The sequence below is a fragment of the Gastrolobium bilobum genome, unplaced genomic scaffold (genome assembly GCF_033153095.1).
Source record: "Gastrolobium bilobum isolate Gb01-03AN ecotype WA unplaced genomic scaffold, APGP_CSIRO_Gbil_v1 utg29299, whole genome shotgun sequence".
Classification (NCBI taxonomy): Eukaryota; Viridiplantae; Streptophyta; class Magnoliopsida; order Fabales; family Fabaceae; genus Gastrolobium; species Gastrolobium bilobum.
This window is the reverse complement of record NW_026897764.1, coordinates 194,078-329,905: the sequence shown is the minus strand read 5'-3', so window position 1 is coordinate 329,905 and position 135,828 is coordinate 194,078. Positions and strand designations below refer to the sequence as shown.

The 135,828-nt window shown below is 34.2% G+C and overlaps 8 protein-coding genes across 9 annotated transcripts; 2 read left to right on the top strand and 6 right to left on the bottom strand.

Moving 5' to 3' along the window:
- Positions 1-9,464: 9,464 nt before the first annotated feature.
- Positions 9,465-14,930, top strand: LOC133310010 (O-fucosyltransferase 27-like). Its single transcript, XM_061510898.1, has 10 exons — positions 9,465-9,699; positions 10,166-10,250; positions 11,114-11,184; positions 11,264-11,352; positions 11,457-11,700; positions 12,075-12,187; positions 12,296-12,386; positions 12,478-12,606; positions 12,802-13,352; positions 13,932-14,930. Exons 1-10 carry the CDS (start codon positions 9,508-9,510, stop codon positions 14,401-14,403), a joined length of 2,037 nt encoding a protein of 678 aa, XP_061366882.1. The 5' UTR covers positions 9,465-9,507; the 3' UTR covers positions 14,404-14,930.
- Positions 14,931-16,978: 2,048 nt separating this feature from the next.
- LOC133310003 (uncharacterized) lies at positions 16,979-19,023 on the bottom strand. The gene is made up of 2 exons (XM_061510884.1): positions 18,436-19,023; positions 16,979-17,407 (listed from the first exon to the last, which is right to left on the bottom strand). The coding sequence occupies exons 1-2, from the start codon at positions 19,021-19,023 to the stop codon at positions 16,979-16,981; spliced, it is 1,017 nt and encodes a 338-aa protein (XP_061366868.1).
- Positions 19,024-32,502: 13,479 nt separating this feature from the next.
- Positions 32,503-35,490, bottom strand: LOC133310008 (rhamnogalacturonan I rhamnosyltransferase 1-like). The gene is made up of 8 exons (XM_061510896.1): positions 35,178-35,490; positions 34,897-34,964; positions 34,726-34,814; positions 34,437-34,602; positions 34,057-34,346; positions 33,762-33,966; positions 33,526-33,683; positions 32,503-33,137 (listed from the first exon to the last, which is right to left on the bottom strand). Exons 1-8 carry the CDS (start codon positions 35,437-35,439, stop codon positions 32,891-32,893), a joined length of 1,485 nt encoding a protein of 494 aa, XP_061366880.1. The 5' UTR covers positions 35,440-35,490; the 3' UTR covers positions 32,503-32,890.
- Positions 35,491-47,299: 11,809 nt separating this feature from the next.
- Positions 47,300-48,499, bottom strand: LOC133310002 (uncharacterized). Its single transcript, XM_061510883.1, has 2 exons — positions 47,763-48,499; positions 47,300-47,678 (listed from the first exon to the last, which is right to left on the bottom strand). The coding sequence occupies exons 1-2, from the start codon at positions 48,497-48,499 to the stop codon at positions 47,300-47,302; spliced, it is 1,116 nt and encodes a 371-aa protein (XP_061366867.1).
- Positions 48,500-55,067: 6,568 nt separating this feature from the next.
- On the bottom strand, positions 55,068-56,487 carry LOC133310014 (proline-rich receptor-like protein kinase PERK2). The gene is made up of 2 exons (XM_061510903.1): positions 56,243-56,487; positions 55,068-56,141 (listed from the first exon to the last, which is right to left on the bottom strand). The coding sequence occupies exons 1-2, from the start codon at positions 56,400-56,402 to the stop codon at positions 55,132-55,134; spliced, it is 1,170 nt and encodes a 389-aa protein (XP_061366887.1). The 5' UTR covers positions 56,403-56,487; the 3' UTR covers positions 55,068-55,131.
- An 8,475-nt stretch (positions 56,488-64,962) lies between these two features.
- On the bottom strand, positions 64,963-66,576 carry LOC133310001 (plant-specific TFIIB-related protein PTF2-like). Its single transcript, XM_061510882.1, has one exon. It carries the CDS (start codon positions 66,574-66,576, stop codon positions 64,963-64,965), a length of 1,614 nt encoding a protein of 537 aa, XP_061366866.1.
- Positions 66,577-71,793: 5,217 nt separating this feature from the next.
- Positions 71,794-84,680, top strand: LOC133309998 (E3 ubiquitin-protein ligase At3g02290-like). 2 transcript variants are annotated; one of them, XM_061510878.1, is made up of 5 exons: positions 71,794-71,945; positions 72,750-73,120; positions 74,400-74,826; positions 75,394-75,503; positions 84,423-84,680. In XM_061510878.1, the coding sequence occupies exons 2-5, from the start codon at positions 73,001-73,003 to the stop codon at positions 84,453-84,455; spliced, it is 690 nt and encodes a 229-aa protein (XP_061366862.1). In that variant the 5' UTR covers positions 71,794-71,945; positions 72,750-73,000; the 3' UTR covers positions 84,456-84,680. The 2 variants fall into 2 exon arrangements, with proteins under 2 accessions (XP_061366862.1, XP_061366861.1); XM_061510877.1 differs by lacking the exon at positions 84,423-84,680 and adding an exon at positions 79,648-79,849.
- A 25,188-nt stretch (positions 84,681-109,868) lies between these two features.
- On the bottom strand, positions 109,869-119,669 carry LOC133309997 (truncated transcription factor CAULIFLOWER A-like). Its single transcript, XM_061510876.1, has 9 exons — positions 119,573-119,669; positions 119,247-119,440; positions 116,458-116,533; positions 114,289-114,353; positions 113,293-113,392; positions 113,109-113,150; positions 112,664-112,705; positions 112,440-112,561; positions 109,869-110,167 (listed from the first exon to the last, which is right to left on the bottom strand). The coding sequence occupies exons 2-9, from the start codon at positions 119,429-119,431 to the stop codon at positions 110,161-110,163; spliced, it is 639 nt and encodes a 212-aa protein (XP_061366860.1). The 5' UTR covers positions 119,432-119,440; positions 119,573-119,669; the 3' UTR covers positions 109,869-110,160.
- Positions 119,670-135,828: the final 16,159 nt, after the last annotated feature.

The window sequence follows — 135,828 nt, the reverse complement described above, 5'->3', positions numbered from 1 at the left end:
GGGGAGAGAGAAAGGGGATCCTAAGTGATGAGGCTCTATGGCTCATCATAGGATGCCCTTTAAAAAGTTCTAGATGTAGGCATTTGATATTGGGCCCAATGAATTAGGCCTTAAAGGGCTTGCCATAACAATTATCATGTAAGTTTCACTTTTAATAGTTGGTAAAAATTTCTTATCCTTTTATTTATACAACTTAAAAGTTGAGAAAATTGTGTAAAGAACGTGTGCAAAAAGATACTATATAGAGAGGTTATTGAGTTTAAAGGAATAAACTCAAATCTTAACAAAATAAGAAAATTAATAATTAAAGAGAATTGTAATTTTATTTTATTTTTGAATAAATCATAGATATCTTCCATGAGAGATAATCCTGTTCGAGCTAGAAATATCTACATAATATGCATCAAGCTTGCTAAAGGTATAGTCTACTTGATAAATATTAGTGTTACCTTATTTTTTAGGATTTGGATTTATTTTTTAGGCTCATTAGTCTCTTTGTATATATTGTATTCATTTGTGCATTAACTTTTGAGAATCAATAATATTTTTTCAATTTTTTTCTTTCAAGTCACCACTTGGGAGCCTTTTGCTTCAGCAATAATAGCCTTTACGCCTTTATGGGGTGTTTGGTATAAGTTTTTTGGTTGAAATGCCGAGAAAGTGGGGTGAGAATTTTTTTTGCCCCATGTTTGGTATAAGTAAAAGTGAAAATAATCTCAAGATACTGTTTTCCCCATCATTTTATTTTTAACTACACATTCCCATGATATTATTTTTTTTCCACCGACTGGGAAACGCGTAACAACATTTTGAGACGAAAATGCTCTAGTAAAATGAACGTTTGATGACTGACAAGAGATTCAATATTCAAAATGATAGGTAATTTTGTCATTTTAGTTCATATTTTCATCAATATTTAACAATCAATCAAACATAGCACCAGTAAAATTTATCCAACATTCCCAAAAAATTTGGCCGACTTAACACTTTTTTGTAACTTACTTGGAAAAAAAAAATTCCACTATATTTTCAAAAAAAATTTGTCCTGATTAAAAAAATATCTCATGCCCCGTTAATGCATCCAAGTTACTAGGGGTGCTAAACAAACTAGGACCTTTGGCTTGGCTCGTGAAGGCCTGAGCTTACATGTCTAAAATTGGTTATTGGTATCAAGCTTGAACTTGTATAAAAGCTCGTTTAATAAAAAGGCCTCAGGCTCCAATTCAAAAGTTCGGCCTTAGAGCCTCTCAGGCTGGCCTAGTATATTATTATTTTATATTTTATATTTTATATTTTTTATACTACTTGTAATAGCTTTCCCTTTCTCCTCAATCCATTTCACCTCATTTTATTGGTTAAACAAAATTTTAGAATGCTTTTGTTCTATATTATGTTGTTTGGATATACCTTGAATTTATGAATATTTATGGAATTACTCGTGTTGTTGATTGTATATTCTATTTGGATATATTTTTATTGTCTTATTTTTTTTAAACAGGCTAACAGACTAAACCAGACTTTTATTTTATTTTTTTGTAAATAAGCCAGGTTACAGGCCGATAATTATATTTATAACAGGTAACATGCTTGATCAGTCTGACACATTTAAACATAGATTTAACTTTTTAAGATCAAAGCTCAGCTCGACTCGGTTCAACCCGTTATCACTCCTACAAGTTACCGCCTGTAACGGGAATCCTCTTGCATAGTGCAAATTCAAATGGAATTCAAACACAAATTACAAAGATATAACTAAGATTAAATAAAAATTAAAAAAGACTAAAAATCCAAAAATGATATTCGCACACACCATGTAGCACAAGTCTAGGTGACTCGTATTGTTATGGCCATCCATTTGGCTGAGTTACTTGATAAATATCTGTGTCGTTATCATGTAAATTACACTTTTAATGATTAATGTCAAAGAATAATATAAATCGTTAAAAGGGCCTTCACCTAATACAATATAAAAAATTACTTCAACTCAAAATTTTAAGGTGTTGGGTAAGAGCCTTTCTAATGATTTATATTATTCTCTAACATACCCCTCATGTAAGAATAATGGTTGCTCTTAGAAAATAATATAAACCGTTAAAAAGACTCTCGTCTAATACAATATAAAGAACCACTTCAACCCAAAACCTTAAGGTGTTGGATAGGAGTCTTTTTAATGATTTATAATATTCTCTATCATACCCTTCATGTAAGAGCCTTTTGGGCCTGAAGCATGGATATTGCACAAGCTCAAATTTATTTTATTTTTTTGCTTATGCTTATTACACCGGCCCAATTTTTGGTTTACCTTGTGCTTATTTAAATTCCACTTGAAAGTGGAGGGCAGTGATGATCGAATTCATGACCTTATAGTTACTGAAGCTCTGATAACATGTAAAGAATCAATTCAATTCAATCCAAAACTTTAAGGTGTTGGATGCTATGTAGCACTGATACGACACGCGACACGTGACACGACACGACACGTCAATCCTAAAAAATTATGGATTTCGACACGTTGGGACACGTTTTAATATTAAATAATATTTTTAATTTATATAGTGTATATTTCATTTAATATTTAATAATTTAACAAAAAAATGAAACTAAATTAATAATACCCATCAACACGTTATAAAGATGGAAGCTTTAATAAAAACAATAAGAACTGGGATGAGAGAGATAAATATCAGATAGAGAGATCAAATCATATTAGAGAAAGATCAGAGAGAAGAAGATACAACAAGAGCGTGATAGGAATTGACAACTATGATGCTGAGATGATCTCTTATCTACTTAAGGGAAAAAAAGACAAAAAGATAAAATTGATATGATCAGGTGGAAGCTTTATTAATATATTTTAACTTTAAAAAAAATTAAAAAAAAATTACGAAAATGTCATTTGACCGTGTCGGACACGGTCAAATTCGCGTGTCGGAATGGTCAACGTGTCTGAAAAAGTCAACCGCGTGTCCGACACCGTGTCGGAGCGTGTCGCCGTGTCAGAGCGTTTCGGACCCGACTTTTCCTGTTTTTACCAGTGTCCGTGCTTCCTTGGTTGGATGAGGGTCTTTTTTTTTTTTTTTGGTAACAAGGATGAGGGTCTTTTTAATTATATATATTATTCTCTAAAACACTCCCTCACACAAGAGCTTTTGGGGCTTAAAGCGTAGATATTGCATAGGCCCTATTTTTTTTTGTTTTACTTTGTGCTTATTTAATTCCGCTTGCAAGTTTGGGTGGGGTGGGGTGGGGTGGGGGGGGAGAGGATCAAACTTGTGACCTTATGATCATTGAAGCTCTGACACCATGTAAAGAATCAGAGTCATTTTAATGGTTTATATTATTCTCTAACATTTAGTGTTGTTAGGGGTGGCAAAATGGGTCGGCCCGCCCCGCCTCGCCTCTTGATTGTGGGTTGAAAACCCCAACCATCTCGTTTTATGGTGGGTCAACCCGTCTAAAAAATAAAAAATAATAAAAAATAAGTTATATTTTTTTAATATTATAATATTACTTATTTTCTTATTATATTCCCCTTAGTTTTCTTTTTCCAATTTTAAGCCTAATTGTATGTTAATACTTAGTCATACATTCTTTGCAAACTTATTTTTATCTCTATATATAGTTACATATGTCATAAATAAATAAAAAATTCTTTATTTTTTCAAAGAATATTAAGATAGCAAAAAATTGGATATCACAAAAGTTTAAAGATAAATAAAACACTACCTAATAATAAAAAAATAAAAAAATTTGATCCGACGGGCCAACTTGTCCCGACCCACCGACTACCCATTTTGACCCACAATCTAACAGGGCGGGTTAGTGAATTGAAATGTGTAACCCAACCCGCCTCATTTTAGTGAGTTGACCCGTTAAGTTCAACCTATATTATCATGTGTCGTGTCATATCATATTATACATTCTTTGAAATTAATAAGTTATCTTGTTGTTTTGTATTGTGTTATTCCACATATTAAATAACATTTTTTTAGATTGACAGATTATTCGTATGATGTCATGTCAACTTTCAAAAATAAATTGATTGTGTTCGTGGTGAATTTTTTTTTTTTTTTTAAATTTGTATCACATTCATATTAAATTCATATTTGTATTAAACTTGTATTGTATCGTGTGATATGATGTGAATTTGAATTGCTACTCTATTATCGACAAACTATTGAAAAAATAAAAATAAACTATTACTGCTCTTCCAAAAATAGCTCAGAATAAGTATGAAAAGTCAAAATACGCACCTCATTTAAATATTGTTGAGTAGTACATGCCCATTCACCCTGACAAGATCATCTTCTACATGGCAGTAGTATGTACATCTGCAATTAAGAAAATAACAAGTGGATTAAAAAATATTTTTTTTTCTGTACGCACAGCTTCTTGCTCCATGTTGATTGGTTAGTCGCATGGAGTGTATTGTGCGACGGTTGCACAATAAATATTTCCCACCCTGACCCAAGTATCCTGACCATTATATATATTTTTTTAAATAAGAGTAAAGTTTCTTTTAGGTCTCTAATAAAAAATACAGTTTTCACTTTTATCCCTTAAAAAAAAACCCCTATTAATCCTTTTTTAGGGACTAAATTGAATCTTTATTCATTTTTGAGGGACCACATTTTCAAAGAACTAAAATTGTAGAAGGATCAAAAATTGATTTTTTTTGGAAGGGACGAAAATAAAAATAATATTTTTTACCTTTACTCTAAAAATAATATCTGAACTTACCCTTTTGAGAAACAAAGAAAAAGGAAAAAGATAAAAATATTAAATTACAATGACAAAGATAAAGATAAACTGAAGACAAAATATTAAAAATATCAATTTCTAAAGTCAAATTTCTCTCTCTTTTTTTTAACTATAGAATCAAGTTAATGCTTAACATCTGTTACTGTTAGGGGTATTAACGGGCCGAGCCGAGCTGAGCTTTGATCTTAAAAGGCTAAGTCTATGTTTAAATGCAATGTTATTAAAATCGGCTCGGTCATTGACCTGGTCGAGGTACTGGGTTACTGGTTCAATCAGTGGGTCACTGGTTCAACCGCATAACCCAGTAATTATATTCAATTTTATAATTTATATTAAAAAATTATAAACATACTCAAATATCTAAAAAATGATAAATATTTCAAATATTTTAATATAAAAATAATAAATCACATATTATTATCCAATAAAAGATCAAACAAAAATATAATGATCGTGATACGGGGCTTTAGGTTCAGAAAACGATATCTCTAACTATAGATCTAATCAAAATTTTCTGCAAAGTGCATAATTGAGATAATATTAATGTTGTAGATACATAACTTATATAAGTCAATAAGCAAAAATATATTCAACTATGTTCATTATGATTGTTTTTTGAAAAAAAAAAATTGGAAATTTTTTTTGGGACCGGGCCTGTTCACCGGTTAATCGATCGGGTCACCGATTTTTAATGAAAATCGGTCGGGTCGCACCGGTTCTGATACATGGCCGGTCCGTTGTTTCAACCGGACCGGTTATATGACCGATTTATCGGTTCCCGGGTTAACCCGGCCGGGTCGATCCGATTTTATTAACATTGTTTAAATGTGTCAGCTTGACCAAGCTCGTTACCTGTTATTAGGGGTGTTAACGGGCTGAGCCGAGCTTTAGTCTTAAAAGGCTAAGCCTGTGTTTAAATGTGTCAGCCTGACCAAGCCTGTTACCTGTTATGAATATAATTATCGACATGTGGCCTGTCTTATTTACAAAAAATAAAAGCCTGCTTTAGCCTGTTAGTCGGTTTAAAAAAAAATAAGACAACAAAACTTTACCTAAACACTATATACAATCAACATCACTAGTAATTTCATAAATATTCATAAATTCAATGTATATCCAAACAACATAATATAAAATAAAATCATTCAAAATTATGTTTAACTAATAAAATGAGGTGAAATGGATTGAGGAGACTATTACAAATAGTATAAAAAATATAAAATAAAAATAAAAATTAATATACTAGGCTAGCCTGAGAGGCTCTAAGACCGAGGTTTTGAATTGGAGTATAAGACCTTTTTATTAAACGAGCTTTTATATAAGTCCAAGCTTGGTTCCAACAATCAATTTTAGATATGTCAGCTCAAGCCTTCACGAGCCGAGTCAAAGGCTCCTGTAAGGCCCCTGGTTCGTTTACCACCCCTACCTGTTATAAATATAATTATCGGCATGTGACCTGACTTATTTACAAAAAAATAAAAGCCTGATTTAGCTTGTTAGTCTATTTAAAAAAATAAAATAATAAAAATTTATTCAAACAGAATATACAATCAACAATACTAGTAATTCCATAAATATTTATAAATTCAATGTATATACAAATAATGTAATTTTGAACAAAATTATTCAAAAAGTCTGTTTAACCAATAAAATATGGTGAAATGGATTAAGGAGAAAAGAGAAGGCTATTACAAGTAATATAAAAATATAAAATAAAAATATAATATAATATATTAGACAAATCTGAAAAACTCTAAGACCGAGCTTTTAAATTATAGTCTAAATTTTTTTTATTAAACGAATTTTTATACAAGTTCAAATCTGATTACATGAATCAAAAGTTCCTTTCACATCATATAAACATCAACTTCAAAATTTTTTGCTTTATTATCTTTCTTTAATGATGCATTTCATCCGTTCACAATTCCTGAGATGTCCATTTTTAGACGGTCCCACCAAACAGAAAAGGCAGAGAGGCCCACAAGCCCTCCCATAGCTGTCACGTGCCGAGTGACCCATGTCACGTGACTCCATTGAGGAGTCAAGACAAGAGTCAATAAGACAATGCCAACGCCGTTCTACTTTCTAGTCCATGACAGTAACCTTTCTCCTAGTCATCACACTCATCACAGTACTTTTATTATTACGTGAAAAACAAAAAATCTTTAAAATGTGTTTATATGAGTAAATAAAACTATTTAATTTTGAAAAAATTATTTATTATTTTATATGACACAACTTTATATTACTTTAGATTAAATGACATATTTTTGTGTGTGTATATTTAGTGATTTTTTATATTTTTCCACCTTCATAAAATTAGAAAAAGAGAAAAAGTAAATAATTGAGAAGATAAAAAATTATCAATTATGTATCTAAATGATATCGTTTCTTCTAAAATAACACAAATTATGTTATTTAAATTGACAAATATTTTTTTATTTATTTTTTATATTTATCTTTTCTTATTTTTTTTATTTATTGATGAGAAAAACGATATTAATAGGAAACTTGAATTGTGGAGAAGCACCTTGGAGTTTAAAGGTTTCACGTTAAGTTAGAGCAAGACTGAGTATATGAAGCATGAGTTTTCTCTGCTAGGAGATAGAGATCAAGACTCCGTGCATCTACTTGGTCAAGAGGTACCTAAGAAATATGTTTTTAGATACTTGAGATTTATTTTTGCAAAAAAGTGGTGAGATTGATGAAGATGTAAATCATAGAATCAGAACAGGATGGATGAAATGGAGGAGTGCATCTGGGTTTTTGTGTGACCGCAAAATTCCACTTAAGCTAAAAGGAAAATTCTATAGGACAACAATAAAGCCTGCAATGTTATATGGAGCTGAATGTTGGCTAGCACATAGGCAACAAGAGCACAAAATGGGAGTAACAGAAATGATGATGTTAAGGTGGATGTATGGTTATATGATGATGGATAATATAAGAAATGAAGATATTCGACGAAAGGTAGAAATAGTATTGGTAACGAAAAAGATGAGGGAACATAGATTAAGGTGGTTTGGGCACGTAATGAGACGGCCCTGGATATTCCTATAAGAACAAAAGTTTGCTCCCAAGAGCTCGACACAAAGATAGGTAGAAGTAGAACGAAACTTACGTGAGAAAAGGTAGTTAAACAAGACTTAATGGAGAGGGATATAGATTGGCGGACGATGTGTCTTATGACGGAATGGAGAAAAGCTATAAGCAGGGTGGAAGGTTAAACCCGTTGTTATTCCTATGTTCTAGATGATTCTTTTTTGCCCTTTCCTCTTTAATCCCCCCTCTCTTTGTTTCCCCTTCTTGTCTTTTAGAATAAAGTCTCGTTTGAGCCCCTACCAAAAATATACAGTCTCCACTTTCGTTCCTTACAAAAAAAAATTCATATTAGTCTTTTTTATGGACTAAATTGGGTCTTCATTAAATTTATGAGGGATCACATTTTCAAAGAACTGAAATTGTAGAGAGACAAAAAATTAACTTTTTTTTGTGAGGTACGAAAATAGGAACCATACTTTTTGTTAGGGACCCAACAGAGCTTTACTCTATCTTTTATCTTATTTCCCCCTTCTCCAATTTTTTTTTTTTTTATTTGTATTTGTGTTTTTATCTTATTTTATTATTTATTTATCTATTTTATTTTATTTTTTTATTCTCTCTTATTTATTATTGGATTCATTAATCTTCCATCGATCCCAATTAGATTGGGTTAAAGGCGCTTTTGATATTGATTTTTAGTTTAGTTCAAAACATATCCTAATCATAATCCTTATTGAACTTTTAAAAGGGAAAAACTTTTCTGCATCCGCAGAAGAAATTTTTTATCTCTTACAAAGAGAAAAATGAAGAGAAAGAAATCCATAAAGAGAGAAAATATAGTAACTAATGGAACCCATCCTCTTTTTTATCTCTATGGCAGATAAAAATATTCTGTGGCAGATGCAAAAAATATTTTTCCATTTTAAAATATGTGGAGTTTTACCATCCTATTCACATAAACAAATTTTATATTTTAAGATTTTACATAATAAAATTATGTATATAAAGAACTTTTGACTTCATATAAGATTAAATGGTTTTATTTTTCATCTCAATCATTAATTTTATATATTTGACTGTTGTAATTTGTTTAAAATTTAATTAATTAATAAATATAATTCAATAAAATATCATTATTAAATGCATAGAATTAATATGGTTCATATAAACATTAAACATTAAACATGAGCTCATCAAAATTTATGAATATATATAAAAATAAAGATAAGAACAAAATTTTATACGATAAAATCATATTAAAGCTTAAGATTAGAAGATCTCTATAGTTAAAGTAAATTTTTTAACGTAAGATCATATGTCGTGAAACTTCGTTGAGGAAAACGTACAACGTTATGACATTACCAATGTTAAATGCTGAGCTGGCGAAATTTCCCCATAGGCAAAATAGGAACAGCGACAAAATTTTCCGGGAAAATAAAATAGAAAAAGAGAGAAAACAAAAAACAGTGAGAGATAATTATTGAGGCATATAGAGATATATAAAAAGACAACCAAAACACTCCGTGGGGTCTTGTTATCTCAGACAATAGACAGGCTTTGAAACGTGTTGTGTTATCTTAAAGACTTTTCCAATGTCTCTACTTGGTTCTGATTTTGAAGCTTCATAGATTAGAGAGAGAAAGTTGTGTTGTTGTGTTGGGGTGATTGAGACAAAGGAGATAGGAAGTGGGTTGTAATTTGTAAATGAAAGGGGAAGGGAAAATGAAGTCCAAGATGAAATGGGTTGGTCTTATTGGTCTTGTGCTCTCAGCTTTCTCAATCTTCACACACTTTCTTCTTGCTAGATTCACTGAGGATGTCATTGCTGAGTATCAGTCTTCAATCACAATCTTTTCATGGAGACCCATCTTTGAAAGACCGGATTTTCCCACAAATGTAATAGTATGCTAGCACCAAGAACAAAGATCTTCACTTTTTTTTGACTTGTTTGTTGTTGACCCCTTTTTTTAACTTGGCTCAAAATTCAATCTTTTGAAGTTCAGGTTTTTCTTTTAACTGCTTTGGTAATCCCCATGTGCTGCCTTTGTTCTAGGAGTCTTCATGGGGCAGGAAATTTGGCTTTTTTATTCCACATAATGACAAATATGTTGCATTCAGTGTCATTTTCTGTTTATTGGTTTTTGTCAGATTCAGTGTTTTTTTCTTCTTTTGTTCTTTTTTTTCTTTTTGTTCATTGGCCTGGATCTGTCTGTTGCAACTTGCAACTCTTCAGTGAATATGAATTACAATGAGTTCTGAGCATTTGGAGTAATTAGATAACGAGTATGTGGACTTTGTGTTTGTGTGTGTACTTTTTTTGTTTTGCTCATTTCAAATTCTTAACTGATAACTTGTGTTGCAGAGTCTTTCATATAGAAGACTATGGGGTCCTGTAAGGCGTCTTGAATCTTTGCATCCTGACCCCAATCCTAGAGGATATTATGGTGGTTAGTTTTTCATTTCATCTTGGTGCTAAATGTTCTACTGCTTTAAATTTTAGGAGTTTATCCAATCTCTTTCACATTTATCTGCTGACCAAACTTAAAAACTAAAAAATTTGTTGTCTTTTTTATTGATATTGTTTGCCAAAATGTGAAGCGAAAGTTCAATTCTAATCCCCATAATGAACTGGCAAGGCTATCTGCTGTGAATTTTTGGAAGGACTACAATTTTTATTATCTAGTTTCTTTTATATTATGATAACCAAGTAATTGATTTTGTGGAATAAACTCGTGTCAATATGCACAAAATGTAGCAAATATGAGTGATGCAAATCTTAAATGAATATCTTATGTCATTTATGTTTCATGTTTTACCCTTACTGTATACAATACATGCCACGATTATCAGATTGCATTGCTCAAAAAGATTTCACCATACTGATAAGTGATTCATTGGACCTGTATATATGTGTTTCTAACTGTTCAGTATATGCTTGCAGTCTTGTTTCTTGGTATTTTGGGTCTGGGATTTAGCTTAATTTAAATATCATTTCCTATATTTTCTAACTTTGGAGTATATGTAAAGTTAAGAGGGAAAGTCTGAAGCAGTGATAAAGTTGTTTTTTTGTGACTGAAAGGTTACGGATTCGAATCCGAAAAAAGTCTCTTTGCAATTATGCAAGGATAAGGTTGTACAAGGATTGCCCTCACTCCTACCCTCCTTAGTCAGGGTTTAATGGGGAGTGGTGGAGGATATGTAATATTGAATAATGCCCTTGCAGGAGGGAAAGTAAAACATAAGATTATATAGATTACTATGAATAATTTTATATTTGTGATAGTAAATATGCCTTTCTTACCTCTGACAGATCCCAGTTCACAATCAAATGGGTTTATTTTTGTCCGGATACAGGGTGGTTTTCATGAGATCCGGAATTCGGTGAGGATATCATGCTTCAGCATTAGTATCATTTTGCATCCAAATAATTTTGAGATGAAAGTGTATCTGGTTCTTTCAGATATGTGATGTGGTTGTGGTTTCTCGACTTCTTAATGCTACATTAGCAATTCCTGAGATCCAATCAACAACAAGCAGCAAGGGAATAAGGTTCTTATTCTTCCAAGGAATTACTGAAACTAGTGCTTAACTCAGTCTACTGTGCTTCAAATTGATGTATTTAAACTGTTTCTTTATATAATTATCTTGTACAGCTCTCAATTTAAGAGTTTTGCATACCTATATAACGAGGACCAATTTGTACTGGCACTAGCCAAAGAAGTGAAAGTTGTGAGAACTCTTCCTAAAAATCTTAAAGGAGCAAGGAGAAAGAAGGAGATTCCTTTGTTTAAAGTACCACATTCAGCATCACCATATTATTATTTGCATCATGTTCTCCCTGTATTAAAGAAGCATTCGGTGGTTGAGCTAGTTGTTTCTGATGGTGGATGCTTGCAGGTAAAGATAGCCTCATCTTTTAGATCCATATCCTGTTTAAATCTGAATTTCTCTTTATGTGTTTAGTTGAGGGATATAATTAGAGGCATATTTTTATTTAATTTAGGGATTATATTCTAAACTTCTGAACTAGGTAGCTTATGTGATAAGCTTACTTGTGGACTAGTACAGTAATGTTTGCTATATTGAATGATATACAATTATACGTCATAGATTCCTAATCCATGCTCTCTTCCTCAATCTTTTTCTCTTATTTATCCAGTTATTATATATTCTGCTCTCTGTCTTTCTCAAATACTTTACACAATTTCTCTTTTTCTGCTTATTAATGTCCATTATCAAGTGTTTATCACGGCTCTCCCTGTCCTTTTTAGGCTATTCTTCCTCCTCATTTTGAAGAATATCAAAGGCTTAGATGTCGAGTTGCTTTTCATGCTCTTCGATTCCGGCAGGAAGTCCAAGAGCTTGCTGATAAGATTTTGCAGAGGCAATAGGAACTTTATTTTTTCACCTATCTCTTAAGTTGTTTGTTCTTTTCCTCCTTAGTCTTTTCATCCTACTTTTGGTTTATGTATAGCTTTCGATATCATTATAGGTTAAGAGCTTTTGGTCGCCCATTTATTGCCTATGACCCTGGTATGACAAGAGATGCTTTAGCATACTATGGTTGTGCTGAGCTCTTCCAGGTATATGATTCATTCCTGTAATATATGACTTCTAACTCTGTGACCTTCTCAGCTTTTCATATCTGAGGCATTTCTTTAAATTCTTTGCAAGGATGTACATACTGAACTCATTCAACACAAAAGATCTTGGATGATAAAGCGTGGAACCGTCAGGGGGAAGCTTTCAGTAAACTCAGCTGAAGCAAGACTAAATGGTTCTTGTCCTTTAATGCCAGAAGAGGTAAGAGAACAATATATGCTTTACACTTCAGCCAAGTTGTATTGTTCAGTCTTAATGAATTGGATAGACTTTCCAATGTTTGTTTTTAATAGTTGTTCAAATTTATGTAGTTTATTTTAAATGCAAGGATATGTGTGAAGAAGAAAAGGAACTAACCATGCTGATTATATGATCTATAACTTGGATCCCTTGCAGATTGGTATTCTTCTGCGTGCCTATGGATACTCATGGGACACAATTCTTTATGTGTCCGGGGGAGAAGTCTTTGGTGGCCAAAGGACATTGATTCCACTCCATGCTATGTTTGAAAATGTTGTTGACAGGACTTCTCTGAGCACTCCTTGGGAGCTGAATCGAATCTATGGGCAAGAGGTTAACCTTGTTAATACTCATCTTGGGCCACCACCTTTCATCGAAGAAGAAACAAAAGTTGAAGCTTGGAAGAATGCAGGTCCACGTCCTCGCCCACTTCCTCCACCTCCGGCAAGGCCCAAATCATATAACATTGAGGGTTGGTGGGGTTGGGTAGCTGAAAGTGATAATGAGCCTGATAGTACAGTCATGGAGCTGAGGACCAATGCTCATAAGTTACTGTGGGAGGCTATTGACTATGTGGTTTGTGTTGAAGCCGATGTATTCATTCCTGGATTTGATCGTGATGGGAAGGGACATCCGAATTTCGCTAGCTTGGTGATGGGGCATAGGCTATATCAGTCAGCTTCATTGAAGACATATAGACCTGACAGGTAAATACCTGTATTTGATATATGTGTCTTCATATGTTATTAATGCATTTAAATACAATTTGGGTTCTTGAGAAAATCAACTTGATTCACCTTCATATAGAGTGTTTACTTAATTAGTCAAGATCATTTCTTGGATTGGAAACATTTAGTATTTTAATTACCATCTTAATTCTCAAGTTAGAGATCGAATGCCAGAAAGTTTCAAAGTCTCATTGATTAATTGACTAATTCAGTTGAGTGGGGCAAGACCACAAGGGCGGTGAAGCTCTCTCAATTAAATGTTTAACAAAATTGCATACCCAGGACCCGAACGCAAGAGCCCTGGTTAAGATGGAACAACTCCATGTCAATTGATCTATGTGCTTGGTGGTGTATGTGTTTCCAAATTAAGCCTGAATATATGTTTCTTGTTAAATTTGCCACTAAAAGTCCAAGGCATAGTAAATCAATTTATCAAGTTAACATGAGTCAAAATGTTGGTGATTCATAAGTAAAACACAAGCTTAAGGAATGCTATTTGGAACTTGGTGAGGATTTTGTAATTCTGAGTAATTTGCAATCATACTTTTGTTAATGCAGAAAGGAAGCTGCCAAACTTGTAGACGAGTTTCATGACCACATGTATCAGGCAAATCGTACTTGGCTAAAGTCAGTTCGGAGGCATATGAGAAAAACATTACTTGATGGAATTATAGAAGCATCAAAAAATTCAAAACCATTGTCCTTTCTCTCACATCCAGTCCCTGAATGTTCTTGTTTGAGGCATAAATCCTTAGAGACATCAAAGAATTCTTCAAGTCCTTCATCTTCTCAAGTTTGGGCTGCTCTTGGTCTTGCTCATCAGTGTCCTGCTTGGATGGACACCGGTTCGGTTTCACTAGTAAAAGAAAAGGAAAAGGAAAATGAAGAAGATCTAGATGAGGATGACTCCTTATCATCTGGATTGTTCCCTGGGAAAAATGTTGTAAATCAAGAAGGTGATGGAGAAGCAAACAACAAAGATGAAAATCAATTTGATGATCAAGAAGAGCTTGAGGGCGGGGATCGATGACGTCAACATAACAAGTTGATTTTCCATCTGACGATCGATAATGGACTCACATCCTCTGCTGTTAGGTACATAACCAATTGTTATTGGCTTATTGCATCCAACTTTTACCTAGTGGACTAAATTTTGAGTGAGAGAAACTGCAAAGTCATTTGAATGTGGTTCTGGAACTCAAGTGATTCAGGAACCAATTTTCTAGTCTAGAACCATGTGTGTAACATTTTGTAGTTTTGAGCTCAATTACACAATACAGAATAATATGTTGATCCTACATCAATTTTTATGTAGCCTAGCATGATCTTAGTAGTGAATATAAGGTTTAGTTCAATTTTGATTCCTTTCTAGGATAACTTTCTGGTGCATAGATTGTATTGAACTGATGTAACATTGACAAGAACTTAACTGCATTTTTGTACCTGGTGATAGATGTGATTCACCTATTTTGTTTACAGAGGTAGAATTGACTGTTAGACAAGGATGTGGGATCTTGGAACTTTCTTTGTAACTTGGCACTTGCATTCCATATATTGTTGATGGAATGCAATAGTGTTTACCAGGTACTGCATTCTGTTCAAGACAGCAAAATTGGTATCAAAATATGTGCTATCCATTCATTTGTTGAGTCTTTGATTTTAACACATCAAATTACAAAAAGCCCTTAACAAATCAAACTTAATGGTTTTCTACCATTAATTTAGTTGTGTGATTGAAGAACTTAGTGGGATCCACTAAATTTTGATGGTGGTGGTCTTGTGTGGAGGAAGAATTTTCTTTCTTAAGTAGGAGAAAATAATTTCTCAAATGGGTCACCTGTTGCTGTATAGGATACATGTTCTTATTATGTAAAGCTCAACAAATTAATAATGATATTTAAATGCCATTTTTTATTTGTTTTGAGATAAAAAAATAAAAAAATTTATAATATATTTTACTTTTTATATCATTTTTTGACATAAAGGTGTAATATAAGTATTATGGGATGCAAAAAATCTCCTTTGAGAGAGCTAGTCCTACTATAATATAGATATTTCTGACTCGAATAAGATTGCCTTCCGTGAAAAATACTTATGGTTTATCCAAACAGGTGAACATTTAAGTAATCTATCACGATGATTTATTTTATTTATAAAAATTTCATCATTTTATTACTGAAAAAATAAATAAATTTATTAATTTGTTTTCATTACATGGCACTTTAGATTTTTTAGGAAAAATATTAGTTGGACATTTTCATATCCCTTATCTCTCATGATTTGTTGATTTTATAAAGGGAATGAATCTTAGTAGGTTAAAATTTTATATGACTTGTCATATGAAAATTGTATCTATCTCACTCTTCATAAAATATGGTATAAAACTTGCCTCTTTTTAATTAATCACCAAAAGCAAACTGACTTAGCTACAAAAGTATAAAGAATAAAAACGCAAATGAAACTTACAATATCTTGAGTTTATCTCGTAAGCAACTATAATACCAACTTAAACTTATCCTATACATGAGGTATGTTATCTAGTATCCTTAACTAACATTGATTTATCCTCCAACACTCCATTTATTTATATTTTATGAAAAAAAAGATAGATACAAAATTTTCATATAACTTAAGTCATGTAAAATTTTCATGTAACATTATTTTTTTCTTCATAATGACACAAACTAACAACATATAGTTTAACTTATATAAATACAAACTCATAGTTAGGATTTGGGAAGATGTTTGATTTTGAGCTAAAAGAGAGATAGATGATTATGAGAATATTAATAAGAATAAAATAACACTTTAATTATAATTCTCATAACATTCAATTACTTTTAAATCAATTTCATACGCATATTAACCTTTAATACATAATAAATTAGAGACTCATCACTCATCAGCACCTCACGCAAGAGTGCTGGAGTTTAAACAATATAGAAATCATACTTGGGTCCAATATAGAAAAATAATGTTCCATTTCTTTTTTCTTAAAGGCTCAAACAAGTTTCGGTATCAAAGAAAACTTGCAATCTTTCCACTTCATATTTTTTGTTCACAATCTCACAACATTACAAGAGTATTGAATGTAAAACATCAAGAGGGTACAGCTAAGCTTCACATTGTACGACTAAAGTCAATGCTAAATAGTTTTTTGGGGACAAAGGTTAATGCTCATAATCATACGGTGATATGTAGTCTATATGCATTTAAATATAAGAGACAGATTTAAAACTCACTAAAATTGATCTAGTGGTGGGAGATTTGGGTAATTTACATACACATATGTTAGAATATCCACACATAAGGATTGTGATAGTTGAAAAAAGAAAACAATTGGCAGGACAAAAGTTGTTGATAATAAGCAATATACTTATGCTGTTCTTAAATTTAATATCAAAGGAAGTTTGCCACATCTCTACAATAAAGATTAAGCTTACACAATTTCCTAATAATATCAATCCTACCATCACAATGTTATATCCCTAATAATATTATCCTAAAGCCACTTAATGATATTATTTGGCAAGTGATAAAGGGGTACAATCCGTTAACAAAAAAGAAAAAGAAAAAAGGGATACAATCCATAATCGGTGAACTAATCAATCCCATTTGAATGGTTGTAAAACCCATAATGGAGGTGGCATACGCTTGAAGGAAGGATTGTAAGGGTAATATTTAGCAAAGCTTCGATCCTTTACATTATAGATTCCATTATCAAATGGGCCAAAAGGGTAAGGGTCGTTGTCATAAAAATCATCGGAATAGTAAATAGAATCCTTTCGCAGACAATGGGAGAAATACGAAGCCGACACAGAAATTGAATCACTGTCACCCAGGAACAGAACATTGTCTCCCAAACTGTTGAGTTTTGACATTTGCAAAAGCTTCCCACTTTGGACATCGAGTTCCAACTTATACACTTCGAAACTCTCAGTACCGGTGCTATATGAGGAGCTATCTGGGTGGTGATAACCCAAAAATCTTCTAACCATCAACAAGTTTCCTTCCAATGATTTCACAAGATAGGCCTGTCCGAATAAGTTTGATCACATCCTCCTTGTAAAACAATATTTGGAATTATCGTCTCACTACCATAAGGGTCATTTGAATAACAAAGATTGAAGGACACAATAATATTCCATCTATCCACAGCATATACCAAACCTTTTGTAACATCCTAAGAGCTGGCAAGGGTAGGGAGTGATCGCCGGTGCGAAAGGGAACAGACAATGAGCGGCTCATGCCAAATCTTGCAGCTTGGGGGTTCATGAATGAATCGAATCAACACCCGAAAGAGAGAGATTCCAGAGACTGTGCTGGTATGAAACGATACAGTTAGGAATGACTTATAAAAATTAATTGGTACTACCTATACTAACAAGATGCATCTACTTTTCGGTAGCCCGGATCGGAAGAACTCCACAGTTAAGCGTGCTTGACTTGGAGCAATTCTGGGATGGGTGACCTCCTGGGAAGTTTTCTCGGAAAGTGTGCGAGTGAGGACAAAACACACTGAAAAGTCTCGTGTTAGTGTGTGGGGACAGTCATTGATTCTTGCAAGTGGCCGGGCGTTACAAGTGGTATCAGAGCAGGGCCTCTCTTCCAGTACGGTGTGGTTCGAGGACGAATCAGGCTGAAACTGGTGGGCATGTAACATCCCAAGAGCTGGCAAGGGCAGGGAGTGATCGCCGATGCGAAAGGACACGGACAATGAGCGGCTCATGCCAAATCTTGCAGCTTGGGGGTTCATGAATGAATCGAATCAACACCCGAAAGAGAGGGATTCCAGAGACTGTGCTGGTATGAGACGGTACAGTTAGGAATGACTTATAAGAATTAATTGGTACTACCTATACTAACAAGATGCATCTACTTTTCGGTAGCCCGGATCGAAAGAACTCCACAGTTAAGCGTGCTTGACTTGGAGCAATTCTGGGATGGGTGACCTCTTGGGAAGTTTTCTCGAAAAGTGTGCGAGTGAGGACAAAGCACACTGAAAAGTCTCGTGTTAGTGTGTGAGGACAGTCATTAATTCTTGCAAGTGGTCGGGCGTTACCCCTTTATAGAATGTAATATCAGTGAAACATAAAAAATCTTCGTCAATATAAGTCCAAAACTTTTGGCCTGCTTTTATGAAAGCAAGATTGCAAGCTTGGGTATAAACTGCTGCAACCACATAATCATCTGGGTTGCTTGTGGGATCAACTGACAAAGTAACCTTATGCATATTTTGTTCAAAGAGATACTTATGTGACAATCCAGGATTCAGGGGTGGCAGAGGAATGGGAGCAACATTCTTAAAAGGATTCATTAATGTTATAACATAACAAGAATCTACAGTTGCTAACCAACCGTGGCTTGAACCACAACACCTCTTGCTGTAAGGCACTGGCAATTGAAAGTGGTAAACTTTCTTAGCGGCAATGCCATATAAACTTCTCTTCTTTCTGCTCTTTCTTTCTGTGGGGATCATTAGCATGGGCAGTACTTTACTCTTGAATTCGTTGTTCTGATGGTTTAGCTTTGCAATTGAGTGCCAATTCTTGCACACGGCACTGAACCAAATGTGATCTAATCGTTCTACCAACTTGTCAAGAATCAAACTGAGATGAAGTGCGGGCAAATATGCCCAATCTGGATCCATTGCTGTGAAAGAAGAAAACAAGTTAAGAGAAGAAAACAAGTTACAGGAAGATAATAAAAGTACTACTTCTACAACTAACTTTTATAGAGTAATATGTGCAAATAAACATGAAGGGAAAGTTAAGAAGATAATAAAATAAAAATTATAAAACAATTAAAATTGTGGTTTGTTCATGCAAAAAGGATGGGAGCAATAATTAGTACATGGACTAGAAGAAATGGTATACATAACCTAAAAGCATGTAATTTTAGGAGTCAATACACTATACAATGGTGAATAGATACAATTCAGAGTAAATACTTTTTTTTGTCCTCTGCAAATTTCACGATGCCCGCTTTAGTCCCTAGCAAATAAAAAATCTATTTATGATCCCTAAGAAATTCAAAATAGATCTATTTAATTGAAATCGTGGTCTCTCACAAATTCAAAACAGACTCAAATTAGTTCCTCAAAAGGACTAAAATGTGTCCACTTTGATTTGTTAGGGAGCACGAATAGCCTTTTTATTTGCTAGGGACTAAAACGGGCATCATAAAATTTACTAAGGACCGAAAATGGTATTTACTCTACAATTTAACAAAACATATATGCATTCCTTTCCTTAGAATGAAATTTGCATCAACATAATCCAATTTATTATTATTATAATTAAAATAGTCTAAATTTTGAAATTACAAATGATTATTGACAACGTCTCGTAATTTTATATTGTTTCAAAGCAATTCATTTACTGTTCTATTTTCATCTAAACCGTTCATATTTCAAATAAAAGAAAATATATTTCATCTATACTGTTTTATTATTGAATGTAGAGAAAAACCATAATTCTACTTTAAATTTGTAATTTTTTTATGAGAGATTTTCTTTTTCAACATTCTAAAACTATTTTTTATTTACAAATAAGGTTTGTATTAACAAGTATAGATGTAGAACGGTAACATCAATGGCTTTTTAAATAAATTAATGAGATTCACTTTGTTTATTTCTTAATTTTTTTTTACTAAAAACATGAAAAGCAAAATTCACTTTCAGTTGTATGCCAATCTCCACTAATGTTATGAGTTATTAGTTGCTGCAACAAGTTTAGTCAGATTATAGGATTGAAGTGCTGATAGAGTGAAATCATGTTTGGTCCGTTTCTATAATTGGTCATCTCTCGCATTTGTGTCTTAATACTGCTATGGTTACCTTTGTAGAGTACATACTTCTGTTTACTATTTTTTTTATTTATCAATTCTCATTTTTTTTTTTCTTTGTTAAAAGGAACCACAAACATTTGATATAAAAATAAGAAACGATAAAAATACATTGTTGTAGTCTTTCAAAAAATCATATAATACATTTTTACAAATTATCCCTGCAGGAATGATATCCCTTCACTCATCATATATTACTAGTGACTGTGTATATTTGCACGCGAGTTCTTGGTTTAAAATCCTTATCCACTTGAGAACCGAACATTTATACTTACTACTGTTTATGGGCTTTTTGACCCTTATGCCCCTTAATTAATAATTAATTACCAAATTGCCCCTCATTCAAAACTATTTCGAAAATTTACCCTCCCCAACAAACATAACACCAATCTGCCCCTGTTTGACCGTTGACCACGAAGCCTACCCGGGTACACCATTACCTACCCGGGTAAATTTTGAAACTTTTTATCTACCCGAGTATGTAGGGATGTACCCGGGTAGAGTTCTTGAATCTGGGAAAATGTTTGAATTATTTACCCGGGTACACTGCTACGTACCCGGGTAAATAATTCAAACATTTTCCCAGATTCAAGAACTCTACCCGGGTACACCCCTACATACTCGGGTAGATAAAAAGTTTCAAAATTTACCCGGGTAGATAATGGTGTACCCGGGTAGGCTTCGTGGTCAACGGTCAAACAGGGGCAGATTGGTGTTATGTTTGTTGGGGAGGGTAAATTTTCGAAATAGTTTTGAATGAGGGGCAATTTGGTAATTAATTATTAATTAAGGGGCATAAGGGTCAAAAAGCCACTGTTTATGTGTTACTCCTCTTTTTACCTGATTGATTATCGTTGGATCAATTTGAAATCAATGGCAGTTAATTTTTTTTTTCATTTTTTAACTATTGATTTTAAATTGATCAAATGGTAACCAATCAGGTAATAAGACAAAAATGATAATAAATATAAATTTTCCTATAACGTATAGGACTTTTATACAAGTTCTATAATAAATAAATAAATGGAGATGTTATATTTATTACTAAATAAGTTTGTCACCTCTTACTGGCTACCTTTTTTATAACCATTGGTTGAAATCAAATCAACATATATCATTTGATATAAATTTTATTTCTCTCTTCAACCATTTTCCCCACTCTCTCACTCTTTACTTCCTCTGTTATGTTTGGTTGATCACTATCCAACGATTATAAAAAACATGTGTGGCTTACCAATGATAACCAAAACATGCTCCTTTAATCAAATCGGATGAGTGGAACTAAAATACAATCACGATTGAGGTGAATTATAATATAACTTATTCAGCAAATAATGAAAACATGTGATACTATAATATATATATATAGAGAGAGGTAGGATCATTTGACACCAATGTCAAATTTGAAATTTGACACCTTATCTGAGAGTCATTAGATCAAAAAAAATCAACGACTCTGATTTGTAAGCATGTGATACCATTGATCTTTTTTGATCTAACGACTCTCGAATGAGGTGTCTAATTTTAAATTTGATATTGGTGTCAAAGGATCCTACCTCATATATATATATATATATATATATATATATATATATATATATATATAGTAAACAGTCACTTCTCAAAAGGAGAAAGGAGGTGGATGCCTATTCTCTCACTTATGATTCGGGGGGATACGGCTGAAGCCAGAGAGATTGATCTTCATGCGCACTCAGAGCACGCGGCAGCTCAATGACCACAAAACCTTTTTTCTCCTGCTTTTTATAACTCTCTATAAGGATCCAATTAAAACTTGCTCAAGAAAAAGCATATAGAATGGAAAGCAACTCGCCCCACAGCAAGCGAAACAACAACTGTCTTGCTTTCTCTTGTTTGATCTGTTGGCTCAAAAACTAGCTTAAAAGTTTGATAACTGTCTGTCTTTAATCTGTACCTGGCTTGCCTTAAGGAACATCAAGTGAACTTCTTTCAAACGAACTGGCCAGGAGAAAGGAGAAGGAAGTATTATATTACGAACATGCATTCTCTCAGATGGGTGTATCAATATCTTATCAAAAATAACTCATCTCAGATAGTGTAATGGGTGTGCGAAATTTGCGAAGCGGTTCTATGCACGCTCATTAACTGTGGATTTATCTCAAGTGTCAATGAGATGTTTGCTTAACCCTTACCATCCTTATGGATTGATGGCAATGACAAATATCCTATCAAACGTTTCTCAAGACTTTGTATGTAGGATAGGTGGTTTTGGGTATAGAACCATTTCCAGCCTCCCTCATTGCTTTCGAAGTAGGTGGCGCCTCGCATTGGTAGGCTACTTGCGATGTTTCAGAAGCGGCAATGTTGGAATTATGGCTTGGCCGTGGTAGGCCGCTCAACCTGTACCTAAAAGGGCTCTTGTAGAGTTTCTGCATAGAGAAACGGCACCCTTGGATCTCAAATTGTTCCCTGATTAAGAAAGAATATAGATTAGGATCTAGCCCCCGGGTTACTATGTCCCTCCCAAAAGATTGACGTAGACTGCTGCAGCCTGGATGTAGCATTCACTTTTGGGTCCATTGAAATAAAGATCTCTTAAGGCATCTAAAACCATAGGTAAGTTTTCGGTATCCCCAATCAATCATATCCAATCCTGCTGTCGAAAGCGTCATCTAATCCAGCATCCTCTGGTAAAATCAAATGTTCGACCAATGTGTCGGGTTTATTCTCAGTAGCCATACCGAAAAGGAACCAATGCCAACAATAGAGGAGTTACGGGCGAGCAAGGAAACCCTATGGCTAGGAAGACTACTGCGACCGTGAAGGGAGGGAGGAGCCCGAATTCTCACTGGAGGATATCCTCTGGGTCTTAGTCCAATAGAACTAACGGAATAGAATGAACCGTCTCTTTTAAGTGTTTAACACGGGGCCGAAAGGTTTGACGCACGTTCCTAGCTTTGCCGGAAAAAGTCTGGACCCGCTCAATCAGATAGGACAACCTACTCCTTAGTGGAACCAGACTTTGCCACTATATATATATATATATATATATATATATATATATATATATAGGGAAAAAAGTTTCCGATGTTACTTTAGATAACTTTATCTAATGTTCATCGAAACGACGTCGTTTTGGGGTTGAAAAATTAAAAAATTAGAGTGATAAAAACTATTATAACCCTGAAATAAATTAAAATTACAAAAATACCATGATTTCCGTCCCAAAACGACGTCGTTTTGATGAACATTAGATAAAGTTATCTAAAGTAACATCGGAAAAAACAAACCTATATATATATATGGTAAAATCATTTCTGCAGCCACTTTACGTACAGCAACGACAGATGTATGGTTATGATTCCCCACATTTAATGCTTTCATCCTTTGTATGGTTATGATTTCTCGCATTTAATGCTTTCAAGTATATATATGGAAAGTATTTGATTGCTGCACGTACAGCAGCTGCAGAAATATAAATTCCTATATATATATATATATATATATATATATATATAAATGAGGTGTCAAATTTTAAATTTGACACTGGTGTCAAAGGATCCTACCTCATATATGTGTGTGTGTGTGTATATATATATATATATATATATATATATATATATATATATATATATATATGGGGAAGGATATATTTATCCCCAAAAAAATTTATCACATTTACAACCAACTTAATCACCATAGATTTTCTTCAATCTAACGATTATAATTTATTGGAAATTAATAATTAATTGATAAATACAGTACAATAATCTTTAATAAATTATAACTATTAGATTGATAGAAATCAGCGATGATTAAGTTTGTTGTAAAGGTTGTAAACTTTTTTAGTGGTACGTATATCATTTTCCTATATATATATATATATATATATATATTTTTTTTTTTACAAACACACTAAGTATGACTGGTCAGACATAGTGTGGTTTATAAACAAAAAGTTTGGAAATATAACCTTCCCCATAAATATATATATATATATATATATATATATACAGGGAAGAATATTGTAACAACCAACTAGTGTTACTACCAATTATATATATATATATATAGGGAAGGATATTGTAACAACCAACTAGTGTTACTACCAATCAATTTCACCGTTAGATTAATTATGTTGATCCAAAAGTTATATTTATTTTCATCTTTGTATGGTTATGATTCTCCATATTTAATACTTTATATTTATTCCCTATATATATATATATATATATATATATATTATTAAGTTTTTAACTATGAAACATTCAGGTTACGAAATTGGTATTAATATACTCACTAGATGTGTGATTTATTATTTCTTATATTAAAATTTTTGGACCTGATATATATTTTTTTTATAGATATTTGAGTATATTTATAAAATTTTGATATAAATTATAAATTTACATATATATTTATCGAGTAATACGGTTCAACCAATAATCTATTGGTTGACGAATAATCTATTAATCCAATACCTCCAAGCCAAGTTTAACAACACTGATTCTATCGCATTTATTGTAACATCTATATTAATATTGCAAACATATATTTGATAGCACCACCTTCAACATAATTTTGTATCTTAAAGTATTGTCAGATTACATATGTTTTGGTTCACCATTTTAGATAAATATTTTATTAAAAAAATACTTTTAGCTCAATTTGTTAATTAAGATATTTTTCAAAAATTATTTTTAAGACACTACCTTTTATATTCTTAATATATGTAAACAATAATTTCTCTTAAGTGTTAAAATTTTAAATTTTAAATATACAAAACATAGCACCTTATAACTCTTAAATATTTTAAGTTATTTTCTAAACTTGAATATTTGTTATTTTCTTAAAAGCGTGATATATTACTGCATTAAAAAGCTTCAATAAAGGAGAAACCTAAAATTAATTTCGAAATAATAATATGGAGATAAGATATTATGTCTAGATTCTTTTTTCATGCATATTCTACCTATTCTTCTTCAACACTAGGGTGAAGTTCAATTGAAATTTTGATCTAATACTCATATATATATATATATATATATATATATATATATATATATATATATATATTATCTATTTCATAAGCTGTAAATAAAAAACAAAAAAAAATTATAACAAAGTAATATTTTTCTGCACTGTAAACACTTCATATCTTGGTGCAGTTTGCATCCTTCATGTGCAGAATTCTATCCTCTTTGGTATCAAATGCAGACTTGCATTTGAAGCATTTGTACATTCCTTCATTCTTCATGTGTTTCTCGAGTGATTTTTTATTTCTTTGGAGAGAACCACACTTCTCACAATTGAAATTTTTGTATCTGGTGCCATTATTACAGCCATTAAAAGCCAAGCAAATGAAAAGATATCCCATGTTGATGTTGAGTAATATGAGATAAATATTTACTTAGTTTGATATAAACATCACTTCGATCTGAACCATCTTTTATAATAAAATATAAGCAAATAAGTATGAACTGATTTATATTTTTATTTGAACACGCAAATGCGATGAGAAGAGTAGTTAGTATATTTACTAAGAGAAAATACACTCTGCTTAAAAGCATGCAATTGTAGTGGTCAATAGATTTTACAAGGGTCAAAAGATACAATCCAATCAAATATATATGCATTTTTTTCCAATCAAATTTGCATGAACATAATCCAACATATTATTATTTTTTCAACATAATTTAAAACTTTTGTTTAGAAATGAATTTTAGTGGCTTCTCATATTCAAGGCAATTTATTTATTATGTTTTTATTTATTTTATTGTTCACATTTGTTTATGAATTTTTTTTTTATAATATGCGAATATATATACATATATATATATAGAAAAAATTAATTCTAATTTAAATATCTAAATTTCTCACTAGAATTTTTTTTTTTTAACATTCTAAGTCCATTTTTTGTTTATAATTAATTGTAAATGTAGAAGAGATATATTTTATTAGACATATGTCTATTCATTTAATTTTCTCTTTTACATATTTCTTCGTAAGGTGAAAAGCGAACGTTACTATCCCTTTAGATATCAATCTTTGCTAATATTAGCAGTTAAAATCATATTAGATGTATTATATAACACTCATTACTAGAAAATGGTATATTTGCGACGAATATTTTTTGTCGCAAAATTGGCAATTTATGTTGCCAAAACACTTTGTGACAGAATTTGCGATGGAAAAAAGCTATCGCAAAAATCCTTGTACCAAACGAAATTTGCGACGACATTTTGGCTGATTGTTTTCCGTCACAAAATGTAATGGATTTTTTTCGTCGCAAAAGATTGAGCTGAATATAGACTAATACCGTCGCAAATAGAGAAAATTAAACCCAAAAGATAAGACATGGAGATGGAAATGAGCCATGGAAAGGAGGCCATTGAAGGATAGATGAAAATGGTAAGGTGAAATGAAGATGAAAGTCATATGAAGAATGTTTGTTTTTCACGAAATGTAGAAAAAATTGAAAGAGAATTGAGTTGAAAGAGAAATGAGAGAAATGAAATATGTGAAGTTAATTTTTGTAATTAACAGCGTTTTTGCAATGAAAATTTTCCGTCGCAATTTGAGACGGATATCTGTCCTGTCGCAAAATTTCACAATTTTTTGAATTTCGAATTTTTAAAAGATCGTAAATTTTATTTTTCAAATTGCGACGAAATTTTCGTCGCGATATGGGACGGATATATTTTCGATTGCAAATTTGTGCAATATTGGTTGAATTTCAAAATTTTAAAGCTGCGCTAATTTTATTTTTCAAATTGCGACAGATATATTTTCGATTGCAAATTTGTGAAATATTTTTGAATTTCAAAATTTTAAAAGTCCGCTAATTTTATTTTTCAAATTGCGTCGGATATATTTTTGGGTGCAAATTTACGCAATATTTTCGAATTTCAAAATGTTAAAAGCCATCTAATTTTATTTTTCAAATTGCAACAGTAAATTCCGTGCCAATTTGTGACGGATATATTTTTCGTCGCAAATTTATGCAATATTTATGAATTTCAAAATTTTAAAAGCCCGCTAATTTTATTTTTCAAGTTGCGACGGAAAATTCTATCGTAATTTGTGACGGATATATTTTCAGTCGCAAGCGCAACATTTTTAATTGTCAGTTTCCTATATGTTATTTATATAAGATATATATAAGATTATTACTTAAGAAAAATTATATTTCAATACTTGCGATGGAATGTTATTCCGTTGCAAAGTACAAGTGGAATATCATCGCAAAATCCGTCACAAATCATATCTAATAATATCGTCGCAAATTCCATCGCAAATTGCAACGGATTAACTCTCATAGTCGTCACAAAGTTTGCTCCCAAGGTTTGCTCGTCGTAAAGATTTTTGTCATAAACACCTGTCGCAAGTTTTTCATTTTTGTGACCGAATTAATTTCCATCATAACTTGCAACGACATTTGCGTCCAACTTTTTAGTGACCAAAATTTTGACATATTTCCGTCGCAATTATTTTACAATCGCAATTTTTCGTCTCAAATTGCGACGAAATATTTTTCGTAGCAATTTATGTCGCAATTTGCGACGGGTTATTTTCCATCGCAAATTGCCATCGCAATTTCAGCATTTTCTAGTAGTGACTTAATCATAATGGTTTTATTATTATATATAATTTTTAATTAGTACAATGTATTGTCTTGGAATGTATTAAAACTTTTAACATTGAGGGCAGACACCGATATCTTTCCCTAAATAAAGTTGAACGAGGAAAAATAAGATGCTAGATATAAGTGTTAGGAATGAGAAGATGCATTTTTTATGTCATAACTATAGTGTATGTTTTCGAGCTGAATAGGATTATGAAATATCATATAAATTGTCTATTTTTATTTTTATTTTTTTTGGAGAAGATCATTTGTTTATTTTGTCAGAAGTGATGTGTTCTTGAAATTAGGAGAGCAAGATACGGGAGTAATTTAAAATTGATTTTACTAGTAGTTCAAATGTCATCAAATAAAATGAGGATAAATTCAAGAACTTGAATTATAAATTACTTGTTGAATTTTTATATCTTGAAGCATTGCTATTAGGGATGATAAAAATATTTAACACAATTCATTGATTTGTTTCCAATCTGGTCTGTAACGCCCCAACTCATTGGTACATGTTACACAAAAGGATATGCAAAATAAACTAAATTTACATACACGTAACCATACAAGCTAAGTATCGTTCAATGATATGTCTGTACTTTAAATACAAGGCATCTCAGTCACGGATCATTACAAAACATCATAAGATCCTGGAAATACAAACAGACATGGTTTACTAATATCAACCACTTGTACTATTCAAAGAGTCATTATACAGACAACCAAGACACAGTAGCCGCTGCACATATATCATGCATTACTTGGGCCGCTATACTTGCCTTGATAATTACATGAAATGAAATTTCAATAGAGTGAGTGTTGCGACTTCGGCAAGTGCACCGGTCGTAAAAGTAATAAAAGTGTACTGAGTACGAGATCGTTCCCACGAGGATTGGATTTCAATCACTAGTTCATTAATCGCGGTTTAGTTGGACAACCAAGATTGAGATGAAGAAAATAGAAAAATTAAAACAAGGAGTAGCATTCAATTTCAGAATTTAAACAAGATATTATAAAGAAATTTGTTTTGAAAAACAAGAAATAGCGTAATTAAGGTTTCGATTTCCCCCAATATTCTTCTTATGTCATGGATTAAATAAACAAGTACTCGTCCTTAATATAATGTCAGTCGATTCCTATAAAGTAATTAAGGTTCAGTCCCTTGTTACCTTAATTCTATGTAATCTTGAAAGAATCTTAGTTCCCCGGTTGTTCCCCAAGAAAACATGCATTAACAACAAGAATCTAAAGATTGCATAATTACATATGTCTATCCTTAGATCACAAGGATTATGATGAATTTATCAAATCAAGGTTTATGCACCAACATCCTTATTGTCATACAATTCCCCTAAATCAATCTACAATGAGCAAACTCATATAAAGAATTAAACATAGATAAATTCATTCAATTATAAAAAGGAAAATTACATAGACAATTTAATTAGTAAACATAATAATTCAATTGGGTTCCATCTACTCTTAACTACATAAAAATCTAGCCTAACATAGCGAAATCAAAGACAAGAGAAAGTAAAGAAAATCCCCCAAACTCCATTGGTGTGATGGCGTGAAGAATCCTCAAAACCCCCAGCTTGTTCTTGAATTCAAACTGCTCCTGAGGCTCCAAAGCATAAAAGACGTGTTTCTCTCTCCAAAATAGGATTTCTCTTCTCAATTGTTCCAAAAGTTGAGTTGTTTCTTAATGAACCCTTTATTTATAGTGAATAAATCATATCTTTTAATTTCTCATAGGATCTTATGGAATCATCACTGAAATCTCATATCGTATCTTCAATTGAATGATTTTATAATTTAAATCTGAATTGCATCGCAACTGGACGTTTAAATGTTGAAATCAACATTTGAACGAGCGAGAACTTGCTTTTTTTCCTGCCACAGAACATTCAAATGTTGATTTCAACATTCAAACTCTCAATCAGCCATGTCCTTCTCTTAGCGCGTTAGAATGTTGACAGTGACATTCAAATGTTGATTAGCACATTTTTCTCTGTTAGATGGCGTTTTAATGTTGGAAATAACATTTGAACGCGCTCCTTGGTCGTGATTTCTTTCATGCTAGCGCATTCAAATGTTGGATATGACATTTAAACGCGCTATATATGGAAAAAAATATTTCTACAGCCACTTTAAATAAGGTTATCTACAGTTACCCAAAAACTACGTCGTTTTGATTAAAGAATAGTGTTTCTGTAATTTTTGGTGAATTAATGAAGGGTTTTCAGTAAAATGTATATAATAAAAAAAAATTACGAAAAATTACAGAAAATTATGGAAACACCCTTCATTAATCAAAACGACGTAGTTTTGGGGTAGCTGTAGATAACCTTATCTAAAGTGGCTGTAGAAATATTTAGCCCTATATATATATATATTGAAAACAAATATTTCTACAGCCACTTTAGATAAGGTTATCTACAACTATCCCAAAAACTATGTCATTTTGATTAATGAAGGGTGTTTATGTAATCTTAGGTGAATTAATGAAGGATATTTCAGTAAAATGTATATAATAAAAAAACAAAAAAAATTATGAAAATACACTTCATTAATTCACCTAAGATTATAGAAACACCATTCATTAATCAAAACGACGTAGTTTTTGGATAGCTGTTGATAACCTTATCTAAAGTGGCTGTAGAAATATTTACCCCTATATATATATATATATATATATATATATATATATATATATATATATATATAATAAGGAAGGTTATACTTACAACCTATTTTCGTTTACAACTTCTTGCAACCATATCTTAACCGTTGATTTCCGTCAATCAACGGTTAAGATTTTTAAAATCTAATTTATTAATTAATTATTAATTAACAATAAATGACAACAGTTGATTGACGGAAATCAACGGTTAAGATATGGTTGTAAGAGTTTGTAAACTATTTGGGTTGTAAATGTAACCCCTATATATATATATATATATATATATATATATATATATATATATATGTAGGCTTTAATGTTTCTAAAGTGAATGTAAATAAGTTATCTATATTCGCTGCTAAAACGACGTCGTTTTGTATTGAAAAATTAAAAAGTTATAAGAAAAAAGACTATTATAACTTTGAAATAAATTATAATTACAAAAATACTTTGATTTCCGCCTAAAAACGACGTCGTTTTGAGCTCAATGTAAATAAGTTATCTACATTGACGGTAGAAAAAGCAAATCCATATATATATATATATATATATATATATATATATATATATATATATATATATATATATATATATATATAGAGTGAGCATTTTGCCACATCTTGCAAAAAAATTTACCAGACTGCCACGCCAACAGTAAATTTTGCCAAAATGCCACGCGGCATATTTCGCTACACTGTGTAGCGAAATATGTTTGCATATAATTCGCTACACAGTGTAGCAAAATATGCCATGTCAGGCTGCACAGTCAGCAAAAATGACATGTGTCAAGCAGATAAAATTCAAGCATAATTCGCTACACAGTGTAGCGAATTTCTACCTGCTTGACACGTGTCATTTTTGCTGACTGTGCAGCCTGACATGGCATATTTCGCTACACAGTGTAGCGAAATATGCCGCGTGGCATTTTGGCAAAATTTACTGTTAACGTGCAGTCCAATAAAATTTTTTACCAGACGTGACAAAATGGTCTTGTTCCTTTATATATATATATATATATTACAAAGAAATAAATACACCTAACACTTAGATTCATGAACCTAATCAAAAGATAGCGCTGAGAGCCTGATACTTTTGGATAAGTACTAGATTCAGATCCTACATATAATTTATCAAAGATTTTAAAGACATCATCAAGAAGGTTTAACTACTTCCTTTATGTTCAATAGTATCTTGCAGTGGTGTGTTGGACCTGCTCCAATAGGGACAATTACAATTAGTATGGGCCAAGCAGTATTCTGGACCATGTTATGCTTGGAGGACCACCACATGAGAGCAATTAATGTACAAAAAAAGTATCTAATATAATAAAATGAAAATTCTAAGAAGGTGACGACTTCTTGATGTCCTTTTCCACCTCCAAATGTGACTATTTGTTTAAATTTGGGGATCTATGATAAATTAAATAAAACAGAAGAATTGATCCTTAAATTAAAATGTGAGCAATCTACTGGGGATCATAATCATTTGGTAAAAACCCAATTTAGACTTGTGATAATGGCAATAAAAAAATTGAAGTTGTAGAATAAAAAATATGGATGAAAAGGACAGGAGATGACATGTTATTGTCTTGGGAACACCACCAATTTAAGTATGTGGGATGCAAGGTCAGCCAATTAACACCCCAAGCACTAAAAAAGAGGAAGGAAATGAAAGAAGGCATATACATATCATATAGTGATATAGGGTACCTCTCCACTATGAGTCTCCATTTAAGAATTGCTTGAAGTTGGTCAATCTGGTGCTGCCTAAACCGCAAAAGTAGCAGTTATTTCTACATTGATACAAAAATAATATAATGTTAATCATGACTCCTGGCCCTCCAATAACCTTCTAACAACTCATTTTTGAGTCTTACCACCCAATTTTTGAGTACACCCACTTAATTTTATTTTGGTCCATAACCATGATAAAAGGCAATTATCATATTCAACATTATGCTATTACAATATCATAGTACACAAGAAGGTCCAAAGAGACTTCAGGGTTGTTCTTCTACATTTTCTATGATTTCAAGGCTCAACTATGAATAATTGAATATTAGGTGAAGAACCATCTATGAAATAAATAAAAAAAAAAAAAAAAATTCATTAATAGAAAAAGTGTTCTATCTTTGCTCTTCTTTACAGTGTTGAAGATATAATGTCACTTTGCTATTGCTTTACACAAGAACATGTTCCTCAAAACATGAAATTTATCTAACTTATCTTCATGATTATTGCCTGGAAGGTAGGCACAGAGCTCCATGATTTCATTTAGAACCTATTTCATGTGCAGAATCAAGGCCTTCCCCATGAATTAAATACCAATTGGCTTTGCCTTATGATGGAGAACTGTGAATAGGCACGTGTTTGGCTAAGATCATATGCTTGTCAATGGTTCATCTTGCATTTGAAAACATTCATGAGGATTGGCATAAAAGTAGTCTTCTTCTTTGGGTCTGTCTGGGGTGACAACTCTTCTTTTGTGGCTTCCCATCCTATTGGCATGAACTTTCTTCACCACAATGGAAAACTCATCCCAGCTTAATGACTTATTGGTGTATTGATCTATGAGGTGCACCAAAAGCCTCCTATCCAGTAGTATAGTCTTTTTGAAACCTAGGAATCTGAAGATAAGGACGTAAGATATCAGAAGCAAAAAAATAATATCAAAGAATATGGTATCATGCAATCTAAATATGATAGTTTTAGCATCAATCAGGAAAATTAGTAAATGAAATTTATTGGACCAGAGTTTTCCATAAGAGGCTTGGTTTGCAAGCACACTCCACCACTGTTGCATAGACAAAAATAAAATGAAATGCACAAAACCACTCCCAGTGAAACCTCGACTAGCGAGGGTAAGGGTGAGGACAATCCTTGTATACAGTCTTACCTTTATATATTTACAAATAGGTTGTTTTCCGGATTCAAATGAAATTAGAACATTTACCCTGTACATCAAAGGATGAGGTCACTGAGAATATGACACAGAAAAAAACAATATAGTAATACCTTCGATGGCCTTCCACAACTTTAGCCATGTTCCCATCATATGTTGGAATAAATATATCACTCTCTAGAGACACGAGATAATCCAGTGCAGCCATTTGTGATGAGTGGTTCTGAAAATACATCAAATCTGAAGGTTCCAATAGAGTTTCCTTCTTTACCTGTTGTAGTTAAACCAAATATTAGTTACAAATTTTACATATAGATACAAAAATATGATTTTGCTTCTTTCTACTAACCTCATTAGGAAAAGCTGCAAGTAAACTTGCCATCCTTCTCTCTCCACCATATATTTCACCAGCAGCAATATAAATTTGAACACTTTGATCTATGCCTAATGCTCTCAATGTTAGAGCAGTTTCCTCAGGTGTCAAAGGGCATAAACCATCTTGCCTCTTAAGTTCAGAATTAATGACTTTTTCCTTCCACCAGGGATAAGCATATCTAAGAAACACAATTTTTCAAAATTACATTCAAAGGGTAACTAAAAAACAAAATAGATGTTGTGACACAGTAATATAAGATTTAGAATACCTCATTCTTGTGAGTTCCTCCACCTCCTTGCTGTCACATCCATGAGCACAGCCAGAGAAGGCCAACATGTCCATCTCATATCTAAGATGAAGTACAAGGAAAGGTCCTCTTTCCCTTAAAATCCTCACTATCTTTCTGCCAAGTTCCTCTATCTGGGAAGTGAACCTCAAAGCATTAAAATTTACTCGGCATCGCAGCTTTTGAATCTCAGGAGGTAATCCATTATTAGCAAGTCGAGCATCAGTTCTATTTAGGTGCACAACCTTGTGTTTGTGTAACAAAGGAAGGATCTATAAGAAACAAGTTGGAGAATTAGTTGCATTAAGGTAACCCAAGCAAAAACTGATGAATCAAAGAAATAATGTTAACTGAGTAAAGACCTGTTTTTCATAGTATGAAATATCTGACCAGCTAATAGGTGCCAATGAGTAGGATAATCCTAATGCAACTCTTCTCTTGAGCCTAGGTGGTAGTTTCTTTAATATTCTAACCTCATCTCTTAAGGAAGCAATGAAATGATCTACATCAAATATGTCTTGGAACTCACTGCCACATTAAGGTAACAGAAATGAGGACATCTCAGTTAAGAAATCTGGATGTTATGATAATCATAGAAGGAGATGCTTCCTGAACTAAAATTATGATAGCATGAATAATAAATATGCAAACCTTGGATCAGCCCAGAAAGATGTTTTATCCAGCTCTGGTACTATGAGAGTGGCATTTAAATGTCTGGCAATAGCAACCATGTCACATATCTGCAGAAGAGAAAACCAATTTTTTGAGAAAGACAGAATCAGATCATGATTGCAGTAAAGGTAGCTAAGCATTGGCACTCACTGCTGCTCTCATTTGGTTGAGTCCTCCATTGCAAGAAACCATAAGATAACCATTATTCTTATAAATCCCTGGTGACAAGAATTATCAAATTCAGCCAACAGAGTCATAAGAAGTCATAAAATTTTTAGCAAATATAAATAAATCTCACCATTCACAGAAAGAGAAATCATAGACCATCTAATTAGGACTTTTTTTTTTTTTTTTTTAAAGGAAAGAAATTCTTAAAGCTTACAAGTAAGCTACAAAGACTTTAACAATCATATGACAAGCCAAGAACTTACTTTTGGGTGGGAGCACAACCTTGGCTGGAACATAAGCCTTTGCTACAACTGGAGATGCATTTGGGTGGCTGAAACAATAAGGCATGCCCTTCAACAACCTTGGCCCCAAAAACTCCCCTAGTGCCATCATCTGAACCACACTAGTCCAAAGTATCACAGTAGTAATGGCACGAGTCATCCACACCTTGATTCTAGGCCTTACAATCAACCTCTTGGACTTCACCATTTCCCCAGAACCCAAAACATTGAACCCCATCTCCATCTCCTCATTATCACAGTGATCACCTTTCCCATCAGATAATTTTGCCCACCTTAACATCATTTTTTGTTTTTTAGTTTCACTTTTGCTCACACCCCTCTTACGTGTGTGAGTTTAACTCTTCAGTCTTCAATCAAAGCCTTGATAAAATATTATTAAAAAAAAAACCTTGAACTCAGTGATGCTTAATAAATGCCAAGAATCAAGCAATATTGAGGCTTGAATTTGGGATCTTTCAACCAAAAAAATAAATGCTAATTAACCATTGACCTCATAATTATAATTAATCTGAAGCAAATAAAAGGATATCATATCAACCCACCCCACCAAATAAGGCAATGCTATCTGAATTAACTCACATCAGTAGCTGACACCTTGAAATCATAAAACCTCATTGAATTTTCAGAATCCTTAGCACATAAACATTGTTAGCATTGTCTCCTTCATCTAACAGCAACAACGACAAGAACAATCACATTCAAGGTGCACCACATGAGCTTGGAGAGTGAAGAACACCCAGAAGGAAACTTGTGAAACTCAATTGAAATTCCCTCAAATGGGTCTACAATTCATGGGTTTTCAATGGCATTGCTGAAGTGAAGAGCAACACAGAAGAAGAAGAAGAAGAGAAACTAGGAAAAGAGTGTTGTGAGCTCCGTTACTTGAAATAGCAATGGCGAGGTTGGTCAATCCGAAGGTCAACTGTGGTAAATGGAAGAAAAGCAGTTATTTTTGGGAGAACAGTTTTCCGGTGGAATTTTCCGATCCGATGCCGGCGATGGTCGCCGGAGAACACAATCAACAACAATTGGGAGAAAGAAAAATGGAAAGAAGTGATATAAAAAGAAGAAAAAAGGATAAATTTTTTTGGCTATAATTAAGGCGGCAGAGAAGGATGTCATGTGGGACCCTTTTTAACTGCAACAAACACCACTTTCCATTTTTTAAAATTTTTAATTTTTTTTTTTTAATTATCCACCTTAATTTTCCCCCTTATCCTACCTCCTTAAATTATATTTTCAAGATATTCTAAAATAAAAAATCTTCTTACATGCTTTTATGCACATTTTGTTTATTGTGAGATTAGTTTTTTTGGTTCAGGTACATATATTGGAAATGGATTTTATGTGAAAAAAATATGATATGGTCATGTGAAAAGATCATGACTGTACAAAGATTGAGTGAGTTGTTATCTTCAATCTATATTTATTGAATTTTAATAAATGATAAATGCATGTGAAATTCAGTTGGGATAGTGATGGATCCTAGGCAGAAAATTTGTCAGTTCTAAAGAAAAAGTTATATTTACAAGCTTTTTTTCTTCATAAATCCTTATAAATTACAAATATCTGATCGGTAATATACTCTTGAATAGAGTATGTCAGACATAGTGTATTTTGTAAATTTATAAAAAAAAATTACCAATAGAACCCTACTTAAGTTTCAATTTTTAAAAGTTTCAAATATTATAATGTGAATTAGTTATACTTATATTTTTGGATTTCGAACACTTATAACATATTTTTATTATGATCCTCTAGACATACTCCTAATATAAGTTATGTTTTGAGAAAGTTGATAAAAATTATTACAAAACAATCCTTTACCGATCCAGCTATCATTTTTCTCAAAAATAATGGCCCACAAATTTTTTCACTTTTTGCTGTCCTCGTAGTAAAAGTAAAAGATGATATAATTATATGAACGTTGAAATAGATTGATTTTTTTTTTTATTAAAGTTTCATTATGTTTGAGTTTTCTCAAATTGGATGTGGGGAACACACTTGTCTATTTTAATTTTTTTGAGAAAAATTAAAAGAATCAACGAGACATTCGTGTAGCATACAAAAACTACTGAAATACCAAAACCATAAAGAGGAAAAAAAGATAACTAACCAAAAATTAATTCTTAAAATTAGTGATATCATTAAAAAAGTATACATCTCTACATGACTACATCGAATAAAGTTTCAGGACCCAATGAGTGCAGCTCAGTTGGTAATTTGGCGCTGAGTTAGTGGGGTTGGATATGTGTTCGATTCCCGCTGAATGCATTCTTGGGGAGGAGGCTGAACCTTTAGCCATCACTGTTCCCCCGCACTCCGGATTAGTCTCATAGCCGGCTCAAAGAGTCGAAGCTCGTGGGGAGCCAACTCATCTCAAAGAGATAAGTAGGGTTGGGTAACTAAAAAAAAAAAAAAAGAAATTAGGAATACAAATGCTAAAAAAAAAAAAAAAAAAAAAAAAAATTGAAAGCTTCGTAGGGAAGCTACCCCTTAGCCTCTATCAAAGCTAAGGCTTTACATTTGTGCCTACCCTTTGTAATAAGCTCCTATAATATGGGAGTAAAATTTCATTCTTTAATTGTACCACAAAAAAAAAATTCATTCATTACTTGGCTATATTTAACCCTTTTTTTTTTATCTATCTTTGAAATTTTTCTCATCATTCGATACCCTTTCTATACCGAGTTTCTATATGTATGGAGTAAGCACATGGTGGATATGCTCACGATGATAACACATTTTTATTGTAGAAAATTTATATCATTTAATTTCAAGGGGTAGCACAGTTGGTGACTGTACCTAAGAAGCGAACTGCTATGAGCCTATGATCATGGTACTTAAAATTGGAATTTTATCTAAAATTAAAAAAAGATAAAAAATCATAAAACGTAAAATCTTAACTTAAAAACAATCATAAAAACGTTTGGAAATTTGATAGAATCATTTTGATTAAAAAAAATCATAAAATCATAAAAATGCAAATTTAAATCAAAATTTTAAGTACCATGACTATCACTGAAAGGTTATTAATTCAATTCCTAGGCAAAGCAACTTGAAGCCAAGGTATAAACTTTTATGCTCTACCCAATAAAGGTGAGTCTCTCATCAAAATGGGTGGAAATATCCCTGGAAAAAAAAATAAAGGTATTTGAACATGCCTCACATTTGGACACTTGCACAAAACTTCATAGAAAAGGTATTTTTACAAATATATGGATTAAATTTTGATATCCACTTCTGATTAAAAAGAAATTACTGTATCTATTAAGAGAATATTTTTTTAAATTATTAATTTAATTTTGATCTAACAATAAAAAAATTCTTATAATAGATTGTATCATTGTAAGGAAAAAAATTGTAAGTACAACGTGCCTCGAGATTAATTAATTCATTAGTTTAGTTTATGTTGGGAAAAATATTTTTTTAGAGAAATAATCATTTTGTTTGATATGTTCTCGCAAAAAATTGTGAAAAAAATATTTTTAAAATAAATTAATTCAAAATACACATTTAATAATTATATAATAAATTAGTCTTGAAAGACTCATGTGATTTTCAACAATTTTTGGTTTAATTAGTAAAATAATTATTTCAAGACGTGGAAATAAAAAAAATGGTATTGAAATAATAGCACCTATATATATGGATTCGACGAAACTCAAACCGAATTAGTCATTTTGGTTATAAATAATGGGAAATGTAGTTCTCCTTTCATTATGTACTCGGGATATATAGGAGAAGAGATAGGTTATTTTACCTACTCCTTTCTTGCCTACCTTTTGCTTACTCCTTTCATTACCGTTGGATTACAATCTAATCCAACGGTCCATAATTGTGAAATAAAATAACTCTTTTTTTTCCTTTCTCTCTCCTCACTATTTCCCACACCCTTTTTCTCTGTGGTTGATATAGAAAAAAATGATTATTTTATTTCGCAATTATGGACCGTTGAATTAGATTGTAATCCAACGGTGACGAAAGAGGTAGGCAAGAATGGAGTAGGTAGAATAACCTATCCTATTTAAAAATGGTCTGCTGACGTGAAAAAGAAAAAAAATAATTTTCATATTTTTTTAGGTACATAATGAAAATCGGTTGATGCAGAAATAAAATTTTAGGAGAAAATTTGAACCCATAAATAAATAAATAAAACTCATGTGGCTGAGTCCGCTTAGTGTTGTGTTCTTCTTTAACAAGTCATACCGGGTGACCGAGCCAGCTTTAAAGTCATATTGAAGCTAGCTTTGTGTTGTGTTCTTCATTAATGTCATATCGTGTTTTTCATTAACAAGTTTGTCATATATCGTGTTTTTCATTAACAAGTTTGTCATATATCGTGTTAATATGCCGTGTTCTTCTTCAACAAGGCATTGCTATTCGGTGCAATCGAGTAAGCTTAATGTTCTGTTCTTTTTTTATAATAAGGAAATTCATATTGCACCATCAAACACTTTTTTCTTTTCTTTTTGAATTTCTCTATCTCTTTCTTCTTTTTTGATATAGTCAAACTTATGTTAGGAAATTAATTAACCGGTAGCTTAAAATGATAATTGATGTTAACATCAATAATTTTATATTAATACCTCGAACGCACCTCTTATTCAAGAGCACAAACTTAAAATCATGGACTAATTCATATGTGTTACATTCGTTAATGAATCCGTCCATAATTGTGAGCGGAATTATAATTGGTTTAATGCAACCAATTTAACTTAATAACTTTTTTTTTTAATTTCTCTTCCTGTTAATCACATAAATTTTGTATGAATTAATCCAGAATATAGGATTAAGATTTTAAATATCTCTCTATGGTATTTGGGAGAAGATCAAACACATGCTTTCACCCTCATCTACTTAGCTTTCATGCGCCAACTGAAATATCATCATTTGGTTTTAACTCAATAACTTAATTAAACTAACACATCTCTCCAAAAAGCACAAACTTAAAATCATAGACTAGTTCTAAGTGTATTACGTCTGTCAATAAATCATTATCGACCTCTTATAATGTTTGATATGATCAGACCAATGGAATGACAATTCTATTCCATTTCAATGTTTGGCATACATACTAGAAACATACCAGAATAGGACACAATTATAATGTAATAGACAATAGTGGTGACAATGAGGATGGAGAGGTAGTAATAGAATGGTATTAACAATTATAGGATGGAGTAAAGATTGGGGTTTGCGGCAATAGAGGATATTTTTGGTTTTTTTTTAAAAAAAAATCATAGAATATAAGGGTATTCAAACATAATTTTATTTCTATTTAGAGAAATAACCAAATAATAGTTATCAAACATATTTTTACATTAACAATTTATTTCTAGATATAAAAAAATGAAAATTTAATAAGAAGGAATGCGTCTTGTAGCACAATAATGTGAGGATCGAGGATGGTAATTTTAATAGTGAATTCGTTTAATTAAGAAAATCTATTTATCTTCCAATTAAATATCGTTTAAAGTATCCTTTAAAGTAAATTTTTCTTTTTTTTTATAGTCTGGAGGTATCCCCATTCAATTTCCTCCAATCACCTTATCCTCGGAGTACGGCCATGAAGGCTATCCCTCGTTGAAACAGCGGGTGCATTGAACTTCACTCACATAGGAAGGATAAGACTAATCCCTCGTTCGAGAGGAGGGAGACACATCCTTTGCCCCCAAAGATTTTCTAAGAATTTGATTGAGACAAAGTTTGAACCCTGACTCAAGCAAACTAAGCTACCTTGGGGTTTCCTTTAAAGTAAATTTATCTCTAATTAAAAACAGAAAAGTAATGATACATTGATTCTTAAATTTTAGTATCTTAAATAAGATTGCGATGCGTTTTAAATAAAATCATTGGTGAACACATTTATTTTAGAGAAGTCTTATCTATATTAATTATTCATACAAACTAGGTATTAGACAATATTTTAATTTTTCCCCCAAATATAAAGTATATTTTGAGAGAATATATAAGCTGTGCACATGCAATGGTAGAGCCAGAAATTTTTTGAAGGAGCAAAATATAATTTAAATTTTTCCTTTGAAGTTATAATTATTTATATGACAAAAAATAATAACTCTTACAACTAAATATTTTTGTAAATTTTGAATGAAGGTGTGCATTAAATACATGATCAAAAAATTAAAAATAATGCTCATTTTTTAAAATTTACATAAATTTGAAGGGGAGAAACCCCTCCCTCGCTCCATAACTATGCATATATATTATGGATTGTTAATCATGATAAGAAAGAAATTAATTAATGGGCATTGGCAAGTGTTAAGAGTGATATCAACAGTGCACGTATCTTCTGGAACAAGAGGAGCAGCTGCTACCAACTCAGACATGAGGATCTGTATTTTCTTTTTCAAACCTAATTTAACTTTCACGTGAGTTAAGAGTGATATTGTTAAGAACCTTGGGATACACCACCCCAAAAGCTAGCTCAAGGGGTGGGAGTGCCCAAGGCCTTATAAAGGCCATATTAGTTGCCCATCCAATCAATGTGGGACTATATATCTCAACACGCCCCCTCACGCAAGAGTCTTTTAAGCTAGAAGCGTGGAAATTGCACAGGTCCATTTTTGGTTTACCTTTTTGTGCCTTTTTTTTTTTTTAATTTCACTTTTTAAAGCGGGGGACGGTGAGGCTCTGATACCATGTTAAGAACCTTGGGATACACCACCCCAAAAGCTAGCTCAAGGGGTGGGAGTGCCCAAGACCTTATAAAGGCCATATTAATTGCGCATCCAATCAATGTGGAACTATATATCTCAACAGATATCAACAGTTTTGCTTGGAATATGTAAACTTCTTACATATTATGAATATAATATGAGGACCACCAGTGTCTCTTATTACTGACCAACTACAACTCATTCAATTGAATTGAATAGGGAATATATCAGTATTATTATATTGCTATATTTAAAATACATACCAACTAGATAAGCATTAGTACAATATTTTAGTAGTTATAGAAATAGATAGTTTTTAAATTTGTTAAATGGAATATAATTGGTTTAATAGTTATTTATTAATAATGTTTCTAAGTACCAAAAATAAAATGTACTATTTAACAATGAATTTGCATCATGCGAACATTCAATATATTTTTATCATAGAAATAATTAAAATAGAACTTCAGAATATAAAAAAATTATCTCTATGCCAAATGAAAATCTCAAAATTAAATATTTCATTTTGTGTTTTAAAAATTCTCAATTAATGAAAAATAAAATAAACAGGAAATTTATGATTTCTTATAGATATTATTACTGCCTTCAAATTTCTCAAATAAAATATAAACATTTTTCAATTTATGTCGCTTTCAACTCCATCCTTCTTTGACTCTTAATCTAAAAGAAATAAATTAAGAAGTATAATGAAATATGAAAGCACTCTTAAGAAATAATTTAAGATACTCTATTAATTCTAAGATAAAAAAAAATTATGAAATATTTTTTAGATATTCCAAAAGGAATGTTAAAGAATGAGTATATGAATCATGGTTTGATTCGTTCAATCGGTTAAATAAATTGTCAAACTAGATAATACCACAGTCTAAGGTGTTGGGCTCGGATCATATAGTTCTTCTAAAATTGGCAACATTTCAAAATCAAATGACAAAGTCAATTTTATTTTATTTTAAAGTGGGAGCATGTTGAAATTTATTTACTTATAGGTAATTGTTGGCTTTTAGCTTATGAAAACGAGCTAATAATAGGATTATTCTATTGGAAACAATTAAACAAAGGAGAAGTCACTATTATGGATAAACGTGGTTGGAAGTTTAGTGTAGGTCTTGACGACCCATGTTGAGAGTATCTATTACGGTTTTCTCTAACTCTCAAATATTGATGATTTTGTCTCCACCAAATAATATTTTAATGTTAGAGGGAAAAAATATAATATTTAATCATTTATTAATAGAATGAAAGAAAATAAGAACCAAATTCCTGAATACTTATCACATATGTTCTAATATTATGTAAAGAAATATTAAGTTTAAAATATTAGGTGAAAGACGATTAATAATTTTATATTATATTTCTCTAACACATTTCTCCATATAAAATTTCATTGGTTTCCATGATATTTAATTAGTTACAAATAGAATGAAACACAGTGAGGATTGAGCTCCTTAATATCATCTAGTGCCATGATGCTATGATATTATGTAAATAACAATTTCAAGCCAAAAATTTAAATTGTAAGATAAATGTCACATTAATAATTTCATATTATATTTCTCAAGTATATATGAATAATGCACAAACGGACTTATCTATGCTAGTAAATTATTGTAAAAAATGCTCACAAATTTTTTTTTTGTAAAAAATCATTTCAACCAAAAAATTTGAACTAACAGCTTGAACTGTTTAGTGTACAAGAGAACCTAGTATGTATCCCTCAAAGGGTGAAGTATGTCATTTTAGGGGTACTCTTAGCAGCAATGATATGAATTATGGCTTTGTTAGAGCTTCCCAAACATTGTATAAGGGGGAGGGTGGATAAACGGTTACAATTGTTCTCTATAATGGTAGAGTAACAGCTCATATAAGTGGATGAATAATAATGCTCCTTCGGTGGAGAAGGGGGGTATTTCTAGGTAGAGTTGGACTCCCTAAGGATGGAGGAGAGAGTGAGAAAAGTGGGGGGGACAAAACTAGGCCATTGTAGCTTGGCCTTGTTGGGACAAAGCATCATGCAGCCATTGTCAATGTACAATGGCTGCTATATGTCTCACTGTGGGACATTTTCTAAAGTGTTCTGTAACACCCCGTTCTAGAACCGGTTTGTTATCATTGTGTACGTCATTAAGCGCAGTTACAATCACAAAATTAAATTAAATACGAATAAACTTTTTCCTTACTATTTGTAAACGTTTTTAATTGGAACCAACTCTGTGCTTAAAACAATTCCCACAACGTGATTATAACTTAAACTACATGTGAAATTCTTATTGTAAGTCTTAGTTATGCCATACATTACTACCATAGTTTGCCAAGTGATCCCCTTAGACCACCAAGGCCTAAAGCTCACTTTTATTGTTCTTAAACGCTAAACATACACACTCTTTATTCATCTGAGAATTTTACTATACTATTATTATGGTCTCCATTTGTCCAATATATTATAGGATTTTTCATTATCTACGCGTGGGTTCAAACCGCGCTCAAATCGAAGCACCGTAGCCCCAATTACGCATTTTCTAAGAAAATAGGTGCTGAATTTTCCAGGACACCCACGCCCATAGCGTGAATCTCACGCTCATAGCGTGGGATGTCAGGGAGGTTGGCGCTTAGAGCGTGAATCTCACGCTCATAGCGTGGCTGTTTTGGAGCAAGCACCCAAAACAGGGCAATCTGACCTCCTATGGTATTCTACCCATAACTTGAGTTGTACTTATCCAAATTACCCAATCTTGGTCTCTATGGAAAGCTAAGAAAAATATCTACAACTTTCATTAAGACACAAGGGTTCAAATCTGTCATATAGGATACGATAAATGGACAACAAGACAGGATGTCCTTACCTTTACTTGGATTTTCCAACCCAAGGTCCTCTTTCTCCTAATTGATATCATACAATCCTTCCAATACATGAATTCTAATCTTTCAAGGTACTCATACACTAAGAGAAGCAAGCATACCATTTCATCATACATATGTCCTCATTAATTACAACATCATCAGGTCTCAATTACATCATTGTTCTTACAAATTTCATATACATGCCCAAGGACTTAGCTACAAAAGGAACATGATCAAAGCTATAAGCCATTTACAACAAGGCATTCACCACTACAATGATCATGCACTAAGTCCCTCCAAAATACATAATGTGACATCAAATATACATATAGCAATTCTAAATGGCATGCAACTCAAAATATCCAGCTATCAGGTACAATCTACTCATGCTTCTTGCCTCGATCAACCTCACCTCTATCAGTACCTGAAATGATGTCCCACCACACGGGGTGAGATATACGAATATATCACAGTAAACCAGAGGTCCTTGGAGATCACTCCACCCTAAGGTTCACTTTCGATGTACACATAATCATAACAGTTCAACACATTCTTATCCATAACCATTATATGGACTTCCAAGAGAGATCCTCAAAGGGCTGTTTCTCTTAGGCTCTTACCACATGGAGATCCACCTAGGGTTGTTTGCAAGGGAAGTCCTTTCCTCAATCTAGGAACCTCCAAGAGAGATCCAAATAGGGATGTTTCTCTTAGGCTCTAACCACATGGAGATCCACATAGGGCTCATTCCAAGGGAAGTTCCTATCAACCATTCTCATCATAATTCTATCAATCATTCCTCAATCCCTATTTCTACCTCTATCAACCATTCTTCAATCACTCTTAAACAATCAAACATCAATTAATCAATCATAACATTTATCAATGCATGAAACAATGCATTGGCATACAATTACTATCATAATTACATATCACATATCATAAACCATTTCTCCTCAACGGAGTATAGTGGAACACTCAATGGGATCAACCCCAAGGTTCAAAGGTTTACCTTGCTCTTGAACTTTCCTTAATTGCTCACAACCACAAGGGTTGGTCACTCCACTTGGTCCTCTGGCCTCAATCCACCAATGATCACACAACAATGGAATGGTTGTTCCTCAAGCTCCCATGGAGGTAAAAGCTAACAAATCCCTCAACTTTTCATATTGGTCAGATTTTTGGGGATGAAATCCCCTCTCCACAAAAACTCCCACTCAAAAGCAAGCTTTGATTGTGAAAGAGGGGAAGATTTGAAGTGGGTTAGGCTTTGGAATGGATGAATTTGGTTAAGGATTGGTGTGGCTAGGGTTTCTCCTCCCTTTCCCTTTCTCTTCATCTCTTCAATCTCTTCCTCTCTCTTTTTCCAGGAGCTCGACGGGTTTGGGGGGAAATGGGTTCTTTTTTTTTTTGTTGCATAATCACTTAACATAAGTTAAGTGGAGTCATGTGGGTATTAGCTCATCTATCTATTCAACTCCAATTACCACCAAACTTTACCCAATGGTCTGAAATATTATTCTAGGAATATTTCCATTTTTATTTTTATATTTTGGGTACTTTTACCTGCACCCATTTATACCCCTTAATTTTCACTAAGTACACTTTTTACCTCAAAAGTGACCCCAACTCAATTAATTAGGCCCTATACTTAATTTTACTCACTAATACATGCTTAATTACTGAATTTAAAGTAGTTAATTAAATTAATTAAGTTAGGGGTATTATATTCACCTCACCTTTTTAGCGATTTTGTCCTCAAAATTGACAAAACCACGCATTCAATCAACTAGGGATTTATCGGAGAACCCTTCTTGTGTTTCCGAAGTTACCCCGTTCATTACTTCTCTTTCCTTATCATCTTATCATAAGATGAAATCTTTTATTCAGGATTCAATCTATGTTTTATAATTAGGTGATACTAATATATTCAAGCACTTTTATCTTTTATTTTCCTCAAGGGTCATACTTATTCACTTGATATTTAACCCTGACCTTCCGCGGTCCCACTAATAATCTCATACAAAATCTCATCTGATGGAACTTCCACGAGAGATCCGCTATGGGTTGTTTCTCTTAGGTATCTGACCACAAGGAGGTCCTGAAGGCTAACTCCAAGTGAAGTTCCCCTCAATATAGACTTTCAATGAGAATTCTCAATCTCATAGGATACTATCTTTATGGAGGTAATACTACCACTTCCATGGAAAGGTCATGCATACAACTTATCATCTTTTAGCAATCTATGCCTAGCCTAGTCTTTAATTACTAGACATAAATAATCACACAATCATAATTGAGTCCGCAGTCTAAGCAGGTGCGACTCCAACCTCAATAAACTATGCATGACATATTAATCTACATGCGTCATACCTTCCGTCAAGTATGGGAACCTCTCTAGCTGGGGTTGGGTCGAAGTGCTAACATGTGTCGTTGCTGGAAGATCAGAGACCACTTGCACATAAGCAACTCGTCCCATGATATGGGGACAATTCCTCGCATAATGACCAGGTCTACCACACTTAAAACATACGTTCTGGCCCATCAAACAAACGCCTTTGTGATGCTTTCCACAATTGTCACACTTTGGCACAATAGGTCTTTCATTGTCCCAACTCTATTGACTCCCGCTTCTTTTAAACTTTTCTTCAGACTGTCTAGCTTGTAATTTTCTTTGATATTCCTGTCATCCATCTTCTGACCCTTTTCTGAAGTAGAGCCAATTGCTCCACTAGCACCAGATGCTTGTGCCTCGGAAGACTTCTTACTTTTCGGCACACTATAAACTTCTTCCACCTTCCGACATTGGTTCACAAATTTGCTAAACTCACGGATATCACAATTTGACATCTTCCGAGACATCTTCTCATTCAGACCCCATTGAAACTTGGAGGTCATCTCAGCTGGAGTGAGTAGGGTTCTCCTATAGTTGGCGTACTTCACCAATTCATTGAATCTAGCAAAATATTGGTCAATTGACATCGACCCTTGCTTTAGATCATTGTACTTATTCTGCTTTTGTTCCCTAGCCTCCCTAGAGAAGTAGTTGTCCAAGAACAACGTCTCGAACAACCGCCAGGTGATTTCCCGGCCTTCAGCTTCTAATGGTTGCACTATATTCGTCCACCAATCTTCAGCTTCACCTTCCAACATATACACAGAGTAGACCAACTTCACTGCATCAGGGCATCTCATCACCCTGAAGATTTTCTCCATAGATTGGAGCCATTTTTCTGCCACCAACGGGTCGTAGCCTCCGCTGAAAGAAGGAGGTTTATGTTTTCTAAAAGCCATCAATCGTCTTTCTTCAGCTTCATGTTCATCAACATGCTCAACATGTGGTTGACGGACCTTAGTGTGATGGCTATGACTACCAGAATGGTGACTGGCCTCACCATCACTATTATCCGCTTCCTCCTCTTCCTGTAGAATAGGTGGAGAAGGCGTGGCAGTGTGCGGAGGAGTGGGTTGCCGGTTCGCAGGTCTAGCACCCCTCAACGTCCTCAACTCGTTCATCATTGCGGCCATGGCATTCCGCGAATCTTCATTCGTCTTCAACAAATTTTCGTTGGCTTGCCGGCTAGCAGTCAACTCCCTCAGAACGGTTGCAAGAGTTTCAGCCACAGGATCACACTGCCCGCCCGTTGCCCCACGACCACTTCGGGGCCTAACAAAAGCAGCCAAAACAGGTTTTGGCTGATTATTGGCATTCGATGCCTCAGGGTTATTTCGGTTCCTCGTCATGACACTACACATGTTACACAAAGAGATGAGTTGATCAGACTCACACTCAGTGATCACAAATGCAATAATCATAAAGAGTACCAAAACAACTATAAAACATCAACACCATACAGATATAACAATAGTCCACATGTTTCCCTACCAAAACTGCTCTGATACCATAAAATGTAACACCTCATTCTAGAACCGGTTTGTTATCATTGCGTACGGCATTAAACGCAGTTACAATCACAAAATTGAATTAAATACGGATAAACTTTTTCCTTATTATTTGTAAACATTTTTAATTGGAACCAACTCTGTGCTTAAAACAATTCCCACAACGTGATTATAACTTAAACTACATGTGGAATTCTTATTGTAAGTCTTACTTACGCCATACATTACTACCATAGTTTGCCAAGTGATCCCCTTAGACCACCAAGGCTTAAAGCTCACTTTTATTGTTCTTAAACGCTAAACATACACACTCTTTATTCATCTGAGAATTTTGCTATACTATTCTTATGGTCTCCATTTGTCCAATATATTATAGGATTTTTCATTATCTACGCGTGGGTTCAAACCGCGCTACCGGAGCACCGTAGCCCCAGTTACGCATTTTCTAAGAAAATAGGTGCTGAATTTTCCAGGACACCCACGCCCATAGCGTGAATCTCACGCTCATAGCGTGGCTGTTCTGGAGCAAGCACCTAAAATAGGGCAATCTGACCTCCTATGATATTCTACCCATAACTTGAGTTGAACTCATCCAAATTACCCAATCTTGGTCTCTATGGAAATCTAAGAAAAAGATCTACAACTTTCATTAAGACACAAGGGTTCAAATCTGTCATATAGAATACGATAAATGGACGACAAGACAGGATGTCCTTACCTTTACTTGGATTTTCCAACCCAAGGTCCTCTGTCTCCTAATTGATATCATACAATCCTTCCAATACATGAATTCTAATCTTTCAAGGTACTCATACACTAAGAGAAGCAAGCAGACCATTTCATCATACATATGTCCTCATTAATTACAACATCATCAGGTCTCAATTACATCATTGTTCTTACAAATTTCATATACATGCCCAAGGACTTAGCTACAAAAGGAACATGATCAAAGCTATAAGCCATTTACAACAAGGCATTCACCACTACAATGATCATGCACTAAGTCCCTCCAAAATACATAATGTGACATCAAAATATACATATAGCAATTCTAAATGGCATGCAACTCAAAATATCCAGCTATCAGGTACAATCTACTCATGCTTCTTGCCTCGATCAACCTCACCTCTATCAGTACCTGAAATGATGTCCCACAACACGGGGTGAGATATACAAATATATCACAGTAAACCAGAGGTCCTTGGAGATCACTCCACCCTAAGGTTCACTTTCGATGTACACATAATCATAACAGTTCAACACATTCTTATCCATAACCATTATATGGACTTCCAAGAGAGATCCTCAAAGGGCTGTTTCTCTTAGGCTCTTACCACATGGAGATCCACCTAGGGTTGTTTGCAAGGGAAGTCCTTTCCTCAATCTAGGAACCTCCAAGAGAGATCCACATTGGTTGTTTCTCTTAGGCTCTAACCACATGGAGATCCACATAGGGCTGTTTCCAAGGGAAGTTCCTATCAACCATTCTCATCATAATTCTATCAATCATTCCTCAATCCCTATTTCTACCTCTATCAACCATTCTTCAATCACTCTTAAACAATCAAACATCAATTAATCAATCATAACATTTATCAATGCATGAATCAATGCATGGGCATACAATTACTATCATAATTACATATCACATCTCATAAACCATTTCTCCTCAACGGAGTATAGTGGAACACTCAATGGGATCAACCCCAAAGTCCAAAGGTTTACCTTGCTCTTGAACTTTCCTTAATTGCTCACAACCACAAGGGTTGGTCACTCCACTTGGTCCTCTTGCCTCAATCCACCAATGATCACACAACAATGGAATGGTTGTTCCTCAAGCTCCCATGAAGGTAAAAGCTAACAAATCCCTCAACTTTTCATATGGGTCGAATTTTTGGGGATGAAATCCCCTCTCCACAAAGACTCCCACTCAAAACCAAGCTTTGATTGTGAAAGAGGAGAAGATTTGGAGTGGGTTAGGTTTTGGAATGGATGAATTTGGTTAAGGATTGGTGTGGCTAGGGTTTCTCCTCCTTTTCCCTTTCTCTTCTTCTCTTCGATCTCTTCCTTTCTATTTTTCGAGGAGCTCGACGGGTTTGGGGGGAAATGGGTTTTTTTTTTGTTGCATAATCACTTAACATAAGTTAAGTGGAGTTATGTGGGTATTAGCTCATCTATCTATTCAACTCCAATTACCACCAAACTTTACCCAAAGGTCTAGAATATTATTCTAGGAATATTTCCACTTTTATTTTTATATTTTGGGTACTTTTACTTGCACCTATTTATACCCCTTAATTTTCACTGAGTACACTTTTTACCTCAAAAGTGACCCCAACTCACTTAATTAGGCCCTATACTTAATTTTACGCACTAATACATGCTTAATTACTTAATTTAAAGTAATTAATTAAATTATTTAAATTAGGGGTATTATATGTTCCAAGCATGAACCAACAATATTGGGCCTGTGTTTTGGGCCAGCTAACTGGGCTGGTTAGTACACAGCTGAATGTGAGATTAATAATTTAAATTATATTTCTCTATTAGAATCATAAAGTCAGTATCAGTTACTTATCTTAGGGTAAATACTAGTCATTATATAACATAAGAAAAACTCATATAGTGGTGTCAACTCTGTAGTGTCGCCGAACCATTACCAGACATGGGATAATTGCCACTGAACCTATATTGGAATGACTTTTCATAATTTTATCATGCGAATTAGCGTAAAAGCAGAGGAAAAAACACACAACAAATCAAGTGGAAAGCATAAATTCCGTACTTAGTGCAAAAGATTTCACAATCATCCACCACTAGCGGAGAGATTAATTAGTAGGTATTAGGCCTTAATTATGATAGTTAGTTCTATTAGTTGAAATGGGCAGGTTTCAGTTTCCTAATCCACTTTCCATCAAATTGTCTAATGCATTAAAATTGATTATGATAGATTTGAATGACTTAGTTTTACTAATTGAATGCAGCTTTTGTCTGAAAATTTGGCATCTTGCTTATTGGGAAAAACATGAGCACAAATATAATATATAGTTTCCATTTCCATAACTCCAATCAAACAAAAGGAGCTGATATGTGTAGAAAAATTAAGCAAACATATTTTGTTATTTCAAATTAGGTACCATTTATATCTAACAACAGGGAAGCAAGTTGTGGGATGAGTACACCTTTGCTATTTAAAAAACTAAGTTCCAAAGAGTATTCAAATTTCGAATAGAGAGATGTTGTTTTGTAACTTGCACAAGTGACAAATTCCCGTGATACGAAAGAGTCCCTTCTAAAACAGCATGTGATGTTAGTTATTTAAGTCACATGACACGTACAGCAAAAAAAAAAAATTTGAATTGGGTTTGTATCTTGTCAAAATCTTAAAGGGTCCACGAAGAAAAAAATTGAATATAAATTTGATTATAAATTTCAAAGGATCCATTTAGATGAGGTTGTGGGGTTGGTATATTGTTACTAGAACTTGATCAATACTCGTGTTGTTCCTGGCTTGGGAATTCAAATGAAACAATGATAATGGCCATAAATGCTATAAAATGGTGTCACTACTAATGGCTAATTAAGTCTCTCATGTCCTTATTATAACTGATAAAGTAAGTGGCAAATGTTGTACTTTGAGGCCATTGGTTTGCATAATAGAGGAAGATATAGGATGGTGATGTTGACTTTTGCAATTTCAGACACTTAGGGGAGTAATCATTTGTTCAAGAAAAAAAAAAATACTAGTCCTCTGCTTTGACCTAAGGATTATACTTTTTGAGTCATCCAAGAATAATAACTTTTGCTCAAGAAATTCTAGAGAGGAGATGAGGACTGCATGATCTTGAGTATTTTTATTTTTATTTTTTCCTTTTCCTGTTTAATATAATTTCTATGGGTTTGTTGTTTTGGAAAAAAGTTAAAAAAAATAAAAGGAAAAGATTTGCTCAGGAACTATGAATTGTGCAATCTCAAGATCTGTGTCCTATGCATTGGTTGGTTCCTTGATAGATATCAAAATCTGTGTCAAGCACTTCAGTCCCCACATTTCAATTTGGTAGGAAGCAAGTTTGGATTGTTCCTTTTCAAGACTTTATTTGTTCACTCGTGACTTAATCTGATGAACAGCATCCCCATGTGTGATACTCCAATCATATGCTGCATCATATAATTTAAATTAATAGCCTTTGATTTAATTTTTTTGTTTTTGTATTTTTCTTGGTTTGAAAATGCCCTAAGATCTTCCCTCCCCTCATTTATTTTATACAAAAAGTTTATATTAGAGGAGGCACACCATCATGCAAGGCCAAGAAAGAACATCAACTTTATAGGAAAAGCTGAGTATTGAACCCAAACAATTAATGTGTGCCAACCTTTTTTTTTTTTTTTAATGAAATTGTATAGGATGGAGTTGAAGGCTAAGTGGATTTCAACTTGCATATTCAGGCCCATTACATGCATATTGAAGATGGGCATCCTCAAGAAGAACTAACAAATCCAACAGATGGAAGATTTTTTTCTTAACATCATGCATAAATGGGCCAAAATTCAGCTCTAAATAAGCATTCTTATTCATTGATCCCCTAATTAACTCTTCATGCATATGAGCCTTGTTGAGGACCAACAAATTTACAGGTTCTAGTTTTGAGGGGCAAATCAGATTGCAGTGCTGTTCTTGGATAAACTGAAAATGCAAGTATATGTCAATTTTAGTTCATAATGAATAGCATGTGTGTTAATTCACAATGAATCCTAGGTGAATGTTATTCTCATACATCTGTTTTTTAGAATTTGGATGCCTAGCTAGCACCAGGCAACACAAGGTTCACTCTCAAGATAGTATCCATCAAATTCTACTATGCCTCAAAGTATTATAGATGCAGTAATTTGGATGGTTAGCTAAATCTCCCTCTCTTTTTTCTTCTTTGTTGTTTATAAATTTAGTCTCATCTCACTATTCAGAAGATGATATTGAAAAGAATATTGCTAAGTTTCTGTTATATTATAATATGTATTGTTATGAGGTCAACATTAATTTTGGTGAATGTTTAGTTATTATTTTGATTTGAATCTTTGGTTTAACAAAAGAATTTTGCAGGGTGCAGTGTTCAAGAAAGCTTCTATTAATTAAGGGATATGTTTTAATATAATAAATAGTTTCTTAAATTTACTGAGTTATATATTTGGCAGCACAAAGAACATAAGAAAAGCAGTAATTCTGTAGTGAGTAGGATTAGAACAACCACTATTTTGGGACACCAAACTGAGAGAAGCTGTTGTTGGCTTTTGTGGTTGATTCTCTAGAGAATAGGTTCAATATATGCTAGGTATGACCTAAAATCCTATTTTGATATTTCTTTGAATTATATTGATATTTGAAGGTAATTATTTTCTATTAGGAGAATAAAAGTTATTCAACAAGTAAGGAGAGTGGGAGTGGATTCTCAAACAAATCAGTTATAAATACTTGTCAGGTAATTTCAATTTCTTTCAGGAGCATACTGCAAGACAATGGCAAACACAAACCAGTGTTTAGGTGCATGTCTAAAAGGAAGACTCCATTGTTGGCTTTGAAGCTGTTGACTTACGGAGTTCTGATATAATTCATTATTCTCTTTATCCTTTTAACTTGTCCTCACTTATGATAGGTTGGTTTCTGAAAAAGTCCAAAGACTTGTAGCAGTGCATCATTGAGCAACAACAACATCACTAATATATTATGCTTCATTGAGCAACAACAACATCACTAATATATTATGCTAACTTACAACATCACAAATAATTTATCTCTATTATTAACTCATTATTAATGTGTTCCAGCCTGTTGTGAAGTCTTCAAGGAGGATTCCCTTTGGACAATTCTATACAATTTTTTTGGTTCAAACAAAATGTTTGCTTCAACTTCAGAACATCTAGCAATGTCTAATTTTTTTCTCAAAAGGAGAAAATCCTTACATATATCAACTAAACCCACTCCTTACCAATTACCATCCTTCGCCATTGCTCACAAGGATGCATGGTACTAACATTACATAAATAAAAGTTTATCCTTTCTCTTCACTCACAAACCTTTTGGGATTTGATTCTAAATCCTTACAACTGTAGCTCAAGATTTTATTTACTATATCAACTGTCACTTTCAGATATTCCTGCATGGTCGTTCATATTAATCTGCCTTACTAGTAAGATGAACTGGTTCTCCAAATTAAATCGATATTCTTCAGCAGCTTGGTTTCAAGCATTGAAACTAATGGTACAGATTACATAAATAATAAGTATTTACAAGATTGAAGCTCTAAGATGACCATATCCTTAAATTTATTACTAATTACTAATATATCAATGTATCATATTTTCTTTTTCAGTAATAGTCACTATTATGCAACATGTCCATCACTATTCATAAAGCAAATAAGTTCATCATGTAGAAGGAACTGTAGGAGAATTGTACATTGATATATTCTATTTAATCAAGGAAAAGTCTTCTTTGAAGAAGTAGGGGGTGTGCCAGGGCTGCGAGGTGGAGGGAAGAGTGGAGGGAAAGGAAAGGGGAAAAATGGTGGTGGTGGAGGTGGTGGTGGTGGTGGAGTTAAACCTGGTATTGTTATTGGTGGGAAAGGAAACAAGGGTGGTGGACTTGATGGGGGAGGCTGGAATGGATTAGGGATGAGTGGTGGTGGATTTGATGGGGGAGGCTTGAATGGATTAGGGATGAGTGGTGGTGGACTTGGTGGCTGGAATGGATTAGGGATGAGTGGTGGTGGACTTGGTGGCTGGAATGGATTAGGGATAAGTGGTGGTGGACTTGGTGGCTGGAAAGGGTTAGGAATTAGAGGAGGTGGCTGAAAGGGGTTTGGTATGAGGGGAGGTGGCTGAAATGGATTAGGGATAATAGGTGGTGGTAGAAATGGGTTTGGAGGAAAAAAGAAATCTTCAGATATGTCTGAAGTTTTAGTTGGATTGGACCCTTTAGTCTTTCCTTGGACTGGTGGTGGTAAGAGTGGTGTTCCTAGAAAGGGTGGCATAGGAGAGACTTGTGGCAAAGGTGGAAGCATAGGTACTCTAGGAAGAGGAGGAAGGGAAGGAAGACCACCAATTGGAGGTGGAAATAATGATGGTATATTTGGTGGAAGTTCATTTTTCACATAACCATGTCCCTTGGAGTTTGGAATACTTTGTTTTTGGTCACATAAGTTTGGCTTTTTTATAGGCTTGAATGAGAAAAATCCAGCTGAGAATATATGTTCTCCATTCTTTCTTGACTTGAGGCTTAGTAAAGAAGAAGTAGCTGCTGAAGCCACAGCACAGTTAGGCTCACTGCTACTTATCAATTTAAAAGTACATCCCTTCATTCTCTTCACATGTTTCCTCACTGAGAAAGGCAACTTCACTTTAAACTCCCCATGTTCATCTGTCTTCACTTCTTTCTTGAATCTTGGCTTTGAATTCCCATCTTTGCATTCTACAGCTACTGATGCACCTGCCACTCAAGAACACAGGACAGAACCAAAATATAAGCCACAAAATTAAGATAACAAAACTTAAGGGATATGAAATTGAAACCCTGCCACCAATAAGGACCTGAAATGAAATGGCTCCCCATGGAGAAATCATGTTGAAAGCATGTGTCACAGTAGACAGTGCCAACCACAACAGCAGAAGGAAGCTTCTTGTCATGGCTAGCCTCTGAAAGATTACAAAATGTGAGACTGAGAAACAGAATTACAAGGAACCAAGGCATTGTAAGGTTTGTTCTTTCAGAAACTGTGTGTATGAGGGAATGTGAGCTAGTGTTTGTTCTTCCAAATAAATAATGAGAGTCTACAAGTAACACACTATTCTAGTATGCTCTTATTCCACTCTCTGTCCTTTCTTCCCTCTTTTTTTTTTTTATGGATAATTTCTTCCCTCTTGCTTTATATGATAAAGACAATTTAGAACAATAAGCTTTTATGGCTAGACTCAGAAGAAGAGGCTATTAATTTGTGCAATCATACAAAAACATTTCAACTGTAAATTTAAAATAAGTAAATACAGGTTTGTTTTGCCACCATAGAACACAAATTTGGAGGGTAGAAAGATTAGATGAAGATAAGATTTTGGATTGAAAAACTTCTTATTCTATGCTATTAACTATTAAATATAGGGCTATGTTTGTCATATTGTTGGAAATAAAAAAAAATTCTACATATAAAAGTGTGTGTGGCCTATACATGATCTTATATAAGCTCCGTACATTTTTATATATATGTAAGAGATACTTTTATTTTCTATAACATGAGACATTAATCTCTTAAATATAACATGTCACTTAAATTTAATATTAAAAATATAATCAAAATAAAAATAGCAATAATTTATAAAACTGATGTAGTACCCACTTAATGATATAAAATAAGAACATTTGTTTTCTTAAACAAACATAAAATTTCTCTTAATTTACTTGGAAGTTTGTTCCTTGGTTGGTGAGAAAAACGCCAGAGGAATAGTTTGGGTCCCTGTTGGTTCACGAGACTAAGAAAGTATCCACATACTCTCTGAGTGTGACATTGACATTACTGAAAGACAAACACGTAGAAAGTTTGTCTTCGCTGGAGTGGCAGTGTGATCTGAGACAAACTATGTTAGCATGACCTGTGAACTATGTTATGCAGATTTGCATGTGACAACATTTTTAATGTTTAAATTATGGAATTAATGATTGTTACATGGTACCAGATAAATTTTATTTTTTATATGAATATAAAAATGTGTGAGACTCATATTTTTTTTTTTTATTCTTCTTACATGATCTTATATGGATCTCACACATTTTTATGAGTATAAAAAATAAAATTATGTCTTACAATAAGATAAATATTAATTCCTTAAATTATAATAACTTTTTGGCAGTTTATAATTTTTGACTTGAAGTTATTAATATTGCACAATAAGAGTGGAAAGAAGATCATGTCTCAGATTTGAGATTTACGTGTTCATAACTCATGATAAAATTGAGAGAGAATCTTCCCGTTATGGACATATATTACAAGCTCCTTTTGTAAAGCGTGTGATAAATCTATGTTCTTGAATTTTTATATGAATTTTATATGCATATAATAAACTTAAGCTCAAAAATATTAAATGTCCCAATTAACTAATTAATAAAAACTTAGAACCTATAAATATATAGATTGTACCATTAGTATGATTTAATCATGATTTAGAAGTGAGAAAAACTTTAAATTATTGGCAGTCAAACTGTTTGAAAAGGTTTCCAGAGGAATACCACAACCTTCATTTTTTAACTGATAAAGGTAAATATTTGCCCCAGTGACCTGATTAACACCAAAGTATCATTTTATTTAGCATATATAAAAGCATAACAAGATAGTGATTGATCAAATATTATTTTATGTTTCTTGAATGAAGTAACTTCAAAATAAGGGACAGTAAAAAATTGTTTAACAATGGGTGATCACAGTTGTCATAACTCAAGCTTCCAAAGTATCTTTTACCTAAAGAATAAGCTAAAACTTGTGGAAGAATCATGTTCTTTCTGAACATAGCTTTCTTCTTCTGTGCCTTGTTTTTCTTTTTTCTTCTTTGATACTTCTGATTAAAAGGGTTTGTTTTTTAATCTTGATATTTCTCAAGGTTAAGCAGTTCTCACAATTATATATATATATATATATATATATATATATATATATATATATATTTATTTAATAAATATTGCAAATGCCTTATAGTATGTGATATTCATTAAAATAACTCCTTTTTTTTTTAGTTCTTATATGATCTCATGATATTGTTTTTGTAAAATTATATACTTCTGATAAGTTGATATGAAAGGGGGTAATTAATGTCAGGGCCAGTCCATGACGGGGAATTATCATCAATAGGCTAAGATAGCATAATTGTAGCAAGTGAGTCTGATATCATATTATAACCCAAAATTTTAAGGTATTGGATTCATAGGTCCCCCAACTTATATATATTTCACTTAGCTCATTATCAACCAATGTCAGACTCATTACACTTGAATATCTCAAACATGTAACATCATAGGTGCTGACGAGGACGGGGAGTGATCGCTGGAGCGAAAGGGCACAGAGAAGGAGCGGCTCCTGGCAAGCTTCTAGCGGGGGTATATGAATGAATCGAATCAACACCCGAAAGAGAGGAATTTCAGAGACTGTGCGTGTATGGGACTGTACAGTTAGGGATAACTTATAAGAATTAATAGGTATTATCTATATTAACAAGATGAATCTACTTCTCGGTAGCCCATAACAGAAGAACTCATAGTTAAGCGTGCTTGATTGGAGCAATTATGGAATGGGTGACCTCTTGGAAAGTTTTTTTAAAAAGTGTGAGTGAGGACAACGCACGCTGAAAAATCTCGTGTTAGTGTGTGGGGACAGTCATTGATCCTGCAAGCAGCCGGGCATTACAAGTGGTATCAAAACAAGGCCTCTCTCCTAGTACGGTGTGGTTCTAGGACAAACCAGGCGGAAGCTGGTAGGCATGCAACTTCTTGGGTGCTAAGATGGCTGGGAGTGATCACTGGTGCAAAAGGGCACAGACAAGGAGCGACTCCTGGCAGACTTCCAACTAAGGGTACATGAATGAATCGAATCAACACCCGAATGAGAGGGATTCCAAAGACTGTGCAGGTATGAGACTGTACAGTTAGGAATAGCTTATAAGAATTAATAGGTATTACCTATATTAACAAGATGTTTCTACTTTTCGGTAGCCCACAATGAAAGAACTCTATAGTCAAGTGTGCTTGACTTGGAGCAATTATGGAATGGGTGACCTTCTAGGAAGTTTTTCCAGAAAATGTGTGAATGGGGACAAAGTACACTGAAAAGTTTCATGTTAATATGTGGGGAGAATCATTGATCGTACAAGCAGTCGGGCATTACAAATCTCTCGCTTAAGTGTGAAACCTACCATTAATATGCTCCCCCTCTCTCCAAGTATTCCAAAGCCCAAGTACTCATCAACCCGCCTCTAGCCAAATACCTAACTAGCTTACAATCAAAAATCTTAAGGCATTGAGTTTATTAGTTCCCTCATTTATATACACTTTATTTTATCCAAGTGGAAGTACAATGATGTATACAACTGAGGCATCCTAACAGACTGGTAGACTTGAGGTCCGAGTCAAATAGCAATGATTCGAAGCACTTTACATTATTTCATAAACTCAAGGACCGCTACTACAAAGAGTATTATACCCTTCCCAAAAAGTAATGGAGACGTGCAAAGATTTCCTACAACTAATATGTCATTCATCACACTTGAATATCTCAAGAATTAACTTTGAAAAGGACACATTGCAAGAGTCTATGTAGTTGTCAAATTCTAGAAGTGGTTCACGGGTGCTTAAAACCAATGATAGCAAACTACCGTTGCAAACTACCAAAAACAAAAAGAAAAACAAAACAAAAAACAGAAAATAAACCAATGATAGCATTCTCACGGATAAGTTACCTGCGCGGTTGGTTTGGAGCTAGCTTGGGATATAAGTTTTAGGCAAGTTTGGCTCGAAGAAAATTCTCTTTCAGCTCAACAGCTCATTACAAATGGGTGCCACCATGATTACCCTGCGGCTAATTTGGTGAATCGTATTCGAAATTTGATGCAGCGAGATTGGCAGATTTATATGTCTCACATTCACCGTGAAGGAAATAGAGTAGCGGACTTTCTAGCCTCTTACTCTTGTGGTTTCTCTTGGGTAATTCAGGAATTTGATTGTCCACCGTCAGGTTGTATTGATAGTCTGTATGGTGACACTATAGGTGTTCACTGGTCTAGGCTTTGTGCCTAGTTTCTTTTTGTTGTGTTTTTGTTTAAATTTCCTATTATTTTTTAAAAAAAAAAAAAAGTTACTTGCGCATGATTAATTAAGGGGACCCACAGTCTAATTATTATTATTTTTATTAGATGGTGACATACAAAGAGAAAGAATGCTTCACACTCACTTTAACATCATTAGATTCTTTTTTTTTTATGCAATAAATATTAAAAAAAGATTTACAAACTGCACGAATCTGCACAAATATGTTCATTTATCCGTCTTACGATGATTAAAATGTGAAATTCGTGTTAGTGAAAGAAAGGAAAAAAAATAAAAAAATAAATTATGGTGCTATGATTTTGTTAGATTTGTAAAGTATTTTTTGATAAATAAGGCATTACTTATATAATTGCAGTTTAGTAATTGTATATTTTGCTTGTGACGCAACAGTTTGTATACCATTAACACCAGTGGCTGAGCCACTTGACTCTTAGGTGGTGTCTTCGTACTGACTAATTTTCAAAAATGTTACATTTTTTTTTTAAATTATGATATAGTCTTAATATTGGTTAGATTTTTAAAAATAATACAACATTAGTACTAACTAGATTTTACTAATTGAATCTTTTGGTACTGACTGAATTTTCTCCCTAGTTCCGCCACTGATTGGTATATATTTAAAAAAAATTATTTACAACTCATCACCTAATATAATAATGAATTTATTTATAAAATCAACCAATTTATAACTTATGATAAATTAATTTCTTTGCTTTATAATACAAATAAATATAGTTAAGATGGCTATTAATTCACACGAACCATTTACAATAATAGTTTTACAACAGATGCATCAAGACTAGAGGCGTAAATAAGTTAGGTTAAGCTAGACTTAGATTAAATAGGTCAAGTCTATGTAAAAAATATTGAGTTTGGCTTGGTCTGTTAGCCTGTGTAGTCCCAAATTACAAGTCTGGTTTGACCTATATTTAAAAAATAAAAATCTTGGCTTAGGCCTATTAACCTATTTAAACCTATTAAACATTCAACACTTAAAAGAATAATTAAAATAATATTACTTTATTATTCAAAATTATTAAAATAATAATTTTATTTATTTTATTAAAATAATAATTTTATTTATTTTATTAAAATAAATAATATGATATAGGTCAGCATATAGGCTTATAATGTACAAAAAAAGCCTATGACCTATTTTCTAAATAAGTTTTTTAAAAGTCTAAGTCTGTTCTATTTTACTATTTGTAATAGAGCAAGTCTGGCCTAATATAGGTTAGGCCGTAGGCTCCTGTAAACCGGCCTAGCCCATTTATACCCCTACTCAAAACTCAAGAGTGTTGTGTGATTTAATTTTCACAATTATTTATGCATAATTAATCTCCCATATATAAACTCATTTTCAAAAGATCAATTTTTTTTGAAAAGAGCTTTTTATATATTTTCTATTTAAAATAAATCTTGATGGTAAATCAACTACTTAATTGCAATTCTAATTATAAAACCATCCGTAATATATATATAGATATTGGTTTACAAGTGTATCCCAATAATAATTTTCTGTAACATTACCTTTACAATAATGATAGAAAACAGTTTCCAAACAAAAGATAGGTAAAGTTAAATTCCAGTCATATTATACTTGAGCTATAAGCAACAATGAGTCACATCTGTCAATTAAAATCATTGTCATCACAAATAGCATATAAATTGCTGTAATCATTGACTTTATTGTTAATTTTTTCAATAAAATTATTGTCATTGAAGTGATCCATCAATTTCTCAACACAACGGACCATAAGATGCTTCATCAATTTGTCATCTCTATTTTCTTTAGTCAAATTCTTAACATAACTAAAATGTCTACACTTAATTGGATGTAAGAATGAGTGGAAAACGTGTTTTTTTTTTTCCTTTCAAAAAAAAGTACAAATGGGTTGGATTGGATTGTGCCACTTACATCCATACCATATAATGCAAGAAGTTGCTCAACATGATTATGCAAGGTAGCTACGTTTTGCCCTTGCACCGTAACCCAGTCAGCAACAATTGACGCTAGTTGCTCCCACCACCCATCAAGCTGCACAAGAGTTTACAACTTACAAATTGAAAAAGAAATATTAGTGTTATAAAGGAATATGCAAAAGTACAAATTCCGGAAATAACATATTTACTAAGGGTTTTATTAATCTTCTGTTACTACAGAGAAGTTATTTGCAGCTGACACATGCTTTTCAGGATACGGTTCCGTATCTTAAAAAGTACGTGACTGCTGCACGGAACAGTGTCTCTGTAACGGCTGAAAAGACATATTTCCCATTTATTAATATGCAAAAATAAGATTGCTTACAAATATTATTCTTACCCTTGCTCTCGCTAGTTGAGCTTAACAAAGAATGATTTTTGAGTGGTTTAGTGTTATAAAGGAATATGAAAAACCCACAAACCAGATGATATATCAAATGTCTGGTGACTTATCTTAAGCAACCAAAAACTTTGGTCTCGGAAATGAATTTCTTTATTCAGCCATTTGTTAATTACACATATTTATCATAACTTGCCACCAACAAAAGCCAAGCCTTATCAGTTATCCAATTAGGTGTGGATGGGTTGAAAAAACATAAATGCACACACATGAATATAGGTATAGATACATATACAAAGAGAAATCTCTTAGAAAGTAACAGGTTAGCTAGTTTCTACTTTCTACCACTAGGCACCCCGAGTAGAGGGCCTTGGGGTTTCTTTTGTCTAGTATAATCAATTTGATGTGGTTGCTTCTTGTCTGTAAGTTTCTATACAAATAAATAGAAGATTTTCCCTAGTATTTTTTAATAAAATCGTTACTCATAATAGTAATAATAATAGCAATAGTAACTTATCAAGCCCGATATATTTGCAAACTCACCAAGCTCTTCTGAGCATTCAAAACTGCAGTCTTAAGAGTTCGGGTAACCATTTCTCCATGGCAGTTTTTTCTTTCTCTGCAGCGAGATTCAAAGAAAAAAGTGTTGTCCTGCATCATTGTCTCAAATGTCAAAAGAAAAAGAGAGAAAAGAAAAGAGTTGAACAAATTCCTAAAGCTCGAATCTGAAACGGAGTGAAAGAAAATTCACTCTGCATCTGTCTTCCTGATAAGCAAATTTGGATTTAGTAATAACTAAATCTTGGGTTAGATACAGATTTAATATTCTTGTTGAACATGGTAAGCATGGTTCAAGAAAGCTTGACCACTTTGAACAAGATCCTGTCTAACATGAACAAGACTAGTAGTATTTGATAAATCTTCCAACATACCAGCTTCAGAACCACGAATTTTCAAACAAAACTCCAGGGACTTCAGCACAGATGCCAGACCAGTATCTGAACCCTCCAACCCAATCCATTTAACAAGAAAATCATTTACTACATTACCATAGCTTTTAGCCCCCATGAACATATGGCAAGCACAATAAAACTTCCTATTCTTCACATTCCAAGTACATGATTAAATATAAAATAGTAATATATGGATTTGAAACACAATAAAATTCCATATATAGCTTTGTAGCTAAGAAAAAGAAATATTTTTAGATAGGAAGGGAAGCTTTTTGTAAACAACTATAACCTATGGCAACGTAAGATTTCACACATGGCATGATACAGTAATTCACATACTATCTTACAGGTGTGTCTGAAAACTCTCTAATATCCAATATGAAGCCTTTAAAATATAACTCATGTTTCAGACTCATTAAATGAGGTTTACGCCTCCCTTAAATATGCTATAATATAGAACCAAAAAGTTCTCAAGCAGCTAATATCCAACACAGAAATATGCATTTAGTTTCCAAATATAAAAGAAATCATAACATAATTTACATAAAGCTAAACCAACCAATTATCAGGCTGCTATGTTATGCTGTGAACAGACTAAGAGCTGTTTCTTTTATACTAGGAAACATTAGTTTTTAGGTAAATTTCATACAAAACTTAGCAGAGCCTATCAATTTATATTTAGTAGACACTGACACAAAGATATCTGCATGAACAATTGCATACACAATTACATATCCTGTAAGACCAAGAAAAATTCCAAGTGAAACAATTAAAAAAGAATTAAATCTAAACCACGTCTCAAAAAACTAGGTTTTTAACAGCACAGATTCAAACCGTGGGATCCTTATAGCCCATCCCACCCAGTGAGAAAAGACATTCGATGGATGATGTATATCTGTTGAAATTTCAGCAATCACAAGAAAATGAAATTGCAATAAAATAAAAAAGGAAACTGAGTACTATTTACATCTAAAACAGTAACTCACATCCAAATGATGGAATTCATTACAAATGATGGAATTCATTCCAAATGATATATTCAAGATTCTAGTACAAAACTTGCAGCAAGAAAAAATCTGCTCTATCATTTGATGGTCCTCTGTGAGAGGGTGACGATTAAAATGTCAGCTTATCTGAAGCTTCTCATATAATGCCTATATATCTGAAATTTCTCTCATACAATGCCAGACTTAAACACATGTAGATCCAGTAAGGTATTGTAATGTCCCTTCTCAATTTCCTGCTCCTTTACTTGATGAAGAATAAGGGTCTCAATAATTAAGTCTTCCCAATCAATATCATCAACAACCATTCCTCTTCTCTTTTTCTTTCTTCTCCCAGGATGAGTGCCATCTGAAAGGCCAGGATTTGCAGTATCGCCGAGATCAGCATCTAAAGGATGCATAATTTTTTGTATCCGCACCTTAGCAGCATCGATCTTCTCTCGCCTCATTTTACATTTCAATTGACCAGCAACAAATGATGGCGGCATGGTATCCATTCCAACATCCTTCTCTAGCAAATGCTTGAGTAGAAGCTTTTTGCTCAGTTCTGATTTCCCATTCCACCACTCCATACAATCCTGAAGATCAAGTACCAACCTCTTCCTCTTCTGAGCATTTCCACTCCTTCTAGAAGACTTAGCACGACGATTCTCATTTAAGAACTTCTCATACAACATGGATAAACATTCATGCGAAATTTGCAGCCTGTCAACATCCTTGACGCCTGGTCTATCAGCATTACTTTCAAATGAAAAATACCGAGAATCATTTCGGGAACTTACGCCATCATTCCCATATTCGTATTCATCATCTCGTCTTAAGCATTCAGCAACCACGTCAGCCAAATCCACCACAGGAAGATCAACATTCCCCCTCTTCTCAGTAGGTTTTGACATAGACTTCTTCTCCATATACTGAATCACAAACGGCGCATTGTAAACAATGTTTTTAGTAGTGATATCCTTTCCCCAAGGCAACACTTGTGCAACCTTCACAAGTGTCTCTAGGAGCTCCTTGTACCTAGTTCTACAAGTGGAAACCATGGCATGAACTTCCTTAGCCAAATCATCCATCCGAACTTCAACTTGATTCAACTCTGCGACGAAGACCAAAACCGCAACCACCAACGGAATCGGCCTCCGGCCGGTGCTCAAAAACCACTTCACAGCACATTGTATCAAAAATATCCCCTGCTTCCGCATCGTCTCCACCATACTCCTCTCAACCGCGGCGAAACACGGCGAATTCTTAAGAGTCCGTTCCAAGGAATGCACAATATCAAACTCAGGAAAATCAGGTCTTTTCAAACCCAAGAAATCAACAACACGCAGAATCATCCTACCAAGCTCATAAACATCACAACCAACAGCTGAAGCAATTTCAGCCATGGGCAAAGGTCGATCATCCTTTCGCATAACGACATAAGAACACGCGCCAATCAGCACGTGAAACCACTCGCCCTGACCAAACTCACCCTCGGTGAGAGAAGATATCATGTTTCTAATGTCGACGCTCTTAGACGCTAACCCTAACCTAGATGTTAACTCGTCGATTGAATTCTGTGCAGAAAATAGTTTCCTCTGTTCGTAAGTGTAAACGCTACCTGAACCTGCGGTTCCGATGTGGATGAAGGTTCCCTGAGGACCGTTGATGCCGCCGATTTGGGCTTCGAATTGGTCGAATTGTTGAATGGCACCGCACGTGGAGCAGAACAATTCTCCAGAGACATCGTCGCGGACGAAGGAGGATTTGTCGCAGTTGCTGCAGGTACGAGAGCTCGACATCAAGGATGGATTTGAAAATTTTATGGCTAAGTACTAAAATTTACAGGGAAAGAAGGTATATGAATATGTTATTTTACTTACATTTATCTATCCTCTACCTTTATTTATCTTCGTCAATACTATTAGATTTTAATCTCATTTAATGATGAAAATTTAGGGCTCGTTTGGATAAAAAATTTTTTCCAAAAAAGTGCTTTTATTTTAAAGTGCATTTCGATGTTGTTTCTAAAAAAAAGCAAAAGTTATAAAAAAAGTTAAAAACTTACTTTTTTCATAAGCTAAAAATTTTAGCTTCTAAAAAGAGTAAAAGTAAAAAGCTAATTTTTTTTCAACAAATAAATATTTTTTAAAAAAATCTAAATAATTTTAACTTTTATAAAAAACACTTTTAAAATAAGTAGGGCATAAAAGTAACTTTTTTTAAAATGCAATCCAAACGCACTCTTACAATATAAAATAAACTTTTTTATCTCTTTCTCTCCCTAACTGCTTCTCACTCTTTCTTTCTCGTCTCTTTTCTCTTTCTTCAATGGCACTTCAGCATCAAAAAAAAGTGTAAGCTTTTTTCTCAATTCAACCGACTCAGCCATTGTTATGAGCATTTATATAAAAAATCGAATTGGGGTGTCAAATCGAATTTGGGGTAACATACAGAGAACAAATATTCTTTCCCCACTTCAAGGTGAAAAACAAGATAAGAAGAAGGAGAGAAGTTGATTAGTTTCAAATTACAACAACAAAGTAGAAACGTTATGATAATAGAGAATTAATTCAAATGAAGGGTTATTAGTGGTTTTTGTTTTTTTTTGTAATTTTGTGGTTTATGTCGTGTTTAATTATATCAGATTCAAGAAATTCTAAAAATTATACTTATCTAGCAAAATTATCATGCCATTAATCATTGCATGGATTTAAATTCAAATATAAATTCAGGTTGTAAATTACGTGAATCGATAGAAAGAAAAAGGAGGAGAGAGAAAGAATTGTGGGAGGTAGTGAGAAGAAAAAAAGAAGGAAAAGGTTTATTTTATTCTGCAAATCTCCATAGTTGGATGAGATTGTAATTTAACAGTGTTGAGAGAGGTATGAAAAGGTAGGCAAAATAAGAGTAGGCAGAATATCCTATCCAATAGTTATAATATGGAAAATTACTTTTTTTTTCTTCTCAGTTATTGCAGCTTATGTGAAAATTGAAAAAAAATAACTTTTTATATATTATAACTATATATTACTTATAGTACATAGTGTAAAAAACTAAAAGGACACAACTTGTGTCCTTTTAAAAGACACACATTTAATCCATATTAATAATGTGAACATATTTTAATAAAATACGTGATTTAATGTGTGACATGTGAATATGACTTCATCTAACTAATGTCAATTAACAATGAATTAGGAGATGATTATATCCTTTGTTGATATAAATTTTCCATGGTTATAAATATTATTTGACGACTAATTATTAGTGTGGAGTCATGTAAGAAAATAACATGTCAATACGATCCAAAACTAACCAAACTACTATTTTATTAATCAATCCTTACGATTTCTCTCAAATGCTTTAAAGCTAGAGAAATTGTGTGGTTTATCAAACTGTTGCTCATCGTTTTATTATTTATTGCTCCTAACATCGACATGATGTGTATTATCAAGTTGGAGACTTGGTATGGGTGCAATTGCAGCTACATCATCTGTCTTTGTTGGCCAACCAAATTTTCAATAAACTATCCCAAAGCAACTTTGGACCCTTTGAAATCCAAAAAATAAAATTAAGAAAGTTTCTTCCATGCTCAAACTTCCAACTACTCCTAAGATTCATAACCCATTCTATGTGTATTCCTTGAAAACTTATTAAGGAGACCATGATATTCTTCCTTTTTCCTTTTTCAGCAATGGTCTACCTATGTTAGAACCTAAACTCATCCTAGACACTCATTGGGAGATACAAGATGGTCATCCAGTAGCTCAAGTTCTAGTGCTATGCTTAAGTTCAAGTACTATGGGAAGGCATGTCCCATGATAAGCAATTATCTTACCTAAAAATTTAAGCTTGTAATTGATGGGCTTTCAATGATTTTATATCTCTCTACCACATCCTCTCACGCAAGATCTCTTTGGACTTGAAGCGTGAATATTGCACAAATTCATTTTGTTGTTTTACCTTGTGCTAGCTTAATTTTATTAGAAAGTGGGGTGGCGAGGATCAAACCTGTCACCCCATTGTCACCTTGGCTCTGATACCATGATAATCAACCATCTCACCTAAAAGCTTAAGCTAGTAAGTGATGGGCCTTCAATGGTTTTACTCTACTTTGGAATCATAGATAGAATTTTGTAGGCAATACCCTTCCCTCAACCTTGTGGACAAGGTTGTTTCCAGTGGGGGAGATATTGATATGATCCCAAGCCCAAAGCAGGATGGTGCATATGCTAACTCGACTTACAACTCGAGAAACACCACATAAGTCATCAAAAACACTTTAGTTAGAAACAACCAGGATTGGGAATGAGTTGGTGGAAATGCGTATGAGCTCGAATGAAACAAGGGAGGCAAGCCTAGAGAATTTTGAGGAGAAAATGAGGCCTTCCGAGAGACAATCCAGGTGAGTAAGGATAACACCACAAAGGGCTAAAGAAGAATGATATGGTTGGTAAGCCTTAGGACCTTATCGAGAAGGTAGTTAGGTTTTGTTAGAGAATATGTTCAAATCATACAATTTTGTTTGTGATAATTATGATTTATGTTATAGATTCTCGATTGTGAATTATATCTTTGGAGGGAATTTGATTAGCAAATCAATACCATCCATTAGGCCTTAAATAGGGGGAAGCCCCTTTCTTTCCTCATCTTGTGTGTTCTCTCTTCGTTCTTATCTCCTAGCTTTCTCCATTAGGCTATGCCTATCATTATTGCACCTCTAACTTCAAGTAACATAAATGAATACATAAAAAAAGAGAAGAAAAAAAAACTTCATTCATATATTCCCCTATTCATAACCCGACAAACTTATTAATCCCTAATTCTCTTTCCATCTTGGACCTATTGATTATACATATCTAAGCTAAACAAAAGGACCACTTTATCAAGTGGGCTTATGCAATGCACCTCATATAGATTATGACTTAGCTCATTTTTATTAAAATAAAAAAATACAAATGATCACAATTCACAATAATTAAAAAAATTGTAATGTTCTTCCACATGAGCAAATGAATTGTATATTTTTAACTTAAAAAAGAAAACAAGTTATTTTCAAAACCACTTCACGCTAGGTACTAATTTTTGTAATGTGACCACATTAAGAAAACACATGATTTGAGGTGCAATAACTAAATATGACACATCCAACTAATGCCAAATATCAATAAATTAAACGGTAATTACATCCTCTCTTTTTTTTTTATACAAGTGAAAAATGAATACACAATCTATACAACTTATCCAAACCCCTCACCACTAATTCAGTGGCTAATTACATCCTTTGTTTATCTAATCATTAGTGTAGAATGTAAATAAGGAAATAACATGTCAATATAATCTAACAAAAGCTGAACTACAATATTATTTGTTAATCCCGAGATTTCTTTCAAATATATTAAAGTTGTATGGTTTATATATATATATATATATATATATATATATATATATATATATATATATGGGTGAAGATATTCTAACTGCCAAAACTTCTTACTACTAATTTACTACCCGTCACATCACCATTAGATCAAAGAGAGAGAATGTTAAAAAGTTTTTGAAGAGAGAGAAAATGTTAATCTAATGGTGATTAGATAGGTAGTAAGTTGATAGTGGAAAATTTTGGTAGTGAGAATATCTCTCTTTATATATATATATATATATATATATATATATATATATATATATATATATATATATATATATATTTCAAACATATGCTCTTATATAGTATTGACTACGAGCTCAATAATTCCAGCAACATAAAATTTCACGATATAATTATGTCTCAAACTCATACGTAATGTCAACTATAAGCATAATGCATGCTAATCCAATGCCAGTATATACCAAATATTCATTACACCTCAAACTCCAAATAACGTGAATGAACGAAAGAGAGAAAATAATTCAACCAACCGTGTCCTTCATAATTTGAGTTCTATTCCAAACAAAACAATACACCCGAAAATGTATTATAATAAGTTCTATATTATTCTACCAATAAATATTACAGAAGTTTCAGTCTTGTCTGTTAATCATCAAAGAATCAACAATAGAAAATTATATCTCATAAATATACTACTTTGTTTACTGTTTGAGGGCCCTTTTAATCAATGTAACCGGCACGCGTTGGGTTGATTGTGGTGTACTTAATATGTATAAAACATGCTCATAATATCAAAATCACATAAATTAAGAAAAGTAGTTCTCTCTCTTTGACATAGAATTATTTAAAATATGAAATTGGATTGGATTCTTCCACTACCGCCTCCACCTCATTCCCAAAGAAAAAAATAATATGAAAAAAATAATGTTTTCCATTTTAAATAATATAAAAGGTAAAGAATTTTTCCATTCAATAGAGATAAGTTATTTCTCATGAGCTTAAAACGACATAATTCTGGAGCGAAAATCAAGGTATTTTGTAATTCTAATATGTTACATGGTTATATTAGTCTTTATCATTATAATTTTTTAATCTTATAATTTCAAATGACATTATTTTGAGTTCACTGAGATAATTTTATCTCTAGTAACTAAAGAACTGAACTACTTTTTCCTAATATAAATTTATATCATTTTAAGTGAATTGGTCGTATTTTGATAAAATTTTATTTTCTCTCTTTGATAATATTCTTTCTTTTTCTTTCCTGTTCTAAAAGAGAGAAGTTAAAAACTCAGAAAATATGTATCAAAACACAACTTTTTTACTTAAAATAATATAAAATAGGAGGAGATTATAATTATTATATTTTTTCTTGCTACTTGTTACTACCAAATCTTAACTGTTGATTTCCGCCAATCTAACGGTTATAATTTATTACCGTTAGATTGAGGAAATTAACGTTTAAGATTTGATAGTAACAAGTAGTAAGAAAAAAGGTAGTAACTATAACATTTCCCAATAAAATAAATGTAATTTCGAATTACAAACCCTTTTTTTCATAATTAATAATAATAAATAAATAAATAAAATACTCCACTTCACCCACCAAACCAAAGCCAAGCCAAAGGGAAAGAGAGAAATAGAGAGTGAAGGTTAACTTTAATTTCGCAGCTTCATAGCAATTATCGCCGAAAAATCCAAACTTTCACCTCCTATTCCTACGTTTATGATTTCCCAAACATCTATCTACACTAACTCTACCCAATTTCTCAGTTCCAGGTTCTTCTCTCTCTTTGTCTTTTTCTTCTTCTCCCTCTTACCCACTTCAATTTTTAGCTTCCGATTGTCGTTTTGACCTTTCTGATTGCCTCTTACTTTGATAATCGAAAGTGGGTCTTTCCCTTTTTTCCAATTTAAGTGTGTTTCTTGGTCGATCTTCTCTTTCTTAATGGAAAATTCCATTGTCTGCACACACAATTTGGATGTGATTTTATGTCTTTTTTTTTTTTAATTTAATGTTCTAAAGCGGTGATCATGAATTTTCATCTGAAAGGAAAGTAATGATGTTCGTGTTGTTGGTTGATGCATTGGCATAGCTTACCAGTTAAGAAAAGAATAAATATTTTTCCAAAATTTGAAGTTAAAACTGTGCAAATGAAACTGTTAACTGTCGGTGTGTGGGAAAAGATTAAAAAGTAAAAAGCTTTGCCCTTTGAATAATCAAATTTGTCATATTCTTTTTCGAATTTGATACTAGTTATTTTCAGTTTTTATCACACTTAGGTGTTTTGTGTTGATCTTATCTTATGCATTAGCTGCATTGCTCAGATATTCTAGTGCATTAAACCAATAAACAAGTGATGCATCATCAATTTAAAATATAAAATATTAATGCGGTATAGACCTAACTTTTGTACATCAATTGTATAGAGGAATTTATTGTGTTGTACGTTAAAGCTGAGTTACTTTGATTGGTCAAACAATTGCATTAATGGCAGCTTCTACAACCTTCTCATGTTTTTCAGTGCTTTGTTGTTGTTTTTCTTTTTCCTTTTTTTAATGATCTTTTGATGTATTTTACAGGTGAGAAAGAACGGTGTTTTTTCATATTACAGGAGTATTTGAATTGAGGAGGGAGGGTAATGGTTTGTGGAGACAGTGTAAATTCTGCAAGCTTAGAATCCTCTCTCCAGTTTTTTTCAATGAAAACATAGTGTGGTGCTGTTGGAGGTTTCTTTTCTCAAAGCTTGCATGTAGCACCGTTTATTTTTTATTGATCAGTTGAAGAGTGGGAAAAATCTCAAGCTAAAGAAACATATTGGGAAGCTGGAACGATGGGTTCTGTTTGTTGTTGTTTGAGTTCTGACAATTTTGAAGATTATGTAAATCCAAGTAGTTCTGTATATAGGAACTGCGTGTGTCTCAGTTGCTTCGTACAGAACCTTTTAAATGTGGTATATCTCTATATCCTATCTTCCTGCCTCTCCCCCGTTTTGCTTCCTTTCCTCTTCTTGATTCATAGGAGGGCAATGCTCTGTCTTTATGTGTTGCTGTCCGTAATTCGAATTTGATAACTCCCCCCATGACTTAATGCATTGTTTTTTCCCTGAATTCGATACTAGAGAGGTGGCAAACCTGTAGGTGTATACGTGCATCTTCTCCATTGTTCCTTTGTTTGAATATATAATGTGAAAAGTTATGTGTGGGGGCATTAGCCTCTCTTTATTATTCTGGTTTCACATACCACTGTTGTTGAAATGTGTCCTAATCCCAAAAATTTACAATTGGTGATGTGTTGCATATATGCATCTGTAAAGAAATTTTGTGAGTGCTATCAATTTAGAAGTGACTCTTAAACTTGAGTTACCTCTAAGTCAGTTGTGGGGAGGGATAAGTGTACGTGTACCCTCTGAAGCTCTAGAGATTTCTTGTTTGTCCTAACTGGATCACAAATAAAATCAAATAAGAGCAAATTATAATCAACTATTATTTGGTTTCGGAAAGATTTTCTGCATCGGAAAGTTTTTTGGTCACAAATAAAATCAATTGTATTGATTGCCATTTACATTAGTATTTATTTGGTAGACTGAAACTTGAAGAATATTTTAGTCCTCACTAAATCCATTTTTCAGGATGATGTATCTTGACATTGATGAGAGCTACTTTATAAAATTATAACCATAGTATTATCTACATCAATTTAATATAACCATATTTCTATGTGCCTAAAATTTCAGCATGCATCAATGTAAAGAACCTTGGGATACACCACCCCAAAAGCTAGCTGAAAGGGTGGGAGTGCCCAAGGCCTTATAAACTTCACATTAGTTGCTCATACAACCAATGTGGGACTATATATCTCAACACGCCCCCTCACACGAGAGCCACTGGGCTTGAAGCGTGGATTATGCACAGGCCCAATTTTTGGTTTACCTTTTTGTGCTTTTTATTTTAATTCCACTTTAAAGTGGGGGGCGGTGAGGACCGAACTTGTGACCTTGTAGCCACTCAAGCTCTGATACCATGTAAAGAACCTTGGGATACACCACTTCAAAAGCTAGCTCAAAGGGTGGGAGTGCCCAAGGCCTTATAAACTCCACATTAGTTGCTCATACAACCAATGTGGGACTATATATCTTGACATTGATGAGAGCTATACTTTATAAAAATATAACCATAGTATTATCTACATCAATTTAATATAACCATATTTCTATGTGCCTAAAATTTCAGTATGCATCAATATTCCGAAGAGGGGAAGTGCATTCAATTCCTTCATCTATTCAGGGGCCAGCATCTATGGGTTCTGCTGCATCACTTGATAATTCTCTGTCTGACATGTATCGATCTCCTCCAAGGCCCTTACCTTATGATGCAGAACCCAGATATTTCCGCTCGCCACGTGATGGACTAGTTTCAAGGCGTGAGAAGGGTTCAAGTCATTCGAATGAGGAAACAGAACCTCTAAGAAGTGATGTAGATGTGGATCCAGAATCTTTAAATTCAGGAGACAAATGGAATGAAAGTTCCTGTGAAGATGGATCAAAGGAATACCGTTCTAAGTCCTCACTAAGACTTCCATCATCAAAATATGCAACTGGAGTTGGGCTCATATATTCATCATCAGAAGAGGAGGATATCTGTCCAACCTGTCTTGAAGGTAGAGAACTAGAGATATATATATGTTTTTCCTTATAAATTTTCAATAGAAGACCCTTGGTACTAGGACTTAAATTTTCATGTAGTATTGATCTGGTCCTGTAAGATGCTTAATGGCACGTCTTGACATGTACCAAAAAATTTGGATGTTTTATTTTTATTTGATATACTTATTGTAGAGCCTACATAATGTTTGAGACTCAATAGTGTATCATACTTCCTTTTACTTCAAAACTTTTGGCTCCTGTCCCTTAACTTTTGAAGAAGCAAAACAAAAAGTTGGATATTTCAATTAGCTGAGGATAATGAAATATGCTTCTCTCAATGCTTTCATTGATTGGCCTTGAAGGTATAAAACAATAATACAGTACTATGAAGCAGCTTGGCTTGGAAATAATGTAAATTTTGTGCAGGAACTTAGGAGGCCAATCTTTAAGTTCTGGGCAGTAGTCCTTTTGAATTTCTGATCATTGCTGCAATTAGCTGGTTGTTGATACCGGCAAACACACTATTAAGAGAATTTTATCTTTGAAGATTCTTATGTTTCTACAATTATTTTTGCTTGCAGAATACACTAAAGAGAATCCAAAGATAATGACAAAATGCTCTCATCATTTTCACCTTGGTTGCATTTATGAATGGATGGAAAGAAGTGACAACTGTCCAGTTTGTGGAAAGGTAATACCTAGTATTTTCTTCTAAATTCTACTTCAGTGAAATGAATTTTAGTTCATTAGCAATGACATAGAGATAGAATACATCAAATTCAGTGTTATAAGAAGTGAAAACGGGACTAAACTGGTCAGTTTGGCTATCTGACACGTCTCCAGTTTGCTTCACACCAGTAAACTGTTTTGGGTGCAAACCTGTGTAAACTGGTCTGAATCATCTTGTTTCAGTTCCAATTGGCGTATCAGTCCAATTGCATCAATTCCAATGGCTTGTGGTGCACTACCTTATCACTCAATTTTCACATTTCAATATGAAGAGCCAAATCTGGAGTAAAATCCAATAATTGGCTTGGTAGCATAGTAAACATCAGCCACGTCTCTTGTTTGATTCTTACCTGTAAATTGTATTGGGTGCAAACCTCTTTCTAGTACAAACTGGCAAACCAGTCCAATTCCACCAATCCCTATAACTTGTGGTGCACAACATTTTCACTTAGTTTTCACATTTCAATTGGAAGAGCCAAAGCTGGGAGTAAAATCCAATAATCTGCTTGGTAGCATAGCAAACAACAGGATTGCACTACAGCTGTTGTTAAGAACTGTTCAAAATATTAATTTTGCTTCAATTGTAAATGCTGAACAAATGAAACAACAATTTTATATAGTTTTCCAAACAATTGCATTAGTATTATATATTTCTATATATTAAAATTATTTTAAGCATGATTCAGTAACAAAATTGTAATAAAAAGACGAGCTTCAGTTTTAAAATGATGGAACCAGAAAATTACAGCACTGATTTTATTAACAATAGAGGCATAGTCTCTTTTTATAAACACTAATACCAGAAAAATACACCAAAAGACCTCAACTCACCCTCAAAGCCAACAATCCTAGGCTTCAAGAGATCCCCAAATTCCCCATTAAACCAATACCGAATTCATGTCTCCCTCACTCCTCACAGTCCCCTCCTTTTATCCTAACTCTTAGAATATTCTAGAACTAACTCTTTTTTTTTTTCTCTCTCTATAACAACCCTTATACTATTATTACATTTATCCCTCATATTTCAGGCCCATCAATACTCCCCTTCCAAAACTCACCTTGTCCTCGAGGTGAAGCAAGAGAATAGGTGATGTGAGAAAACATCCACCTGGATTCCACTGCTTGAAGCATATTGACCCAATTAGCAACTGCAACGTTTTCGTTTCATGAACCTCACCTTCAGTATATTCCCGATTCATTTCCCTCAAATCAGTTTCACTTCCATACATGGTCCAAACAAGATGTGGCTGAAATTTAGTCTAAAATGTGATTGGGCCAACTGCTTGTCCCTGATATACTTTCTCTATTGCCTCACTTGCTGCCTTGCTTTCAGAATATGCACAGTGCCTGTATCTATCAAGATCACCACTCTTCGTCCATGAATCTCTCTCCAGAGTTTGAGCGAACAACTAGACGTATGGCCGACCTTGTTGAGCATGCTTAGTTGAATGGACTGCGCATCAGCAATGTTACCCACTTCCCCAAATTCAACTTCATCTTCTGCCATTTCCTCCGGGAAAAGTCGTTGGAATCATACGTTCCTTAGGTCGCCGCCGTCCCCTCTGTCTGAGCTTCCTCCCTTGACGGTACCAATCCCCGTACGGTGCTTTAACCCCCCCCCCCCAATATACTGATCTGAACTAAGGTTATGTGTATACCGCTCAATGCCACTGGACTTTCACTGGTTGTTATTGGGCCCAATTCTTTGATTCGAGGCCACTTTATTATTCCCCTCCTCATCAGGTAGGCCCCAATTGACTTACATACCTATTTGGCAGTGTGGGCCTTGAGTAATGACCTGCTACAGATCCACTAGGCCCTATTTCGTCGCGGTATCACACACCCATACCCATTCCGCCTTCCAGTCGCCGTCTCTTTCTCTTTTGCTGCGACCCCTACATCATCTTGCGCTTCTCCTTCTTCTATTTCTTCTTCTTCCTTGTCTTGTTCAACACTTTTTTCTTCTTTTGCTTCTTCATATACTTTCGTTCCTTCTTCGCTTCCTTCTTTTTCTACTTTTTCATATGCTACTTCTCCGTCTTCGTCTCTTTCGGCTTCTTCCGTATCGTCTTTGTTTGATTTTGGTTCTTCTTCACGTTTTTCTTTGTCTTCCCCTTTTTTTTTATTTTTTTGCTGATATGCTGCATTTTCTTTCTTTTCTTCTTTTTCTTCGATTTTTTTTTCTGTTTCTTCGACTCTCTGTTTCTACCTTTTTTGTTTATGATTATCTTGTGCCTGATCTAGCAAAACACGGATCGACGCGGTCTCTTTCGAATGGTTTCTTGAAGTTGTCGAAAAGAGTATTCAACTCCATCCATTCTGTCTTCCAAACGATCAAAGCACCTCTCCACTTTCTTGATTCTGCTTTCCATTTTTTTTTTCTTATAGATCTGGACCAGAAAGCACTCCCAGGATTGTAGTGCTCTGATACCAAATTGATGGAACTAGAAAATTACAGCACTGATTTTATTAACAATAGAGGCTGTTAGAAATAATATTAATTTATTTATTATTATTAGAATAGTCTAGAATAGTCTAGATTGTGGGCTTGGCCCATTAGGTCATTCCGTTAGGTCTTTTAGTCTCTATAAATAGAGAGCCTCCTTGTACAGACTTACACACTTGAATATACAATATATTTCAGATTCAATTTGGTATCAGAGCCTCGCCGCCCCCCACTTTCTCTTGTGGCATTTCTTAGCACAGGTAGGCTGGGCCTGCTCTTCAAGCCCAATGGGCTCTTGTGTGAGGAGGTGTGTTGAGATATATAGTTCCACATTGGTTGTATGAGCAACTAATGTGGAGTTTATAAGACTTTGGGCACTCTCACCCTTTGAGCTAGCTTTTGGGATGGTGATCTCAAGGTTTGGTATCAGAGCTCTCGATCTGAGGGCTCTGCTTCCGCATATATATCTTTTCCTTTCTTTTTACTGCCGTGCATCATACCGGCAACCATCCTTTCACACCTAACCCTTATTTAGTCACAAATTTTTGTCCTCAACCTCGTATCATCAGGAAAAAGATCGCCAGCCTCCGTTCATCGCCGGAAACCGCCAGAAAACCACCGTCCGCCACTGTTCACCGCCGTCAGACTGCTTTTCCGGCGACTTTTCCGACCAACCACCACGCGATCTGGAGCGGCTCAGGGAGGCGACCCTGTCTGTCCAAGTCGCGTGTTGATCGGAGCATCCACGCGCCGCCACGCGCCGGTGGAAGTCTCGGCGGCCGAGCCACTGTTCCGGCGCGTGAGCCACCGTCCGGCCACCGTTCCAGGCCGGACCACCACCATCTTGCTCGCCTCCTCACCCTCTTTCCAGATCTGGTCTCCGTTCGTTGTGGGTCCCATCCGTTTGAAAGATATCAGTGAAAAACCCGCTGTTTGGACACTTTTGTGCAACGTTTTTGCGCGATTTCTTGTAGTTCTTTTCTATTTTCTGGTCATCTACTTTTATTTTGTGATGGAGGGCTCAAATAATGCGTCCAAAAACACGACTGGCATCATCTCCGGTACTACCCCATCTCCATTCTTTTCTCGGGCCCGTGATTCCAATTGGAACAGTGGACGCGGTCGTAGACGTGGCCGCAGACAAAGGCCTCGTTGCAATTATTGCCAGAATCTTGGGCATTTTGAAGAATGCTGCTATAGGAAGTACCCTCATTTGAAGCCACCGACTGCCAACTTTGCTCAAACTGATGTTACGCCACCTTCAACTGGATTAGTAACTCTTTCAAGTGCCGACTATGAGGCACTTCTCAAGAAGGTTTCTTCTCAGCATCCTACTCAAGACACTGGTAATCATGTTGCTTGTTTTTATCAATCATCTCTTGGACCCTGGATAATAGACTCAGGTGCTACTCATCATATTTGTGGTAATAAAGATCTCTTCACTTCACTTTCTTATTCTAATAACCTACCTCCTGTCACTCTTGCTGATGGCACTAAGGCTCCTGCTCGTGGAATTGGGGAAGCCAAACCAACTCCTCTTTTAACTTTGAGTTCAGTTTATTATATACCTGGCATTCCTTTTAATTTAATCTCTGTTAGCCAGTTGATTCATTCTCTTTCATGTACTATTACCTTCTCTAAACAATCCTTTTCTATGCAGGATTCAGGTACGGGGAAGACGATTGGAGCTGGCGTTGAGTCACAAGGTCTCTACTATCTGATTGCACCACCTTCTCCAGTAGCTTGTTCTCTCACAGAGTCTCCTGAGCTAATTCACAGCCGTCTGGGTCATCCAAACCTCTCCAAGCTTTAGCATATGGTTCCCTTTTTATCCAATCTTAAGTCTTTAAACTGTCATTCTTGTCAGCAAGGAAAACACACTCGCTCCTCCTTTGCACACTCGCTCCTCCTTTGCTAATAGAGTCAATAAAAGAGCTGATGCTCCTTTTTTTATTGTTCATTCTGATATTTGGGGTCCGAGTCGAACAACGTCTGTTTTGGGTTTTCAGTATTTTGTCACCTTTATTGATGATTTCTCCCGTTGCACTTGGGTTTATTTAATGAAAAATCGTTCTGAGTTATTTTCAATTTATCAAAAGTTTTGTGCAGAAATAAAAACTCAATTTGGTGCTTCTATTCAAATCTTGCGCAGTGATAATGCAAAAGAGTATGTGTCTCTTGAATTTTCTAAATTTCTGGATACACAAGGGACGATACACCAGACTACCTGTCCTCACACTCCACAACAAAATGGAGTCGCTGAACGTAAAAATAGACATCTAGTTGAAACTGCACGTACCCTTCTCATTCATATGAACGTCCCACTCCGTTTTTGGGCAGATGCTATTATCACCTCATGTTTCCTTATCAACCGCATGCCCTCTTCTGTGCTAAACAATGATGTTCCCCACAGTATTTTGTTTTCCGGAGCACCTTCTTATCCTCTGCCTTTACATATTTTTGGCTGTACTTGTTTTGTTCATGATCTTACTCCAGGTAAAGACAAGTTGACATCCAAGGCCTTCAAGTGTATTTTCCTTGGGTATACACGTTTTCAAAAAGGGTATCGTTGCTATTCTCCTGATCTCAAGCGTTATATCGTTTCTGCTGATGTCACTTTCCTTGATCAGCAGCCTTTTCACTCTACTCCGTCTCCAGTGTCCCAAGTTGATCAGGTCCTCCCTGTTCCTTTTCTTGACTTGTCTTTACCAGCTGCAGGTGACCCTATTCCAGAGGAGCAACCAATTACCTCCATACCTGCAGATCGTCCTCTCCTCACATACCAGCGTCGTCAGCCTGCACCTCCTCCGACTTTGCCTCTTGATGACTCATCGCCCTTTCCCGTCGGCTCTTCTCCTCCGGATCCTCCATCAGAGACTCCTCCCATTGCCCTTCGGAAAGGTATTCGATCCACTCGAAATCCTCATCCCCTTTATTCTTTCTTGAGTTATGACAGACTTTCTTCACAACATTTTACTTTTGTTTCTAGTCTCTCTTCTGTTTCCATCCCTAAAACCACAGGTGAAGCACTATCTCATTTAGGGTGGCGCCAGGCGATGCTTGATGAAATGCAGGCACTTCACTCCAATGGCACTTGGGATCTTGTTCGTGCTCCTCCCGGGAAGTCTGTTGTTGGTTGTCGATGGGTGTTCACAGTTAAAGTTGGTCCTGATGGCACTGTTGATCGCCTTAAAGCTCGCTTAGTGGCCAAGGGATACACACAGATCTTTGGTCTTGATTATGGGGATACCTTTTCTCCTGTTGCTAAGATGGCTTCTGTTCGCCTGTTTCTTGCCCTTGCCGCCATTCATCACTGGCCCCTTCTCCAACTTGATATTAAGAATGCTTTTCTACATGGTGACTTGCAGGAGGAAGTTTATATGGAGCAACCACCAGGTTTTGTTGCTCAGGGGGAGAGTTCTGGAATGATATGTAAACTTCGGAAATCTTTATATGGCCTGAAGCAATCTCCTCGGGCCTGGTTTAGCCGCTTTAGTTCAGTTGTTGAATCCTTTGGCTTAATCAGAAGCAAAGCCGATCATTCTGTCTTTTACCGGCATAGCTCTTCTGGCCAGTGTGTTTATCTCCTGGTCTATGTTGATGACATTATCATTACAGGCAGTGATCAGACCGGGATTGATCAGTTGAAAGAGCATTTATTCAACCAATTTCAGACCAAAGATCTTGGCAGACTTCGATATTTCTTGGGGATCGAAGTTGCACAGTCTAGGCGGGGCATTTCCATCTGTCAGAGGAAGTATGCACTGGATATCCTAGATGAGACTGGCATGTTAGGCTGTAAACCCATTGATACACGTATGGACCCCAATGTTAAGTTATTACCAGGACAGGGGGAGCCACTGCCAGATCCTAGTCGCTACCGCCGATTAGTTGGAAAATTGAATTATCTTACTGTGACAAGGCCAGATATCTCCTTCGCAGTGAGTGTTGCAAGTCAATTTCTTGATTCTCCCTGTGACTCCCATTGGGATGCAGTTATTAGAATTCTCCGATATATTAAAAAGGCGCCAGGAAGAGGTTTATTATATACAAATAAAGGGAGTTCAAAGATCTCTAGTTATTCAGATGCTGACTGGGCAGGTTCTCCTTCAGATAGACGATCCACCTCAGGGTATTGTGTTCTCTTCGGAGGAAATTTGATCTCTTGGAAGAGTAAGAAGCAAACTGTGGTCGCTAGATCCAGTGCGGAGGCAGAATATCGGGCAATGGCAAATGCAACCTGTGAGCTCATCTGGCTGAGTCAATTGCTGAAGGAACTCCATCTCTCTGAACAAAGGCCTATGAAGCTCATTTGTGACAACCAAGCCGCTTTGCATATATCCTCTAACCCAGTCTTTCATGAGAGGACCAAGCATATAGAAATTGACTGTCATTTTGTTAGAGAAAAGATCCAGTCAAGGGAGATCGAGACAGCATTTGTCAATTCCAATGATCAACTTGCGGATGTATTCACTAAAGCTCTTAGAGGTCCTCGAATAGATCATATTTGTAACAAGTTGGGAGCTTTTGATATATACGCACCAGCTTGAGGGGGAGTGTTAGAAATAATATTAATTTATTTATTATTATTAGAATAGTCTAGAATAGTCTAGATTGTGGGCTTGGCCCATTAGGTCATTCCGTTAGGTCTTTTAGTCTCTATAAATAGAGAGCTTCCTTGTACAGACTTACACACTTGAATATACAATATATTTCAGATTCAATTGAGGCATAGACTCTTTTTACAAACACTAATACCAGAAAAATACACCGAAAGACCTCAACTCACCCTCAAAGCCAGCAACCCTAGGCTTCAAGAGATACCTAAATTCCCCACTAAACAAATACTGAATTCATGCCTCCCTCACTCCTCACATTCCCCTCCTTTTATCCTAACTCTCAGAATATTCTAGAACTAACTAGCTATTTTTTTTTTCTCTCTCTATAAAAACCCTTATAATATTATTATTACATTTATCCCTCATGTTTCAGACCCATCATAAAATAATATAAAGATTAGGAAAAAAAATATAGACTTCCAGAACTTTACCTCTGTTTGCTAAAATAACATGAGAATATTTTATCTATCTTCTACAGTAATGACTAGTTATTATGATTACTCCCCTTATTCTGAAATGACTTATGGAACATCTCATAACCCCTTTCACCACTGCATTTTAAATTTTATGGGAACTCTTGCAATTTATGTGCTACTTGACGTGATGGCTGGATAATTAGAATAATTATGTGTGGTGTTGCAATTATAGATAACTGGTACAAGTATTGATATTCTGGGGGGACCAAGTGTTATTTAACTACATGTTATAACTAAAACTAACAGCTGCATAGGACAATTTGTTGTCTCCAAACAGGGTAGGAGTATATATTTTGTGTGTCATGTTTAGTAACTATTGGTTTGCTGACAGGTATGTTAAGTTTGCTAGACGTGTCACATATTTTAGTTGATTAATGTGAATGATGCAAACGTAATAGCCCGTAATAGTAAATGATGAAAGATAAGAAAATAAGGAATTTATGTGATATATGTGGTTTTACACTTTACCCTTAAAATTTATATAGACCCATTGGATGGTGGAAAGGATTGGGGTAAATATGCATGATTTATAGCTATTTGAGCTTGATTCTCATTATTTGAGCTGACATTGACTCCCCACCCAGCTTGTCTGTGTGTAATATACTACTCACTGGTCAATACGTGTGTGCGTGTATCTATGTTTATGTATGTATTAATATGTATGTACTCAATTGTTTTTTGTTATATTAATATATTGATTAAACCATTATAACGTACCACATTTAAATAAATAAGGATTAAATATGTTTCTAGACCCTACCAAATTCTTGTCTTTTTTAAACCTTTCAAACTAGTCCCTTTAAGATCTTTTTTCATAAATTGCATAAATGGACACACTAAGGCTGACTTGGACGAAATGTAAAGTGCCTTCATGGAAAATAGAAATTAGAGGTGGCATATTACATGACAATGAAATTGTAAACCTATGAAATATTCCACTCCCTATAACCCTAAGGGAACCAGTTAATGAATGAATTGAAGAATTCATTGCCATGTAACATGCCACCTCAGTTTTCAGCTTTTTATGTAGGGATTTATCGTGTCCAATGTATGCAGCATTGCAGATAACGTTGGGTTGATGATGGATGTGTAATAGAAGGATGACTTTGGAAGGAAAAAAATAAATAAATGGACTTCTTTGAAAAGTTTAACAATTTATAGCAACTAAAAACATATTTTAACCATAAATAAATGGATATATCTGAGGCAAGCGTGACTTGAGAGCTAGAGTTTGAGTAATATGTTCTTTTGCTGTTGGCAAAGTGTATTCCTGATTGATGAGCTAAATACTGAATCATATAATAGATTGATTATATATTTGGCTTTTTGTTTTGGTCTAGGTGATGGTATTCGATGAAACGGCTTACTCTTGATTAAAAGGTTTGTGTCGTGGAGGGGCAACCGAGGAAAGGAAGAATATAAGTATAGACATTGTGAATACTGCTGATTTAAATGCTTGTCATGTATAGTAAGTATGCAAAGTTTTCTTAACCATTGTTGAGAGTTCAATCTCATCCCAGTTTTTTTTTTATTTAAAAATTTCGACTTGTCCGAAACTAAAGAAAAAAAGAATATGCAATTTTAGATGGACACTTTTTCATGGCTTCAACATGTTAACCTATTATTGTTTCCTTGTTTTCTTGTTTAACTTTTGGTGGTACCAAGCTTATGAGTTTTTAAATTAACCAAACAAAGAATGCAAATAAGGTGACTGAGAGAGCATGATAAAACTAATTTTGACTATTTAATTTTACATGAAAGGTCATGATTAGTTTCTTTTAAATTTCACCCTCTCACTTGACATGTGTATAGGGCCGGCAAAACCGGAATTCGACTCGTCGGGTCGACCTGCCTAACTCGCCAAATATGGTGGGATGAGTTATGTTTTACAACTCGCCAACCTGTGTAACCCGACTAGCATAAGTGCGGGTTAAAAGCAGGTTTAACCCACCATGGGACGTGTTAACCCGTATAACCTTTTTTTTTTTAATACATAAACTTTTACACCTAAACTGGCTAACCCTAACTTTCTGTTTCCTTTGTTACTGAGTGGGCTTATCATGGGAATGCCAAAAAAATGGCCTTTGTTACTCACATAGATGCCTGCGAATTTATAGCACCTATGTGTGTGTGTTTGTATCCTTATTCACTTCAAAGTTGAAAGTCAAGGGGGGCTTTGCAGTGGGTGGGTGGGATGGTTAAAGTAAAGAGGATGGGATGGGATACACATAACATAAGACAGGAGAGTCGAGTGCAGGTGAGTTGCTAGACAGCACAGGTGAGCATCTAATTAGGTTTATAATAAAATATCATTTTTTATTTGTATTTTTGTACAAAAATATTTTTTACTATGATTAATTCTTGGTATTGCGTAGAAATAAGTTTGTACAAATAATAATAATTTTTTAAATCTTTAAGAAAATCTCAACACATAGGCGGGTTGGCACGGCGGGTTAAGTTTCTCATCCCACTTTTAAAAGCGGGACGGGTTGGCTTTTTTTAGTTGAGTTGATGGGGAGGGATAGGGCGGGTTGCTGTAACGCCCCGTTCTAGAACCGGTTTGTTAACAATGCTTTATGATATTAAGTGCAGTTACAATCATATTGATTCAATTAAAAACTCGGATAAATTTTCATTTTCTTTTTAAAACTTACTTGCTTTTCCTTTTTAACAACGCAAAGTTTAAAATAACCAATTGTGTGACCATAACCTTATTACCTTGCAGAATAATCAAAACTAAACTTAACATCATATTATTATTTTGTTCGAGTTCAATACTAAACTCTCTTCACTTTTTATTAAATTAGAATTCTTATACTTACTTTATAGTTCTCATCTCAAACTATGTTATAGATCTCTAAGTTAGTTTCACGTGGGTTCAAACTGCGCTCAAATTGGAGATCTGTAGTTTGAGTTATACCAATTTTAGTAAACTAGGTTGGTGTTGTTTTCGGGATGCGCGCCCGAGCGCTCAAATGGGCGCTCGAGCGCCCAATGGCGAAGAATTTTGTCATCGTCAGGTTTTTAGCGCGCTTGGGCGTGTACCTGCGCGCTTGAGCGCCCAAATCAACGCTTGAGCGCCAAGAGGAAGGGGATTTCACTTATTTTCACGTATATAGCGCTCTTGAGCGCCTAAATCAGCGCTTGAGCGCCCTACACCTGGGGCAGACTTGGTCTCCCCTGTTTTTGGTGAATTTCTTGGGGAAACTTCATTCCCCTTTCATTCTTCAATGGTTATTACACCTAATTGACAAGGAAAAACCAACCATGGTCACACACCATGTGGCACCTACATTCCATAAACTCTTTACCAATTCATCCTACAAATCAAAATGATAAACATAACTACATATTCATCAATACATCAAAGTTTCAATTACATCAATGTTCTTCCTAATTTCATATACATGCCAAAAGACTTAGCTACAAAAGGAACATGATCAAAGCTATAAGCCATACACAAAAAGACATTCACCACTACAATGATCATGCACTAAGCCTCCCAAAATACATCATGTGTCCTCAAAATACAATATACATGTGGCAATGTAAATGACATATACATCTACTATCCTAGATGTGATGCACTCCAGAATGATAGGCTATCAACATATGACCAACTAGTCCAAATATGACCACTTGCCACTAGAGGCTCCTGCAGCATCTGTACCTGAAAGGGGGTCCCCACAACACGGGGTGAGATATACGAATACATCTCAGTAAACCAGGGGTCCTTGGAGCATCTCTCCACCTCACAGTTCACTTCACAGTATAATAGCAATAACAATAAATAATGCAGTAAATACATATCTATGTAGTGTGTAAAAACATCTCCAGGAGACATCCCTCGAGCTCCTGTTGTCCTAAGGATACTCAGATGCAAATAGTCTTATTGATCAGAGAATCTACCAAGTATGATTAACACATCGTCATGCAACATACAAATATAGGAAAACACCATCTTATGCCACACCCAAAACATACACATACGTATAATAAAATATTAAACTACCTTATTGCATTTTCATACACTATCAACAACCACTACCCATTCAGGGCTTGGTGGAACAATAAAGGGATTTACACCCAAGGTCCGAAGGCTTACCTCAATGCTCCAATTCAACCTTTGTTCACCAACAAGTTTGCAACCAATCGAACTCCGAATTCAAGCTACCAATTTGTAAAATACACACCTACACCAAGGTGTCACACAATCAATCAATACAAGTTAATGAATATTAACATATTCATCAACAAAACAACAATCTCACACCACCACTTGGCATGAACTTACATATCCAAATGAGCTAATCAAGCTCCATAGCTTGTTCCAATGTGTGCTCACTCAAAGTTGGTCCATTTGCCTCAATCCTAGCAACACAAGGACACAATTAATCACCTAACCCATTAATTGCTCAAAATGCTAGAACATCCATAAGCCCAAGCATGAATTTTGCCATATATTGAACAATAACTAAATGACTATCTAAACTCATTTCTACCGTTTATTTATCATCTACAACAACTTTTACAAAGGGCTTAAGCTTAAATCAAACCCAAACTTATATCACTCACAAGGACACTATTCATCATCTTCTTCCATCATACAAACTTCATGAAAACCAAGTTTAAGGAGTGGAAACTTACCACAAATGATTGCACAACCATGGAATGAGTGCTCCCTAAGTCCCCAAGAAGTGAAATGCTCCCAAACCCTTTCAATCTTCAAAGGGGGCGAAATTTTGGGAAGAGAACATGCAGGAATTACATACGTCTACAACCCACAATCAGTGCAAGACGCTACTTGCACCCACCCACAGAATCACCATATTGTATGACGCTACATACTCAGGCTTACCGTCTAGGTGGAACAACACATACATATCATAAGGCATTTGCACATAACAACTCAAAAGCATTTCAAATATCATCACATGAAAACACATCATGCATATAACCATCCCTCCATGAGGTATGGTGGAACCAAACAATGGCAAAATCGAGGACACGAAAGCTTACCTTGCAAGCTAACAATCCAGCCAAAGTCCACACTAGCCCAAGGTCACCAAACAACACCCTCACAGTCTGTTTATAACATAAATAATCATTATTATTCAAAGCCCAAGGTTTCACTAAGTGTTTAAGGCTTTCCAACTTGTTTTAGACGATTTTAGGCAAATTTTGCAAGAGGTATTCGAATACTCCTCGATGAGTATTCGAATACTCCATGTCTCCAGAAAGTATCTGAATACTTTCACTAAGGTATTCAAATACTTTCACCACAGTATTCGAATACTTTGCAGTATTCAAATACTTCCACTAAAGTATCCGAATACTTTTCTTCCCTGAAAAGTATCCCAATACTCCTTCAAGAGTATTCGATTACCTGCTGATGAGTATTCGAATACTACACGAAAAATATTCGAATACTTATCAGACAAAATGCAGAAACCCGAGCAGTTTACTGCATAATTCTATTTTTACTGGTCCAAATGCGATTGGGAGTCCAATAACTCCACAAACAGCAGTTCATTAACACATTTTTCACATGGTTCAGCAATCTTTAAGTTGAATGATCAAAGTTTCCATTGTTAATGGATTAATCAAGCTAAAATCATGAATATACAAGGGAGGTGATCATGGTATACCTCAAGCTTCAAAAACTCAGAAAATGGGACAGACTTGGAGCCTTCAACACAGCTCCAAGGTTCTGGCTTTGCAAAGCCACGAATTTGGCACACAAGCTTGGTCCTTTACATCAAAAGGTGGCTTCTTGAAGCCTCCCATGACATGAAAATGGTTCTCACAACCCCAAACCCAAGTGAACAGCCTCACACCCCTACCACAGCAGCCTAACACTCAGAAATGATACACTAAACTCCCTCACACTGCTCACTAATTCAGAGTTTACAACTTCATTAAGGAAGAATCAATGTAAAGGTGAGTTCTTGGCTCATTTTTGGTGTATGAAGCTCAAGTCTAAGAAGAGATGGGAAATGGCTGAAGGCAATAGCCAAGGAGCCTCATAATTAGTCCTGATGCCGGTTCTCATTATTTCGACTCCAAACTTATTATACCAGTCCTAGATATTATTCTAGTGATATATACATATTTTTCATAATTTTCTTGGATACTTCATCGGTACACACTTATACCGTGAGGCAGAACCGGTATCTACACTTTTCTTCAGAAAAGCGACTTTCAGCATTATAAAGCCTTTATATTAATTATCCAAATCTTCTCATAATTATTCTAGGTCAATTATGGAATTATTTTCTAATATCATAATTATCTTATTTAATTTTCTAAATTAACGGTGCAGATTCTTACAACAATGCTCCCCACTCAAAACCAAGCTAGGATTAAGGATGAGAGGAAGATTATGAGTGTTTTAGGCTTTTGAATCACTAAAAGTGGTTGAGAAATGGAGTGGCTAGGGTTTGCTTTCCAAAATGCTTTCTCCCTTCCTTTCCTCTATTTTGGTCGATGAAGGAGATGAAGAAATGAGGCTCTTTCTTGTTTTTGCTCACTTAACATGGTTAAGTTTTCTTAAATAGGTAAAAGCTTATCTAGCTATTCACCTCCATTCTTTACCAAATTTTACCCAATGGTCTGAAATATTTTTTTAGGAATATTTCTAATTTTACTTTTATATTTTGGATACTTTTGCTTACACCTATTTTTACCCTATAATTTTCACTGACAACACTTTTTACCTCAAAAGTGATCCTAATTCATTTAATTATGCCTTATACTTAATTTTACTCACTAATACATGCTTAATTACTTGTAATTTACTAATTAATTAGGCTAAGGCTATTATATTTGCCCGCTTTGCCACTTGTGTGTATTGGGTAATGTGGGGAGCCCATGGTAAAAGGAGATATACCATTAAACAGGTTAAGTTACAATCTACAATAAGTGGGTTTGATACCACATTTCAATTCAAAACCTTAAGGCGAACTATTAAACCCGAAGCCAATTAACCATTGACTCTGATACCAATGTTGGGTAATGGGGGTCATTGTCTTGCTCCCACAACACACCTGTCAAGTGAGGGTGATTTTTTTTTTTTTTGGAGCCCCCCTCCTCCAAAGTAATACCATAGGTTTCCTATGGACTAATCCGGAGTTCGAGGCGAGTCCAAGATTAAGACTTTAAATCCCTCCCAAAGATAGTACTGGGGAGGATCGAACACATGCTCTCAGTGTGGGTGAAATTTAAAAGAAAGTAAGAAACTAATCTTGACCATTTAGGTTTTGGGACCCAACACACAAACATCTAATCCCGAAATCTTAAAAGCATTAGATTTATGGGTCCTTTTATTTATATGGTCCCCACTTAGTATAGTTCTAACCAATATGAGACTTTACTATTTACATTCAGATGTCCAATAGTTAATTTGTCAGTGTGTACACACATTGTAGGACTTCACTACTTATATTTGGGATTCCTATGTACATACCCATACACACATTATGTGATATCATATTCACGTTCAGATGTTAATTCAAACTAGCATTATAATATCTTGAGTTTTGGTATTGACAAAAAGCAAATTTTCATAGACCAAGGCAAACACTTTAAGGGATCAAATTCTATATTAACCCAATGCATTTTTGTAGGATGACAGAGGTTTAAGTCCTAGAGATATTTCTAATTTGGATGGCTTAGCTGTATTACTCTATTTCCAAAAGGATTAGCATCACATTCAAAGAATGAGAGTATTTGGAAAATAAATAAATAAAGATTAACGCTCAAAATTTGAAATACGTGCATGGAAATATATATTGATTTAGTTTATGCATCAACAAAAGTATTTTTGGACTAGGTGAGTTAGCTACACATTTCAAATGACGTCATTGTTTTATATAAAAAAATAAACTTAGTTTTTTGGAAGTCCATTTAGTATTAGTTGTATGGTGTAGTGTAGTAGTATAGTAGTATGGTGATGGAATATCATTCCTTGGTTTGAATGTGAATAAGATGATACATCCCATTTTAATGTAAATTTTACTTAAGAAAATACTATTTTTTTCATCACCATTTGATACATTGAATGTCGTAAATGAAACTTTGAATATGTACGTGGTTTCCAAATTTAATGTACACTATATGTAAACCCAGTGTTGCGCGGTCAAATATTAAAGAGTAAGACATGTTTAAACTAACAACAAATTTTGTGTGTGTGTGTATGTCAACCATGTTGTGAATCACCAAATCAACCATATGTGAAGACATACACCACTTATATAATATTATGTTAGTTGTATCAAAATCTATTACATATGACATCTAGAAATCACCCGAGTCTAAAAAAAGGTGTTACACATATTATGACTTGACTTCTGATGAAATCGACCAAATTTTAGTTAAGGTAAAAGTGTTTATGATATTTTATCTCCTATGATTCAAAAATGACGTTATTTTGAGATTTGAAAAAAAAAATTATTTTAAGAATTTTACTTCTCTCTTACAATAAGAATTTTCTCATAACGTTTAGGAAAAAAATGCGGGGTATTTTAAGAATTTTACTTCTCTTTTGCAATATGAGTTTTTAAAAAATGTACTCCTTTTTTTCCCTGTCAAACCCTAAAATGATGTATTTTGGGGTTGCATGTGACAGAAAAATACTAAATCCATTAAATATTTTTAATACTTAATTACAACAACCTGATATTTATTATTTATCTGTTAAGTACAAATAAATATTCAATTATGACTGCCTCTTAAAGTGAAGCTTATTCAGTTCATTATTGTTCATTCAGTTGATCTGGGGATGAAAACAGGTATACAATTTTGGCAGAAGACAAACATTGTCTACATAGAACATCACATGTCAAAACAGATTATCTATTTCTTATGTCAAATGTCAACTTAATATTTGAAAGTTTTCATTAGGAGGATATATAGTTAATATATACTCTTCTTAATCAATCTACTATTAGGTGGTGAATTGGTGATTATTCTTTTTTGAATTGCATTTCCCTATTTATTATTTTATTTTTTGGCAAGTCAAGTTCCCTAGTCTCCCCATTATTTGGGCGAAAAAAGGGCCACACAGGTATGAGACTAATCGCAAGTAAAGCGGCATGATAATTATAAGAGTAAATACCATTTTTGATCCTCAGCAAATTTCACGATGCCCGCTTTAGTCCCTAGCAAATAAAAAGGCTCATCGTGGTCCCTAAGAAATTCAAAATGGACTCATTTTAGTCCTTTTGAGGGACTAATATGGGTCTTTTTTGAATTTGTGAGGGACCACGATTTCAACTAAATGGGTCCATTTTGAATTTCTTAGGGACCACGATGGGCCTTTTTATTTGCTAGGGACTAAAACGGGTATTGTAAAATTTGCTGAGGATCAAAAAGGGTATTTACTGTAATTATAATAACCCTAATTATATGACTTTTAAATTAAAGGGTTATGATGAGGACCTTATGTCATAAACATCATGAGAATGAAATTCTAAGAATGTTGATATCCATAATGAGGGTATTCCAGTCAGGTGAATTTTTATCTGCTGTTTTTGACTGCTGAAGCAGTAATAGACTGTAGAATAGCTCCAGTGCAGTGAATTTAAGTTAGAGAGCTAATGTACTGATATAAAGATCATGAATGAGGTTAGAATATGAAATGGTGAAGATTGATACCCATATTAGGGTATTTCTGAAAAGGTCACTTTTACCGGATATTTTGTACTGCAGTAAAAGAAGCCGGTAAAATCCCGGAACGGGAAAAAGATGAGAAAATGGAATGAAAGCCCAATATATGCGTAACAAGTTATAATTAGATCAAAAATTTTAAAGTTAAGTTATATGTAGATAAGAGAACAAAGTTCAAATTGCTTGGATAATTTTTGTGTAAAAACGTATGGAAGTAAAATTGATGGTGTTGTCAGAATTTTACGAAGTAGTGAGTTCAGTTTTAAAGAAATCATATCTCCCTCATTTCTTAATCAAATGGAGTGTGTGAGGTATCAAATTGAACCTTAGGATGTCTAGTTTCTTGTCAAAAAATATGAGAATTTTAGGAGCTCAAGTTAAAGTTTTCAAAAACAAATCAGTGGGTATTGTTAATTCCCGTTACAGTTTTTACAACAAGCAACAATGAGTTTGCGAAATTCATATCTCCTTCGTTACTTAACAAAAAGAGACGATTCTTGTGCCAAATTAAATATTAAGATGCCTAGTATTTTTCAAAAAAATTACAGAATAAGATGGGCAGTATATCATTCCAGAAAAATTAAATGGTCTGCGACCGTGTTCAAGTGATGTTTGGATTTTCAGTTTACTACTTACGACGGACGTAACTTGGGCTGTACTTGTTAGAATAAGGCTTATAATATATCGTTGGAAAGCATGTGACACGTATACTAGGACGGTTAAGTATAAGGATATTAGAAAAATTCTGGTAGGATAATACATCTCAAAGTTACTAGTTTTATTGGTGCTAAAGTAATTTAATTAAAATCTGAATTCCTTCCTTTTGATTCATGATCAGTCCATGTAGAGACATGTGAAGTGGGACTTAGTGTCTTCCTTATTTAACAAAGTTGGTCCCTCCATTAATTATCAAAGTTTTGTCTTCTTTTCCTTTACTTATGTGGACTTGTCTCCTCTTCCTTTACTCATGTGGACTTGTCTCATCTTCATGTAAGTGGGAGGGAATCAATTGAAAGAGAATGATATAGTGGTTGAGAATGTGAACAAAGTAGATGGAAACAAATTAGACAATTCATTAGTCATTCCTTGACTTATTTGGTCGATGGTTTCTCTTCTTGATATCAAACCTCTTCACATTTAATTCTTCTAAAAACATGACAGCCTTAAGGGAACTAAGAAAAGCTAGTGAGTGTATTCTTGTTTCTAAAATGGTTAGCTACTTTGAGAAGAAAGATCTTTGTGTTCTTGTAGTCATAACCTTATATTTTCTTCTTCTTGTTAAGTGTTAATGAATGAGTTTTAATCCATACAATCTGCCTATAAGAAGGAGCTGTCAACATAAAAGTGTTGGGTTGTTGTTGATTAATTGATGGATAGTTTAAAACTTGTTCTCCTCACTCTCCTCTTCAAAACCATACCATTTTCATGGTGTGAAGCAAATTTTGGTGGTCAATATCCTCATGAACAGTCACGTTTTTTAAGGTTCAAGGAGCTATGGAGTTGTGTTCTTAAGCTGTCTTGAAGAGCATCATTTGTGTGCTTGATTCTCTTGAGTTTTGTGTAAGTTTCCTAAACTTTTCTTGAAAAATCTTATCTTTCTCTCTTGTGTTCTTGAGCTCTAATTCTTGAGTATATTTTTGAAGGTGTCTTCTTGTTTAAAGGATCATCCTTGTTGGTAAAAAGTGAGGCTTGGAGCTAAAGGTGTGAGTTTTGAACCAGGAAATGGTTAATTGATGTTTAAAGATACAATCTTTGGATCCTTGTATAGATTTCATGAAAAATGATGAACTTGAATCCTAAAAGAGACAGATGATGATTCTGACCTCTTGAGTATAAGGTGGAGTACTTGTGTTAAAAATAAGGTAATCATCGATTAGTGGATTAATTAAGTGTTGGGGCTAATTAACTAAAGAAAGGACAAAGAAATAAGCTTAAAAGTCTTAGTTTACACCCTAACTTTGGAGGGTGATATCTCCCTCATCCCTTGGTCAAATGAGGCTCATGATACCTAATTTTAAATCTTGAGATGTCATATATATTTTCCTAAAATTTGAGAGGATTATGTGTTGTGGCTTATCCAGAAAGTGAATTTGAGTCCAGACAGCCCAAACTCGCGTAGTGCAAGAACAATTCCCAAGGTCCAAATTCTAAAAATCATCTCTCTCTGATTACTTACTCAAATTAAGCTTATGATACCTCTAGTTAAAGCTCTAGGTGTCTATTACAACATATTAAAGTATGAGAGAAATTAGACTTCTGAAACTCTCACAGGGACAAAAACCGTGAGGGATGTTAGGATCTCCTGCCCTGCCTAAAAATAGATTTGTGAGTTGAACTTCCAAAAATCATAACTTGAGTTATATAGCTCTGATTAAGGTGTGTGATACCTTGTTGGAAAGGTAATTGAGTCTAGATTAACATACTAAAATATGAGAATTTTATAAAAAGTATATTGGACACAGGGAGTAGAAAACATAAGCGTGTACAGTAAGGGAAAACCGTAAAAGTGAGATTTAGGTGAAAAGGAATTTATGGGAACCCTTTGAACTTATAATAATTAATGTTCAAGGTTATGAATGACATATATTGATGGTAAATATCTTGATTAGTGTAAGTTAAGTGAAAAATGCTTTAAGCTAAGAGAGTTTATTAAGAGACTAAGTGCCTAATGAGTTATTGTGGACTTAGTGAACAATTCCTTATGAACTAAAAACATGTAATTAAGTAGTAAATTGTCAAGACTTGTAATGGGCATATTATTGGCATATAAGTATGGAAAGTAGAATCAATAAATGGTTAAGTCTTGTATATGACTTGATTAATTACTATGTAATTAATGATGTGAATGGTTCCTACTCTATGTGTGCCTAGAGAACCTTGCACTTGAGGATTTATTGGAGCATACCTATTTTACTGTTGGAGTTGGGCTTGTGATAAGCTCAGTGAGGTAAGCTTCTGGTTCTGGTTGCTCCTATCTCTTGTGGTCTCACTATGATGGTGGGCATTATGATTGTATTGTATGAAAATATGGGGTATACTGTATATGTGCATTCATTCACATTCATATAGATGTTATATGATTCTTGATGATATGATGCACTGATGATATATGTTATGAGGATCTTGGCCAGTGATCATGGTATGTAGGCTGCCTATGGCTTGACTCTGGGAGTTATTTCATACTGAGATTGTGTTGATGTCTATGGCTTGACCCTGGAGTCACACAGGTGTAACCGTCTATGGCTTTGACCCTGGGGTTACACAATGATTGATATGATGATGCTATGTTTATGCTGTATGTTTGTTATATAAGCTTTTTATCTGACTTGTCATGCAAGAAGTGGGCTCAGGGGATTAGAGGATCCTCTAAGAACCTTGAGTTTACTGAGATGTGGTTATCTCACCCCTCTTTGGGGACATCATTTCAGGTACCCAGATTATCAGTGTGCAGTCTAAAGGCAAAGGCCCCACCTTGGAGTAGTTGATGATGCTGTTAATTATTTATATTATTACTAGACTTTGTGATGACATGTATAATCATTAACATGTCCAATTATCTTATATTCATATTATGTTATGTATTTACTTTGGCTCATGACTGTAGTATTGGAACCGTGGATTATTTACTGATGTTTTGACGTCTTGAAATTTATATAGACTTGATGTATGTATTCAGTTATTTGGTCATGGAGCCTTATTGTTTATATTGAACCGTAGAGGGGATTCTAGCCCGTGTGGGACTTGCGAGCTGTCTGTTTAATTATTGTATCTATCAGATAGTTATCCGAAATACAACCGTTATGCTGTCTGCTAAACTCCGTTAGGAATGATACTTAAGGTCATATCCGGATGGTCAACGGTCAATTGAGATGGCCAATGGTTTTAATTAGTAAACGTAGACGTTAATGTCACGTTAATACAATATATCAGATGAACGCTTGTAAATGTTTTAGAAAATATTTTGGAAAATGTTTACTCGTATTTTATAAGACGCTTTATTATTCTTTAAAATAATGTCTTTCGCTGTGTATGCTAAATATTATGCATGTTAACAACCGGAGTACTACGGGATGTTACATTTATGGTATCAGAGCAGTTTCACCGGGACGTTCACTGATTTATTGCTTAAGTGTTTGAATTAACTGTTGAGTGTCTCTTGAGAATCATGATGATGCATATTCCATCACTTGAGTGAGCGTAGCTAACTTATACCTTGTGCAGTTGTGTGTAAATATCATGGCCCCTCGAGGGAGACCACGACGGGTAGTTCAAAACCCACCATCGGACCCCGTTGCTGCTGCTTTAGCTGCACTTCAGCAGACCTTGAACGAGAAAAGGGATGCTGACCTTAGGAGGAGAGAAGAGGTCAGAGAGCGTGACAGAGAGCAGATAAGGAAGGCAAGTGAAGACCTCATGGTGCAGAACAGGTTGGCCAATGTAGAGATGATCAGACTACTGTTGGCCGAGGTACGTGGGGGACCTACACCACCTCTACCACCACCTACACCGCCGGTACAGCAGCAGGTTGCGCAGATAGAAGTTCCGATGCTCGTGGTTGAGCCTGTCGTGCTGGGACATAAGGATATTGGCGATGCCCATCAGGAGGCAGAGGCCTCGGTTCATAGGGTACGTGACATACCCCATGTTGTAGTTATTGATAGATCTGTTGGACCTCAGGGCTTTGACCGAGAGACTCGAGAGAGGATGTTAAATGCTTTCAGGAAGCATTCTCCACCTCATTATAAGGGTGGGAGAGATCATATTGCTGCATTGGAGTGGCTTCAGGAGATAGATCGAATATTCCAGGCGATAGAGTGTGATGCCAACACCAAGCTCCTATACACAGTTTATATGTTACAGGGTGATGCAACTGATTGGTGGACTAATGTTAGACACCCACTTGAGTGCCAAGGTTATGCTATCACTTGGACATTGTTTGAGAGGCATTTTCTGATGAAATATTTCCCTGAGGAAGCTAGGGAAAAGAAAAGGAGAGAATTCAAAGACCTCCGACAAGGAGGCATGACAGTGGATGAATATCTGAGCAAGTTCAATCGCTTAGCAAAATATTCTTGTTATGGTAGAACTCCTCTCACTCCAGAAGACAAGGCCTTTCGATTCAAGAAGGGTTTGAATGATATGATAGCGGATAAGCTGGCCGGTCATTGTACTAGAGATTTTGTAGAGTTAATCTGGCAGTGCCAAAATATTCAGGAATACTATCGTACCAGAGGTAAGGAAATAGCTGGGAAGAGTTTTAGTGGAAGGACAATGCCGTAGAAGGGTAAGGGAAAATGTTTGCAAGTACAACAGGGTAACAGATTTAAGAAGACTTCCTTTGTGAAGAATGGAAGCAGCACGCCTAATGCAGGGAAGATCCCCACTTGTGCCAAGTGTGGGAGGATACATTTAGGTGTTTGTAGACTGGGGAAGAATGTTTGCTTCAGTTGTGGTCAAGCAGGACACTATTCTCATGAGTGCCTTAAGAGGGCGGGGGAAGTTGCAGCCATTTAGACGATTCTCATTCAGTCTATGCCTACTTAGGAGCCTATGGCGCCCACTAGTGCCAGGGTATATGCGGTGACACAGCAGGAGGCAGAGAGGTCTCCAAACCTGATTAGAGGTATTATTCTAATCAGAGGGTATGCATTTGATGTGATGTTTAATTCAGGAGCTACCCACTCTTTCATATTGGGATTTGTTGCTAATGGGTTACATTTGCCCATTCATGACTTCACTCCTCCCATGGTAGTGAAGACTGCCACCGGAGACATTACTTCTATTTCTTTGAATTGCAGAGAAGTCAGATTTATATTTGAGCAAGAAGAGTACATGGTGGATTTGATAGTGCTTGAGGGCATAAATTTACACATTATCCTGGGTATGGATTGGTTGGTCTGGTATGGTGTGATGCTTGATTGTTGTAACATAAGGATTTTCTTTTCGGCAAAATGAGAGACGCCAGATAGTTTGTATTTGACGGCACCGCAATTAAATAAGGCTCTAAATGAGGGAGATGCAGGATACATTATTTTGGGAGGATTAGTAGGAAACTCCAAGGAACCTACTGCGAACATTCTCATAGTGTGTGAATTTGAGGATGTATTTCCAGAAGAGATTCCATAGTTTCCACCAGAAAGGGAGATTGAATTCTCCATTGACGTATTTCTTGGTGTGGGGCCCATATCTTTGGCTCCATATCAGATGTCACCTGTAGAGCTTGTAGAGCTGAAGAAGTAGTTAAAAGAATTATCCCGTAAGAACTTTATAAGACCGAGTGTATCTCCTTAGGGTGCATCAGTCATCTTTGGTAAGAAGAAAGATGGAACTATGAGATTGTGCACGGATTACCGGCAACTAAACAAAGTAACGGTGAAAAATAAGTACCCTCTACCCCGCATCGATGATTTGTTGGATCATCTTAGAGGTTCTTCAGTGTTTTCGAAGATTGATCTTCGTTCAGGATATCACCTGATCTGGGTGAAGGCAGAGGATATTCCGAAGACGACTTTTCGATCTAGATATGGACACTATGAGTATCTAGTGATCCCATTTGGGCTTACTAATGCCTCAGCATGTTCATGAGTTGTATGAATCGAATCTTCAAACCATATCTAGATCAGTTTGTTGTGGTATTTATTGATGATATTTTAATTTATTCAAAGAGCAAGGAAGAACATGTTGAGCATTTGAAGATAGTCTTACAGATTTTGAGGGAGCATCAGTTATATGCAAAACCATGTAAGTGTGAATTCTGGTTGCATGAGATTCAGTTTCTTGGTCACGTCGTTTCATCTGCAGGAGTGACCGTTGATCCGAGTAAAATAGAAGCACTGTTGGATTGAGAGAGACCCAAGAGTGTTATTGAAATCCGGAGTTTCCTGGGTTTAGCAAGATACTACAGGCGGTTTATTAATGGATTCTTCATAATAGCCTTGCCATTGACTAGATTGACCCGAAAGGGGGTACTATTTACATGGACCCTTGGGTGTGATGTGAGCTTTCAAGAATTGAAAGATAAGTTGACTACCGCACCAGTTTTAATTCTTCCTAATCCGGAAGAGAGATTTCAGATCTATTGTGATGCATCCAAGTATGGATTGGGGTGTGTGTTGATGCAGGAGCGAAAGGTAGTAGCCTATGCTTCTAGACAGTTAAGACCCCATGAAGAGAACTACCCTACTCATGATCTTGAGTTAGCGGTTGTGATTTTTTCCTTGAAGATATGGCGACACTTTTTGTATGGTACTACATTTATAGTTTACAGTGACCACAAAAGCTTAAAGTACCTGTTCGATCAAAAAGAGCTTAATATGAGGCAAAGAAGATGGATGGAATTTCTGAAGGATTATGAGTTTGATCTTCAGTACCACCCTGGAAAGGCGAATGTAGTAGCTGATGCTTTAAGCAGAAAGACCACGAGTGTGGCTAGCATGATGATTGCAGAGTATAACCTAATTGAGAAGTTCAGGGATTTGGGAATTTCAATTACACCACTTGAGACTTCATATTTCATGTCTATGGTTGAAGTCCAAAATTCATTAATGGAGAGAGTTAAAGCGGCCTAAATGCTTGATGAAGGGATTCAAATGATGAAAAGGTAAGATTTTGTGTTTACCGATGCTTCTAATGTGAAATACTACAAAGATTGGTTAATGGTTTCGAAGGGACCAATGATGGAAGAAATACTAACAGAGGGCCATATGGGTAAGTACACCATCCACCCAGGTGCAACTAAGATGTATCAAGATTTAAAGCAGAATTTTTGGTGGTCTAGGATGGAGAAAGACATAGCCCAGTTTTTGAATAAGTGCCTTATTTGTCAGAAGGTAAAAATTGAGCATTAGAAGCCTTCTGGTTCGTTACAGCCCTTAGATATTCCAGAGTGGAAGTGGACGAGTATATCCATGGACTTTGTTGTTGGATTACCGAGAAGCCAGGCTGGATTTGATTCCATATGGGTTGTGGTTGATAGGTTGACTAAATTCGCCCATTTCATTCCAGTCAAGACGACTTTCTCCACAGAGCAGCTAGCTAGACTATATGTCAGAGAGATTGTGAAGCTTCATGGCATTCCCGAAAGCATAGTTAGTGATCGGGATCCGAAGTTTACTTCACGCTTCTGGGAAGCATTACATGAGGCATTTGGTACTCAATTGAGATTGAGTACTGCATATCACCCGCAGACAGATGGTTAGACAAAGAGGACCATTCAGACACTAGAGGACATGTTGAGAGCATGTGTGTTAGAGCAGGATAATGCTTGGGACAAGTACCTGCCACTGGTTGAGTTCTCCTACAACAACAGTTATCATGCCAGTTTGGGTATGGCTCCTTATGAGGCCTTGTATGGCCGTAGGTGTAGAGCACCTACTTGTTGGACGGAGATTGGTGAAAGACAGTTATTGGGGCCAGACTTGGTCCAAGAAACTACAAAACAGATTGAGATGTGATAACACATATTTTGTTACACTTATTTGTTACTCTTGATTAGTATTTTTAGGATTTATTTGAATAAAATAATGATTGTTAGAGTTAATTTAGGTTTTTAGTTTTTAATTGGGTTTAATTTATTTTCGTCAGAATTTTTCAGCTTTACGTTACTTCTGTATTTTGGCCATATCTCGATCCATAGTTGTCGGATTGACTCCGTTCTTGTTGGGTTTTTCAGATAACACAGAGAGCTACAATTCTTATGCAGAGCTCTAAGCCCAATTCGGACTAGAAGCTGGTCGATTTCGGACACCAAGTTGGACGCGTTTTGCTGAAGTTTTGTTTGACTATTGGGCTTGTAATTTAAATTAAAACCCAATTACTTAAGTGGCCCAAAGCCAAGTTTTATTGTTTCATTTTATTTTATTCGGTTTTTTATTTTATGTTTGGGCTGAAGCGATGAAACCCTAGCCGTCCTGCGTGACGGCTATTTAAAGGGGACTCTAGGAAACCCTTGGTAGTCAGTTTTTACAACAGAGAAGTTCTCTCTGAGTTTTTATTCAATTGCGTTCTTCATCTTTTTTCTTCTTCTTCTTCTTCTTTTTATTTCAATTATGTTTACCTTAGCCATGCGAGGCTAAGAACCTTTTAATCAACCTAAGGGTAATGGATTCCATGGATTGGTCTTGAGGATCTGCGTTTATTTCAAATCAGTTTTGTTTCCCTTCCCAACTCAGATTGATATCGTGCAATCGTGGATATTCAATCTGAGGTTCGCGATTGCGATTATGGAAAGGGATTAATCATCAGATTTGATGATTAGGTTGATTGACCCTATGACCTTAAATCAAGCGGGCTGATACTCTGCGATTGTATGAGTAGAAGCATCGTCTTTGATCAAATGTTAAGCGATCGCTTAGAGAGGGTTGTCAATTGGAAATAAGGATTCTGATCCGATTGACAAATCAATCATGATTCTGATATCTTCTTATCCGAGGAAAGACGTCCATGGAACCCAAACCTTAGGTTGGTTATTTTTAATTACGAATTTTTATTCCAAATTTATATTCTGCCTTTTTAATTATTGAATCAAAATCCAAAACCCCCCTTTTAATTTTCTGTTCTCATAAGCGATTTTAACCAAAACAATTTCCTTGAGAGACGACTTAGGGTTTCCACTTTACTGCAAATTTTCTGAACCCTAAAGAATTAATTTTTAATTTGCGCGAGTTCGACAACTCGTGTCAAGATGATTAGAGAACGGCTGAAGAAAGCACAAAGTCGTTAGAAGAGTTATTATGATGTAAAGCACAGACCCCTTGAGTTCTCTGAAAGGGATCATGTATTTATTAGATTGTCACGTACCACAGGTGTTGGGCATGCCTTGGGAGTGAAGAAGTTGAGTCCACGATACATTGGGCCCTACCAGATAATAAAGAGGGTCGGACTGGTGGCGTATCAACTTGCTCTACCTCCCAACTTGGCGAACCTACATGACATCTTCCATGTTAGTCAGCTCCGCAGATATATATCTGATGATTCACACATTGTACAGCTTGATGACATAGAGGTTAAGAAGGATTCGAAGTTCGTTGTTGGACCTTCCAAGGTTCTTGCTAGAGATGAGAAACGCCTTCGAAATAGAGTCATTCTCATGATCAAGATTCTATGGGAAGGATTGACACCTGAGGACGCCACATGGGAGCAGGAGGATGATATTCTTCGGCAATATCCCGATTTTGATATCAGGTATGAAATGATTTTGAGGACAAAATCTTTTTAAAAGGTGTGGTGAATATAATAACCCTAATTATATGACTTTTAAATTAGAGGGTTATGATGACGTCCTTATAGTCATAAACAGAATGAGAATGAAATTCTAAGAATGTTGATATCCACAATGAGAGTATTCCAATCAGGTGAATTTTCATCTGCTGTTTTTGATTGCTGAAGCAGTAATAAACTGTAGAATAGCTCTAGTACAGTGAATTTAAGTTAGCGAGCTAATCTAATGATATAAAGATCATGAATGATGATAGAATATGAAATGGTGAAGATTGATACCCATATTGGGGTATTTCTGAAAAGGTCACCTTTACCGGATATTTTGTACTGCTGTAAAAGCAGCCGGTAGAATCCCAAAACGGGAAAAAGATGAGAAAATGGAATGAAAGCCCAATATATGTGTAACAAGTCATAATTAGATCAAAAATGTTAAAGTTAAGTTATATGTAGATAAGAGAACAAAGTTCAAATTGCTTGGACAATTTAGTGTGAAAACGTATGGAAGTAAAATTGATGTTGTTGTCAGAATTTTACGAAGTAGTGAGTTCAGTTTTAAAGAAATCATATCTCCCTCATTTCTTAATTAAATGGAGTGTGTGAGGTACCAAATTGAACCTTAGGATGTCTAGTTTCTTTTCATAAAATGTGAGAATTTTAGGAGCTCATATTAAAGTTTTCAAAAAAAAAAAATCAGTGGGTATTGTTAATTCCCGTTACAGTTTTTACAGCAAGCAACAATGAGTTTGTGAAATTCATATCTCCTTCGTTACTTAACGAAATGAGACGATTCTTGTGCCAAATTAAAGATTAAGATGTCTGGTATTTTTCATAAAAATTACAGAATAATTTGGGAAGTATATCATTTCAGAAAAATTAAATGGTCCGCGACCCTGTTCAAGTGATGTTGGATTTTCAGTTTACTACTTATGGCAGACGTAACTTGGGCTGTACTTGTCAGAATAAGGCTTATAATATATCGTTAGAAAGTTTGTGACACATATATTATGATGGTTAAGTATAAGGATATTAGAAAAATTATGGTAGGATGAGCATGAATTGGTATTGTGATACATCTCAAAGTTACTATTCTTGTAATTAACTAGTTTCAAAAGTTACTAGTTTTATTGGTGATAAAGTAATTTAATAAAAATTTGAATTCCTTCCTTTTGATTCATGATCAGTTTATGTAGAGCCATGTGGAGTGGAACTTAGTGTCTTCATTAATTATCAAAGTTGGTCCCTCTATTAATTATCAAAGTTTTGTCTTCTTTTCCTTTACTTATGTGGACTTGTCTCCTCTTCCTTTAGTTAGTGATCAGACCAATAAGTGTAAGTGGGAGGGAATCAATTGAAAGAGAATGATATAGTGGTTGAGAATGTGGACAAAGTATATGGAAGCAAATTAGACAATTCATTAGTCATTCCTTGATTTATTTGGTCGATGGTTTCTCTTCTTGATATCAAACCTCTTCACATTTAATTCTTCTAAAAACATGACAGCCTTAAGGGAACTAAGAAAAGCTAGTGAGTGTATTCTTGTTTCTAAAATTGTTAGCTACTTTGAGAAGAAAGATCTTTGTGTTCTTGTAGTCATAACCTTATATTTTCTTCTTCTTGTTAAGTGGTAATAGATGAGTTTTCGTCCATACAATCTGCCTATTAGGAGGAGCTGGCAACATAAAAGTGTTGGGTTGTTGTTGATTAATTGATGGATAGTTCAAAATTTGTTCTCCTCACTCTCCTCTTCACAACCATACTATTTTCATGGTGTGAAGCAAATTTTAGTGATCAATATCCTTATGAACAGTCACGTTTTTTAAGGTTCAAGGAGCTATGAAGTTGTGTTCTTGAGCTCTCTTGAAGAGCATCACTTGTGTGCTTGATTCTCTTGAATTTTGTGTAAGTTTCCTAAACTTTTCTTGAAAAATCTTATCTTTCTCTCTTGTGTTCTTGAGCTCTAATTCTTGAGTATATTTTTGAAGGTGTCTTCATGTTTAAAGGATCATCCTTGTTGGTAAAAAGTGAAGCTTGGAGCTAAATGTGTGAGTTTTGAACCAGGAAATGGTTAATTGATGTTTAAAGATACAATCTTTGGATCCTTGTATGGATTTCATGAAAAATGATGAACTTGAATCCTAAAAGAGATAGATGATGATTCTTACCTCTTGAGTATAAGGTGGAGTACTTGTGTTAAAAATAAGGTAATCATCGATTAGTGGATTAATTAAGTGTTGGGGCTAATTAACTAAAGAAAGGACAAAGGAACAAGCTTAAAAATCTTAGTTTACACCATAACTTTGGAGGGTGATATCTCCCTCATCCCTTGGTCAAATGAGGCTCATGATACCTAATTTCAAATCTTGAGATGTCATATATATTGTCCTAAAATTTGAGAGGATTATGTGTTGTGGCTTATCCAGAAAGTGAATTTGAGTCCAGACTGCCCAAACTCGCGTAGTGCAGGAACAATTCCAAAGGTCCAACTTCTAAAAATCATATCTATCTCATTACTTACTCAAATTAAGCTTATGATACCTCTAATTAAAGCTCTAGGTGTCTACTACAACATATTAAAGTATGAGAGAAATCAGACTTCTGAAACTCTCACAGGGACAAAAACCCTGAGGGATGTTAGGATCCCCTGCACTGCCTAAAAACAGATTTGTGAGTTGAACTTCCAAAAATCATAACTTGAGCTATATAGCTCTGATTAAGGTGTGTGATACCTTGTTGGAAAGGTAATTGGGTCTAGATTAACATAATAAAATATGAGAATTTTATAATAAGTATATTGGACACAGAGAGTAGAAAATATAAGCGTGTAGAGTAAAGGAAAACCGTAAAAGTGAGATTTAGGTGAAAATGAATTTATGGGAACCCTTTGAACTTATAATAATTAATGTTCAAGGTTATGAATGACATATATTGATGGTAAATATCTTGATTAGTGGTAAGTTAAGTGAAAAATGCTTTAAGCTAAGAGAGTTTATTAAGAGACTAAGTGCCTAATGAGTTATTGTGGACTTAGTGAACAATTCCTTATGAACTAAAAACATGTAATTAAGTAATAAATTGTCTAGACTTGTAATGGGCATATTATTGACATATATGTATGGAAAGTAGAATATAAATGGTTAAGTCTTGTATATGACTTGATTAATTACTATGTAATTAATGATGTGAATGGTTCCTACTCTATGTGTGCCTAGAGAACCTTGCACTTGAGGATTTATTGGAGCATACGTATTTTATTGTTGGAGTTGGGCTTGTGATAAGCTCAGTGAGGTAAGCTTCTGGTTCTGGTTGCTCCTATCTCTTGTGGTCCCACCATTATGGTGGACATTATGATTGTATTGTATGAAAATATGGGGTATACTGTATATGTGCATTCATTCACATTCATATTGATGTTATATGATTCTTGATGATATGATGCACTGATGATATATGTTATGAGGATCTTGGCCAGTGATCATGGTATGTAGGCTGCTTATGGCTTGACTCTGGGAGTTATTTCATACTGAGATTGTTTTGATGTCTATGGCTTGACCCTGGAGTCACACAGGTGTAACCGTCTATGACTTTGACCCTGGGGTTACCTAAGGATTGATATGATGATGCTATATTTATACTGTATGTTTGTTATATATGCTTTATATCTGACTTGTCATGCAAGATGTGGGCTCAGGGGATTAGAGGGTCCTCTAAGAACCTTGAGTTTATTGAGATGTGGTTATCTCACCCCTCTTTGGGGACATCATTTCAGGTACCCAGATTATCAGCGTGCAATCTAAAGGCAAGGGCCCCACCTTGGAGTAGTTGATGATGCTGTTAATTATTTATATTATGACTAGACTCTGTGATGACATGTATAATCATTAACATGTCCAATTATCTTATGTTCAGATTATGTTATGTATTTACTTTGGCTCATGACTGTAGTATTGGAACCGTGGATTATTTACTGATGTTTTGACGTCTTGAAATTTATATAGACTTGATGTATGTATTCAGTTATTTGGTCATGGAGCCTTATTGTTTATATTGAACCGTAGAGGGGATCGCAGCCCGTGTGGGACTTGCGAGCTGTCTGTTTAATTATTGTATCTATCAGATAGTTATCCGAAATACAGCTGTTATGTTGTCTCCTAGACTCTGTCAGGAATGATACTTAGGTGCTGTTTGGTTGAGGAGTTTCTATAATTTCCCCATGCAAATGAACTTGGGCATCCACTTTGTCTCTGTTTGGTAGACGGATTTGGCAACGATGCCCATCTATTCCATTTGCATGGCATTTCCCATTTGGTCGATGAAAGCAGGGAATTGGCACTGTTTAGAAAGAGAACTCGGACGTGGTTTTTGGTGGAAAGCCGTCTAATTTGCAAAAGGCAATTTTAAATCAACCGAAAATACCCTATGATATTATCTTGGTTTGGAGATGGATCGGTTGGCTGGAGTGGGGGTATGGCTGGTTTTTCTGGCTAGGAGAAGAGGAGGGGCAGTGATGGGCTGTTGAAGATGAAGATAGGATGGGGGGCTGAACGGTGGTGGCTGGATGGAGATGGTGGTCGGCGGTGTGGTTGTGGGTTCACAAAAAATAAAAATAAAGTAAAGGCTGTTAGTGGTGGGTTGATGGAAGGAGGACGATGAGGTGGGGTAGTGGTTTGGGTGCAGCGGTCATGGTGGAATGATGGGCTTTGGAGGGACGATGAGGTGGTGAAGAGAAGGAGGATGACGGTAGTGTGTGGTGAAGGCTGAGGGTTTCAAAATTAAAAAAAAATAAAAAATAAAAAGGGCAATGTTTAAAAGGATAGTTTCGTAAATTCAGAATAGTTACCCATCATTATTTTATATTCAACCAAACACACTCTTCACAAATTTCACTTAATTTTCCTGGTAAAATTTTACTCAACCAAATAACTTTTTTTACATTTTCCTATCAAACTCAGTTTCCAACCATTTCCCTATCAATTTCATTTCCCTAGTATTCAAAAAATTTCTCCTCAACCAAACGCCACCTTAAGGTCATATCCGGATGGTCAACGGTCAATTGAGATGGCCAATGGTTTTAATTAGTAGACTTAAACGTTAATGTCACGTTAATATAATATATCAGATGAACGCTTGAAAATGTTTTAGAAAATATTTTGAAAAAGTTTACTCGTATTTTATAAGACGTTTTATTATTCTTTAAAATAAAGTCTTCTGTTGTGTATGCTAAATATTATAGATGTTAACAACCGGAGTACTACGGGGTATTACAATAATTATTTAGCTTTGGTCCCGAAAATTCTCTCAGAATTCAAATCCTTACTTTTTGGCAGTTCGTTAACTTAGATTTTATACACACCAAAATAATGTGGACTAGATTTTATACACACCAAAATAATGTGGACTCTTTAAATGTTTCTTGAGTACTTATAGAGATCTTCCTCAACCTACTCAGGGTCATTAAAAGCAAGGTCAGCAGTATCACATGCTTTAATTCAATTACTAAGTTATACACTCTTTAATTTCTACTAAGTGCATTTTTCTAATCCTTGCTGACAAACAACTAAAAAGATCACACCAACAATTCGATTTTAAGATGAAAAGAAGATTTCCCATACAATTGAAAATACTTTAATAATCATTTTAATTTGAATAAGGCACAAAGGGTTTTGCTTATTAAAAAAGAGCCTCATTCGTTCCTTTGTTGGGGTTGCTAAGAAACTCTGGTGCCCCTTCAAATACCAAACTTATTAGCACATTCCAAAAGAAAGCCCTGCACCCAATTTACAAATCATAATGCCTGTGTTCTAAGACATTTGGTACAACTTTTCCAGCACTATAATATTATTGGCTAAATAATATCACCACTAACCATCAACTTGTCCATAATGTTTCCTTTGAGGATAGTTCAAAGACAATGTTAGTTGAACCTTAATTAGAAAACACTTATTCAGAGCTCTCAACTTTTTAAGTGGTTCATTAATCATTGATGGATTGTAAAAGTTGTCCTCTGAAGAATTGGAAAAACACTCTCATGTTCAAATTAATCCAGTCATATTATATTCCAGATAGAGCCTCATGAAAAGCTGAAAAATAAATACCAAATTGGCATGCATTATGACTTGTCCATAAATAACTTATGGGTAACTTATTAGCAAGAAAACCAACAATAGAAAATGAGATTCAAAAGGTGAGATGGTTTTGGATAGGACAATAGCAGAGATAACTAAAAGTTCAATGTCTGTATAGAATTGGTTGGAGGGAACATTAAAATGAAGTAACATATTATGAGACTAGTTCAAACTGTTGTACCTTGAATGGGGTCAGATAAATAAAGAGAAAAATACTACTCGGGTTGCTTGAGAAATGTTTTCTCATGCTATGACTTTTTGATTTGCATATAAATTTTTCTTTTTTAATAAATGTGGAGCCCACCACTAATATGAGAAAACAATTCTCATACAACACGAAAAAATAAAAACCTATAAATAAATTGGTTCAAGTATAATTGTATTGTAATCACAAAACTTATTCAAACTGCTGTATCTTCCACAGATTTTTTCAGTTGTTGTTGCTCTTTGCATTGTCTCCAATAATCTTCTAAAACAAACTTCGAACGTGTATATGTTTCTGACCATAGCCCACATTAATAGTGTGCTAAGTAGAAGTAAAGTGCTTGTGTTATAAAATGTAAGGGCCTCTACTGTTTTCAAAACAGAAAAAAATAAAATTCGTAATGACATTTTCAACATGCATGATTTTTCAACTTGCATTGTTTATGCACTTGATAGTTGATATGACATTTTGTAATATAATTTCCAACATGCATGATTTGTCAAAAGTAAGTGCTTGTTTCTATTATTGCTTAGTGCAAAAAGCAGTGCATCATCTGGATTCAAGAATCACTGGTATTATGTTGCCTTCCTGTGATATTTTCTTCAGTGGCAATACCATCTAATTGGCCACATCCTATACAAAAGAATAAGCAGTTTTCAAACTTAACACTTAGCTATATCAAATTATGTTTTTAACATAGTTGACGCCTTCAACATTCACATGTCACAAACTTAACAGTGTCATGCTGGTTTATCTAGTAAAATGTCGCAGCATCCATGGTGGGATGAGAGTAGTGCTACTAGGAGCTTCAACCACTTCCTCCTACGATGTTGCTTGTGAAGTCCCATTGCAACATTCTGATACTTTTTATAATCTGAAACAATAATGTATATATGATAAGATATAATTGGAATAGCTAGGTGGCTGCTTCTCACCATTAGGTGAACTTTTGCTGGTATGGGACAATTCACTTGTTGATTGCTTATCATAGTGCTCTAGGAATATGTATGCTTAAAATGTCAAATCAAAATTTTTTCCCTATTTATAACAAAGGCAGTTCTTAAGTTTTCAGTAAAACAATTTGAAATAATCAAATATATGCTGTATTTTATGCTTTAAGTCTTCCATGTTCATTAAAGTTAATAAAAACCCTTTCCTATCTCCAAATTTAAGACACAACAGAAATAGATGTGGTACTTAGAAACTAAGAAGGATCTAATTATATGTAAAGTTTTTGGATACATTGTATGTGTAAAGTTTTTTACACAATCATTCAATTATGTGTTAACTCATCATTAGAGAGACTTGGTACAAGAAACCATGTATGATCTAATTCACCTGTTGACAAACTGCAACATTGTTAAAGAGGATATTTGTTGTTTAGGTTAATATTTCTGTATCCCCAATGTTTCCACTATAGTTTTCCATCATTTGGAATCTTCAGCCAAAGGTTTAAAAATTAAAGATGGTCCTTCCAGAAATACCTTCAGATCATGGTTCTAGTGGTTTAACTGGTTGAATAGTAATTAAAATGTGGATGATAGATCCAAAACTTTAGGGATATTGTATCAATGGAAAGCTAGAAATATAAGACAAATAATACAAGGGCAGATCCTTCCAGCCAAGCAAAACTCAAAGATAACATAAGCCCTTCTCCAACAATATTTCATATCTATTTTCTCTCATTATAACTAACTTTCCTTCCTTCACACACTCATCACATGCATTCTGTTACGATCCCATTTGCAAGGTATGGGACTTGGAGTCCCACATTGGTTGGATAGGCAACTAATGTGGAGTTTATAAGGCTTTGGGCACTTCCACCCTTTGAGCTAGCTTTTGGGGTGGTGCACCTCAAGGTTCTTATCAAATGGTATCAGAGCCTTTCACTATGCCTCCCGGTTGCAATTGAGCGGCGCAGGTGGTGACGCCAGCATTGCAGTGTTCTCCCGGGGCTAGTAAAAGACTAGCGCAAAGCCAGCCCGAGTGGGCACCGAGGCTGCGGAGCGTGGTGGAATATTACGATCCCATTTGCAAGATATGGGACTTGGAGTCCCACATTGGTTGTACGGGCAACTAATATGGGGTTTATAAGGCCTTGGACACTCCCACCCTTTGAGCTAGCTTTTGGGGTGATGCACCTCAAGGTTCTTATCACATTCCCTCCTAATTACATTTGGGATTAGATTTAGGCCTAGGAGAACATACTTGTCAAGAATCAATTTAACTCAAAAGCTTAAACTATTAAGTAAAGATTATATCAATGATTTTATACATTATATCTCAAACACACCCTTTATAGTGTTATGCAAGAGCCTCTTCGGTTTGAAGCGTGAATGATTTTTTGTGTGTGTGTTGATTTTAACTTACTTTTTCATTAGAAAACGGGCGATCAGATCGAACTCATGACTACTTGATCACAGATATCAAACCTCAATTCAACCCAAAAGTTAAGCTATTAGGTAAATGTCACAATAGTCATTTTATATATTGTGTCCATGTTGGGTATGGTGTTATTAGATAAACATTAAAATGTCCGTTTTAAATTAATGGGTTTAGAAGTTTCGTGTTTAGGATTGAACGATGGTTTGCCGTTTGTAGCAGTTTTTGTTTCGTTTCTATTTTATGGCTTTTAATAGTTTTTACGTTACTTTTAGCAAGCTACAGCATATAAGAAGATGTAATCGTTATGAACAAAAAAAAGTGTGCAAGTAAGCAAGTTTCGTAGAAAAAGCTTTCGTAGATACTTCCGTGTGGTTGTCTCTTGCATATGTGTGAAGATACCATTTCTAACAAATGGCTCATACTTCGCATGTTGATGAGGACCCTAGTTATCAGGGTCAGCAGAAAGGCAACTGGGAGTTTTCTAATCTTATTTATATTTTCCTTATAAACCGAGTGACTTGTAATAAGTGGCGGTGAGGTGAATATAGTACAGACAAGCTGAACGTAGCCTATATTGGCTGAACCAGGGTAAATTGTTGTGTCTATTCTCTCTCTTTTTCTTTTTCGTTTTCGATTTGTGTGATTGTTGATTTCCAACATTCCACAGGTCATGGTCATATCGGAGACATTCACTCCCCTTATTAAAACACTAGTATTCCTTTTCTTAATACATGCTTAGAAATGAGAAACGAGATAAATACCTGAGTGTTAAACAAGGAACTATTCTTTGTGGCGATTGTAGCTGTAAAGGACATGAACTTTGGCCTACGGTTTCTGGCCAGCAGGGTGAATTTTCAGCCAGTGTCTTCTCTTTCTCCTTAATCTAGCCATAAATGTAAGAAAAGTCAACTTTATTTTTTCTTATCCTTTCTTGTTTAGAAGACTGATACATTGAAACATTATTAGTTGCACATATGGCTTCTACCTTGTTTGCTAGCATGTTGTTTTTCTCCTGCAATGCCTTTGTCTGTCATATGCAGAACAGAAATCAATATTTTTATTCCTAACTATGATTATGCATAAACTTTGCAATCAAACCTAGAGATATAATATAAAATTATTAATGGACCTCCAGTTAACAGCTTAAACTTTTAGTTGAGATAGCATGTAAAGCAATCAATTCAATCTAATAACTTAAACGGTTAAGTGAAGGTTCATTAATGATTTTATATTATATTTTTCAAACATAATAAGCAAAAATTAATTTAATAAACACCAGTAAGAAAAAAAATGTCAAAAAAGAAAAAAAATAGAAAAAGTCAAACTTGGTTCACAAGCAGAAATATTAATGTTCATCTGCCTTTATGTATAATACAAAGTCATACACAGGCCAATACTTAACAGTTAAGCCCCCTCCTCCAACTGCTTACCTTTTTATGCATCTCAGTGATGGATTCATGCACAACTTGGTTCTGCAAAAATCATAATGATCAATCAATTATACAAACAAATGTTGCATATGCTAATGGTAATTTTATGTTCAGAATAGTTGCATTTCCTTCAGCAGTTTTTGTTTTCTTATATGTCTTTGTAGATGATAAAGCAATCTTTCACCTTTCTTGTTCGGATGCGCTTTAGAGCTGAGTCAAGCTGATGCTCTAAACTCTGAAGATCTCTCAAGCTCAAAGGATCCAGATCATGTCCCACGAAGTTCCTACATTGAAGATCATAAATGCTATTTGTAACTGTTCAAAAAATCTGATGGTTTTGAAGCGTCTAACCACTTATAACCCTTTCAAAATTCTGACCCCACACATTAGATGAATCTCATAGCATGTTTTGTGCACTTGTGCCACCACAACAACAAAAAACGAATGGATGTAGCAACACAGTCTGAGTAGAGTGGGGAGATAACCTACATCTTTGAGTAGGGACGAGGAGCTTTAACTATAATTAAGTCTCGACTCGGGATTAGTCTCGGCTCATAGAGTTAAAATTTGTTGGGATAAACGGGAGGCCGACTCGCTCCGAGAAATAATTAGGATCAATATACTATAAAAAAAAAACCCTTTTTATGGCCAAAGGAACTTGATAAAACCTTCAAGTATGGGTGGTAGTCATTAATACCTATTTAAATAAAAAATCATTAAGGATGAAAGTAATTCTTATACACAATCATACCCTTGTATATTTATAAAAAAGACTATTTTCTAAATTCGAACGTGTGAACTAATACCTACTTAAATACTAACACAAACATAATTCCTAACCCCTTGATCCCTCCAAACAAACTTAGTTAGTCACACACACCAAGAAGACAAGGTGACCCCAAGGAAATAATCCTAGGAGGTGAAATTTATTTTGGCCAAGGGAACTTGACAAAACCACCTAACGTGGGTGGTAGTCAGAGTCATACAATTCTCACGTGTGTAAGGGAAAAGAAGAAAAGAAAGAAAGCAAATGGGTGGCATGACCCATTCTTAGTTGGTATATAACACATTTGAGCAACATTTCGTTGAAAAACTTCCTCCATAGCTCAAAATAATTATAAAGTTTACAATGAAATTTCCACCAATCAAAAAAGTTTACAATAAAATCTCAAATATCTACCTTAAGTTTCTCTCTAGAACTTGAACTTTGCCGGTTAGCTTGAAGCATTCCAAGGACCAGTTTCTCTGCAACAACAAAAAAATTAGCTTCAATTACTACCGATGAATATATATAGAGGTAGGATCCTTTGACACCGGTGTTAAATTTTAATTTTGACACCTCAGTTAGATCAAAAAAGATCAATGGTGTCACATGCTTGTAAATCAGAGTCTTCGATTTTTTTTGATCTAACGGCTCTCAGATGAGGTGTCAAAATTGAAATTTGACACCGTTGTCAAAGGATCCTACCTCATATATGTATATATATATATATATATATATATATATATATATATGGGAAAATTGGGTGTCCAGTCACCAGATATAAGGTTTTGTACAGTCACCGCATTATAACTATGTACTCTGGGAAATACATAGTTATAATATTAAAGTTTATTTTTTCTCTCTCTCTGCATCAGCGGACAAGTTTCTGAAGAGAAAAAAAAAAAATTCTAATATTATAACTATGTATTCCCTGGAATACATAGTTATAATGCGGTGACCAGGCAAAATATTATATCCATTGACTGGACACCAAATGCACCATATATATATATGGAGTTTACATTTCTGCAGCTGTTGTACGTGCAACAATCAAATACTTGCCATATATATTATATATACTTGAAAGCATTAAATGCAGGAAATCATAACCATACAAAGGATGAAAGCATTAAATATGAGGAATCATAACCATACACATGTCGTTGTTGTACGTAAAACGGCTGTAGAAATGATTTTATATATATATATATATATATATATATATATATATATGAGGATGGTTATACTTACAACCTATTTTCGTTTACAACCTCTTACAACCATATCTTAACCGTTGATTTCCGCCAATCAACAGTTATCATTTATTGTGAATTAATAATTAATTAATGAGTTTAATTTGAAAAAATAATAACCGTTGATTGGCGGAAATCAACGGTGTTAAGATATGGTTGTAAGAGTTTGTAAACAAAAATAGGTTGTAAATATAACCTTCCTCTTAAATATATATATATATGAGAGGTTATAGTTACTACCTCTTTTTCTTACTACCTCTTACTACCGAATCTTAACCGTTAATTTCCATCAATCTTACGGTTATAATTTATTGGAAATTAATAATTAATTAATAAGTATGACCCAATAAATTACAACCGTTAGATTAACAGAAATCAACAGTTAAGATTTAGTAATAAGAGGAAGTAAGAAATAGAGGTAATAACTATAACTTCCCCCATATATATATATATATATATATATATATATATATATATATATATATATATAAAAGAAATATTACTCTCATTTTACATGGATAGTTATCTCATGTTCTCTCACTTCAAAAATCTCACCCCCTCTTTTTTTTTTGCCTTTTAATCCCCGCTTGGCTTCTCTCTATAGCATGAGAGAACTACTCTTATGTAAAATGAGAGTAGTATTCCTATATATATATATGGAAAAAGTGTTTGTCATTTTAAATGACAGAAAGTTATGTCATTTTAAGAGAGATACAGACACAGAAAATTTGAATTTTAAATTAAAAAAAACCACCTACTTTCTCTCTCCCATAATTTCCGTTTTTCTGTGTCTATCTCTCTTTTAAAATGATATAACTTATGTCATTTAAAATGACAAACACCAAACCCTATATATATATATATATATATATATATATATATATATATATATAAAGTTATATCGAGTAACCCAACGACGTTGTTTTGGGTTTAGAAAAAAAAAATACGCTATTTTAAAAATTTTAATTTCATCTTGTATCATGAATTTTATTAAAATACCCTGTATTTTTTTTTCCAAAACCCAAAACAACATCATTTAATAACAAAACACATGCACAGTCACAGTCACTAACTTTTTAATTTTCTATTTACATTTTCTGTCTAGCTAACTTCAGAATGAGACCTAATTCATGTCAACAGATCTTTATTCCTGTTTTCTCCCAGTCCATTATTACGCATAGATTGTGAATATCTTAAGAAAAATCTAACCACCTCTTCATGTACACAATATAAGTATGAAAGAAAACACAGTAGGGGTAGATTTAGTCTTGGGTTTTGTATTAGCAAGTTGACATATTAAGATATCAATAGAAACTATGTTTCGATGAGGTACCTGTGATTCATTATCAGCTCCAACAAGTTTGACTGTATGAGCATGTCTCTCATATCGTTCCAGGATGTTTTCGACGCTGATCCACAAGTAAATAGAAACAATGAAGAAAATGAAAAAACTTAACTCCTGAAGTATATAGAACATTGTCATTCATAAAAGAAATTACGGTTGAGTTTGATGCATACTAAGATACACGACAGGAAGCACATGACAAGTAAATTACTAAAGACAAAACGTTTTGATCTATTTGTTGTTTCATAATCTAGGCACATCTACTAGTGATAATTCGGTTTGATACGACATAACACAAATTTGATACGAACATGATACACTCAACACGAACACGACATGAAGTTGAAAACGGCTAGGTAAGCAAACTCAACCTTTTTCTTGGATTAGGATAATGACTAGGTAAGAAAACTTCTAAAGGAGAACATATGGTGTGATTTAATCCATCTGCATTCTTGTGGTGTTTACAATCAATTAATGTGAATTTGAAAGATGTTAGAGAAATACAATATAAAACCATTAAGGACCCATAACTTAACAGCTTAAGTTGTTGAGTAAAATTGTTGCTTTAAAAGAGACCATAAGAAATTTGTCAAGTGAAAATTCTAGATAGTACTTTTTATGTTTGGACTTAATTATTTCAGTTACTCTCATGATAAACAATACTTATCAATATAACTTTAATTATAATTATTTATATGAATTCATGTGTATGATCTTAATAAAGGATAATATTTGCAAAAAAACAAGGGTTTGAAAAATGACTGCCTTACTCATCAGTCTTTCAAGTTTGAATTTAAAGGACATACACGTATTCTAAATGCCTTAAATTCAGTAAAAATAAAATAAAATGAAAGTGATACATTTTTTTGGTAAATTGATAGAACCGTATATGAAAAAAAAAAACTGAAAAAGAAGAGACTATAGCCTACTATACTGTATCAAAGTATAAGTCATTTTTTAATTATATATTTTGTATATTAACTATCGACCTTTACCTTTTTTGGGGATACATATATGAAATAAATTAACTTTTATCTTTAAAATCTGGACAACGACCTTATATTTCGTGAAACATGATTATTAATTAGATGCATTTGTACGCCAAATTTAATTTGAAATTATAGAATTTAGGATCTAACATCAGTATAACAATAATATATATCCCTATTTCATTGAACTCTTCAGGACCAAGAATTGCAAGAGAAAGAAGTAAAGACTAAAAACCTGAGATATTATAATTAACATTTATTTAGAGAAAAAGTTTTGAATAGCCACAGTAGTAATATGGACACCCTAATCAACTCTTAACATGTAGATCGATAGACATTTTTAAAAAACAAAATATATTTGTTTTGTTCACATAGCCACTATACAAATTAAATATTACCTATTGATTTAAGTATATCTCCATTCGCAAATTCCTCTAAGAATTAAAATATACACTTTTGTACACCATGCCATGCCAAAATTGTACGAGCCTTTAACTATTTTAATATCTTCATGTAACACAATGCAATTATATTAAACAGAAAAAGCTACTTTGTATCCACTTCAATGTTTTGGTTTATTGGGATTTCAAAAACTAACATGAAAAAGAGGCCAAGTCAACATATATATTATCATTCGTTCGCTTTGGTATTTAAAAAATGAAGGGACAAGGGATATTTTCATGACTTACTTTCTTACGATATTTGAACATTATAAATTATTATGATAATACATCAAACTTAAAAATATATTGTGAAAGTATTATACCATAATGTATAATAGTGATTTTATGAGTATCTACCAAGGATAATGGAGAATTGCACCTTACACCGAAACATTATTACTTTATATACAATGATTTAGATTTATTATATTTTATATATATTTACGAAAAGAACAACAGTTTGTGTAAGAAAAAAAAAATGTCACTATTCTCATTTATAGTACTAATGTTGAAAAATTCTCAAACGCCTTTAATTTCTTTCGCTTTCTCTCCCAATAATAATTAAGTGTCCTTTTCTTAACCGCTGTATCAATTATCAAATGTATAAATAGCCACATTTACTAGGTTACCAAACCAGGAGAGCATATAATAATAATAATAATTAAGTGTCCTTTTCTGGCCCTGCCCCTGCCCTAAAATGGCGCAAAGCTCTAGGATACTGATCACCACTGTTAATCTTTAATTGTTTGACAGTATATTTATGTATTTGTAGGAAAATAACAAGGAAAATAACTGCATATATATAGTATATACATACATATACAGCAACCAAAAAATACTATAACTCATCGTGATACCCCAATATTGGTCATAATTGTATTGATTTTGTTGGAGCCAGAAAATGCATTGTCTAGAAATTATATTAAATGAGAAAATATAGAGAGATTTATAAAGTAATATAAACACTTACACAAAAAGTAATATAAACAAAACTTGTAGTGTGACTCAGATATGGCTGTGTAAACAAGAAAAATAGAAAAATAGGTGTGAAAATCGAAGAACAAACTAGCAAGTTATAAAACTAATTACTACTATTGCACTTTGAAACCGAGTACTATGTGAGTTAGGGGGTGACGTTAGAGAGAGACAGAAAAAAAAAAAAGTACAAAAGAAAAGAGAAAAAAGAACTAATCAAAGAGATTTATACATGTGTGTGGTTAAGTTAAATAGCAAAAACAAAAGAAAACAAAGTGAATCCAAAACCAACCCAACAAGGAATCTTAATATATGAGCACTTACAAAGGTGAAGCAAATAATCTTAAGAGGTTGTTCAAGTTATACAAACCTGGATTCAGATGAATACTCAAAAAGTTTCCCATTGTTGTTGAACACAATCAATGCTACTTGAGCATCACAAAGCACAGAGATTTCATGTGCTTTCTTTTTCAACCCCGTTCTCCTCTTTGAAAACGTTACTTGGCGACTGATTTTATTCTCGATCTGCTTTAGTTCAACCCTTCCTCTACCCATTTTTCCAACCTTTATAATTGAAAGAGGCCAAAGAAGAAGAAGAAATAAGCAAGTTAGAAAGAAGAGAGAGAGAGAGAGCGAGAGAGAAGAATAAAGAAACCCTAGAGAAAATAGAGAATAAAGAGAGTAAGTATCATTCACCTCAAAGCATGAAATAAGAAGAAGTGGAGGGTGTCTATGTATAGCATATCGTATGTGTGTATGTTTCTATTTTTGTGGTGCTAAAGGGTTCTAAAATAGCTAGTTTTCATGGTGAAAAAAAAGTAAAAAGTGGATGAGGGAAAATAGAGAGATTTAGAGGGAAGAAAAGAAAGATAAAATAACTATGTTCGAAACAATGCGTTGTCGAGTTTGGATTGGGTGTGCTGAAAAAGTGTACGATGCGTTGATTGTTGGAGAAAGACACATCGTAGATGTCTCATTTTGACAAGGATGGTGAAATTCCGTACGAGGTTGTGGGGTCCATGTTTTATATACATTAGGAAGGGAAACAGGTTGGGTGTGGTGTCTTGTGTTTATACTTTATACCACGTACTCTTTGCTTCTAATTGGCTCACTTTTCATGTCACTTCCTTCACTCGTTAGACAATTTTTAAGTACCACTGGATGGGAGTGAATCCTCTCATGTGAAAAAGTGATTATGTGGTCATATCATTTGATCACAATTACTCATTGATGATGAGATAAGAAAGAGAAAAGTATATAATTTTTAAATGAGTGATTGTGATCAAATGACATGACCACATGACTACTTTTTCACATAAGAGGATCCAATCCCCCACTCGATAGGATACTTAGTTTAATTAGGTTAGTGGTTCAATCATTGCATAATTTGTTTAAGGGATTAATATTTCTTATATTATATGAGATGATTTTATTTATTATAGGAAAAATGTTTGTCCTTTTAAATGACACAACTTACATCATTTCACTCTCATAAAAATATGAAACTCACACCTTTATTTTTTTGTCCACTCTCTCTCCTCCTTTATCTATTTCTTTCTCTCACTTAAAATGACACAACTTTACATCCTTTAAAATGACACACACTTTACCCATCTATTATATATACATAAATAAAAGTGTGTAAAATTCATGTGAGATTATGTGAAAAAAAAAGAGAACACAAAATATTGGTCGCATACACTTTTATGTGTATATATATAGAAGATAAAATTATGTCTTATAACATTAAAAACATTAATCTTTTTGTTTAATTGCTTAAATTAAACACATATAATTCAATATAATAAATATAAAATTAGAAACATTATAGTCAACTAACAAAATTGGTTCAGTGATAACTGTTATAAGTTACAATCCATATGGTCTTGTCGTCTAGGTTTGGATCCCAATAATGGTACTAATTGAACTTGATGCAAGACCAATTTATCGATTTTATACTAGTCAAGTGCATGATCCATCCAATACTTGAACCAGGCATATTGGGTATTGTTACGACTTTGGCAATGCACCGGTCGTATAAGTAATAAAGTGTATGAGTAAGATCGTTCCTATGAGGATTAGATTGCAATAACTAATTTGCTATTTACGCTTAAGTTGGACAATTGATCAATAGAATTGTATGAAAATTCAACTAAATAACAAAGCTAGAAAGTAAAATCCGAATTACTTGACAATCAAGAAACATAATTAGGATTTCAATTTCCCCTAACTTTTCCTTTATGTTCTGAATTAAAACCTTAAATAATCGTCCTTTTTATATTACCCATCAATTCCTCTGAATTAGTTAAAACACAATCTCTTGACATTCTAACCCTTTACTCCTTTAAGAAAATCCTAATTCCTTGGTGTTTCTCGAAAGGATTTAAGCATTAATATCAAGAATCATAAAAATGGCACAATGCATATGTCTATTCCTAGAGTGATACAAATTAATGATGAATGAGTCAAACCAAATTCATATACCAACATCTCTATTGTCATATATGAATCCTAATTCAATCTACAAGAACAACTCATAGAAGACATTAAGCAAAACCACATTCATTCAATATAAAAAGGAAAAATTACATTAAAGATTAATTCAAAAATATAAAGATTCAATTAGGTTCTATCTAGCCCTAACTATAAAGAAAATCTAGCCTAACATGGAGAAATCAAGAACACAAGAAAACAAGAAAGCTTCCCCAAACTCCATTGATGTGATGGCAAAGTGAATCTTCAAGGTTTCCAGCGTAATTCACTCCAACCCGTCTCCGGCTCTCAAAAGCAGGAAAGACTCCCTCCTCTAATGAAAACTACGCCTCCGATGTCAAGTTATGTCAAAGACTTATGAAGAATAGCTTAAATAGGTGTATGAATCCTAGTTTTAGGTGAAAAACATGTAATGAGCCTTAATTGAGTCGCAATTGGGCGTTAAACGGGCTGTAGCGCATTAAAATGCGCTATTTTGACAGCAAAAATATGATTTCTTATTTTGTCCATAACATGAGTTATACTCTTCCAATTGATCTGATTTTGGTCTGGTTGGAAAGATAAAAAAGATATATTCAACTTCTATGGAGAACACGAGATCCAAATCCATCGTATTAGATACAAAAAATTGGTCGAAAGATAGATTTAGGGATATTTTCACTAAATGGTTGCTCCTCATTTATCGCTTTAAGTCCTTCAAACTTAACCATTTCTCCAATGCTCCAATTCAACTCAATTGTCCTAAAAAAAAAACAAAAATCATTCACATAAGTCAATAATTCAAACTCCATATTGTTTAGTCAAATAACTCTAAGTTTTCATATTGTTGACTATATATAAGAGTGATTTTAGTCCTTAAAAATATGATAAACTATGGGGTTATCAAGGATCTAGTTTTCGGGTTAGCCGACCATGCCAGATCGATTTTTATAACATTGATTTAAACAAACATATTAATTGTTTCATAAATATTTTTAAAAAAGTAAAATAAAATTATTCACACAACTTTTCTTCTGTTAATTTAATTTATATTTTCTAATGTATAGAGTTTTAATTTTTACATAGTTATAAAAACTTTAACAATTAAAACATCAAATCATGTGTAAATGGTTATATGACATTTAAACAACTTTTAATTTTAGTCATCATGCATATTATCTTTTTAAATATGTACAACTCTCCTTACCAAATATATATATACATATATATATATAGGGGCAGTTATACTTACCACTAAAAAAGTTTATCACCTTTATAACCAACTTAATCATCGTTGGATTATAATTAAATTCAATGAGTCTTATGTATAAAAAAAAAAATCACAATCAATCCTTATAATCCTAATTTTTTACCTTTCATTCTCTCACCTTCTCTTTATAAGAATAATGTTGCAGGAAAAAGATTGTATCATGTCATAGAAATACCAAGAGTGGGGCCCACTGATTTTTCTAAAAATAAAAAAATACACATTTCGAGCAGACCCACTTTCCTGAGACATGACAAAACCATAACCCATATATAGAATGAGTTTTACAAATCAATGAACAAGCAACCTATTATGAGACCTTAAGCTATAAAAAGTTAGCATGAAAAGTAAATGATTTCTTACTCACTGTTATGCCTCATATATGTCAAATTACTAATACTTGGATATGTAAAGTATTTCATGTTTACATTGTTTTTCAAGTATAGTTTTGAAACTTTAAAATACAAATACGTTATCAATGCAGTGTGATAGATTTCAATTTGGAGATCTATCTTGATTTGGCACTGACTATTGGGTCGAGATAAGCTCGAAGGATATGAGAGCAAAATACTGAGAAGCAAATGTATAACAACTGAGGAGTAATTAATCACTTATAGAGCCAATTTACCCAAGTTGTGCAAGCATACACATCAAGTAATACAGGGTTTCATATGAGCCCCGGATTATCGTCTTCAGGGAACAATTGTAAAAGTGACGTTGAAAGAAATGTGGATAAGAAAATGGAAATAGAGAGCAACAAAAAGTAAGAGCACTTCTTTCAAGGATTTGAATTGTTCTAAGTTCTAAATTCACCAAAGAGAATTTGTCACCAGCTGATTGAAATAAGTCAAGGAGACTATAATGACGAAGCACTGGGTTTCCTTTTTTAGAACCTAATTGAACGTTCCTCGAGAGAAATCAGAGAATTAGTAGAATTACGAATAACAAATAAAAGATTGGATCAATTACTGTAATTCATTAATAAGAAAGAAATGAAGAGCAGAAGCAAAAATTGTTTAAGTATTTTTATCAAATGATAGAAAGTAGATGAAAATAACTTTGGTTCAAGTTTAAGAAAGCGTAGGCATCAGATTAATATTTTCACCTTCTTGGTTGTTCTTGCAATGTCATAAGTTTTCAATAATAAAATATGCTTCCAACAGCTATTGTGGGTATGAAGATATATTACTCTATTTACATGCCTTACGCTCCCTAAGTAACTGAAGCAAAAAGGCCTTACTTGCTCCAAAATACTTCAGGAGTTTTAAGTTGAAACTCAGGGAGATCGTGTTTGCCTTCTTCGAATAAGTATGGCTGAAGGAATCACTAGTAAAAGTGATTTACACACAATTGTGCTCCTTCTTCTGCGTATTCTTTTATGAGAGAGCAAATATCCCAAGATTCCCAACGTTGCTCCACACTTCCTTATGAAGGTTTCACCTACCAGGTTGGCCCAGGATGAGGTTGCAAACCAAGGGGTTTCACAATATTATAATATTAAACCAAAAAACAACACATATTTCATTAAAGAAAACAAAATTTCATTACAAGTTCATCCTAAGACACAGAGGGCTACTTTTATATCACCCTTAGCCTACTAAAGTAACTTAGCTTATGCTCAAGAGCATGATGAAAACATAAAAACTGAAAAACTACTGGAAAAACTAAGGTAATGAAAATGGTGGTTTTGCTGAAGAAGATCCTGATGCAAGGTAGGGTATTCTTCTTTTATTTGTAGGTGATGATTCCTCTCTAGCTTCTCTCATCCATTGATTAGATCAAAGGCTAAGAATTCCTTAAGTGCTCTCAAATCAGAGGTCTTCTCAGTGACATGTTAGCCTTATCCATTCTCTTGGTCCTCTTCTTCTTCCACTTTTCACTGAAATTCTTGACGCTGAGATGCTGCAAAATGTTACAATATTCTTCCTCTACTATCGTTGATGTAGCGAATCATGGTTGGTCGCTTCCTACTCCAAGGATGCTGCAAATGATGCTTTCTGGTTGCTTTTTACTTTATTTTCTTTATTGTCTTTTTCTAATTTATTTTCCTCCAACCTTGCCTCAACCTTGAATTGGGTCTTATTTAATTGGGAGTTTGGTTTCTGCAAAGAGTAAATCAGTCCATTAAGCCCATAAGAAATATAATCAAACTAAAATACTCCCAGTACTTCTCTAATTCCAAACTTAACAATTCCTCCATCCCAATTTACCATTAAAAGTGCTCCTGGAGACAAACTTGGCAAAATGCAATAAACTTAATAGCAAACTAGGGAGCTTAAGCGGTAAATGCAATGGATAGCTCTCTATTTTTGAGAGCTATCACTGACCAAGCTAAATTGTCATACTTGCTTGATTTGGGCAGTAACATTTGGTAAATATGCACACTGGACTCAAATTAAAGGAGAAAATTTTCTTTGATTTCCTTCGGGTTTAATTTAGTAATTGAAAGAAAAGATTAATGCATGAGATATTGTTTTCTTATTTTTCTTTTGCATATATTAAAGGCATGAAAGAAGAAAAAGCTAGAGTAAGAATGAAGCAAGGAAATAGGTGCAACATATTCCTCCTTAGTTGCAATATTCAGCTAGTGAATATGTCGTAACAAATCACACACATTTGTCTATAGGAAACATTAATACTTAGGAGGTGTAAAACAAGAAAATAGGTCCAATATTCATCCTTAATTGTCATTTAATTTGTATAATAGGACAAAACTTGTTGTTCTAGAGTTAACCATAGTGTTACCTAGCTATCTTATTATTATCCACTAAAATTCTACTTTAATACAGTGTTTAAAAACTCGGCCTGGCTATCGACTCGGCCGAGGTAAGGAGTCACAGGGTCAAGGATCCAACCGGCGGGTCATGGGGTCACTTCGTTGACCCAATTTTATATATTAAAAAATATAAATATATATCCTATATGAAAATTTCAAAAAAATAAAACTACCAATCATCAAAGATTCAAAATATACGTAACATAATTCAACCAATTACATCAATAAGTCAATATTACGCAAGCTAATCAAAGTATCATACTCTCAAAGTATAAACACATTTCAATGGAGTTAATGAAAAGTTATACCATCAAACTCAGGCTCTCCTTGTCCTTCTCACCACCTACAACAGCATGTGAAAAGGAGATCCCTTTCTCAATAGAGAACGGCGGAGGAGAAGAGACGACGCGACGTATCAACTGTGGGAAGAGAAGAACCAGCACGACGGAGGAGAGGGAGAGATAGAAGACAGAAGATCATATGAGGAACCACCACCACGGCAGAGGAGATCACTGGATCCGGGAGACTGGGTCTGGGAGAGAAAATCGAAAGAGAAGAAGAAGAAGAACAATTAAGATTTCAGATCTAGTTCTAGATCTAGACAGCAACGAGTTTTTTATTTTTTTATTTTTTATTTTTTACACACCAAACGACGTCTTTTCGTGTGTAATTTTATTTAAAAATGTAGTGATCCCCTCTGACCCTTATGACCCGAGAGTCATGGGTTCAAACGGGGGATTTTAGGGGTTAGAGGGGTCAATGTACATGCAGGGTCTAATTGATGACCCCAACCCTAGAGAGAGGGGGTCAATAACCCAACGAGATCAACCCTGGGTGGGGCGAGGTTTTAAAACACTGCTTTAATCTATGTCAATTAATAGGTACAAAAGTTTTAGGTGTGAAACTCAAACAAAAGACCTATTTGGTCCGCATTAATTAAAGGATGAATTTGAATGCGATGAACAAGAAAAAGAAAAGAGACCTAAAACCTAGCAAATAATTAATATGTATTCTTATGCCTACATCATCATAGACAAGCAAGTAGATTAATTATTATAGTTCATAAAAAAATGTGATAACTCTCTAAAGTTTATTGTTATCTTGCGCATTTTACTGTTAAATTCCCTGCCTTTTGAAGTTAATTTTTTCACTTCAATTCAATTTTTTATTCAGGAGCGCTTTTCATTAAACAAGGCCGGAGCAAATCACAAATAGGGAGCAATGGCGTGACTAGGTAGAAAATGGTTTAAATTAATTACTTCTTGAGCTTAATATGTTATTTTATATTTCAGGAAGCTCATTGACCCATTTGAGAAGTCCAATCCATATCCTAATGCAATTGCTTGAAGGAATGGAGAGAGAAAAGCTAAAAAGGGCAGCAAGTAATGATTGCACAAAAAGTGATAGGAGAGATAAAATTATCTACTATAACCTTTGTTTCATTGGCTAAAAAGGGCGGTCATCAGAAAAAGCAAGCAACTCCTAAGGATCATCAGCTTTTGCAGCACTAACAACACCATTTCAGAGAAAAAGCTGAAGGAAAAAATAGCCAATCAAGGCTGAGTGTAGGAGCAACGTCCTTTTTTCAGGAGAAAAATGCAATCCTGACCGTTGGATGCACTCAATGGTCAAGATCACTTCAAGAAGAACAAAACACATATAAATAGAAGGGAAGACACTATTATCAGAACTTGTTCATCTTCCTCAGTGTTCCCCTCCATTTTTCTTAGTTTTTCTTTGTAATTTTTGTAGTCATGCTCCTTAGTATGAGCTAAGTTCTTTTTAGTAGGCAAATGGAAAGTAGAAGAAGCCCTCTTAGTCTTAGGTTGAACTTATTATGTAGATTTATTCTCATCAATGGGATTGTGTTGTTCCTTTTTTTATTGTTCTTGATGGTGGTATAATCAAGGAAAGAAAAAATAAACATAAGGTAGTCGCTCTTGGGAGGGATGATTAATATCCAGAACTAGGGAGCATTATTGTGTGCGTACTGCTATGAAAACAACATTATTGACGGCCAACTTTAGAGAAGAGATGGTAGCAAAATCTCCTTTTATACTTAACTTAATGGGACTTCTAAGGTAGCTTGGTGTGCGCAGGCCTGTTGCTCCAGATTACCTTTGTAGTTGAAACTTGATGACAGGGGAATTTGTCTCCATAGCCTTAAAGGTTGTTGGGAGCGATATCATTTTTAGGAGCAGATAGAGTTTTAGGAACGACCAAGAGTGACAAAAATACCAATTTGAGCCTACTTTTTTTTACCTATAACACCCTATCTTCACTTTATTGTTACTCTCATACTTTGTTTGCAACGTTTAAGCATTTTCAAAAGCACAATTTATCTTTTTGCTCTCTATTTTCTTTTTTGCTCTGAACTGAATTATTTTCTGATTTTTCCAAGGTAACAACTCAAACTAAGGCTAAGGGATAAACCCAATACTTAGTCATTTATGAGTTATTGACATTGTTCAATCGACCTGGTGACAAGCACTTTTTGGATAACCTTATTCTTAAGATGGTTTGGCTCCTTGGTAAAAATTGCTCTCTGTTTTCTGTTTTGATATTTCACTTGTTTTCTTGTGTATATTTCTTTCAATGCAACTTTTACACTTATATCCCTGAGGACGATAATCTGGGGCTCATAAAAGACCTTTATTGCTTGATGTGTACACTTACACAAAGTGAGTATGTACACTTACACAAAGTGAGTAAATTTTCTCTTCAGATACATATTTACTCCTTGATCATGACATTCGCTCCTCACATTTTACTCCTACAAATACACTGAACAAATCTCGGCCCAAACCCAACAAGAAAATACCATTATATTCAAAACAAGCATAAACTTAGAATAATTATATATGTCTTTTATGACTAGCTAGAAAGGACTGTTATCTTGTGGTCCATCAAGTTAGAAAAATAAGGTGGAACATTGATATCTTAATTGCAGCTATTAAAAGAAGGGTTAAAACTTTCTTATGTTACAGGAAAATTTCAACTCATTCCTACAAAAACAAAAAAGCATGGGTTCCATGGAAATTTATAAAAAGAAAAAGAAAAAAAGTTGACAGCGACGTGTTCTCTCTCTGCAGGAACGGAGGGAATTCTTACGTAACAGGAGAATTTCAATCCCCTTAAAAGAATACAGTCATATGTGGTCCCATAATCCTTTCTTTATATCGTGCCAAAATATGAGTGTTTTATTTATTTTCTATTGAATGAGGAAGTTAGGGATCATGGAACATATAATTGGCGAGGGACCAATGGACCATGGAAATGAACAATCATGATCCATGATTTGATTATGAATTTTTTTTAGTTAACTCAACCCTAATTATTTTTTTGAGATGAGTTAGCTTTCTCAGGTATCCTTAAAAGCTTCGACTCTTTGAGCCGTCTATAAGACTAATCTGGAGTGCGGGGCAGATCCGGGATGAAGATATTTAAATTCTTTTCAAAATGTGACGTGTGGAAATCGAATTAAAACCCTTTCTTTTTCACTTATTCAACTCCCTTGTTACTACCACACTTCAAAATTTTAAACATTAGCAAAGTGCCACCATCGAAATGAAGCATGATTGCGGAACCAATTATTACGTTTTCTCTAATATTCTCAGTTAACTATAATTACCACCTATTTAAACTTGTTCGAATTGTATACAAATTTCTTACATTACTTAGATATTTATAAAAAAAAAATCAAATATTTAATTATCAATAAACAGAGAGAAAAAATATATCAAATCCAGTATATAATCAGAAGAATATAAACCAATAAATAAAATACAAATAATTTTTCATTTTATAAAACAATAATGCTTCACTTTTGTTATAAAATATGCACGATAATAATTAAAATTTGGTTAATAGCAAATTTTTAAATTATAACAAGTGTTTTTTCTTCAAAAACTAAATTAAAAAAAAAAAACTAAAAAGTGATTATATGTTAATAGAGTAATAGGTGAAGCGAAAAAAATATATTATATCACTTTTTAAATCATAAAACGTATTGCGATTTCGGAAAATATTTTCGGTATACCCGTCCTACCGAATACTAAGTATATTATATATTAAATATGATAAAAAATAACATTTTTGCACTACCAGTACCTTTATAATTATTTCCACTCATATCTATATTTTTCTTTTTTTGGCAAAGATATATATACTCTTAATGCATAAAAATTGAGCTCGCAATTTAGGTCAAATCCGACAAAGATAGATTGTAAGTTTCTCATTATTCAAAATTTAAAACCCGTCCTTCATCCCTGATCCGCTCACAGCACTTCGAATTAGTCACATAGTCGATTTAAAGAGAAAATTTATAGGGATATTAAGATAAGCCAACTCGCCTCAAAGAAGTAATTAGGGTTGAGTTAACTCTAATTTTTTTTTTCAAACCCCTCGTCACTCATCAACCCTAACGACTTTTGTTGACTTAGATCTTGAAACTAAATGACTGACAGTGTCACTAACTCACAATGCATCAACTATGAGGTTCTAAAACTTGCCATAATTTGATGTCACTAAACTATATGCATAATATATTATGGGGAAAAGCAAAGGTCATGTTATTGGAAATTTTTGTTTCCTCCTACTCTCAGATCATTTTCCATGCAAGATTTTTTATTTATTTATTTTCTAATATTTGGCGGGCCATACAAAAATATGTTTCTGTATCATGATGTATTAATTTTCCTGTTACAGGACATGTACAAAACCCTATATTATGTCTTGGAACTTAAAAAAGTAATACAAAGCATGTCACTATAAATGGTAGCATTAAAGTAATGTAATTTTGTAGGGCTTCCTCCTTCAATGCTAAGCCCAAACCCATAGAGGGGTTTCCTAAAAACCCTAAACCCTAGATCTCACCTCCTCTATATATTCATTAGTTGTGGGTGGAGGCTAAGTTAGATGAAGAAGAATATTTGAGAGACTCTTGAGTGATACTTGAGAGATTTGAGAGCAAAGCTCTACACTTTGTGTTTGAGAAATCTCTAGAGAGTTTGAGAGAAACATCTCTAGGGAGGTTTGATTATCACCATTGTTGGAGAGGTTGAGTTAACCACCACATTGGTGAATTTGATTATTTGTAACCATTATTTTCATAGTGGATTTTTGATCTGGACTAGGTCCGTTTTTACTTCTTCATTGGAGAAGATTTCCCCACGTTAAAATCTGTTTGTGTTCTCCTTCTCTCTCTCATGTTTGTGTATTTGATTTTCTGCTGCGCTTTCCGACCTGGTGAAGTTCTGGCCGAGATCCGAGATCCAGGATCTCATTGAATGGCTTCCGCAAAAAGGCTGTTTAGCTGACTTGAGGGAACCGAGTTCCCAACAAATTTTATCAAATGATGATAGCTCAGTTGGCGCATGAGAGCTGAGCAGGTGCGAATGAGAGCATGTATTTGATCATCTCCAATACCATCTTTGGGAGGGATTTAAAGCTTTGATCTTGGATCCGCTCTAAACAGGATTGCCTCCTGTAAAAGATATCTATGGTTTATCCAAAAAAAGTAATGTCATTTTTCTAAACCAGGGTTATATTTACAAATTTTTTATTTACAAACTAGACTATATACTACGGGTAGTATGTACTGTAGATAGTCTATGCTATTTGAGCATGTACTACCCATAATACATGGTGTAGTTTATAAATAAAAAATTTGTAAATATAACATATTCTATTTTTCTATTATTTAAGAAAAGCATGGAAACCCTTATGAAAAAAAAAAATTATAACCATTTGCTGCATCCAACTACCCCTAAACAAGCTCTACCATGAAATTACTCCACCATGAAGTTTTTCCTTGGGGACTGTCCCAATATAACGAAACGGATACTCCAACTCGCGGACTAATATTTGAAGATTGGTCGAGCACAAGAACATTGAATGATGAACACTATCACCGACAAAACTTTAGAGGAGTTTAATGTAAAATAATTAATATAAATATTATTTATTAATTTAAGTTGTGGGATTAAATTAATTGTATTACATGATATCAGAACTTGTTTTAGTAAATTTTCAAGTATGAAATTTTGGAATTTTTTAATATACATAGATAAGTCTATGCATTTTTTCCCTTTTGAAATCTGATAGGCTATTGTGAGAAGAAATGTATTAAAAAATATTTAATTAAAATTATTCATATAATCATTACTTATCAATTTAAATTTTTGAATTTAATTCATACTTTTTTAATAAATACCTAGAGTTATCTTCACACAATCTCCTCCAATCTCTTTATCCTCAGAGTATGGGTTCTAAGACTAACTTTTTATTGAAATAGATGATGCATTAGACTAACAGCACGAGAGAAAAAGTGATACTAATATCATAAAACAATTTCCTTCTAACCCCAAATATTTTTAAAAATATACTTTGACCAAGGTTTGAACCGCAAAGTCCGGGCACTCTTTATACTTTACATGTATTGAATTTGTGTCAATTAATTTGGGATTTTTCATATTATAGAAATTATTTTTTATACACGTATAAAAATAGGATTAATTTTTTCTACAGTCAATATAGATAATTTATCTACATTGACTGTAAAACAATATCATTTTGAGACAGAAATCAAGATATTTTTATAATTATAATTTATTTCAGGATTATAATAGTCTTTTTTATTATAATTTTTAAAATTTTTAAACTCAAAACGACATCGTTAACAAATATAGATAACTTATCTACATTCACCATAGAAATATTAAAATCATAAAAATATTTGAAACCTATGTAAAGTATTTATATGAAAAAAAGTGATAAAAAAATATAAATTTCCATACTTTTATAATAATTTTATTTTTTATAACAAAAAAAATATTAAACGCGAAAATGAATATTCTTTCTCAACGAAAGAAAGTTTTTAATGGCCCAACAAGTGAGTGGTGGGACTTGGGAGAAAAGAAATAATCATTGGCGGAGCAATGGACACTTCTTGCGATCCTCAGCCCCTCCTTTCTGTTGTCTCATATGCTCACCGACTTCCCTAGGGAAAAGCAATTACAGGACATTTAGTATAATGGTTTTTTTTTTGTTGGTAAAAAGTATAACGGTTTTATGCCTTTGCAAATACAAATTTTATCTTATATTTATTTGAATTTAAAATTGTATCAACATTTTGATGCATTATTATTAAAGGGAAAACTAATAATTATGTTCACGGGAAAAAATATTTAATATTACTTTAGATAATTTTATTTAATGTTCACCGAAATGACGTCATTTTAGAGTTGAAAAATAAAAAAATTAGAATGATAAAGGTTATTATAATCCCAAAATAAATAAAAATTACAAATACACCATGATTTCTTCCTAAAACGACGTCGTTTCGATGAACATTAGATAAAATTGTCTAAAGTAGCTTTAGAAAAAATGAAATTTATTTAAATTATATTCCACTTTGTTAAATTACGTCATGATTCTTATAATTCTAGTTTTATGTCCTCAAGAAACATCAAGGACAAATTGTCAGATTCGTTGAGGGGGTGTTTGGTATAAGAAAAAAATTTAGAATCCTGAGAAAATGGGATTGTGAATATTATTTTCTCACGTTTGGTACAAGGAAGAGTAAAATTTTTCTTAGGAATCTCACTTTCCCTGGATTTGGAAACGTGAACAAAAAATATCAAAAATCCCAAGGAATAATCCCACCCAATAGATAGTATTCTACAAATCCCACACGCTGGAAAAATAATCACAAATTATTCAGGATGCACCGGAGCTGACTGACTTATATTGGGTTTTTTTATAATTTAGGGCTTTTCAATAATTGTTAGTTATTTACCTTTTTGTTATTTAGGATTTTTTTATAGTTTAGGGTTTTTCAATAATTGTTAGTTATTTACCCTTTTGTTATTATGTTTTGTCTATTTAAGGTTTAGAGAACACTATTGTTATGAGGTTGTTTTTGGTTAATAAAACTAAGAAAAGAGATATAGTATTTTCTCGCAATCCTCGTGTTTAGTCTTTCTTTCTGTTCAGCCAATGAGGTACTGCTTTGGCATTATTTGATAATTAGAGCTTTGGTTATTACATAAATGGTTGAACAGAACAATAGTGGTCGAGGTCACGGACGAAGGGGTTGAGGCGACGTCGGCGGTAGAGGGCGTTGTAACACCCTCAACGGCGATGACAAACAACAGCACATCTACAAGCGGGATGCCATAATTGTAGCTGCAGTGGCAGAACAAGAAAAACTAATTCAGGAGCTCGAACAACTGCTTGCCCTAACACAGTTGGACGAGTCAGATGATGTAAAGGAGTCTGAAAGATTGTCTCATGTAGAGGAAAGGAGAGAAAACCCATTCTGGAACTAGAAGCGACAAGGAGGAAGTCAACTTGGCGATAAATCCTTTTTTGCTAATATTGGGGTGAAGATTGAGACTCCAGAATTCGAGGGAAAGACTCATCCAGATGAGTTTATCGACTGGTTACACACCGTCGAAAGGGTCTTTGACATGAGAGACTTGATAGAAGAACAGAAGGTCTCTGTCTATTATGAATGCAAAGAAGAGAAGAACAATAAGTATCCATTCTATCATGAGGTCCCAATCTATGACGAATGCGATGAAGAGCAAGATGATGAGAATCCCATTGTGGATGCTCTAGTTTGTGACGAGTTCCTTATCTATGATAAGTATGATTAGGAGCAAGACGATGAGAATCGAAAGGCGGAAGAAATCCCTTTTAGTGATTTCGGTGGAAAGTCAATTACTAGAAATTCTGATATATGTAACAAAGTGAAAGTTCTAGCCAAAGATGTCATGCAAAGTGATCATTCGTTCAAGAAATCTTTAGTTTGCAAGCAAAATTATGAACTTGGGCACAATAGACATGGAAACCTCGTGCTCCATGGAGATAAAGATTTAGCTTTTGGTAGAAGTTTAATTGGAGACCGGCAGGGCCAATGAGACTTGATGTTACATCACGTAGAATTCTCCTATGATGGATCACAGATGTGATCATTGAACTGAACTGCAGGAAATAGTCCTTTTGCAATAGTTTATGGGTTTTGTCCACTTACTCCCTTAGAACTCGCATTATTTCAAGTTCCCAATCCGTTCAGTTCGAATGCAGATGAACATACTAAGCATATCAAAGAATTGCTTTCACAAGTCCTAACCTTAATTAGGGAATTTGGTGATATTGTACTAGAAAAGTTACCACCTGAAGAAGTTGATATCAATGAAGACGAAACAGATTTGAGGGCGAATCTTTTCCTAGCGGGGGAGGATGATGCACCCGAGTTGACTGACTCGTATTGGGCTTTTTCATAGTTTAGGGCTTTTCAATAATTGTTAGTTATTTACCCTTTTGTTATTTAGACTTTTTTTTATAGTTTATGGCTTTTCAATAATTGTTAGTTATTTACCCTTTTGTTATTTTATTTTGTCTATTTAAGGCTTAGATAACCCTATTTTAACGAGGTTGTTTTTGGTTAATAAAATTAAGAAAGAGATATAGTATTTTCTCGCAATCCTTGTGTTCAGTTTTTCTTTCTATTTAGCCAATGAGATACTGCTTCGGTATTATTTTCTCCTCTGTTAGAAAAAGATTCATCCTCGAATCTGTTTCATATTCACTGATATCAATTTCTTTAGACAAAAACTCAAACGATAAATCTTTCTTTATTAGATCTTCATAATCTGATTCTCCATCAGATTTATCATAGACTTGATTATCATCATAAACTGAATCTTCATCATAAGATGGATAATCATCATCAATCAAATAATCAACATAAATTTTGTTATAATGGTAGACATCAAAGTCAGGAATGTTGATTTGCATCTCGATATCTTGAAAAGTTGAATGAATTCCAAATCGAACTTTCTAATTCTGCCCCTAATTTAGAATCTCCAAGGGATTGACGTGCTCTTCTTTGTCATCAGATGCATCCTCTAATTCCATTCCTTCTTCGGATTGAATGCCCAACTTTGTCCATGCAAGTCTCCGCTCCAAATGTTGGAATTTCATACTCTACGCCTCCACAAGTTGTCGCTTCAAAATTTGGATTTTCTCGATACGGGCCATCACGAGTTGTCGCTTCAAATCTTGAATTTTCCTGCTCTGTGCATGCACAAGTAGTCGCTCCAAAAATTGGATTTTCATGCTCTGCACCTCCATAAGTTGTCGCTTCAAATCCTGGATCTGCCTTTCGAGCTCTTCATTTTCGATGTCATGCGGGTCTATCTGACGTAGTTGTTTGCCTTCTTTAGGAACGGATCTACGTCCCTTGCCTTCAAGACTACGCCATCGATAACCTCTACGATTTTGTTCAGCCATTGGTTGAAGGCAACCTAGTGCTCTAAAACCAAATGATGCAAAAAGCGTATAGAAAAGTGGCTAAACAGAAAGTCAAGATTTCATAGAAGAGTAACCCTTAGGTTCTCAATTTCTAATTATCAAACTAATAAAATTCAC

Coding starts and splice junctions, on each gene's coding strand:
- LOC133310010 (XM_061510898.1), top strand. CDS start 9,508: ATGAAAGGGGAAGGGAAAATGAAGTCCAAGATGAAATGGGTTGGTCTT. Junction 10,251..11,113: donor TCCTAGAGGATATTATGGTG/GTTAGTTTTTCA, acceptor TACCTCTGACAG/ATCCCAGTTCACAATCAAAT. Junction 11,185..11,263: donor TTCATGAGATCCGGAATTCG/GTGAGGATATCA, acceptor TGGTTCTTTCAG/ATATGTGATGTGGTTGTGGT.
- LOC133310003 (XM_061510884.1), bottom strand. CDS start 19,023: ATGGATCCAGATTGGGCATATTTGCCCGCACTTCATCTCAGTTTGATT. Junction 17,408..18,435: donor ATATTACATTCTATAAAGGG/GTAACGCCCGAC, acceptor TTATTCGGACAG/GCCTATCTTGTGAAATCATT.
- LOC133310008 (XM_061510896.1), bottom strand. CDS start 35,439: ATGGAGATGGGGTTCAATGTTTTGGGTTCTGGGGAAATGGTGAAGTCC. Junction 34,965..35,177: donor GGTTGTGCTCCCACCCAAAA/GTAAGTTCTTGG, acceptor TCTTGTCACCAG/GGATTTATAAGAATAATGGT. Junction 33,138..33,525: donor GTTGTGGAAGGCCATCGAAG/GTATTACTATAT, acceptor CCTTATCTTCAG/ATTCCTAGGTTTCAAAAAGA.
- LOC133310002 (XM_061510883.1), bottom strand. CDS start 48,499: ATGACGAGGAACCGAAATAACCCTGAGGCATCGAATGCCAATAATCAG. Junction 47,679..47,762: donor AGGGAACAAAAGCAGAATAA/GTACAATGATCT, acceptor CGCCAACTATAG/GAGAACCCTACTCACTCCAG.
- LOC133310014 (XM_061510903.1), bottom strand. CDS start 56,402: ATGCCTTGGTTCCTTGTAATTCTGTTTCTCAGTCTCACATTTTGTAAT. Junction 56,142..56,242: donor GGGGAGCCATTTCATTTCAG/GTCCTTATTGGT, acceptor CTTGAGTGGCAG/GTGCATCAGTAGCTGTAGAA.
- LOC133310001 (XM_061510882.1), bottom strand. CDS start 66,576: ATGTCGAGCTCTCGTACCTGCAGCAACTGCGACAAATCCTCCTTCGTC.
- LOC133309998 (XM_061510877.1), top strand. CDS start 73,001: ATGGGTTCTGTTTGTTGTTGTTTGAGTTCTGACAATTTTGAAGATTAT. Junction 74,827..75,393: donor CTGTCCAACCTGTCTTGAAG/GTAGAGAACTAG, acceptor TTTTGCTTGCAG/AATACACTAAAGAGAATCCA. Junction 75,504..79,647: donor ACTGTCCAGTTTGTGGAAAG/GTAATACCTAGT, acceptor TTTTCTATGCAG/GATTCAGGTACGGGGAAGAC.
- LOC133309997 (XM_061510876.1), bottom strand. CDS start 119,431: ATGGGTAGAGGAAGGGTTGAACTAAAGCAGATCGAGAATAAAATCAGT. Junction 116,534..119,246: donor GAGTATTCATCTGAATCCAG/GTTTGTATAACT, acceptor CTTGTGGATCAG/CGTCGAAAACATCCTGGAAC. Junction 113,393..114,288: donor GTTCTAGAGAGAAACTTAAG/GTAGATATTTGA, acceptor TCTTCAATGTAG/GAACTTCGTGGGACATGATC.